This window comes from Mus musculus, chromosome 5 (assembly GCF_000001635.26).
Source record: "Mus musculus strain C57BL/6J chromosome 5, GRCm38.p6 C57BL/6J".
Taxonomy (NCBI): Eukaryota; Metazoa; Chordata; class Mammalia; order Rodentia; family Muridae; genus Mus; species Mus musculus.
In genome coordinates this window covers 105075814-105197395 of record NC_000071.6, presented here as the reverse complement: position 1 = coordinate 105197395, position 121582 = coordinate 105075814, and the positions used below count along the sequence as shown (strand labels likewise).

The following is a 121582-nucleotide window of genomic DNA, read 5'->3' as shown; positions in this document are numbered from 1 at the left end:
TGGCATCAGAACATCCCAAAACTATGACATCACATAGATGACAGCAAGACCTGCAACCTGCAGACTATTTGCCAAGACAACAGGCACCATATTCCCAGCATCCACTTGGCTCACCTCCAACCTTTACCTGTGTTAAATCATTTTCCGTATAAATGAGGGAGAACGGCCCTTCCTCACTCTCTCTCCCCCTTTTCTCTTTCTGACACGACCTTGTCTCCCCCCTTCCAATAAAACCACTTCCACGTTGAACTGCTTTGGCCTAGTCTTGCGCGCGCTCGACTGGCCAGGAAGAACGACGCTGCAACAGGATCCTTCTGCACACGTTTATTGGGAGAGCTTGATTGTAGAGGCGAAAAGACCTCGAGCCCAGAACTGGTGCTGCTTTTATAGGCCTAGGACAGGCGTTCTCTCTCATCTGATTGGTTAACTTGTCTCTCATCTGATTGGTTAACTTGTCTCTCATCTGATTGGTTAACTTGTCTCTCATCTGATTGGTTAACTTTTGTCAATTCTCAAAACCTCACCTTGGCAAAAGAACCTTTACTGGCTATGTATGTGTGGTGGCCAGCTGTAGCCAACTGCCACTCTGCAACTGCCACTCTGTAACTGCCACTCTGTAACTGCCACTCTGTAACTGCCACTCTGTAACTGCCACTCTGCAACGGCTTCCCACAGCCTAGTGTGCTGTTGAGATGAGACCCGCCATTCTAACACATCATTTGGTGCCAAAACCTGGGGAAACTCAGAGGTTAAGGGAACATCCGCTGCAGAGCACTGCAGCAGGAGGACTCTGGTGGAGGTGTTGGACCATGGCCAAGTGGGCCAGCAAATGGCAGCTGGCTGAGGTTGCTGTAAGAGCCTCAATGCTCAGAGCAGCTGTGACCACCAGCAGTGGACTGAGCCAGAATTCTACCCCCTGCTGAGCCCCGCTGCCAACACTGCCTCTTCCAACACGATATCTGCTGGTACTTCAACCATGAAAGCTGTGCCCTCCTGGTTCATCTTGCAGGCCTGGCTTCCACACTTCTAATTACCAGTTCGCTAAAATTCTCACACAGACACTGGCATATTAATTGGTAGGATCACTTGGCTGGAGGGCCTCTAATTTCTCAGATAGGGCCTCACCAGCCTTTTCTGGGAACTAAGAGGTTGGCATTTTACAGTCATGCCTCCAGCTGACATACAATTTAAGACATCAACTGTTTGGGTGACCAACCCCCCCAAAGCTGCTCTCATCCTCCTCACCCACCCCACCCCCCACCCCCCAACCCCCCGGGCTCTTGCAGCCGCTTGAAATCCCTGGATCCAGAGTAGGGCACTTTCCACAGTAAGCCCAGGGCTATTAGAAGCCCCCATTACAACTTGGACATCTAGCCTGGCTGATTTCTTGTTTGGTTTCTGGATTGTTCTCGGGACACTGGTAGGAATACTCCAGTAACCCCCAAATGCGTAATAAGATGTCTTCAAATGTACCCGCAGGAACCCCACTGGGATGTCTCCTGGTGCTGCAGACTATCCCGATCTTTCTTGGGTCTCCTATCTGCGCAGAACGGGTCTCTAGTTGCAGATGGGCAAAGGAGTTGGCGAATGACAAACAATAAGACAGGAGAGAGCATGTTGAATTTGAGTGTAATTTTTCAAATCAATCATCAAACTTTTTATACAGAAGAGTAACAAGAAACCAGGTGAGACACATCCACTGAGTTACAGTGACACAATACAAAAGGAATGTATACATCAAAAGATGGCAGGGACAAGGTCGCGTTTACCACTAAGGTGGGAACCAGCTATAATGCTAGACTATTGTTAAGCCCATCACCAGAGGTACTTAGTAAATGCCTGATTTATGACGTTTCTTTGGGTCTGGTGAGGAAACCTGTCTCAGGGGGATTCCCTAACTCTTTCATGGTAAGCCTACCTATTCACTAGGCCATTGTGTATTCATTCCCTTGTTTGGGTGAGACTGGCTACTGTCATAAGTAATCACTCTGCAGACTAACTCTGAACTATTCTAGCTCCGTTCTTTGTAATGCCTAATTAGTTTCACCATCTCTACTAGAAATAAATTTGAATGTTACTGAATAGGTAACATTCTTACTGAATTCCTGCTGAATTCCAAGCTCATTGGCTTCAAGGATTTTCTAGGACATTGGAACTCTGATGGAGGCTCACCTATGTTAAAATTCAATCTTTGAAGGCACTTATAATAAAACAATAGTGAAAGAGAGCATACACCATACTAACACAGGGATAGAGTTTGAGTATATGGGTTATGAGAATGACAAGGTTCCAGGAGGCTGATTTTCCTTGAAACTCTTTGCCTTGTGAGTGCTTCCAGGCCTCCCAGCCTGTCAGGCAGACTTCACTGGAGTGGGTGTAGCATCCTGGAAAATCTCAAAACTTTGAAGCTAACTCTCCACTTGAAGGTATCAAAATTAATATACCTGTGCAATAACATCTGGATGCAGTACCCACTAGATAATGGTTCCAAATGGCCACTTAATGGTACCCTAGATCTAACTTTTAAAGGGATATTAATATATTCTGTCAGCAAACTGGCAAATGAAAAAGGTTATCTATATTAAAGCCTTCATCTGTATTCACTCCAGTCCTTCTATGTGTTCTCCTTGTTCTCCAATCCAACTCCTCTTAGCCATGAAACCTACACAACCTCTGCCAGATGACACCACGATGTTAGATCCAGCTAATGAACCACCTCCTTTCCTCAGCAGACTTCTTTCCATGCCACGGAAAACCCAAAGTGCTGCTTAAGTTTCTCCTCACCGAGATACCCCAGAGCATGCTACCTCTAACTCCCCTTCTTCTGTGTCAGCCGCAGGTCCCTCCAAACATTCTACATCAGAACCTAACTTCACCTGCCTATCACTCACTCTAAGGCCACAGTCAAACCCCCAAGTCCTTCCCAACCAGGGACATCTGACCCAACAACAGTTCTTCCTCTAAGAGAAGTTGCTGGGGTAGAAGGCCTTGTCAGAGTACATGTTCCTTTCTCACTGAGTGAACTTCCTCAGATAGAAAAGAGGCTAGGTTCTTATACCTCTAACTCCTCAGCCTTTATTAAAGAGTTTCAATTTATTACTCAGTCTTACAGCTTGATTTTCCATGATATACATATGATACTTACTAATAAATTGCTTCCTGAGGAACTCAGGCAAGTTTGGGAGCAAGTGAGAACACATGCAGATGAAATTCATCAAACAGATAGAGGGTAACCAATTGGATCAGGGGCAGTGCCTGACCAAGATCCTCAATGGGATTATAATTTTGCAGGTGCTATTTTATCCAGAGACAGGTTTATAACATGCCTTTTGGTAGGCCTAAGAAAGGCAGCCTTAAAGCTGGTAAATTTTGAAAAGCTCCAAGAGGTTGTCCAGGACAAGCAAGAAAATCCATCTCGATTTTCAGAACACCCCACAAAGGCTTTATTGCAATATAATAATCTGGACCCTGAAAGCCCAGAAAGTAAGCAACTCCTGATGACCTACTTCTTTTCCCAGGGCTACCCCCAACATAAGAGCTAAACTTAAAAAGCTGGAGAGGGGACCCCTAACTACACAGGGAGAAGTCTTAGCACTGGACTACAAAGTGTACCATGGGAGAGATGAGAAAGTCCACAAACAAAAATACCATATGCTGGCAAAGGCTGTCCGACCAACCCCAACCCCTGCCCCGGCCAGACTCACAGTCTTCTAAGACTCAGAGACAACCAGGTACCTGCTACAAATGTGGTCAGCAAGGTCATTGGGCAAAAGCCTACCCTAACTTCTGCAAGCCAAGGGGGCCATGCCCTAGGTGCCATCAAGAGGGACATTGGGAGGTTGATTGCATGCATATTACAGAGAACAGAGGGACATCACCCCCAGACAACCCTCTAACTGATCTCTTAGGCTTGACTCTGACCCAGTGATAAGGCCTGAGCTCCCCAGACCCAACAACTGCCATCATTAGCAGGGAACCCCGGGTAGGTATCATTGGTATGTGAGCAGCCCATCTCCTTCCTTTTGGACAGTGGAGCCACTTACTTGGCCCTGACAGAGTTTGGGGGACCCACTTATCCTTCTTGCTTTCCTATGGTCGGAGTAGGAGGACAGCCTTATTTCCCTCACTAGACCCCACCACTTAGCTGCATTTTTTGAGGTGTTCCTATCACCCATTCCTTTTTGGTAGTGCCAACATGTCCTGTCCCCTTATTGGGAAGGCATTTTCTAGCTAGGCTGGGAGCCTCTATTGCCTTTGTTCCCCCCATTCACCTAAACCCAAGCTTGCCAGCAGCTCCTCTGCTCCTTCTTTTAGCCAGATAACCTACTAACAATACCATGTTATTTCTTTTACCAGCTTCTCAGGTAGATCCCCGAGTCTGGGACAGCCAGAAACCCTCTGTTGCTAAACACCATTCTCCTATTGTCATCCAATTACTGGACTCTATCAGGTACATAACCCAAGCTCAATTCCCTCTCTCTACAGAGTCTCAGGGGACTTAAGCCTATCATTTCTGACCTCTTAAGAAAAAACATCCTTTACCCTACCTCCTCCCTCTTTATCACCCCTATACCAGCAGATAAGAAACTTAATGGTACCTAGCGCCTTGTTCAAAACCACAGGCACATTAATTATGCAGTGGTTCCTCTCCATCCTGTTGTGGCTAACTAACCCTTACACACTTCTTTGTACTATCCCCTGGGGAACTTCCCGTTTCTCAGTACTTGACCTCAAGGATGCATTTTTTGCTATCCCTTTAGGTGCCCAGTCACAGAACATATTTGCCTTTACCTGGACAGATCCTGATACCCACTTTTCTACCCAACCTACCTGGACTGTTCTACCTCAGGGATTCTGGGACAGCCCACACCTATTTGGTCAGGCCTTGGCTTCTGACGTACTATCTCTGTCTCTCCCTAAATCTAAGATCAAACTTTAGGTAGATGATATCCTTCTCTGTAGATCCTCTCAAGAGATTAGCCAAGCTGAAACCTCTGCTCTTCTAAATTTCCTCTCCAGTCAAGGCTACAGGGTATCACCTTCTAAAGTCCAACTGTCCACCCCTCAGTCACCTATTTAGGACTAACAATTACGCAGACCCACAAGGCTATTACCTTAGATAGAAATAATCTGATTCAGTCTCTAACTGTTCTTCTACAAAAGAAGAGATTTTAACATCTCTCCAGTTTTTATGTTTGGGGGTTCCTTCATTTTTTTCTCCTTTTTCATCCCTTATACAAAGCACAATTAGGCCCCACACAAGAACCTCTTCTCAAACCTATTACCAAGCCCTTTCAAAGGCTCCAACAGGCTCTCCATAAGGCCATAGCTTTATGTCTCCCTGACCTGACTCATCCTTTTTCCCTCTGCATAACTGGAAAAGAGGGATTTGCCCTTGGAGTCTTAGGTCATCAACTGGGACCTTGTTTTGCACCCATAGCATAGTTGTCAAAAAACACTAGATCTAACCATCCAGAGCAGGGCACCTGGTATCCAGACCTTAGCAGCTGCTGAACTCCTTATTCAAGGAAAAACCCCTAACCTTTGGATTGCCTATAACTGTCTTCTCTTCTTATAACTTGTCACATCTCCTAATGTATAAAGGCTTACAGATTCTACCTCACTATAGGGTTCTTTCTCTTCAGGTAGCTCTAATAGAAGACTTCACACCACCTTCCAATCATGCCTCCCTCTTAATATTTCCAATCTTCTTCCTTGACCAAATACTGACCACTCCCTATCTCACTCCTGCACTGAAAGTTTAGAGGAAATATTACCTCATCCTTCACACATACAGAAGGGCACATTGCCTCAGTCCATCCATTCCTGGTATACAGATGGCAGCTCCTTTTTACAGGAAGGTACCAGAAGAGCTGGCTATGCCATAGTATCAGACACTGAGGTGCAGGAGGCATAGGCTATTCCTGCTCATACCAATCAACAGTCTGAACTAATAGCCCTTACCTGTGTCTTTCAACTGGCACAGGGAAAATCCCTCAACATCTACAAAGATTTCAAATATGCTTCTCATATCCTCTTGTACCATGTTGCCATCTGGAAGGAGTGTGGGTTACTTACCACAAAAGGAGGATCAGTAACTAATGCAAACCAAATTATGACCATGCTAAAGGCCTCCCATCTCCCCACATCTATTGGAATTGCCCACTGCAGATCCCACCAGAACTCCAAGGGGAACAACAGAGCTGACAAGGCAGCTAGAACTGCAGCCCTTAGGGACCTAGACTTGTCTCATCCTCCCCAGGACATTCTTACACTACAACCTACATCTCCACGTTTACCCACTGACACCTGACAAACTATGACCTATCTTCACCAACTCTTTCATCCTAACAGCCAAGCATTGTCTTCTTCTGTTAAAACTCCAATACAGCCTACTCCTGAAGACTTTGCTTTTTAAGATCTATCACTGCTTCTTGCAAAATCTGCCAGACGTCTAACTCCAACTCAAGGTATCATAGCACCCCTTGTCCTACCCATCAAGCTAGAGGTTCTCTTCCTGGAATTGACTGGCAACTTGACTTTACCCACATGCCTACTTCCAGATGTGCCAAGTACCTCCTGCTCTTGGTGGACACCTTCTCAGGGTGGATAGAGGTATTTCCCACAACTAACAAAAGATCTCAGTCTCTGATCTCCTCCTCGGACAGATCATCCCCCAGTTTGGTTTCCCAGCCTCTCTCCAATCATACAATGCTCCCTAATTTACTTCCCAATTTCTCAAATCCTATTATCTAAGGCCCTAGAAATCCCCTGGCACCTTCATATTCCCTTCCACCCTTGGTCTTCAGGTAAGGTAAAAGGAACTAACTCCTGTTTGAAAACCACTCTTGTTAAGATGCCACAAGTACTTCAACTTGGTTGGGTAAAACGCCTACCTCTGGCTCTTTTCAGGCTATGAGCTCTCCCTAAGCAACCTCTCCTCATCTTGCCCTTTGACTTCATGTATGGACGTCTGGTCCTAACTCCTGGTCTTTCACCTAAGTGCCCCCTGCCCCCATACATACCATTTACTTACCCCATTACTTTGCCATCTCCGTTCTCTCCTATGGAACTTTGCTGACCACCACCTACCTCGGCCACATTCTGTCTCCTGTCCACTGCCTGTCAACAGTGGAGACCAAGTCCTTTTCTCTCCTCCAAATCATCAGGCCTCACCACTCTCTCCCAAATGGCAGGGCCCTTTTAAGGTAATCCTTGTAGCCCCTACAGCTGCTAAACCCAAGGAACTCTCTCATTGGGTCCATCTTTGTCACCTTAAACCTTTGATTCCTCCACCTAAAGATGACCCTTCTTTATACACAGCGACCCTAACAGGACCATTTTCTGTTAAGTACCTGAAGACATTGAGGCCACCCGTCTTGTCCCCAATCCCAGAAAATGAGACTCCACTCGAGCAGCTGAGCTTGACCTTGTTGGCTTAGACACGGGTTTCTTGTCCTCACCCTGCTCTTCATTTCCATCCAGGGTAGCCCTCACATCTGGAGATTCAAAGTCTAGGAAACCCCCACAGATAACAAACAGTCTTTCTAAATAGGGTCAGGAAACTGCTCCATAGCCAGATGCCAGGAACCACCAGTACAAATTGCTATTATCCCTGTATCTGTGTTGGGAGCTATTAAGACAACGCTATTGTCCTGATCTCTGAATTGGGCCTCTCCCCCGAGAAGAAAAGGGAGTCAAAATCGGGCCATGACACAACCACAGGTTGTTCCAGCCCTAAGTCAGCGCCAGATGTCCTGACCACACCCTGATACCACTAAGTTCCTGCTTCCCTGTGTAGCTGCCCAAAGAAAAAATTTCTATTGCCCCCACTCCCACTGATAAGTACTTCTCCTTTTGCTTGTGCAATTCTATTGCCCCACCCCTCCCATTGATAAGTACCTGTACTTTCCCCTTTGCTTGTGCATTTAAACCTTGGGCCTGGCTAATACATTGGGGCCTTGATGCAACTCAGAACGTCTCCGTGTCGTTATTCGGAAAGGTTCTCGTCTCTCTTTTCCCCCAATTTGGTTCTTAGGAGAAGGTCCCCTCCAGACCCTCAAATAACTGGACCTGCTGGACGGGTCATATCTGTTATCCCATCTAAATATTATGATCTCTATACTTGCTTTTTCTTTGACCAGACAAAAAAAATTATTGTAGAAAATGGCCAGACAAATATGGGGGCTGCCCATATTGGTCTTATGACATACATATGCTAGAATCATGGACCAATCATTTCTTCTATCAACACCACAAGACATTTTTTTCTACATACAAGATGCACGGGATTCCAGGTGGGAAACAGAAGTTGTTGGTAAGCTCTACTGTAAAAATCAGCCCAGTTTCCCAGTAAGTACCATTCATATCCAGAGAAAATGTGTCTTAATCGCCCAACCCCTGGATATAGGAAAAGTAGGAGAGATAATCAAAACACTGCTCTGAGGTCTTTACCTCTTTGACATCACCCATCATAAATGGTACTAACCTGTAATTGCCCCTTTTGCTTAGACCTTGACCTCAGTCTACCAACTCATTAATGTCACCAGGCCTGGATGCTTTCAAGATTGCTGATTATGTGTAACCCCTGGAACTAACTCACAATTGTCACTTACAGTGTCTCCAGTGATAGTGCCAAATAACCTTATCTCATCCTTTCTCAGCTGCCCTGACTCCAGTGTTGCCATGAGTCTATAGCTTACTTCTCTACCTCTCTTTGGTGTAGCAAACAGTTTTAAGACCTCCAGGACTCATCCTGTAGGAACACTGAGCTCCCTAGACTGCAATAGAACCATAACCCTCGATATATAATCTCTGCCACAATGCTCTGCAGTCCAGAACACGTCAATTCTTTGTGGCACTCAGGCATATCATCACCTACCAGCCAGCTGGTCAGGAGTTTGCACTTTGGCATTCCTTTTCCCTGAACTGGGAGAAATGCAGAGAAACAAGCCCCTGCCAATCACAGTTGTAGATATGATAGCTGCCCAATGTAAAAGAGCAGTTCAGGTCGTGCCACTCTTGGTCACTACAGGACTAGCCATTGGTGCTGGTATTGGAATTGCAGGGATAAGACTTCCATGACCCAATATAATACATTCACTTTCCCGTATAAAAGCAATCTTCAAGAAATGACTAAAACTGTGCTTACTATCCAGAAACAGATCAATTCTTTGGCAGCCATGGTGCTTCATAACTGATGGGGGCCAGATGTCCTGACAGCTAAAGAAGGTGGTCTTTGCCTGATCCTCCAAGAAGAATGCTGTTTCTATATCAAACAATCTGGGATAGTGAGAAATAAAATCCAGGAGCTACAGTCAGACATAAAGAACTTCAGAGACTGTGAGACCTAAAGTTGTGGGACTTTCGAAAATCCTATATATGGAAGTGGATACTCTTTTATAACACCTTTCCTACTCATCTTCCTGGAGTTATTTTTTGCTTCTTGCCTCATTAATCTTGTTTCTACATTCCTTCAACAACAAATACAAAAAATTTCTAACCAAACTATTAATCAGCTCCTATTTCAGGATTACCATGTGCTGCCCATGGAAGAGCCTCAGTCCACAGCGGAACATGATTCAGACAATTATCAAGTGGATCCCGATGGTGAAAGCCAACTACACCCAAAATTGATGACGCCCCTAGACAACAGCTAGGAAGCAGCTTAAGAGACATGACACCCTCGTTCCCTTTTCATCATCGGCTTCCCCCTCCCTTTTCCTTCACTTTTCTTTACAATAACAAGAATGGAGGCATGTTGGCATCAGGATATCCCAAACCTATGACATAACATAGGCGACAGCAAGACCTGCAATCTGCAGACCAGTTGCCAAGACATGCACCATATTCCCAACATCCACTTGGCTCACCTCCCACCTTTACCTATGTCATGTCATTTTCCATGTAAATAAGGAGAATGCCCCTTCCTCACTCTCTCTCCCCCTCTTCTCTTTCTGCCACTACTTTTTCTCTCTCTCCAATAAAACCTCGTCCACATGGAGCTGCCTTGGTCTAGTGTGCTGTTGAGATGTGACCCACCATTGTAACACATCAGACTGGGCCATATCCAGGCACCTAGCTTCAAGGTCCTTAATATATTCTCCTAGACATTACGTGCAGAGCTCAGAGTGATAAGGGGACAAAGGAGCAGGTCAGTTGCATGGAGGTAAACTGTTACCTTATTTCTACTTCAGTGAACTCTCTCCCTATTCATCTGGTGGGTCCACATGGCCACCCATTTGCAGGCCCAGGTAGAACACACACAGAGTCCACACCAGGACTGGGGAGAAGTTCATGTCAGCAGGTTCTTGGATTCCAATAAGGCCAGGGGAGTCTCTGGTCTGGAACAAAGCAGGGATGTGTCCAACTCCGGTCAGTTGATTGGCACTGCTGAGACAGGAATGAGGGGAACAGCAGAAACAGGACTGCCTCTAACACTTGCTTAAGCCTTTTGTTCACTTCAGCACTCAACTGAATCTACAAAACATCAGGATAAACCTGCTTGTTCCTTTCCCTGTGTTTCTCTTCTGTATTATATTGAGAGAGAGAGAGAGAGAGAGAGAGAGAGAGATGTGTGTGTGTGTGTGTGTATTTCTGTATGCGTGTGTGTGTGTGTGTGTGTGTGTGTGTGTGTGTGTGTGTGTGTGTGTGTGTGTGTTTGTGTGTGTGTGCTTGAGCACAGGTGTGAAAATGCACATATTTGCTGAGGTTTTGAAAAAGTGCCTCTTACAAAATCAGGACCTCACTGCTTTGCTATATTAACTGACTAGTAAGCCCCAGGGCCTAGCTGTCTCTGACCTCACCCCAGCCTTGGGATTACAGGCACACACTGCCATGCCCAGCTTTTCACTCTAAATCCAAATTGACTTCCCCATGCTTGCATAACAAACCCTTCACTGAATAAGTCATCTCCTTAAGCCCTGAAATTGAATTTTTATGAGTCCACAAGATAGATGCACAGTCCTGTCATAGATGAACAGGCAGCTTGCTCTCTCTAGTGTGGTGCTATGCTGGACCACAAAAGGACATAGGAGTAGGTGTACAGTCTCCTGGCCAATTAGAAGATCATCATAGCTGAATAGCCCTCTGACCAGTTATGTCTGTGGTATTGTATACAAAGGTGCTGTGTAGATGCCTCTGCTCTGAGACTGCACTGCAGATTAAATGAAAAACTGTAAAGCCAAACAGTAGCGATGAAGGAGGGGTCAGGAATCCACTACTCCCTTGATAACTAAGTTGAAGTGGGAGACAAGATGGAGGCAGTAGAAGTCATAAGTAATAACTGAACTAGCAAAAAAGTGATGGGCAAATACTAAACGTGGAAAGTCAAGTTTAATGTTCCTTTTAAAAATAGCAAATCACACTGTAGCAGGAAAGCTGGGCCTCGGTGTAATGCTGGGAGCCTCAAACAATGACAAAAGCATGTCCTACAGGAGGACCTAATTGAAGACTGCCTGAGGGAACAAGGATTGCTGGTGCAGACAATGCCAGCCAATTGGGAGCTGCTGTGTAGAAGAGATGCTTTCTTGGGACCAATGGGGCTCAGGAGGAAGGTATTAAAGGAGCTTGTGCAGTTTCTCACTTGCTCCTGGAGTCTTTGTTGTTGACTCTGTGCCACCTCAACTCCTACCCCCAAGAAGAGGTAGGATCCAGCAGTGGGTAGTCCAGGGCACAGGCAACAACATCACACTACTAAAAGATCACACTACTAAAAGTTTAATAGTTAGTGCTTGGAATTATTTCACCCTTGTCGCACTTGTGGGTTCTTCCATATGGATCTCTGGGGCCATGTCTAAGATGTTACTTTATCTTTAGGGGAAAGTGTGGTATGGTCTGGAATTGCTAAAATATAAGGAAATATCTTTACTGACTGATCCTGGTAACATGTGACCTCTTATTATTGCTGAAGTTTCTGAAAATTCTATATCCATCCATCTATCTATCTATCTATCTATCTATCTATCTATCTATCTATCTATCTATCTCTCCATCTATCTATCTATCTGAAATGGCAAATGACGGTAGTCCCATCCCATATTAGACGTTATAGCCTTTTAAATACTTGCTAGATAGATAGATAGATAGATAGATAGATAGACAGACAGACAGACAGACAGACAGACAGACAGATAGATAGATAGAGGAACATCATGTTAAGACAAATGTCAGCTCTCCAAGTCTGCTTCTTACATGTCAGGAGTAAATAAGTAAATATGTGTTTACATCAGCACAACTACTGGACTGAAAAAGGGGGTGGGCTAGTCTGGAGAGAGGGCTCAGAGATTAAAAACACTTGCTGCTCCTGTAAAAGACCTGAGTTTAGTTCCCGGCAGCTACATCTTGTGGCGGTCAACTGCCTTACACCCTATTTCCAATGGCTGTGATACCCACTCCTCACCTCTGTGGACACCCGTACCCATGTAGTACACAAACATACACTCAGACACACACTCATAAAAATATAAAATATTTTTTCAAAGAAAACGATTGAATTTTCACAGGGGTAGGTGGGGGGACACTTTTGTGAAGAAAAGCACCAGATATGGGAGAGAAGATGCTGAGATGCTGGGATGGGGTTTCTGGAAGAAAGCCAACCTCTTTAAGCTATTTGCATTCATTATTTTTACTTGGGCTTCCGTTATTTTGTACCACTTTGGGTCTGTGATTAGAAAAAGAAGAGGAATTAAATGTTTCTGAGAAGCTCAGTGGAAATCTGTAAGAATGACCCATCTGCTAAGGCTGTTAAGAAATCAGAGACAGAACTGATTGTGAAAGGGGTGAAAACCAGAAAGTGCTGCCATGGAAAAGCAGAGGGAGTGAGGACAGACTCTAAGGAGACCCACACTCCCTCAGGGTGCACTGCACCTCACAGTCCACCCCACCTCAGGAAGCTTCTCTTAGGGGCTGACCTGTCACCTTTTCCTTGTCTCACGTTTGTCCTGAATTCATCAATGCTAGCTCTTACACTGCAGCTCATTCCTCACTCTTCCTCAGGCAAATGGTACCAGCATCACTCTTAAACCCTCCAGGCCACAACCCAGAAAGGCTCCTTCAGATTTTACAAAGAAAGGGGTAAACTGAGCAGCAATCAGGGAACCAGGGGGTTCAAATACAGCAACATGAGAAAAGGAGTTGGGAGGTATTTTAACCTCTGAATTAGACCCTACCTATGCTGGCCTCTCACCCTCAGGAAGCAAATATAACCAGTCAGTGAATGAAAACTCCGAATCTTTATCTGGATGAGCAACCCTGCTTCTCTGATAATGTCAAAATGTAACTTGTGACAACGACTGCATAGCCCAGGCCTGGCTGCCTTCTATCCTTCTATCTATTAAGCAGATCTGAGTTACACAATCTGTGATTGTTTATAATTATTTGTTCTAGAATGTATCTAGCAAACAAAAAGAGTACATTGTAACTTAATGGAAATAGCAGAACAAGGCTAAACATATCTTGAAGGAAATGGTCTTTAAAATTTTATTCTTATTTTTTTAATTAGATAATTTCTTTATATACATTTCAAATGCTATCCCAAAAGTTCCCTATACCCTCCCTCCGCCCTGCTCCCCAACCCAACCACTCTTGCTTCTTGGCCCTGGCATTCCCCTGTACTGGGGCATATAAAGTTTGCAATACCAAGGGGCCTCTCTTCCCAGTGATGGCTGACTAGGCCATCTTCTGCTACATATACAGCTAGAAATATGAGCTCTGGGGGTACTGGTTTGTTCATATTGTTGTTCCACCTATAGGACTGCAGACCCCTTCAGCTCCTTGGGTGCTTTCACTAGCTTCTCTATTGGGGGCCCTTGTTCTATCTTATAGATGACTGTGAGGATCCACTTCTGTATTTGCCAGGCACTGGCATAGTTGTAGCCTCCCTTCCCCCAGCCTTAGGGTTCCACTGTTTACACCTGGATGGAGCTTCCAGCTCAATCGTTCTGCCATGCCCACTGCTGGAACCTTCCACTTTGCTGTTCCAAAGCCATCACGTGATGGAGTCCTGCTACTGGACTCCAAGATTATTTGGCGGGAATTGGGCCCCTCCCCCTTCCTTCATAACTGAGTGCCGGAATAGTAAAAATTAAACCTTGAGCAGAGACCTTTGTCTTGGTTCCTTTCTTATCTTGCGCAGCCCAGCCCCTCTTCTCTTCCAGGTTTCCAAAATGCCTTTCCAGGCTAAAACCCAAGTTGTGATCTACTGGCCAGACACAACACATAGCCTCATACGAGACAGCTATAAAGGGTCCCTTCAGCAAAATCTTTCTGGCATATTCAATAGTGTCTGGGTTTGGTGGTGAATGTATAACGTAAAAACAAAATTCTAGGCCTTTAGGCCCAGGCTTGGGAATGTGACCTCTGTGACTCAATGCTCCAAGGTATGCTAATCATAAAACAGATAGGGACATTCCTCCACCCATCTGCTTCCTGGGTTCAAAGAGTGTTCATTCAAAGAAAGTCACCCTGACCATTGACCATTGCAGGAACCCGCTATGCAAATGTGCTATTGCTAGGGGCTCTTAGAAACTGTCTTGACAAAAAGACCACCAACAGATTGGGAAAGGATCTTTACCTATCCTAAATCAGATAGGGGACTAATATCTGTGTGGCTTCATTCTCTGATTAAATGCTTCTTATAGCTTAGAATCTATCATTTGTAAAGGAAAACCTTATTGAGGGGAGATGGGGCTCCATTTCAAGTGCTGAGGTACAACACTCCCCCCATTCTGCTGCTACAGCCAGTCTTCACAGGCCTAGCCCCTTCTTTGTACTTTTTCAAGGCTGTGACAAAAAACTCAAGAGGAAACCTTAATGAGGAGGCACTTATCTTGACTTAGATTTTACTCCATAGTTCTTGGTTCATTGATATTGGAACTGGCTTCACAGAAGAGGCAGGCAGAAACTGAGGAAGGAAATGGAGACTGAGCTATAACCTTCAAAATCCCTTCACTAATTACCTGCATCCTCCACTGGGCTTCAAGTCCTAAAACCTTCAGAACCCCTCACAATAAATAATGCTGGCAGCTAGGGACTGAGGTTTTAGCACACAAGGCTACCTGTGCAGGACACTCACATCCTGACTTTCTTTCTCCTCTCTTCCCTTTCAGGCTTCCCTCTGGGCTCCACTGTGCAGTCTCAGACCAAGGGCATCTGGATGTGGTGCGTGCCACACCCCACCAAGCCAGAGCACACCCTGGTCCTCCTGGACACCGAGGGCCTGGGGGATATGGAAAAGGTAGGATGAGGCTCAGGCTGGCCCTTCTGTGCCCTTGTTATCTAACTATAATCTATGTGTGAATTCTGACTGAACTGCAACCAGTGAGATAAAGAGAGCTCTTTTTAGTCTTCAGTCTCAGATAAAGTTACCTGTATCTTAATAGGCAAAACATGCTTTTATTTCTTGCTATTTGGTTGAATGATTTGATTCTGTTTAGTAGAAGTTTATTCAACAGTTAAAATTGCTGGGTTCAATTGCTTAGTTAGATTTTAGTGAACAGAATAAAGGTTCTTCCTTCCAAAAAAATTCCAAATTTCACCAAGAATCCCATGTGGGTTTACTCTGATATAATCCAGGAACTGGAAAGAATCAGTAGGGAGAGAGGCAAGAGCTACCATGGGCCAGCCTCTGATCTGTCAGTCTCCAGAGGGAGAGCTGTGGCTGGAACTTGTGACCTAGTCTGTGTTGGGTCAGGGATGCTGGATCTCCATCCCTGTTGCCTCTCTATTCCTGGAAGTCTTTTCTGGAAGCCTTTGTTATTCAGAGTGCTGCCTTGTGAGTATTGCTAGAGGAACAAGGCCTTTTGTTTTGAAAGGTGACTTAGGCAGCACAGTGCCACTTCTACTAGGAGCAGTGAGGTGTAAGGAAGATTTGCTAAGAAGGTGGGTGGCATCTGCTCATCTCAGTGGGTGAAGAATGGCTTCTGACCTGTCTTCTGAGATGCCAAGGGTACATTTTGGGGATGGGGATAAGGAATTATATTTTTATTTTGGAAAGATATATTTTTGTTAGTTTTCTTATGTGTAGTGTGTGTTGCTGCATGTGAGTACAGACATCCTTGGGGGCCAGAGGCCACAGCTAGAGTTACAGAAAGTTAGAAGCTGCCTGACATGGATGTTGGGAACCACACTCCAGTCCTTTGGAAGAACAGCAAGTATTCTTACCATTCAGACATCTGAACAACCCTCAGATTTACATTTTTTAAGAAAATGGTAAAACTTATCAATAGTCCATAGGGAGGGCATGCTGGGAATTCTTATTTATTTATTTATTTATTTATTTATTTGGCTATTTTATTTATTTACATTTCAAATGTTATTCCCCTTCCCAGTTTTCCCTCCCCAAATACCCTATCTTCTTGCCCTCCCCCTGCGTCTATGAGGGTGTTCTCCCACCCACTTCCACTTCAGTGCCCTGGCATTCCTCCAGGCTGAGTTATCATTGAGCCTTCACCGGACCAAGGGCCTCTCCTCTCATTGATCTCAGGAAAGGCCATCTTCTGCTGCATACCTGGCTGGAGCCATAGTTCCTTCCATGTGTACCCTTTGGTTTGTGGTTTAATCCTTGAGAGCTGCAAAAGAACCACATACCACCACCACCACCATGAACAACAACAACAACAACAACAACAAAACTTACAGGATAAAAGCCTTGTGTTGTGTTGATTGGTTATTTTGTTTTCCGGCAAGAAGCTTTTTAGTCAGGTTCTGCCCTACTTGTCTAATTTTGATTTTGTTTCTTGTACTCTTTGTGCCATAGCTAACATTGCTGTTATGCATAGTAATGACTAGAAACCCAATTTTTGTTCTAAGTGTTTCATGCTTTCTGTTAACTTTATTATGTAACTGAATAGATTTTTGTCCAGAATCTTCTGAAGTGCTGCCCTTCTCTGGACACTGGGAACCAGCACTGTGTTATTTCTGTTCAACGTTATTAGTTTTGTATGTTAGTTGGATCTTGTGGCATTTGTCTTTCTGTGCTGGTCATTTTATTTTTCTAGATGCATGCTATACTCATCCACACATTTCCAACATAGGATTCCTTCCTTCCTTTCTTCCTGTCTGTCCTTCCTTCCTTCCTTCCTTCCTTCCTTCCTTCCTTCCTTCCTTCCTTCCTTCCTTCCTTTTTTCCTTCCTTCTTTCCTTCCTTCCTTCTTTTTTCCTTTCTATCTGTCTATCCTTCCTTCTTTTCTTGCTTCATGTCTTTCTGTCCTTACCTTCTTTCTTTCCTTCCTTCCTTCCTTCCTTCCTTCCTTCCTTCCTTCCTTCCTTCCTTCCTTCCCTCCCTCCCTCCCTTCCTTCCTTCTTTCCTATTCTGTGTCAGAATCCATTGGACATGTGTTCTAAGCTTTCTTTGTCCACATCTACTTAATGATGAGTCCATGCCTTGGCTATTGAGTGCTGATGCTGTTCTGTTGGGAATGGGGAGAGGGGAGGAGCAAGAGGGAGAGGCAAGATAATAAGAGGGAGAGAGGCAAGAGAGAGAGGAGTGTTAAAGCAGCCCCTTTTATAGTAGAGCAGGCCTTCCTTGCTGTTGCAGGTAACTGGAAAGGAGCATACCTGGCTGTTGCCAGGTCAATGTGTTAGATCTAGTGGGGAACCCCCCCACCCAATTTCTGATTCGGCGTGCACCCAAAAAATCATGAAGGACCATTTTTTGATGTAATTACATGAGGATGTTTAATTACGGAGCTCCAGGCCGACATGCATCCCACACAGGAGATAACGGATGTCAGCCTCAAGGCTTGAAAGCTAGGGGGTTTTATGGGGTAAGGGGCTTAGGGGTATGGAATTCAGCATAGCAACATACTATTGGCTTATTCAAACATTAACAGAAAGATTACAAAGATCAGGACTTTGTTCCTGTGGGCTGGGGGCTTATCTTTGTTCATATAGCAACCAGTTGATGTATGATTTTACCTGGCTGGTGTCAAGGGGCAGTAGACAGAAGGGAGGTTCCGGCCAGGTTGTGTTGACTCAGATAATATAGCCCTGCTGGTCCTTGCATACCTTTTCATCTTTACAGTCAAGATATTCTTAGGAATGCCTTAACAACAGCCCTGCCCTGGCATGCCTGGGGGCTGTTCTGCTTTGTTCTCAGTCCCAGACCGGGGCAGTGGGCTCCTAAACAACTCACAAGTTACAATATTTCATCTTCCTTCAACTGTGGAGTGGAGTTTAGACAGCATGCTAACACAGTAGCATATTTATAAGTACTTAGAAACCATTTGTCAAGCAACAATCATATTTTTAACATCAACGTTCCTTAGCCTTCATGTCTACTTCCCTTGTCAGTGTCTAGTTTGAACCTGTGCATGTCTTGTGCTTGCTGTCACAGTCTCTAGGAGCTCCCATGTGTCTCATTACTTAAGCATGCCCTATCACTTGCTTTATTGCATGTGGACATTTTAACTGTCATAGGATGAAGTCCCAAAGCACTAATAACTCACAGTTCCATGGTGGATCTCTTTTTTTCTCCCATTTATTTATTCACTTTACATCCCGATTGCATCCCCTTCCACTCCTCTACCCCTCCAGCCCCAACCTCCCAACCCTTACCCGTTCTGCACTCCCTTTCTTGCCAGAGAAAGGGAGTCCCCTCCTCACCAGGCACCACCCCACCCTGTCACATCAAGTCCTGTCAGGACTAAGCACATCCTTTCCTAGTGAGGGCCAACCAGGGAGTCAAGCTAGGAAAACGGTATCCAAAGGAAGACAATAGTTAGAAACAGCACTTGTTCCAGTTGTTAAGGGACCACATGAAGACTAAGCTGCACATCTGCTACAAATGTGTAGGGGCCCTAGGTCCAGTCCCTGCATGCTCTTTGGTTGATGGTTCAGCCTCTGTGAGCCCCCATAGGCATAGCTTAGTTGACCCTGTAGGTCTTCTGGTATTCTTGACCACTCAAACTCCCTCAGTCATAATTCCTGACTCTTCAACAAAACTCACTAAGCTCTGCTTCATGTTTTGATATGGATCTCTACATCTGTTTTCATTGGCTGCTGGGTGAAGCCTCTCAGATGGCAATTAGCCTAGGTTCCAGTCTGCAAGCATAGTAGAATATAGTGCCAAGAGTTGACTGTCTCCCTTAGGGTAGGTCTCAAGATGGGCCAGTCATTGGTTAGTTATTCCCTCAATCTCTGCTCTATCTTTATCCCTGCACATCTTGAAGGCAGGACAGAGTTTGGGTTGGCATCCCCTCCTGCCACTAGAAGTGCTGCCCGCCTACATGAGGTAGCCATTTCAGGCTCCATATCCCTCCCTGCTAGGAGTCTCAGCTAGGGTCACCCCTGTATCCTCCTAGGAATCTCCCCTATCTGTCTCCAGCTTGTCCAAGAGATGCTGCCCCCTAAGTTTTACCTTCTCTTTCTCCCACCCCTCTTATCCCCCACACCCGATCCCCTACAACTGAACTCCTGCACACCTGATCCCCCAACCTGATCCCCCACACCTGATCCCCACATATGATTTCCACACCTGATTCCCCAACCCTGTTCTTCCCATCCCCATCCCCTTTCCCACCCAGTTCCCTCTCTCCATCTACTTCTGATTTCTAATTTATGTCTCCTTCTGAGTGAGAGTCAAGCATCCTTCCCTGGGCCCTCCTTATTACTTAGCTTCTTTGGGTCTGTGGAGTATAGCATGGGTATCCTGTACTTTATGGCTAGTATCTACTTATAAGTGAGTACATACCATGGGTGTCTTTCTGGATCTGGGTTACCTCACTCAGGATGACATTTTCTGACAAGTCCTAGGTAAAATATTAATACCCAGATGGAATGTTAAGGCCTAGGTAAAAAGATTAAGGTCTAGGTAACTTTAACCTGGCTAGCTTGCCATTATAAGGAAACATGTTTATTTTTCTGCTGTTTCTAGGAAACTTTCTAATGCCAAGTTGATTACATATTCTGTGCCCATGGAAACCAATCATGATAGAAGTCAGTAGAACTGCTTTGTATAGTTACCTACAATAAACTTGGACCAGAACCAAGCACCCAGCAGCATTTCCTGCACTAGTGTATAAGCTTCTATGATACAAGCCTCCCCTGGGATAAATACCAACCTAGGAGAGATGTCTGCACCAATATCAGAAACTATTTGGAATAAGACTTCCGTTTTGAGTAATGGCTTAGAAAATTTTTAGTTCCCAAGACCTCCCTGAGAATTGACAACCTACTTGGTAGAAAGAGTCATGTACTTGGGTAACTGACTGTGGGGTATGGGCATGTAGCGGGATAGGGGGGAGGAAAAGAGCCCACGTCTAGCCAGAGTTCCTCATATGCTCTGGACAGGCAGACAGGGGTGGACTGCCGGACGCTTTCCACTAAGCCACTGACTCTACATGGCAGGGGGTGGACAAGGGGCAGCCCCCAATACCAGAGGCACCGGGGCGACACCATTGTACCCAGAATTATGGGACAGACGGCAGAGGGAGAGAGGTTCCCACGCAGGCGAGAGTCCTTAGTCTGGTCCATGGCTGGAGCACAGGAAGACCTTCTGACCAGAGATTAGAAAAAGCTCATTAGGAGAAAGCCTATCCCATCATCCAAGCACAGCAGGCCTTGATGAACAGAGACAGTCTATAGTTTTAGAGCTTTAAAGGCAGGGGAAAGAGAGAAGGTAAAATGAAAGATAGAATGGCCATGACCAAGAGGAGAGAAGGGAGAAAGGGAGAGAGAGAAGAGAGGTTAGAGACTAAGAGGTTAGAGAGAGGTGAAAAACGTAGGGAGTAAGAGAGATAAAGAGAGTAAGAGAGAGTAAGGAAAGTAAAAGCTTAAGAGAGTAAGAGGGAGAGAAGAGTAAGAGAGTGAAAGGAGAGCATGAGGTACAGTCAAACAGCCCCTCTTATAGTGGGCTGATATCTTACTGTTGTTAGGTAACTGGGAGGAGTGAGCCTGAAGGTCATTGTCTACATGACTACTAGCCACATGCTTCTCTTGTGGGGGCTGTGAGGGTGGTAACTTCAACAGGAGCCAGGGTTCCAGGAGACATGAGGAAACGCCTTCCATCCCATGTAGGTGAATTATCACCACTGGGTTTCTCCTGGGTTCACAACCTCAGCTCGACTGGAGAACAAAGTGTCTTTGCATAGCCCACTGCCCCACAGCTGACATCCTGGTAGGCAAGTTAAGACACGAATGTGAGGCAAGACAAGTGAAATCCTGGTATACAAGTTAGGAAATGAATATTAGAGAAGGCAAGTCCGTTGCCACAACTGAATACCCCATCCAATGGAAGCAGGATACGTGTACAATAAAGACTTGTGCCTAAGGAAATCATGCTGTCCCTAAATCCTGATTGGTGAGCTAACTGGTCACAGGTGTAACTAGATCGTGAGCTTATAAAGCCCTTTAGGACCTTAACTCTGGGTCATGGTTCAGCTCCTGGATCTGGACCAAGGCCCTGGTTGAACAGTCCCAGGGCATATTCCCAAGAAGGATATAACTTAGTCTTGAGGTAGAACTATTCCCAGTTTTCTGAGCAACCAACAAACTGCTTTCTGAAATGGTTTGCATTTTTCTATTCCCACCAGCAATGGAGGAGTGTTCCCCTTGCTACATGTCCTCACCAGCATGTACTGTCCCTTGTGTTTTTGATCTTCACCATATTGACAGGTGTAAGATGGAATCTCAGAGTCATTTGATTTGCATTTCTTCATGACTAAGGACACTAGACATTTCTTTAAGTGTTTATTGGTGATTAGAGATTCCTCTGTTGAGAATTCTCTGTTTAGATCTGTACTTCATTTTTAGATTAGGTTATTTAATTTGCTCATGTTTAATTTCTTGAGTTTTTCATATATCTTGAACATTATCCCCCTGTGAGATGTAGGGCTGGTGAAGGTCTTTTCCTATTCTTTAGGTTGACATTTTGTCCTACTGATGGTGTCCTTGCTTTGCAGAAGCTTTTGAAATTCATGAGGTCACATTTATTGATTGTTGGCCTTAGTGCCTGAGCTGTGGGTATTCTATTTAGGAAGTTGTCTCCTGAATCAGTTTGTTCAAAGATATTCCCTACTTTCTCTTCTATTAGATTTAGTGTATCCAGCTTTATGTGCAGGTCTTGGACCCATTTGGACTTGAGTTTTGTACACTATTTGCATTCTTCTAAATACACCATTTCTTGAAGATGCTTTCCTTTTTTCCATTGTATGGTTTTGGCTTCCTTGTAAAAAACCAAGTGTCTGTAAGTGTGTGGATCTATCTCTGGGTCTTTGATTCTATTCCACTGATCAATCTGTTTTTATGACAATACCATGTGGTTTTTATTAATATTGCTCTATAATAATAGCAATGGCTTGAAATCAGGAATGCTGATACCCCCACAAGTTCTTTTATTATACAGAGCTGTTTTTGCTAACTTTTTTTTTCAAATGAATTTGAGAATTTCTCTTTAAAGTTTTGGAAAGAATTTTGTTGGAATTTTGGTGAGAACTGCATTAAATCTGTAGATTGCTTTTCAGAAAATGTCCATTTTCACTTCCTTAACCCTATCGATCCATGAGCAGGAGAGATCTTTCTATCTTCTGATACCTTCTACAGTTTCTTTCTTCAAAGAGTTGACATTTGTGCCATACAAGTCTTTTACTTGCTTGGTTAGTGTTACACCAAGATATTTTATAGTACATAAGACTATTGTAAAAGATAGTATTTTCCTGTTTCTTTTCTCAGTCTGTCATTTGTATTTAGGAGAGCAACTGACATATTGTAGTTAACCTTGTCCCTATCCACTTCACTGAAAGTGCTTATCAGCTGTCTAGGTTCCCTGGTGGAATTTTTAGAGCCACTCATGTATATTATCATATCATCTACAAATAATGGTGTTTTGACATCTTCCTTTTCAATTTGTATCCCCTTGATCTGCTTTAATTTTCTTGTTGATCTAGGTAGAACTCCAAGTACTATATTGAATAGATATGGAGAGAGTAGACAGCCTTGTCTTGTTCCTTATTTTAGTAGAATTGCTTTAACTTTGTCTCCATTTAATTTGATGTTGGTTATTGGCTTGCTGTATATTATGTTTAGGTATGAAAAATTTACCCCTGATATCTACAAGACTTTTATCATGAAGTGATGTTGGATTTTGTCAATGGCTATTTCCAACATCTAATGATATGATAACGTGTTTTTTTTTCTTTTAGTTTGTTTATATGTTGTATTACATTGAAGGATTTTTGTATGTTGAGACATCCCTGTATCTCTGGGATGAAACCTACTTGATCATGGTGGATGATAATTTTGATGTGTTCTTTCATTTGGTTTGTGAGTATTTTATTGATTATTTTTGCATCAATGTTATTAAGGGAAGTTGGTCTGATTCTTACTTTGGTGAGTGTTTCTGTGGATTTAGGTATCATGGTGACAGTGATCATATAGAATGAGTTTAGCAGTGTTCCATCTGTTTTCATTTTGTGGAAGTTTGAGGAGTGTAGGTATTAGCTCATCTTGAAAGTTTGGTAGAATTCTGCACTAAGACCATCGGGCCCATTGATGTATCAGTTTCTTCAATTTTATCTTCTATATCCTGAGATTTCCTCTTCCATGTCTTGTATTCTCTTGGTGATGTTTGCATCTGTTGTTGCTGTTCTTGTCCCTAGGTTTTCCATCTCCAGGATTCCCTCAGTTTGTGTTTCCTTTGCTGCTTCTATTTCCATTTCCAGTTCTTGAACAGTTTTTATCCATTTCCTGATTGATTGTATTTCCTTGTATTTCTTTACTGGATTTATTCATTTCCTCTTAAAAAGCCTCTATCATTTTTATAAGATTGGGTTTGCAGTAATTTTCTTGTGCTTTGGCAGTGTTAGGATATCCAGTGCTTGCTCTGGTATGATAGCTGGGTCCTGGTGGTACCATATTGCTCTGGCTCTTTCTGGTTGTGTTATTATGCTGTCCTTTAGCCATCTGATTTTCCTTGCATTTGCTGGATGATCCTGCTGCTGAAAGGACTCCCGAGGGAGGCAGGCAGAGACTTCAGAATGACAGAGGATCTTAGGGAACAGCAAGCAGCTCACCTCTGCTGACTGTGTCCCAGGTGGACACCAGAGTCGCTCACCTTTTATGTGCTCCTTGGCCATTTGTGTCTCATCATTTGAGAACATGTCTATGTTTAGTTCTATTACAAATTTTAAATTGGGCCATTTATTTTCACTTATTTTCTTGATATTCAGTTTTTTATTGGATATTTTCTTTAATTTCACTTCACATGATATCCCCTTTCCTAGTTCTCCCTCAATGGAAACTCCCTCTCATCCCCCACCATACCCCTGCTTCTAAGAGGGTACTCCCCCAACCAACCTCCCACTATTGCCTCACCACCCTTGAATTCTCGTACATTGGGGTTTTGAGACTTCACAGGAACAAGGACCACTTCTCCCACTGATGCAAGATAAAGCAATCATCTGGTACATATGTGGCTACAGCCATGGGTCCCTCCATGTTTGGTTCTTTAGTCCCTGTGAACTGTAGGCTCTGGTTGGTTGATAAAAAGGAGGATGCACACTCCTTCAGCTCCTTCAGTCCTTTTTCTAAACACTTCATGTGGACCCTGTGCTCAGACCCGTGTTCGGCTGAGAGCTTCTACCTCTGTGTTTGTCTGGCTCTGGCAGTGGTCTAAGGAGACAGCTATATCAGGCTTAGAAGGGGTAATACAATACTTATGGGAGCAAACAGGGAGAAATGGTATGGAACAGAGACTGAAGGAAAGGTCATCCAGAGGCTGCCCCACCTGGGGATCAATCCCATATACTGCTACCAAACACAGACATTATTATGGTTTCCAAGAAGTGCATGCTGTCAGGTTTTGGTTTGTTTGTTTGTTTGTTTGTTTAATGTTTTGTTCATATTCTGAATACTAACCATCTATTAGACCTATAAGTTTTAAAGACCTTTTCTTAATCACAAAGCACTATTTATTAATTGTTGTTTTTAGAGTCTGTGTGATCTGTATCCTGTTAAGAAAGTCTTCCTGTGCAAATGAGTTCAAGCTTATTCTCCCCTCCTCTTGCTTATGAAATTCAGGGTGCCTGACCATACATTGAGGTCTGTGCTTCACTTTAAGTTTTTGTTGTATGCAGGGTGATATAGATTCCACTAAGTTTCTCAGGCTGACCTTACATTAGTCCTTTAACAAAGAGGAGGGTTTTTGTTCCACCTTCATTGGCCCCCAGAGTACCTGGAGTAACAAGACCACTGGACCAGCCCAATTCTCTTCTGAGGAATGTTCTGCTCAGCCCTCTTCCTTCACATATCTTCCAGGGTAATCCTAAAAACGACTCATGGATCTTCGCTCTAAGTGTGCTTCTGAGCAGCACCTTCGTCTACAACAGCATGTGCACTATCAACCACCAGGCCCTGGAGCAGCTGCAGTATCCTTCTGGGATCTGAGCTACCAAGTTTCATTAAGTGCTCAAATGAATATGGACTCACTGCCCTGCCCTGTTACTATGTGGCTTTTGTTGGGGCAAAGCAGAGTGTTTAGAATGATTTGTTTTAATAAGAGAATCATGAGAGTGTTTGCATGAAGTCCATTTTCCTTAGCCAAGTGCCAGTTATGTCACAGAACTCACTGAGCTGATTAGAGTAAAGTCTTCCCCAAATCCCCATGGAATAAAGAATTCCACAGAGTTTGTGAGTTTCTTTCCAGACTTTGTCTGGACTGTTCGGGATTTCATGCTGGAGCTGAAGTTAAATGGGGAAGACATCACAAGTGATGACTACCTCGAGAATGCCCTGAAGCTGATCCCAGGTACAGGGAGGACTGGAGTAAGATGGCTGGGGAGGGAGGGCTAGGGTTGGAAGGCTGCAGGGGTGGGGGGTGTCATCTGCTGACTGACTCCCATCATCTGTGGAGTCCTTCATATTCCCAATGGGATGGAGGTCTGCAGAAGTCTTATAGGTCATTGACTGATAATATTTGGTAGGTGGTTTTTAATTTTATTTGGGAAGAGTAGAGCCTAGAGCACAGTTTGTACTTTATCATGTAGTATCAATGCACCTAAACTTCCTGAAGTCCAGATGTTTGTATTGCCTGTGTTTGTGTCTGCCTTGCTTTAAAAATGGTTGACGTCCTAATTATTATTCATAAAGTCATTGTATATAGCCCACTTTAAAATATATTTCAGAGATATACATCATTCTCCTTATGGGGGAACATAGGGGTTTTTTTGAATTAATTTTTTATTAGGTATTTTCCTCATTTACATTTCCAATGCTATGCAAAAAGTCCCCAATACACTCCCCCCCCCACTCCCCTACCCACCCACTCCCACGTTTTGGCCCTGTCGTTCCCCTGTACTAGGGCATATAAAGTTTGCAAGTCCAATGGGCCTCTCTTTCCAGTGAGAGATACATATGCAGCTAGAGTCAAGAGCTCTGGGGTACTGGTTAGTTCATAATGTTGTTCCACGTATAGGGTTGCAGATCCCTTTAGCTCCTTGGTTACTTTCTCTAGCTCCTCCATTGGGGGCCCTGTGATCCATCCAATAGCAGACTATGAGCATCCACTTCTGTGTTTGCTAGGCCCCGGTATTTTCTCACAAGAGACAGCTATATCTGGGTCCTTACAGCAAAATCTTGCTAGTCTATGCAATGGTGTCAGCGTTTGGAAGCTGATTATGGGATGGATCCCTGGAAATGGCAGTCTTTACATGGTCCATCCTTTCGTCTCAGCTCCAAACTTTATCTCTGTAACTCTTTCCATGGGTGTTTTGTTCCCAATTCTAAGAAAGGGCAGAGTGTCCACACTTTGTTCTTCTTTCTTCTTGAGTTTCATGAATTTAACAAATTGTATCTTATATCTTGGGTATCCTAAGTTTCTGGGCTAATATCCACTAATCAGTGAGTACATATTGTGTGAGTTCCTTTGTGATTGTGTTACCTCACTCAGGATGATGCCCTCCAGGTCCATCCATTTGCCTAGGAATCTCATAAATTCATTCCTTTTAATAGCTGAGTAGTACTCCATTGTGTAAATGTACAACATTTTCTGTATCCATTCCTCTGTTGGGGGGCATCTGGGTTCTTTCCAGCTTCTGGCTATTATAAATAAGGCTGCTATGAAAATAGTGGAGCAGGTGTCCTTCTTACTGGTTGGAACATCTTCTGGATATATGCCCAGGATAGGTATTGCTGGATCTTCTGGTAGTATTATGTCCAATTTTCTGAGGAACCACCAAACTGATTTCCAGAGTGGTTGTACAAGCTTGCAATCCCACCAACAATGGAGGAGTGTTCCTCTTTCTCCACATCCTTGCCAGCATCTGCTGTCACCTGAATTTTTGATCTTAGCCATTCTGACTGGTGTGAGGTGGAATCTCAGGGTTGTTTTGATTTGCATTTCCCTGATGATTAAGGATGTTGAACATTTTTTCATGTGCTTCTCTGCCATTCAGTATTCCTCAGGTGAGAATTCTTTGTTCAGCTCTGAGCCCCATTTTTTAATGGGATTATTTGATTTTCTGGAGTCCACCTTCTTGAGTTCTTTATATATATTGGATATTAGTCCCCTATCTGATTTAGGATAGGTAAAGATCCTTTCCCAATCTGTTGGTGGTCGTTTTGTCTTATTGATAGTGTCTTTTGCCTTGCAGAAGCTTTGCAACTTTATGAGGTCCCATTTACCGATTCTTGATCTTACAGCACAAGCCATTGCTGTTCTAGTCAGGAATTTTTCCCCTGTGCCCATATCTTCGAGGCTTTTCCCTACTTTCTCCTCTATAAGTTTCAGTGTCTCTGGTTTTATGTGGAGTTCCTTAATCCACTTAGATTTGACCTTAGTACAAGGAGATAGGAATGCATCAATTTGAATTCTTCTGCATGATAACCGCCAGTTGTGCCAGCACCATTTGTTGAAAATGCTGTCTTTTTTCCACTGGATGGTTTTTTGCTCCCTTTTCAAAGATCAAGTGACCATAGGTGTGTGGATTCATTTCTGGGTCTTCAATTCTATTCCATTGGTCTACTTTTCTGTCGTTATACCAGTACCATGCAGTTTTTATCACAATTGCTCTGTAGTACAGCTTTAGGTCAGGCATGGTGATTCCACCAGAGGTTCTTTTATCCTTGAGAAGAGTTTTTGCTATCCTAGGATTTTTGTTATTCCAGATGAATTTGCAGATTGCTCTTTCTAATTCTTTGAAGAATTGAGTTGAAATTTTGATGGGGATTGCATTGAACCTGTAGATTGCTTTTGGCAAGGTAGCCATTTTTACAATGTTGATCCTGCTAATCCATGAGCATGGGAGATCTTTCCATCTTCTGAGATCTTCTTTAATTTCTTTCTTCAGAGACTTGAAGTTCTTATCATACAGATCTTTCACTTCCTTAGTTAGAGTCACACCAAGGTATTTTATATTATTTGTGACTATTGAGAAGGGTGTTGTTTCCCTCATTTCTTTCTCAGCCTGTTTATTCTTTGTGTAGAGAAAGGCCATTGACTTGTTTGAGTTAATTTTATATCCAGCTACTTCACCGAAGCTCTTTATCAGGTTTAGGAGTTCTCTGGTGGAATTTTTAGGGTCACTTATATATACTACCATATCATCTGCAAAAAGTGATATTTTGACTTCTTCTTTTCCAATTTGTACCCCTTTGATCTCCTTTTGTTGTCGAATTTCTCTGGCTAGGACTTCAAGTACTATGTTGAATAGGTAGGGAGAAAGTGGGCAGCCTTGTCTAGTCCTTGATTTTAGTGGGATTGCTTCCAGCTTCTCACCATTTACTTTGATGTTGGCTACTGGTTTGCTGTAGATTGTTTTTATCATGTTTAGGTATGGGCCTTGAATTCCTGATCTTTCCAAGACTTTTATCATGAATGGGTGTTGGATTTTGTCAAATGCTTTCTCCGCATCTAACGAGATGATCATGTGGTTTTTGTCTTTGAGTTTGTTTATATAATGGATTACGTTGATGGATTTCCATATATTGAACCATCCCTGCATCCTTGGGATGAAACCTATTTGATCAGGATGGATGATTGTTTTGATGTGTTTTTGGATTCGGTTAGCAAGAGTTTTATTGAGGATTTTTGCATCGATATTCATAAGGGAAATTGGTCTGAAGTTCTCTATCTTTGTTGGGTCTTTTTGTGGTTTAGGTATCAGAGTAATTGTGGCTTCATAGAATGAGTTGGGTAGAGTACCTTCTGTTTCTATTTGGTGGAATAGTTTGTGAAGAACTGGGATAGATCTTTGAAGGTCTGATAGAGCTCTGCACTAAAACCATCTGGTCCTGGGCTTTTTTTGTTGTTGTTGTTGGGAGCCTATTAATGACTGCTTCAATTTCTTTAGGGTATATGGGACTGTTCAGATCATTAACCTGATCTTGTTTTAACTTTTGTACCTGGTATCTGTCTAGAAACTCGTCCCTTTCATCCAGGTTCTCCAGTTTTGTTGAGTATAGCCTTTTGTAGAAGGATCTGATGATGTTTGGGATTTCTTCAGGATCTGTTGTTATGTCTCCCTTTTCATTTCTGATTTTGTTAATTAGAATACTTTCCCTTTGCCCTCTAGTGAGTCTGGCTAAGGGTTTATCTATCTTGTTGATTTTCTCAAAGAACCAGCTCCTCGTTTGGTTGATTCTTTGAATAGTTCTTCTTGTTTCCAGTTGGTTGATTTTGCCCCGGAGTTTGATTATTTCCTGCCATCTACTCCTCTTGGGTGAATCTGCTTCCTTTTGTTCTAGAGCTTTTAGGTGTGTTGTCAAGCTGCTAATGTGTGCTCTCTCTAGTTTCTTTTTGGAGGCACTCAGAGCTATGAGTTTTCCTCTTAGAAATGCTTTCATTGTGTCCCATAAGTTTGGGTATGTTGTGACTTCATTTTCATTAAACTCCCAAAAGTCCTTAATTTCTTTCTTTATTCCTTCCTTGACCAAGGTATCATTAAAAAGAGTGTTGTTTCGTTTCCACATGTGTGTTGGCTTTCTATTATTTATTTTTTTATTGAAGATCAGCCTTAGTCCATGTTGGTCTGATAGGATGCATGGGAAAATTTCAATATTTTTGTATATGTTGAGGCCTGTTTTGTGACCAACTATGTGGTCAATTTTGGAGAAGGTACTGTGAGTTTCTGAGAAGAAGGTATATCCTTTTGTTTTAGGATAAAATGTTCTGTAGATATCTCTCAGATCCATTTATTTCATAACCTCTGTTAGTTTCACTGTGTCCCTGTTTAGTTTCTGTTTCCATGATCTGTCCATTGGTGAAAGTGGTGTGTTGAAGTCTCCCAATATTATTGTGTGAGGTGCAATGTGTGCTTTGAGCTTTACTAAAGTATCTTTAATTAATGTGGCTGCCCTTGTATTTGGAGCATAGATATTCAGAATTGAGAGTTCCTCTTGGAGGATTTTACCTTTGATGAATATGAAGTGCCCTTCCTTGTCTTTTTTGGTGACTTTGGGTTGGAAGTCAATTTTATTAGATATTAAGATGGCTACTCCAGCTTGTTTCTTCCTACCATTTGCTTGGAAAATTGTTTTCCAGCCTTTCATTCTGAGGTAGTGTCTATCTTTTCCTCTGAGATGAGTTTCCTGTAAGCAGCAAAATGTTGGGTCCTGTTTGTGTAGCCAGTCTGTTAGTCTATGTCTTTTTATTGGGGAGTTGAGTCCATTGATATTAAGAGATATTAAGGAAAAGTAATTGTTTCTTCCTTTTATTTTTGTTGTTAGAGTTGGCATTCCGTACTGTGGCTGTCTTCTTTTAGGTTTGTTGAGGGATTACCTTCTTGCTTTTTCTAGGACGTGGTTTCCGTCCTTGTATTGGTTTTTTTTTTCTGTTATTATCCTTTGAAGGGCTGGATTCGTGGAAAGATAATGTGTGAATTTGGTTTTGTCGTGGAATACTTTGGTTTCTCCATCTATGGTAATTGAGACTTTGGCTGGGTATAGTAGCCTGGGCTGGAATTTGTGTTCTCTTAGTGTCTGTATAACATCTGTCCAGGCCCTTCTGGCTTTCATAGTCTCTGGTGAAAAATCTGGTGTAATTCTGATAGGCTTGCCTTTATATGTTACTTGACCTTTCTCCCTTACTGCTTTTAATATTCTCTCTTTATTTAGTGCATTTTTTGTTCTGATTATAATGTGTTGGGAGGAATTTCTTTTCTGGTCCAGTCTATTTGGAGTTCTATAGGCGTCTTGTATGTTCATGGGCATGTCTTTCTTTAGGTTTGGGAAGTTTTCTCTATAATTTTGTTGAAGATATTTGCCGGTACTTTGAGTTGAAAATCTTCATTCTCATCTACTTCTATTATCCGTAGGTTTGGTCTTCTCATTGTGTCCTGGATTTCCTGGATGTTTTGAGTTAGGATCTTTTTGGATTTTGTATTTTATTTGATTGTTGTGTCGATGTTCTCTATGGAGTCTTCTGCACCTGAGATTCTCTCTTCCGTCTCTTGTATTCTGTTGCTGATGCTCGCATGTATGGTTCCAGATTTCTTTCCTAGGGTTTCTATCTACAGCGTTGCCTCACTTTGGGTTTTCTTTATTGTGTCTACTTTCCTTTTTAGGTCTTGGATGGCTTTATTCAATTCCATCACCTGTTTGGTCTGGTTTTTCTGCAATTCTTTAAGGGATTTTTGTGCTTCCTCCTTAATGTCTTCTACCTGTTTAGCAGTGTTCTCCTGTAATTCTTTAAGGGATTTTTGTGCTTTCTCTTTAATGTCTTCTACCTGTTTAGCAGTGTTCTCCTGTATTTCTTTAAGTGTGTTATTAAAGTCCTTCTTGATGTCCTCTACCATCATCATGAGATATGCTTTTAGATCAGGGTCTAATTTTTCCGGTGTGTTGGGGTGCCCTGGACTGGGCGAAGTGGGATTGCTGGGTTCTGATGATGGTGAGTGGTCTTGGTTTCTGTTAGTAAGATTATTACGTTTACCTTTTGCCATCTGGTAATCTCTGGATTTAGTTGTTATAGTTGTCTCTGTTTAGAGATTGTTCTTCTGGTGATTCTGTTAGCCTCTATCAGCAGACCTGGGAGACAGGCTCTCTCCTCTGAGTTTCAGTGTTCAGAGCACTCTCTGCAGGCAAGCTCTCCTTTTACAGGGAAGGTGCACAGATATCTGGTGTTTGGACCTCCTCTTGGCCCGAAAATGAAGGCCCAAAACAGGACCTTTCCCAGAAGCTGTGTTGCTTTGGCGGGTCACAGAAGCTGTCAGCTTGTGTGGTGCACACACTCACCTGTGCAGACTATGTTCGGTGGAATCCCGGAACCAAGATGGCTACTGCCAATCTAGAGGCAAAAGCCTCCTGGGCCGGGTGGACACCTGTCCTCTGGCCAGGAAGGTGGCTGGATCTCTGGGGCCTGAAAAGGGTGCTGCCTCAGTAGCTCTGTGGCTCCCGCCTGTCCCAGAAGCTGTCAGCTTCTGTGTTGCACACTCTCACCTGTGCAGACTAAGTTCCTAAGTTCGGCGGAGTCCCGGAACCAAGATGGCTCCCCCTGATCCTGAGGCAAAGGGCTCCCGGGCCGGGCAGAGACCTGTCCTCTGGCCGGGAGGGTGGCTGGATCACCTGAAGTCTTAAGATCCGGTGGCTGGTGTTGTGAGTAGCTGGCGGGTGTCAGCCGACTCTGTGCCCTAGCTACCCTGGTGCTGGTCAGACTGGAAGGCAGAACATAGGTTTTTAATGCTGCATTGATTGTGTTGTCTGCAAAAGCAGCTGCAACAGTTCCTTCTCAGGTTATGCCTTCTCCATAGTCAATATCGTTTTTCCTGAGTCTATTTGACTGTCATAGCTACCCATTTTAATTCATGTGTCAGGATCAGTTACGTTCATGATCTGGAAAGTATTTGCATGAGCATTGTCAGCCTGAGACTGAAGCTGATGGAGCCTTGTGAGTCACATCAATTCAGGAATGCTCACTGCTCTCATTTTCTGTCTGCTTTCTCTAGAAGATTGGACATATATTTGGTAGAAAGCAGTCCATGAATCCAGTGTAATTATTAATCTCAGAGCATTTCTGGAGTAGCACAATCTTACAATTCACATATGATCTTCAACAAGTGTTTAGTTTTAAACAGGGTATCACTGTGTTGCCCTAGCTGGTTGGTAAATGCTCTGTAGACCAGATGGGCTGGCCTGGAGATCACAGCATATCTCTTGATTCTGCATCTTATGTATCAGGATTAAAGATGTGTCCCACAACCTACTAGCTTTCTCTTCTCTCTTTCTTTCTTTCTTTCTTTCTTTCTTTCTTTCTTTCTTTCTTCCTTTCTTTCCTTCCTTCCTTCCTTCCTCCCTCCTTCCCTCCCTCCCTTCCTTCTTTCTTTCCTCTTTTTCATTCAGTTTTGGAAGACAAGATCTCACAGTGTAGACTTTGCTAGCTTGGGATACACTATGTAGAACAAGGTAGCCTCAAACTCGTGGCGAGCCTCATAATTTTTGATGAAAATGTTACAGCATTGTATATCATTTCAGAAAACACTTCCTTCTTGAAATTTAGCTTTGTAACTGAATATTATAGAACACATGTAGGTACTAAGGCAATGGTTACTCAGAAGAGGAGATGGTACATCTAGCACCTCACATTGCTAACTTTCCATAAACAAAAAAAATTGTTTCATGCAATATCCCAAATATATGGGCCAGGAGGTGATTTGTTGCTTAAAGCACTGTCACCCAAGTGTGAGGACTGGAGGTGAGATCTCCAGAATTACTTCAATGCTAGGCAGGTATGATAGTCTACCTTCAATCCAGTGCACAGGCTGAGGACACTGGAGAGCTCTGGAGCATGATGGGTAGCCACACTGGCTGTATTAGAGAGTTCCACTTCACCTGAGAGACCCTTTTCCAGTAAGGTGGAGAATGACTCTTTCCACATGCAGCCACACACAAGCAGATATGCATACATACACAAGACATACATACACAACACATACATGTACAGTTTCATGAAGTTCTGTCTTAATGTTACTCATTAGCTCTCTAGACTTATGTATCCTACGTGCGTCCATAGCCCTTCCCTCCCTCCCCACTTTTACTTTCTAGGAGTGTACAGTTGACTTAGAGAAAAATGAGTTCTATTTAGACTCAAGATAGTTCTCCTTCAGTCACCATGGAATTATTTTAGATTTGCCCATGTTGTTATTTCTAATAATTGGTTACTCTTTATTTGTGTCTGTTTTTTGTTTGTTTGTTTGTTTCGTTTGTTTGTTTGTTTGCTTTTTGTTTTTTGTCCCACAACTCTTTTTCTACAAGGAGTGATTAGGACAAAATCTCCTTTAGCCTCTTGTTGTTCAGTGAACAGGACACCACAGCTACAGTATGCTTGATGCCATGTTCAGGTCTATGGATTTCTGCCATATGCTTCTCCACTGAAGTCAAATAACTCCTTAAATATTTCATCAGACTTCTACCAAGTACAAACTTGTTATACCTTTGACATGCAAAGAAATGTTGCAGGATATGGTAAAGAGTCTGTAAGTACAGAACTTTTCACATAGACCAGGGCCTCCTTCATCTGTTCTCTGTGCTAAGACTCCAGTTGTTTTGTGTTTTCTCCAACACTAGGTTACAATCCCAGAGTGCAAGCATCCAATTCAGCCAGGGAATGCATCAGATGTTTCTTTCCTAACCGGAAGTGTTTTGTCTTTGACCGGCCAACTCATGACAGAGAACTCTTACAAAAACTTGAGACTATCTCAGAAGACCAACTGGATCTTAAATTCCGGGAAGGAACAAAGGCTTTTGTTTCTTACATCTTCACTTATGCCAAGACCAAGACCCTCAAAGAGGGAATTAAGGTCACCGGAAATAGTGAGTTCTTTTTTTAAAATTTTTTTTCATTTTTAAATCACACTTCTCTCTCTATAGAGTAGTATATGTTGGACTTACTAGCATGTTTGTTTTTAAATTATATACACAATGGTACTATACATGTATCCCAACTCTAAAATGTATATGTTATAACTGCAGATTAGAAAACCTTACCCAGGTGTGGTGGCACACGCCTTTAATCCCAGCACTTAAAAGGCAGAGGCAGGCTGATTTCTGAGTTCGAGGCCAGCCTGGTCTACAAAGTGAGTTCTACGACAGCCAGGGCTATACAGAGATACCCTGTCTCAAAAAACCAAAAAAACCAAAAAAACAACCAACCAAACAAACAAAAAAAGTGTTATAAAAAAAAGAATACCACATCACTTCTATCTACAGCTGTAACATACCTGTATAAAATTCTCTACTGATAATCAAATCACCAGTGAAAAGTTCCTTAATCCATTATAGAATTATTGTTTAAACCAGTGAAGCTAATACCTTCTATTTTCATAAGGAATGTCTTGTATGTTTCATTTTGCAATGACAAATGTGAAATCTAATTTGGAAATTTAAATAGTTCTAATATAAATCCTAGTATTTAAACAAACCTATACGTTTTAGAATTAGCCACAGAAATAATGTATTCACCTTTCCTTGTTAGTTCATAAATTTGTTCTCCTTCAAAGTTTTAAATGCAAAATTATATTTTCACATGAACTTATTAGGTGAAGATGTATGTTAAATTGTTTTAAAGTTCTGAACTGAAAAAAATAAGGAAAGTGACAATAGGAAAAAGAAGCTGATAACTTGCTGGAGTAGGTTGTTGGTGTGCATGTGTGTATATGCATATACATGTGTGTATATGCATACGTGTGTGTGTGTGTGTGTATGTGTGCGTGTGTGTGCGTGTTTATGAGAGTGCATGTGTAGTTTTGTGGTTCCCATTCATTATAACTTTTCATTACCCCTTATAACTCGTGACTCACAAAGGACTGGGTACTCTGGTGACAACCTACGTAAATGCCATCAACAGTGGAGCAGTGCCTTGTCTGGATGATGCTGTGACAACTCTGGCCCAGCGCGAGAACTCAGTAGCTATGCAGAAGGCTGCTGACCACTACAGTGAGCAGATGGCCCAGCGACTGAGGCTTCCTACAGACACTCTCCAGGAGTTGCTGGATGTGCATGCAGCCTGTGAGAAGGAAGCCATGGCTGTCTTCATGGAGAATTCCTTCAAGGACAAAAATCAGCAATTCCTGAAGAAACTGGTGGTAATCTGTTAATGGCATTAACTGTCATGGTGCCATGCTTTCAAGATGGTAGTATTGATGAGCCTTCATTGGCCATAGATGTATTTCTTATTTAAAGATATGTGTTTCAGCGTATCATGATGAATATAGTTATGAATGATTGCATGTCTAGTTCACAAAATTACAGCCAATTAATGTCGAACAGATGGAATAATGAGTATATAGTGTCCTGCGCCCTTTACCCAGTTAATGTTTGTGAATTGTGATCCTGCCCAGGACATCTATAGTGCATCTTTGAATCTCCTATATTTCTGTGTTCCTAAGACATTGTTTCTCACTGGACTCTCATTACAGCCCTCTGTTCTTCTATTGCTTCTTGTTATATAATTGTGTCATTGGAGATAAAATTCTAGGATGTGACACCCAGAAGGAACCAGAGATGGTAGGATGCAGCCCCATCCTATTACAGAAGGTCTTAAGGACCAGGAACCCCAAGAACATTTACTGTGGTCTTCCACAGATTTTTTTAGCATCCAAGTTCATGTTTTACCACTTCAAATTACCTTGAGGTCTTGTAACACTGGAGTGTGGAAATAGGTTGGGTCTTCTATGAACTTTCTTGGAATTTAATCCCTTGTATTCCTTCAATTGTGTCAGATCTCTGTACACTTCACTGGTAGGAAGTAATAAGTGAGAAGATAGCTTTTTTCTGGTTGAAGAATGAAGAGGCATCGAATAAATACTGCCAGGAAGAACTGGATCGACTTTCAAAGGATTTTATGGAAAACATCTGAACATTTTCTGTTCCTGGGGGACACAGGATTTACATGGACATGAGGGAGAAGATTGAACATGACTACTGGCAGGTTCCCAGGAAAGGAATGAAGGTGAGGAGCAGGGAGCACAGGACAGGGAGAAGTTGAGGAGCAGGGAACACAGCAAAGGGATGAATATTAGGAGCAGGAGCATAGGAATGGAGTCATGGTGAGGAGTAGGGAGCACAGTAATGAGGTGAAGATGGTCAGGGAACATGGGGATATGATGAAGGTGAGGAGCAGGGAGCACTGGAGCTTAGTGTAGAGGGAAGGACATGTCATAAAACATGAACATACAACACTGCTTCAGTGAAATAAGAAAATATGAAGATAGCCTGACACCTTTAGCTTTATGTTGGTGTTGGTGACCAAAGCAGGGCTTTGCAATACAAAGCAAGTTCTTTCCCTTGACTATGCTTGGTGCAAAATGGCTCCTTTTTTAGTATGAATTCTTAGAAAAACCCTAACAAAGCATTCTGAGTGATGACTTTATAACTCTGTCAGGATGATCTACCTATGGATTAGTGAGTGTAATAACAGAGCTAAAATATTACTCTGTTATTGCCAGTGATACTATTATAAGTACATTCTTTAGACCTTTCTTTAGTTATTTAAGTGCTCTGAGCTATGCTCCCACTACTGTGGTCAGTCACACATCTGTACCACAAGGTCCAGGCAGATAAAGTCACTTCCCTAGAAATACACCAAGCAAGAGCAGAAGGAAATGGTTCCCACCCAAGCATGCAGCATTTTACACTGGGATACAATATCTGAAGACATCCTAATTTGCAGCATGCTGAACTGCACATGACTGTGACAGGCTACATCTGAGTGGAGGCAGGCATCTCTAGCAGAGATTAGTGGAGGGAGCCACAGAGCAGGAAGTATCCACTGCCACTGAAGAGCTTGGGCCATGTGCAGGCTTCACTGTGGCTTTTAACAATGAGGCACAGTGAGAACTCTGTTGAGTCTCATGGATCCTTACTCTCTCAGGATTTATTAGGATTCTTTGTTCCCTCTTGGTCCTACAGGCATGTGAAGTCTTCCAGAACTTTCTCCAGTCACAAGCCATCATTGAGAGTTCCATCCTGCAGGCAGATACAGCCCTCACTGCTGGGGAGAAGGCCATTGCAGGTACAGGAACATGTCTCTTGGCTCCCAGGAGAGGTCAGATTCCTACCATGGCTTTCTGATAGAAGCCACAATAAATTCATGCCAAGATCAGTAGCTTACTATCTTTCTGTGGATGCCAAACTTGGAAGCCACAGGCAGTTCTCAGTGTGTGTCAGTCACATGGGCAGGGTCTTCTCCATAATCCTCTGAAACATGCTCTCCAGGTGTTGGCCAAGGGGAGTCTGGTTCCTATGCTTCTTACAGATTATTGAATTGCTCTCTGGGTTCTGGAATGTTGACATTTTATTTGAATCATTACTTTTATTTCTCCTGATTCTTCCTGGGGCAGAGGAGCGTGCCCAGAAGGAGGCGGCAGAGAAGGAGCAGGAGCTGCTAAGACAGAAGCAGAAGGAGCAGCAGGAGTATATAGAGGCTCAAGAGAAAAGTCACAAGGAAAACCTAGAGCAACTGAGAAGGAAGCTGGAGCAGGAGAGAGAGCAGCTCATCAAAGACCATGATATGATGCTGGAGAAGCAACTGAAGGTGGAGCCCCTCATCCTCCTGTTAGTTCTTGTACACCAGGCAGCAGGAGAAAGTTGTTAGCCAGGTCATGGGATGAACACAGTCGTGATATATTATTGCTAAGGAGCCCCCACCCCGTGTGTTATATAGTCTTTGAATTTTGCTCTTTATGTAGACTCTTTAGATATTAGGTTTCCTGTTGTTCCTTCAGGGTTTTATTGACTACAGTGGTTTGGCTTACAGACTTGGAATATTTAAAAATGATCGTTTGAGGTTTCACTAAACTAACGTCACAAACAGGCAGTGTAATAATGCCAGAAACTGGTCTGTCTGCATTGTCCAGATCATCAGGCACCTGAGTGCCCCCAACCCTGCCCTACCCACCCCAACCTCCCCAAAATGATCTATGCTATTGTAAGACTGAAGGAAATGTCCAGGCAGTGAACCAGCAGCTTCTACAGGTTCTGTAACTGTCCCTAGGGTAGAGAGCCTCCTTGAAGAAGCACATGACATTGGAGGTATTCCCATTGTCAAGCTGAAAGTGAAATGGTAATCAACTTCTTAATCATCCAATGAGTTGCCGCTGTCTGCATGATACAGTGTCACAGAGTCTTTGTGGATTGAGCTCTGTGCAGTCAGGCCAGTGGCATTTTTTGAGCATGAACATAAGCACATCTTCACAGCTCTACTAGTGTCGCAACTGAAACAAACATGGTGGATCAAGACTAGTAAAGTTTCAACCCTGCTTTATCATAATGTGTAGGTCTATCTTCGGTGCATCTTCTTCATGGTAAGGGAAAGTTTTTAGGAATACACTAAGGTCTGCTTGCTAAAGTTTTGAAAGTAATAGTCGTACAATGTTGGGACTTAACAATATTTACTTCTTTGTTATGTTCACTGTTTTAGGATCAAAAGGCTTTCCTTGAGGAAGGATTTATGAACAAAGCTGAAGAAATAAATGCAGAGATAGAGAGACTGGAACATAACATCAAGGATAAGAAAGAAAACATTGGTCCCATTCTGGAACTTATCGAAAGAGCATTTTGTGCAGGGGTTTTTAGTTCCCTTATCCTGGTTGCATTGTTGTTAAGACACAATCCTTCACTTTTAAGGAAATGATAGACTGTGACATAAGCATTGTTTTATTTTGAAGCTGCCTGTTTTTTATTTTCACTCAGGGAAGTTTCAACATAAAAGTGCTGATTTGAGGGTACCTGTGTCCTGCCCACATGAACAGAACAGCTCATATATGACTGCACAGACAATGCTTGCCTTTAGAGGACACGTTTTTGAAATGAGTCCTATAGAAGATATGGAGCTAGTCAATACATGCTATTACTGTTGGCCAATTTGACTACATATAGAGCCAGCTATGAGACAAGACTTTCCATACTCCTTTGAGGACTATTTAGCCCAGTTTTGCTTGTGGGGAATTATCTCAGATTAATACAGTAGGGAACCCATCCTATGTTTGGGCAGGACCGTTCCTGTGGACTGAAGACACAGTAGAAAGATGAAAGCAATCTCCCTACCACTTGCGGCTTCCTGATTGTGGATGCAATACAACAAGCCAGCCTCGACTTCTCTCAGAATGCATTCTCCAACCTTGACAGAATGTATCGTCATGATTCATGGACCACAACAAACCCTTTCTAAAGTTGGTTTTGTGAGAGTATTTCATCTCAGCAAGAGGAAAATTCATTGATATCATAATTGTGATAATCCTGGAAACTACTTAAACATCACTTGTTAGATTGGCAATGAATTTTATTATGACTTGATCTTGGAGTACTATATAGTCAAGAAACAAATGTCAATCAAGCTATCTGTATAATGATCTGAATTGTAATAAAATGTATCCAAAACATAAAGTCAAACAGCATACAACCATGTTATTATTATTAGAAATGGTACTATCCCATGCAAACATACAAGAACACAAATGAAACGCCCTCTGGAAGATTAATAAATAGCCTGGTCTGCTGGCTTCATCTAGGGAGCATAAATTGGAGTCAAAAGTTGAAGGGATACCTTCATTCCATTAGTTCTCAGTCTTACACATTTCATGAAGAATGCTGGGAAAGGGAATTTACACTTTTAGATCGTGACAATAAGTTAAAACTCACAACTGCACGATGAAGTGTCTGCTTCTAGAAATGGCATAAGCCACTAGAAGGCACCCAAGACCAAGACTTGAGTATCAGGAAGTATAACTTTTGCGGCTTAATGTTTTCCTTTGTGACTTTGCTTTTTTAAAAATAATTAAAATAAACAGGTGAAACAACAATATAAATTAACCAGTACCCCCAGAGCTCGTGTCTCCAGCTGCATATGTAGCAGAAGATGGCCTAGTCGGCCATCATTGGGAAGAGAGGCCCCTTGGTCTTGCAAACTTTATATACCTCAGTACAAGAGAACGCCAGGGCCAAGAAGTGGGAGTGGGTGGGTAGGGGAGTGGGGGGGGTATGGGGGCTTTGGGATAGCAGTTGAAATGTAAATGAAGAAAATACCTAATTAAAAAAAGAGAAAAAAAAAAAACGGACGACTGTCCAAAAAAATAATTTAAATAACACATTTTATGTAAACCAATATGTCAACATATTATTTCCACAGGCAGGCAATACAATTTATGCATGCCACATTTATATCACATTTATTTATTTGCAAAGTAATTGGGAAACTGTATTAAGAGACATATGATAATATAGAGTATAAGAGAATCCATGGGACACAAAGGAGGTGGACAGCTCAGAGATGGCTCAATGGTCAAGAGTGCACAATGTTCATCCCAGGTAGCTCAGTTCCTGGGTCAAGAAACAACTAACTGTAAATCTAACTCCAAAGGATCTGACTTCCTTTTCTGACCCCCAAGGACCCCTGGTATTTCCATTACATATCCCCAGGTTACACATATACATATTTACAAGTAAGATTTAAAGGAATGTACTGTTAACATTGATAATGGGCCATATGAGTAAAGAGACCCAAGGACCCTTATTAGTGCATTAATGAATATAATGTATTTAGAATGTACCCGCCGCAGCTCCTCTAAGACATCCTGCAATACCCCTACAAACTTCATGTCTTCTTCTCTTCCTCCACTACTTCCTCTTCCTCATACTCTGAATAAATTAATGCTGGCCTCATGTCCCTGGGCATTAGACACCATCTACCAGACCATGAACAATTTATCATGACGCACACCTCCATAGAAAACACATGCTCCCAGTGACCACATATCAAATGCTAGTAGTTCCTCAGCTAGGGGTGGGGTCTCATGAGCTCACTGCCTCTCCACACTGGATGTTGACTGGCTTGATAGTGTGTATTTTGTGCCAACAATCATAACTATTGTCAAGCCCCCATCATATCCAGAAAATATTATTTTAAAACAGTATGATCTTATTTTTAAAATACTTAGTTTTATTATTTCAAAATTATATTGTAGACATTCCTATGATTACTGGAATCTTGGAGAAGCTTACTTCCTCTGTCTTCATGTCTTGTAAGATGTTATGTTCAAAAGAATGAACAGTGAAAAGGAGAGGTCTTGGTGCTGTTTTATTGGAAGCCATTTTGTTTGCTTCTGCCTGCCAGGCAGAGCCAAGGCAGGTCAGTGTCTACTGGCAGAATTCCAGGCCTACTGAGTCAAGGCACAATAAGAAGAAATGCACTTGAGGCTCAAGGCAAGGTGATGAACATTTTATGAATCTTGGTCGAAGGAACAGGGAAGCCTCTGGATGGGTACATCAGCCATTGTTTCTGCTACCTTTTGTCTTTGTTTCCCATCGTACTGATGAATATAAGGAGGCTTATAAATAAATAAATAAACTTGAGGCTGATATGCTATTCCCCTGCAGCCTTCACCATTATAATGTTTGTCTTTGAGTCTTCTTTCTGCCTTTCCTATAATTATCCCCACTGCCCCTTCAGAGGCTGGTCTAACTTGTGTTGATTGGACTGGCATACTCTTGCATTTAGGTAGTGACTTCACTGAAGTGGCCAGAATCAGATCTTTTCAGAACTAGATCCCTTGATGGGGAATTGCCACACCCAGTCCAGTGGAGTCTCAGTGACAAGTCCAAAAACATGGCCACAGTCCTGAGGCAAAAAGTTTCACTGAAACTGGGTCTCCTGGAGGTCCTTGGTATGTCTTAACATGGATGTTGTCCAGATTTCTCCTTGAGATAGTTGATAAAGGGTTTTGCTTGCTTTCTTTCAGTATTGTTTATTATAGGTGTCCCCAAGGAATGTTTGACAAATAGCCAAGTTAGATTTGACATTTTTCTGGCCTCTACCTGTGTTCCAACATCCTAGTTAACCATTGAGCCAACCCTCAACTTTTGAATTTCATAAGAATGTTACTCATTCAGATGAAATGCCTGGAGTGTTGATAGAGAGATAGTGAAAGAAATCAGGCATTGCAGTTTACTGGTTAGAGTTAGAAATTTCAGGGTAAGTTCAACAAAGTAAGCTTAGAATTCTCATTACAGTCATGTATGGCACACTACATTTCATAATAGAAGGAAGTAGAGCAAATACTTAGAAGAACAGCTAAGTCACTCCCATATGCAGGAATTTACAATGGTCCAGGAAGAAGGTGTGTTGTGGTTTAAGGAAGAGCAATAGTATTATATTATTCATGACAAAGTTATCTAGACCACAACCACCCTGGTGCATGTTTTTCACAAGCCCCAGAGGCATAGCATAATTGGGTGTTTACTAAGGGTTCCCTGGTGGTGGGTTATACAATAGACTGGAATTGTGGCTAGGCAACTGCCCAAGCAACTGGCTCCTAAGAAGAGCTGACTTTAGATAGGGCTGGTTATTTTTATGTCAGTTGCAAAAACTGCCTGTTTCCTGGGAGTTTTTATGTATGCATTTCTCTGTTTTGTGTACAGAGTCATTATGCTTTGGATGACCTCAATGTATCTTGACTGATGTATCACCTAACTTCCTTGTTTTCTTCTGTAATGACTATATAAGCCTGATGCTTGCTTTGAGAAATTACACTCAGATTCAGCATTCTCTTGTGTTCGTGTATGTTTGTCATGTGCCGACTCCTTGGCCACCAGAGTACCAGAGCCCTGACTCTCCCCTGGGTTGAGGGACTCCAACTAGTTTTGCCCCTGTCTGGGAATGACAGGAGCAGACACAGGAATATTAAGAAAAAGAAAACAATTTTACCAAGTATAGTATCAGGTGTGGTCCTGACAGTTTAATGCATAAAATTAAACATCAGGCCTTGTTAATGTTTGGGATTCTAGTCTGGTGCCTAAAAATGGTTTTGGAAGAGTGAAACTACAAGAGCTGAGTTGTCAGTATGCTGGGTTGGTCAATATGTGGATGCTGAAGCCACTGTAAATGGCAATAATAGTTATGGGAAGAAAAATGGAACAAGTCTAACGTCAATCACCAATGAGGAAAGGAAGAACACTGTCTTTACTGAGCATAATGTGAGGAAGGAGAATGGATATCTGCAATGACTGAGATACTTCAACAGGGAGAGGAGAAGAGCTGTGAACTGAGAAGGCAGAACAGGGGGGAATCCTATCACATGTTTAGATGGAAGGAAGGTAGCATTTACAGGGTTTGTATTAGATACTTTCTAGAAAGCAAAGCCATCAAAGGACCAAACATTTTCTATTGTGGCCAAGTCTACAAGAAATAAGTGTGTTAGTTGTGAGTATTTTCTCAAATGTACAGAGAAGGCAAATGTAAAAGATATATTATGACTTCAAACATTTCAGTCCTTAAAAACACAGGTGGTAGATACATTGTGTACCCCAGTGTATCTACTGAGATGTCAGAGCTCTCAAACATATACTCTCCATATCTCAGTATAACACACACGCACACACAAACACACACACACACACACACACACACACACACACACTTCCTGACCTGCTGGAGTGTTTAGCAGTGAGTATCTCCTACTGGAGTATGTCAGCTACTTTCTCAAAATATGAGGTAGGCAGATATCAAATCAAATTTTACTTTATTTTGTTATTATTCTATGGATATCAGGTCCAATTAAACATCTGTTGCCACCTCAAGACATAGATGTTACTTATAGAAGTTGAGGATATACTACCTGGCCAGTTTATTATATACATATATCTCAGATGATGGGATATATGTATATAATAAACTGAGTTATGCTACATGGGATGATAATGCCTCAACTGTCACTCATAGACAGTCTAAAATAAGATGTTTGATTACTAACTCAGGTTTAACATTTTAAATGGAATAAAACTGATTGCCACAGGCATTCACCAATACATTTGGAGTGCATTTGAATTCTTGAGAGTCGTGGCTGTTAGCAGAGATCCAGTACCATTGTGAGAAGTGTGATGGCAACCCTGGTTGCTGATGCGGGAAGTCTGGATCTTTAAATGAATTCTTGTTAGTAGACAGCAGGAATAGCAGCAGAGGCTGAGGCAAAGCCTGTCCCCTGGCCTGCAATTGTAGGACAAGTCCTGAAGCTTCAGTGAACTCTAGATAGAGGGAGAAGCCCTAGGCTTTGAGGTACTTTTTCTCAGGTTTAGTCAATGCCTGGTCAGTCTTTTTTTCCTGCAAAAAGTTATATGTTTTCATTCAGTCGTGGTCATGCACATGTATACACATGCCACAGGGTATGATGTTCCAGTCAGAAGACAGATTTCAGGATCACTTGGGTCCAGATTGTCTGAATGTGAACATATAAAGAAAGTAAGACTAAGCAGGAAACACTGCCCAAGCCTAAGCCTTCTGCAGATACTTGTCACAGGATTCTAGCAGTTCTGGGTACTGCTATAGTCTTTGCAGCCTGCTGCCTGCTCCTTTCTTCTGTAGTACAGATTTTGCTCAGCCTGGGCTCTTGTTTCTTTTGCTGTGGCTGCTGCTATTGTACTGATGGTGCTCTGTGGTTGGTTTGAGGAGCTCCAGTCTGTCTTCCAGCTGTCAGAAAGATGTTAGCAAGCTCAGGGTAGGACTACTGACTGCTTTTATCCCTGGCAGTGTACATAGCACTATGGGAGGAAATCCTCACAGGGAAGATTGCCACATTAGGGGAATTTCAAAAGCCCACCACCTAGATGAATATCTATAGGCAATCAATGCTGCTGAGAGGGAGAATCAGTGTTCTCCAAGCAGGATCCGGGTCTTAGATTATCTAGTCATTAGTGGTCAGCTCTAAATACATACACATACAGCAATACCAAATAGTCTCGATACATTACGTTCCCATGTGCACATGTACACAGATGTACCTTTATATCCCTTCAGAGAAAGGCATCCTGTTAAGTATCTATGGAAACTACTTCTAGTCATTTCTTGCAAATTTCTGAGGAAAAATTTGCTAAAAGTACGTGACTTTTTTTTTTTTTGACAGCATGCCTCAGTGATCAAAGTATGGCCTGACCAGAATATAATTTCCTCCCTCACTTGTTGGTGATTAGCAGCTATACTGACCTCCCTTGGATTGAAGTTTTGAATACAGTCGGTTAGTCTTCAAGATAAATTAGTAATTTCTTAGCAACAAGAATTGATGAGGTCTCAAGTCATTAGAAATAACACGTGATTTCAATATATTTGAACCACTGAGGTTTTTCATAATAATTGTACCAAAGTATCAGCTGAATACTTCCCGAGGTTGGGTCAAAACTACATTTGAAGCTAATTCTACCCATTTCAAACAATGCCCAATGTGCATATAGTCACCTTCACTATCATAGATATAGCCACAACAGAGCTATGTCTTACTTATATCCTATTAAGTGTCTTGAATGGCTGAATCTACATTAATTTTCTTTGGCATAGTTACTCCAGATTTCCTGTTTTATCTTGAGTGTGTTTTGCTGACTTTCTGTGTGAAAACATGAAGGTTCCTGAAATGGAAGAGCATGCAAATCCAACTCAGACAGAAAGTGGAAGTGTCAAGAGCCATTTGCCCAAGAGGTCAACTTCTAAGCTACTATTTGTTTTGCCAAATCAAAACTGAAGTCCATAGCAGACTCTGGAAAACCCTTTCATATCATGAAACCAATGACCTGACATCACTTCTGTGGGTGCTGGTGGATCACATTCTCCCTCGGGGATCTTTCAATATCTCATAGACCATAAATACTTGCTGGCTGCCTTAGGGTTTTACTGCTGTGAACAGACACCATGACCAAGGCAAGTCTTATAAATGACACCATATATTTGGGGCTGGCTTACAGGTTCAGGGTTTCAGTCCATTATCAATGTGGGAGCATTACAGTATTCAGGTAGGCATGGTGAAGGAGGAGTTGAGAATTCTACATCTTCATCTGAAGGTTGTTAGCAGAATACTGACTTCCAGACAGCTAGAATGAGTATCTTAAAGCCCATACACACAGGGACACACCTCCTACAACAAGGCCACACCTCCTAACATTACCATTCCCTGGGCCTAGCATATAGAAACCATCACACTGGTAGAAAGGGTGTTTTCCTGGTTAGGAATGAAGAAAAGGAGGCCTATAACACTTTAAGAATGTGCAGTGTAACCCCTTTCCCTTAATCCTCAGTAGGAAACTCCAAAGCTGAAAGCTTCAACAGGTCCATAGAGTGTTATTTTTACTCTCCTAATGGAAGCTTTCTGTCTTTGACAACCAAGTATTTTTTTTTAAATTTCTATGGCATAGTTATCTGAAAACAAAAATGATACAAACATTCTAGAGCAATTCATTGGTTTCTGTTCTTACATCTTCACTAGCACAAGGCTCAGGATGGGGACTCGAGGACACAGAGATTTGTGAGCCTTCTTTATAAATGATATTTCTGGGCTGGTGAGATGGCTCAGTGGGCAAGAGTACCCCACTGCTCTTCCAAAGGTCCAGAGTTCAAATCCCAGCAACCACATGGTGGCTCACAACCATCCGTAACGAGATCTGATGCCCTCTTCTGGTGTGTCTGAAGACAGCTACAGAGTACATACATATAAAAAATAAATAAATCTTTAAAAAAATAAATAAATGATATTTCTGTGTGGTACTGTGCACTGAATATTGTAACACATTATTCAGTACTCTGGTTTCTTTCTATACAGAAGTAGGTATTTGATAATATTCATGTCTTGGTAACTTATTAGTACTGTATTAAGATACCATGACCAAGGCAATGTACAGAAGAAATTATTTATTGGAGGGTTATGGTTTCAGAGGGTGATTCTATGATGATGATGGCAGGGAACATGCACACAGGTGAGCAGGCATGTCCTGAAGCAGTAGCTGAGGTCTTACTTACCTCTGATCCACAAGTACAAGGCAGAGAGAAAGAGCTATAGAGTAATGGGAGTCTTTGAAACCTCAAAGGCCACCCCAGTGACACCAACTCCATCAAGGACACACCCCTAATTCTTCCCAACCAGTTCTACCAACTGGGAATCAAGAACTCAAATTCATTAGCTTAAGGACTAAATCACCACAATTGGTATATCATATTGAAATGTGTGTTCATGCTTAGAACATGTGATATATGTTGCTGGCATCATGTATCTCCACATGGATGAAGGACCCCATATTTGATTAAATAGCATTAACTAAAAAAAATATCAGAACACTTTTTTTCTTCAGTAAGTCACATAAGTGATTTCTTTTGACAAATTATTAAAATTTGCTTTTTATTCTTTATAGATGTGGACTTTTCCTTGTAATGCCTTTGGAGTCCCAGAGGGCTTCAGATGTTCTGGAATTGGAATTAGAGATGGTTGTAAGCCTCCATGTGTGTGCTGGGGACAGAACCCATGTCCTCTGCCAGACACAGTGCTTTTAACCTTTGACCATCTCTGTACCTCTCATACAGAAGTTATTTCTTAAGAAGACCACTGGGAGTTCTAACCAAGCCAAAGGAAGTGCCAATTTACAAGGTCCTGAAAATATTCATATGCTTCATGACTTTAAAACAAAACAGTGTGGCTTAGCCTGCCAACTCTGTCTTTACCTCCCAAATTTCATATTAATGTGGAAGTGGTTTTTTGGATTTTTTTGTGGACAACTTTGATGATTTAAGAAAGTAGATAATTTATTTTCTATCAGTTTATTTGTTCTCTAAGAATTTCATACAATCAATTATGATTCCATTTCCACCAACCTTCCCTTTTTCCCCACACACCCAACTTCCTACCTTTTCTTGCAAACCCATGAAGGACAGATTTTGCTGCCCTTATAGTCCAGGGTGTAAAAAATTTCTAGAGGGTGGTTATACCACCAGAGGCTGCAACATTAAAGATTAAAAATCTGACTCTTTTCCCCAGTAACTATGACTCCTTAGCTAGGGTGAAACTGTGTGTCCCTACTTCCTCTCCATCCTGGATTTTTTCTGGCCTAGACCAACAGAGGTGATAACCTATGTTTAATGTTAGACCCCCACGGAAGAGTGCAATGAAGCTTAAAGCTGAACATGCAGGCTCTGACAATCAGAATAAGTACTGCTATGCATGTTTTCATGTCTTTTGGTGCTAGGATTAAAAATCCCACAAACAGGATAAATGTAAAAATAACAGAAAATTGTTTCTTAGCTTTGGACCTCGGGACTTCAAAATCAGAGTGCCAGCATGCTGGTATCTGGGGAGCTGTCATTTAGGTCAATGAGCACTGACTTATGGTGTCTCCTCACATTATGGGAGGGCCCGTGAGTTGTCTGAGGAGATTTTGTAAGAACAGCAATTCCAGCCACATGACCTCTGCACCTGCCACTGAAACATGTCATGAAAGGCTCCACATCCTGTGGAGTTGAGTCCAAGGACAGAATTTTTGAGGAAGTCAAAGGTTTACTCCATTTCAGTGAGTGTTTGTGATCTTAGACTCAAATTCAGAGCCATGGATCTTACTGAGTTGGAGCTTTGATATTTACCTATCTTTTCACAAAATTCACAAAGGTCTGTGAACTCAGGTGACAACCTAGGTGGATGCCATCAACAGTGGAGTAGTTTCAATGGAAAAGTTAATTCTATCACAGAAGTGGTAGAAATACTATCACTATTGTTAGTCCAGGACATATGGAAGGGTACAGGGAGTGCCACTTCTAGCTAAGGAGTCAGAGGTATTGGTGGGGGTGGAGTTGGGGGGGGGTGGAGTCAGGTTTTCATCTTTTAATGTTGCAGCCCCTGGTAGGATGACCACCCTCCAGTGTGAATGTTATACTCCCAAGACTGTATGGTTTTCACAGACTGTACTTAGTGACTTGTCTGGTGACAGCTCTGGTCCTTCATGAGAACTCAGTAGCTGTGCAGAAGGCAGCTGACCACTACAGTGAGCAGAAGGCCCAGTGACTGAGGCTCCCCTCAGACATGCTCCAGAGGCTGCTGATGGTCACACAGCCTGTGAGAAGGAAGTCATTACTGTCTTCTTAGTTGTGAATGAGCCACATTTTTTGATACTTGGCTTATTCCAAATCTTTTTTTTTTTTTAAAGATTTATTTATTGATTATATGTAAGTACACTGTAGCTGTCTTCAGACACTCCAGAAGAGGGCATCAGATTTCATTAGGGATGGTTGTGAGCCACCATGTGGTTGCTGGGATTTGAACTCTGGACCTTCGGAAGAGCAGTCGGGTGCTCTTACCCACTGAGCCATCTCACCAGCCCTTATTCCAAATCTTAATATACACTAGAATATGCTTCTCACAAGTGGTAGTCAAACGGACTTTTCTACTGATTTCTTTGAAAGTTCCTTTCTGTTTTTTTTTTCCATTTGGTCACATGTCTATACATTTTCCTTGTAGGAATCAGTAGTAGATAAGGAGGTGATTTGTACAGAAGAATAGAGAGACATCTGTGATCACTGAGGGAGAGCTGGTCAGCTACAGTGGCTCTCAGAGAGAATTCAGCCCAGATGGCTTCAGTGTCTGGAGGTCATGAGGGAGAAGACTGAGCATAACTATTGGAGGCTCTTCAAGAAAGGAGTGAAGGTAAAGAGTTGGGAGCATGGGGGAGGAGTGAGGGTGAAGAGTAGGGAGCACAGAAGCTATGAGGTGAGCATGAGATGTCTGATGCTGTTGGCATACTACAGTGTTGGAAGCCGACCCACCGTTCACATGAAACGGGGTACACTTGGGAGGCAAGCCAGGGATGAAAAAGAGGGGAAACTAGGTGGTGGAGAGAAAAATGGAGCCAAGACAAGGTTCCTGAGAAAGGCTCAAATGTTTAATGGCAAATGGGCTTATAAGTGGGGGGGGGGGGTGGGCATTTCCACCAATTCATTCTTGGAGCCTGGAACCAGCTGCCAGTGACTAAGTGCAGGATAGGGTGTAGTCTCCTGAATAGCTCAGCAGCCTCCCAGGAGGTAGCAGTATCTTGAAGAGGAAAAGTGACATTGGCTGAACAACAGAGTGATCTAGGGAGGAAGGCTCCACCCTAGGTAATCTCCTTAGTGGCAACAATGTCAAGGTCTGGCTCAGCCTGCTTCAGGATGGGGGGAGGTTAGACTACAGCCCTTGAAAAACCCAAGGAAACAAGGCACCTTAGCCTCTTTTCAGTGTTGGGCACAAAACTCAGGGACCTGCAATGATGGCCTATTACACCACTCCCGATCATGTATGTGCATATGTGTATATATGTGCATGTGTGGGTGTGCCTGTTTATGCACTGTCATGTATGATCTTGTGTGTGCATCTGTGTATGTTTGCATGCGTTTGTGTGTATGTGCTTCTGTGACCAGCAGGCCTCTCTACATGCAGTTGAAGTATAGAAAGTCTTTCTGTCTCTGTTTCTTTCTTGCTGACTCTGTCTCTATGTCTGTGTGCATGCTGTGTGCACACACGTTTGTATAAATGCGTACATGTTCATGTGTGCCACACTGTGGTGGAGGTCCTTGCTCTCCATGCTGTGTGAGGCAGGGTACCTCTTTTGTTTAGCAGCATTTTTCTGCCTCTGTCATGTGTCATGAAATCAATCGTGAGTCTGGGGGTTTGACCAATGAGGATTCACCCTCCAAACTGAATGCACTTCCAGCTTAGCAGAGTTGCTGGGCAGCCAGAGAGACAACCCTGACACAGCTCAGCCCCTGAAAGGCATTTCCTGGAACATGATTCTCATGGAAACTGAAAGCAACCGAGCTCTTCTGTAACTGAGGCATTTCTAGGAACTCAGTTGCTTTGTGTCAGAAAAACAGGAAAGTGATTTTTTTAAACGATGTATCCAACTACAAAATTAAAGTACAAAGACAATTAAGCTACTTAATCCTGTATTTTTCATATTTTTAAAAAAGTCTTTCTCTTTCTCTTTCTCTTTTCTGTCTCTCAGTTTCTTTCTTCCTGACTCTGTCTCTATGTGTGTGTGCATGCTGTGTGCACACACATTTGTATGAATGAGTGCATGTTCATGTGAGGCTCTCTGTGGTGGAGGTCCTTGCTCTCCATGCTGTGTGAGGCAGGGCACCTCTTTTGTTTCTCAGTATTTTTCTGCCTCTATCACGTGCCTTGCCACACTAGCACTGAGGTTGCATATGCACCCTGCAGCACATGGCCTCACATGGGGATCTAATCTCAGGTCCTCAGGCTTGAATGGCCAGGGATCTACAAACTAAGCCATGTGTCCACACCCCGGGCACTTCTGCAGAGTGCTTGTAGACACTGCATTTTACACTGTCATACCTATGTGTCACATCTAGAAAGGCTTCCTGGCATGGGTGGTGGTTTTGGTTGAAAACTTCACTGAAGTCTCATAACTGTCATTGTGACTCTTCAGTGTCTGCTGTCTCCCTGACCTCCACAGTTAAAGCCTCCCACAGTGCTTCCAAAGTCAGTGTGGCTGTGTGATTTTCAGCTGTCTATGTTTGCGCACAGTCTTCCTGTTATCTGTCAGAGAATAGCTACTGAGAAAACATAGTAAAAAGGCAAAAGGAGAAGTTTATTATTTTAAGACACAATGAAAATTCTTGATAAAAATGTTTGTAAAAAGATTTATAAAATCTCTCGACATACCTTCAGAGCAGGGCAGGGGCATAAATGAGAGTATGTATACCAGAAGAAACCTGAACAATTAAAGAATGACACCAAAGTTTTCATGGTCAACAAGAGTGGGAGAATAAGATAAAGGAGAGGGTGAAGCCAATTTTAAGGGGTTGAGAGCCTGTGGGTTCCCTCAATTGTGACAGTCAGAGTCTTTTAAAAAATTGCACTCCAGATTTTCAGTGAGATCCCCACACTTTTCTTTGAGTTTTGGGGTCTCCCATTTGGAAGTGAAGTTCCCACAAAGTAATGAACCCAGTTCTGTGTCAGGTGAAGCCACTGTTCCCAAGCCCAGGGCCACACTCCCTAGCACAGCATCTTTTCTGCTGCAGCAGGCTCCAAATCTGGACCCCGCAGCTTCTGAGTCAGCCTTTGAGCTCACTGGAGCACCACAAGAAAATGGAGGAGCCCACTATTTGCCTTTGCTTTTGGTGGACATGTACTTTGAGACTGCATGTTCAAGTCAGAACAGATGTGGACTCAGTAGATGAGAGAGTCCTTGGGAAACAGGTCTGTTAGTGTAGCTCTGAGATCAACATTGCAGGAAGGGGAGTGCAAGCCCATCACAGGGATACTAACTCTGCTTGGAACTGGCTGTGTACAGGAGCTGAAATTGCCTGTTGGGAAAAAGTGCTTTGCTGGTGTCCTTCTGTTCTCACCGAGGTAGGTCCCTGGAAGCAAATTAGAATAGGAAAAGAGAGGAAAAAAAAGAAAAGAAAAGAGAAGAGAAGAGAAGAGAAGAGAAGAGAAGAGAAGAGAAGAGAAGAGAAGAGAAGAAAAGGCACCACAATACACAGACACACACACACACACAGCACATCAACCCATAAAAACATAAACAAACAAACTAAAAATAACATGAGGCAAAATGTCTACACAAATACCATTGGTCTCCTTTTGTGTTCACCATCATATGCTGGGCATGGTTTCTACCCATAAGTGTGGTTTATTACCCACTGACTCTTTTGGAGAAAAAAGATGTTTCCTTTTCAAGCAGATGTCAGGTAGAGATAGCTTCTTGGTTAGGCATAGAGACTGTGTTCAGGACCCATCTCAGCACTGGGATCCCCTCTGACTTACACCTGTGCAGGTCCTGTGCATGCTTCAACCGTCTCTGTGAGTTTATATGTGTGTCAGTCTTGTGTCTGAAAGACATTCATTTCCTGTTGTCTTCCATCACCTCTGGATCTCACAATCTTTCTGACTCCTCTTCCACATAGATCACTGAGCCCCAAGAAGAGAGGTGTGATGAAGATATCCCACTTAAGATTGAGAGTTCCAAACTCTCTCCCTGTCTGTACATTGACCAGTTGTAGGTCTCTGTGTTGATTTTTATCTACTGCAAAAGGTAATAGGTCTCTATGTTGATTTGTATCTACTGCAAGAAGAAGCATCTCTGATGTAGACTGAAAAGATCAAGGGTAACCCATGGGTACTTTGCTCCATGGGCAAAGTAGTATGTCATAAGGAGTCACTTTATTGCTGTGGTCTTCTGTTGGAACATTAGTATTTGATTCTACCCTAGACCTATGGCATAACAATTCAGGATCGGGTCTCTTTAGTAATGCCATGTGTAGGCTCCATCTCATGGAGTAGGCCTTAAATCCGATGAGAAAGTTAATGGTTATGCCTAATTGCACAACCCACAGTATTTTAATCATGGTTGATTTTATTAACTCAACAGGGATACAGAAAAACCTAGTGATGTGCTGAATGCTGAATGTGCTCCTTCTTCCTTCTCATCTGTGAGAAGGATGATGGTGCGTGCTGAGTTATGTCAGTCATGTAGTCATAGAAAGGGAAGTGACTCAGTTAAAAGCCTACAAAAGTAAAATAATGGGGGTTTAGGGGGTAGAGAGAGAAAGAGACAGAGGGGGATACATACAAAGAGTCACAGAGACATGGTGAGACACACAGGGAGACATACAGAGAGTGACAGAGACACATAGACAGAGTGACAGTGACAGAGACAGAGGCACAGAGAGAGAGGAAGGGAGAGATAGCACACAGAGACACAGAGGGAGACAGAGAGACACAAGGAAAAAACACAGAGAGATAGAGACACAAAAAGAGAGGCAGAGAGACAGAAAGAGAAAAAGACATACAGAGAGACAAAGGCATATACAAGGGGGAGAGAGAGAAAAAAAACCAAGAAGAAGAAGAAGAAGGAGAAAGAGGAGGAGGAGGGGAGGAGGGTGAGGAGGAGAAGGGAAGAGGTCCTGGAGGAGGGCTGGGGTGGAGAAGGATGAGAGGGAGGAGGAGAAAAAGGAGGAGAGGAAAAAGTGTTTAGTGCCTCAGTGAGGATCTAGGTTGCTAACTGACCCTTAGTTGGAACGTGGAACTCTGTTTCCCTTGATTTTTCTTTTCTTGGTCACCAGTCCAAATCGCCAGCCTGCTGTCCTAATGTGAGGCACTAGGCATGCTCATTCTCTCTCTCTGAAGAAACATACCTCCCCGATTTGGAGCTTATAGACTTCCACTGTTGGTCTTCCCTGCTTTCTTGGTCCACAACCAGAAAGCATGACCCACTCTCCTTCCTTTTGGTATAGTCTTTTCCACAGTTACCTGGAAACAGCCCATAGCCCTGGCCCACTATAAGAGGGGCTGCTTGCCCCTCCTCTCTCTCTCTTACTCTTACTCCTGTTTTCTGCTTGCTTCTCTCTTGCCCTCTTGGACTCTTCTCCCTTTCCCTTCTCTCCACGTGGTCATAACCAGCCTCTACTTCTCTACTCTTCCCTTCTCTTCATTTCTCTGCCTCTACTACCCTTTTAACCACCTTCTCATGACCAGAATCAACTCTACTATACTATCCTGTGGCTGGTCCCTCTGGGGGAAGGGATGTCTCAGCATGGGCACCCTGAGAAATCCCCTTCCCTCACACTGCACCACAACCCAGAGAACAGAGTTCTCTTATCTTCATCTTTTTATAATCACAACATGGTCTTTTTATAATCACACAGCATGGGCCTGCTGAGGCACTCCCTCCCACCACATCATAACTCGCTCTATAAAACATATCCTTGGCTTTATAAAACACATCAGTATCTGCTTTCAAACCAAAGAATATATCACCCTATTTCAAAAGAGATAAATTAAACTATGTCTAAAACAATTAAAAAGCAAAGTCAAAGATTTTCTTTCTGCAACTATGGGCTACTTCTGTGAAAGTCTGGAAGGGATATACAAGCCTTCCATCTGACAAACTTGTAGAAATCTCCTTAACTATGTAGGCTCAACTTATTTTGTAGTTTCTGTTTGCTTTGTAGTTTAGAAAGCCCTGTTGGCTCCTATGGCTAAGGTTCTCTGAAAATGAGAGAGCCTGAAGAAGGGAATTTCCAGAATTTATCAGAAACAAACACAGCTCAGTATGAGCATAACTGTTGGCACCCTTGACAAGCCCTCTCCAAAGCAGCTCACTAGAGAGTGCAAGCTGCCTGTGCATCTATGACACCTTGTGGACTCATAAAAATTTCCCTCAACAGAGGAATGGATACAGAAAATGTGGTACATTACACAATGGAGTACTACTCAACAATTAAAAACAATGAATTCATGAAATTCTTGGGCAAATGGATGGATCTAGAGGATATCTGGAGACCTAAGGAGATGCCTTATTCAGTGAACTGTTTGTTATGCAAGCATGGGGAAGTCAATTTGGATCTTCAGTGAAAAGCTGGGCATGGCAGTGTGTGCCTGTCATCCCAAGGCTGGGGTGGGGTCAGAGACAGCAAGGCCCTGAGGCTCACTTGTCAGCTAGAATAGCAAAGCAGTAAGAGGCACTTTTTCAAGACCTCAGCAAATACGTGCATTTGCACACCTGTGCTCACTCACACACACACACACCTCTCTCTCTCTTTTTCTCTTTCTCGATATAATATAGAAGAGAAACACAGGCAAAGGATCATAGAGATTTATCCTGATGTTTTGTAGATTCACTTGAGTGCTGAAGTGAACAAAAGGCTTAAGCAAGTGTTAGAGGCAGCCCTGCTCCTGCTGCTCCCCTCAATCCTGTCTCAGAAGTGCCACTCAACTGACAAGAGCTCCAGACCAGAGACTCCCCTGGCCTTAGTGGCATCCAAGAACCTGCTGACATGAACTTCTTCCCAGTCCTGGTGTGGACTCTTGTGTGAGTTCTACCTGGGCCTGCAAATAGGTGGCCATGCAGAGCTAACAGATGAATAGGGGGAGAGTTCACTGAAGTAGAATTAAGGTACCAGTTTACCTCCATGCTGCTGTCCTGCTCCTTTGTCCCTTTATCACTCTGAGTTCTGCACCAAATGTCTAGGAGAGTAAATTAAGGACCCTGAAGCTAGGTGCCTGGATATGGCCCAGTCTCCAATGGGTACTTCCTTCTTTAATCCTTCCTGTGAAAACACAATAGATCACTCTGCAGCCCCACCCAACACCCTCGCTTTGTGTTTCATCCTTTACAAATAGTATTCAATCTCCCATCAGAGACAAAGTTCAGATCCCAAACTGGCTGCCTTCCTAAGGGCTCAGAAAATAAAGCTTTCATTTTTAAGCTTCCATCTCAGAAGTGAGTTTTCTTAGCTTCTACCCTGAACACAACTCCTACTTACTATTCTTTAATTACTTCTTTGAAAACAGTTTTTAGATGGACTGTTGTGTTTTCTGAAAAAGAAAAAAGAAGCCAGGGATATGTGTGGTGGAGGCGGGGTATGGTGAGGTGGAAGGTGGTGTCTCTGAGGGCTCCTGCTGAGGCATCCTTTCCTCCTGAAGTACCAGCCACACAATTGTATAGTATAGAATAGAGTTTATTTAAGACATGGAGAGTGGAATTTGAGAGGGTAGTAGAGACAAAGAAAGGGGAACAGAGAGAGGGAGGAGGAAGCAGGGAGAGGACTGGAGAAGGAAAGAGGGTAAGAAAGGAAGAGAGGACTATCTGAGCAAGAGAGATAGAGATAGATAGATAGAGAGAGAGAGAGAGAGAGAGAGAGAGAGAGAGAGAGGGAGGGAGGGAGGGAGAGGGGACAGTGATGGTTCCTGTTTTAGAAAACACAGGTTTAAAACATTAAAGCTCTTCACTCAAAAAGCACCTGGAATTTCCCCTGAGAGAAGCACACGTGCAATCCTCCCAGATTGTGTCATTTACACTGATGGGGGCCTGGGTTTACTGTGCTTTATCTGTGCCTAGAAGGCTGGAGGAAACTGGAGATGGGTTCCAAAGAAAGAGAATGTAAATACTTTCCACAGTGGAAGCCTGCTGTCCCTTGGCTGCAACAGAGTATCTCACTGACTTTTCTGACACTAAGCATCCTCTGACCTCCCCTTCCAGTCTTGGCCAAGTTAACAATGCCTTGGTTTACTTTACTTTCAGTTTTGTTTTTGCTGCATCCTGTGTGAGTGTGTGTGTGTGTGTGTGTGTATGTGTGTGTGTGTGTGTGTGGTCAGCGCACATAAAAGAGGAGCAAAGAGAGCAGGAAGTGAGGAGAGCAGAAGTGAGCCTGAGGAGGCAGCAGCAGCTGAGAACTGCACTTGGACCTGTGCTGTGGGACCAGGTATATTTAATATTTACTTTTCCTTTCTTTAAGGAGCAACTTAGTCTGGACCTCAGCTTGATTTCCAAGTCAAAGGGGCAACTGAGGGAGGGGGAAGGGAGGCAGGTTCTGTGCTCTCTGGTCTGCAGGGGGCTGTGGCTGGCTTTAGGTCTAGGAGGTGAGTTTCTTTCCTCTGACAAAGGACAGATACAAAGTTGTAGCCTGACACAGCTGGCTGCCCTGCTCTGTTAGACACACTATGGGAAGAGCTCTGGTCCTTCCTCAGCTGGGACCACAGCAACAGCTCCTGCCCTGGTTCACAGGCAACTGTTGTCAAAGGAACATGTAGGAACCTTGTGCGGAAAATTCAGCACTTGACCTTGGCAAATATTTTTTGGAAATAAACTTAGTTTGTACCTCATCATCTTTTTAAGTTTAGTAAGTAGTCAAGCTCTGTCTTGGTGTTTAGGGTTTGTGTGTGTGTGTGTGTGTGTGTGTGTGTCTGTGTGTCTGTGTGTGTGTGTGTGTGTGTGTGTGATGTAGAGATCACATGGGCTCTCTGCATTTTGTTTGGGCTGCTCTTCTTATCTCATTAAAGGGATTAAGCTGCAGAGAGACAGTGTTGTGGAATCTGTGACTTCTGGGGATTGACACATTCTCTGTCCTTGGCATAATGTCCTCAGGCTCATCTGGGACTGGAGTGCAGAGGAGGGGAGGCAAGTTATGTGTTGTCTGACCTGCAGAGGTCTGTGGCTGGCTTTAAGTCTATGAAGGTCTACAAGGTAGTGTACAGTAGTTAATTTTATTCTCTTCTCTGGCTGAATAATATACAATTTGGTGTGCCATCACATTGTGGTGGGAAACTGGGCTTAATCCACATTGTGGGTATTGTGAACACAGCTACCATGATCATTAAAGATCAAAGGTCCATCCAAGTCCTTTTTGCTAGTTTGTGCTGAAATCAAAGAAGAGCTGTTAGATCAAATGTAACTTTCCATTGTCTTAGAAACCAGGATTGTTTCTCATGAGGAAATATTCTGTGTTCTTAGCTGCAGAGTACAGACACCGGAGTTGTTTAAATTCTGGGTTACATGGATTTGTTTTCCCATTGTGTGGTAGCTGTCCTGATGAGTATGAAGTGATGCCTTGTGGTTTGATTTGGACTTCCTCAATGTTTGTCACAGGGACTGAAGAATTATTGAGGAACAATACCATGTAGCTCTTAAAATAACCTAGTTTGTGCTTAAACTGCAAAGATCAGCAAAACTAAGCAGGTAATTTCAAATAATATATATGTTAGCCCAAAGCAAGCCTTAGCCTCAGTAAGCTCTAAGAAGCCAAATCACACATGATCATGTGACTATAGACTCTTACACCTGGTCCCTCAGCATGGCAAAACAGAAATCATATAATGAAAAGTTTCTTCATTTTGCAACCAATGTTTCCCTAATACATTCTGTAATGGGAACAGAGACACTTCAGCATTCACTCTGGTACTTCACAGTTTGTACATTCTATCTTTTTCAGATAATTTTTTTAATTTAAATTTTTTTGTACAAAGTGATTAGCAATAATGAATATGATCTTGTGTGCTCATGGATGTTTGTAAGCCTTCTCTGCAGAAATAAGCACCCAGTGATTTTCTCTGTTTAGAAATGAGTTATCTGTGATGAGTTGTATTGCTATTTTGTTGAAGATAGTAACCCTTTATCAAACATGTGATTTACAAGTAGTCTTCACCCACTTTTGGGTTGCCTTTTTACACTGTTTATAGAATCCTTTGGTGCAGAAAAGTCCTTAATTTTAGAAAGTCTGTTTTTTTTTCTATTTATTTGCTCGGGTTGAGATTTTGTTTTCATGTTCAAGAAATAATCCGTACTTGAAACACAAGTTAGGTAAAACTGAGATCAGGGTAGCCCCAGGTTGGCCTGTTGCAATTAAGCTCTGTGTTGCTTCCTGCAGACAGGACCTGTGTCAGGTAGGGTGGAGGTAGGCAGTAAAAAGTCTAACAAGGACACATGTAATTCCCACCTTTTATTCAGCTGCACATCTCAGTGTAATTAAGTGGTATTGTTCACAGTTTCTACATATTTTCAGCCATATAGAAATCTATTCATGGCTATACCAAGGGCTGAGAGGCTAGTAGTCTGCCATTTTGCTGGTTGTTTGCTGGGTTGACCTTGATGGAGATCAGTATGGTTTGGATTTTATTACACTGAACTAAAACTTTATAGATGAGAGCAGCCCATGTGTTATCAAAGCTTCTTTAGAACTTTGAAGAATAATGAAGAGAAGGAGGGGCTCTGTACTACAGATGTGAGAATACACACAGCCAGATGAGGCTAGGCACTGCCAAGAGCAAACCTACAAAGCTACCTACCAAGAGGTCTTAGCTGCTGAGCCATTGGGTGTCAGTGAGGCAGAGAATGACTTTACTCTCTTTCTCCTATTATAGATTCATCTATGTTGGCAGGTTGCTATGACCCAACCACAAATGGCTCCCATTTGTCTTGTGGAAAACCACAATGAACAGCTGTCAGTGAACCAGGAAGCCATAGAGATTCTGGACAAGATTTCTCAGCCAGTGGTAGTAGTGGCTATTGTTGGATGGTCCCATACAGGGAAGTCCTATTTGATGAACTGTTTGGCGGGACAGAATCACGTGAGTGGCACGCTGCCTACCAGCCAAAGGTTTGACTGGCTCTGTCACATTTCCTTAATTCTTATTCCCAATTATAACAATGGACAGCAGAACTCCTTTAAGCAAAGCCACCCTCTCATGCTAATTTTCATCCCTTAATTAAACTACACAATAAGCTCTTCTGTGCTCTTCCCTTCCATTCTGTTAAAGAAAATCTCCCCTAGGAATGCTCAAGATGGGGCCTTTTCTGATGCCCTGAACATGGGATCCTGGGACTCAGTCCCCTGGCTCCTACAGCAGGTTCTCCTTTCTAAATAAGATCCATCAGGATAGAAAGTCTTTGAATACTTAAGACTTTAAAAATCTCTGATAGGTAGAGATGCAGAGTTGATCCAGTGGCTAAGAAAAATTGTTGCTCATGCAGACAAGGTTTGGGTTCTTGCACACACATGGTGACTCATATTTTTAATAACTTGAACCTCAGAGGAACCGATGCTCTTTTTTTTTTTTTTTTTTTTGGCTTCAGTGGGCACTTGGCATGTGCAGTGCCTACTTTTATACATGTAGGCAAAATTCTCATAATCATAAAATGAAATAAGTAAATCTTAAGAATCATTTATTTAGAAATAAATAAGTCTTAAAAAGAACTCTAAAAGGGACTTTGTATCCTTTTATAGCCTCATACTTCTGTCTTTAATCATTCTCAATGCAAAAACTATCCTATTTCATTTTTCTTTTTCTTTTTTTTTTTTCGTATCTCTCTTTTGGAGCCCATGCCCTTTCCCCACCATTTGCAAAAATACCTTTGCCTTTTTTATGTTGTTGTTGTCTCTTTGTTTGCTTCAGTTTTTTTTTTTTTGTTTTGTTTTGTTGTTGTTGTTGTTTCCCCTCCCTACCTCCCTCCTTTCTTTCTTTCTTTCTTTCTTTCTTTCTTTCTTTCTTTCTTTCTTTCTTTCTTTCTTTCGTCTTGTTGTTCGGCTTGGCTCTAGCCATTGGATCCTAGTGACTCTCAAAATACTGGCAACCCTCTCGTGTGTGTCTTCTACGTATAAGGATTGCATGTGTGTACAGCCATGGATGCACCAAACACTGTGCATTTGCCAGAGCACTCTATGTTTTCTGCCTTGTGGGTGCCTATTTGTTTCCATCTGGAGACCTTGTGTGGCTTTGTTCTCCTATTATATGTTCCTTATGACTTGAAATGAAGGAATTATAAAGGAAGAGCTTCTTGAGGGGAGACAGGGCACCATTTCATGTGCTGAGGTACTCACAACACTCCCTCCATTCTGCTACTTACATCCAATCTTCACAGGCATAGCTCCCTCTTTGTACTTTTTCAAGGCTGTGACCACAACACTCAAGAAGTAACCTTAATGAGGAGGCACTTATCCTGACTTAGATTTTACTCCATAGTTCTTGGTTCATTGATCGTGGGTCTCGCTTAACAGAAGATCGTGGGTCTCGCTTAACAGAAGTGGCGGGCAGAAACTGAGTTATAACCTTCAAAATCCCTTCTCTAGTTACCTGCATCCTTCACTGGGCTTGAAGTCCTAAAACCTTCAGAATCCCTCCCAATAATGCTGGCAGCTTGGCACCGAGGTTTTAGCACACAAGGCCACCTGTACAGGACACTCACATCCTGACTTTCTTTCTCCTCTCTTCCCTTCAGGTTTCCCTCTGGGCTCCACCGTGCAGTCTCAGACCAAGGGCATCTGGATGTGGTGCATGCCCCACCCCACCAAGCCAGAGCACTGGTCCTCCTGGACACCGAGGGCCTGGGCGATGTGGAAAAGGTAGGATGAGGCTCAGGCTGGCCCTTCTGTGCCCTTGTTATCTAACTATAATCTATGTGTGAATTCTGACTGAACTGCCACCGGAGAGGTAAAGAGTGCCCTATTTAGACTTCACTCTCAGAGTTTAGGAATATTCTGATAGGCAAAACATGCTTTTATTTCTTGCCATTTGGGCAAATGATTTGATTCAGTGTGATAGAAGTTTATTCAACACTAGGAATTCTTGGGTTCCGGGCATAGTACTTAGATTCTAATGAACAAACTAAAGGTTCTTATTTCCAAAAACCCTTCCAGTTTCTGTGATAAACCAACCTGTGTACTCTGATACAGTCTAGTAACTGGAAAGCATCCGTAGAGAGAGAGGCAAGAGCTACCATGGACCAGCCTCTGTTCTGTCAATCTTCAGAGGGAGAGCTGTGGCTAGAAGTTCTTCTTTTTTTTTTTTTTTTTGCTATACTTTCTTTTTTTATTGGATGTTTTCTTTATTTACATTTCAAATGTTATCCCCTTTCCTAGTTTTCCCTCTGAAAATCCCCTATCTCCTCCCCTCTCTCCCTGCTCCCCAACCCACCCACTCCCACTCCTGGCCCTGGTATTCCCCTATACTGGGGCATAGAACCTTCACAGGACCAAGAGCCTCTCCTCCCATTGATGAGCTAGCCTATGTTTGGTCAAGGATGCTGGGTCTCCATCCCTGTTGCCTCTCTATTCATGGAAGTGTTTTCTGGAAGCCTTTGTCATTGAAAGTGCTGGCTTGTGAGTATTGCTATCTGCCAGTACTCATTGCTAGAGGAACAAGGCCTTCTGTTTTGAAAGGTGACCCAGGCAACACAGTGCCACTTCTACTAGGAGCAGTGAGGTATAAGGATGCTTTGCTGAGAAGGTGGGTGGCATCTGCCCATCCGTGTGGGTGAAGAATGGCTCTGGCCTGTCTTCTGAGATACCAAGGGTACATTTTGGGGATGCACTTAAGGAGCTCTATTCACATTTTTGAAAGATATTTTTTTTATGTGTAGTGTATGTTTCTACTTGTGGTCATGCATGTGAATACAGGCATCCCTGGGGGTCAGAGGCCACAGCTGCAGTTACAGAAATTAGAAGCTGCCTGATGTGGATGTTGGGAACCAAACTCCAGTCCTTTGGAAGAACAGCAAGTATTCTTACCACTGAGTCATCTGAAGAACCCTCAGATTTACATTTTAAAAAAAATAGTAAAACTTATCAACAGTCCAAAGGGAGTGCATACTGGAAATTCTTTTTTATTTAATTAGAATTTTTTATTGGTTATTTTATTTATTTATATTTCAAGGGATATCCCCCTTTCAGGATTCCCCTCTAGAAACCTATCTTCTCCCCCTCTGACTTCTTCTATGAGGGTGCTCTCCCACCTACTTACCCACTTGTACCTTCCCACCTTGGCATTATACTACACTGGGGAATCCTCATACCTTCATATGACCAAGGGCCTCTCCTCCCATTGATGAAGGCCATCCTCTCTACATACACAGCTGGCGCCATGTGACCCTCCATGTGTACTCTTTGGTTTGTTGTTTAGTCTTTGAGAGCTGAAAAAGAAATACCAACACCACCATGAACAACAATAATAATAACTACAACAACAGCAACAAAACAATCTATAGGAAAAAGGGTTTCTGTTGTGTTCCTAGAGAAATAGCCTATATAAAACAATCCAAGTTTGTTTTTCCCCTTCCTGGCCACTTAATTCCCCAAAATAACAAGTCTGAGACTAATTATTTAATAAATGCTTGGGTCACAAGCTGAAGTTTGTTCTCAAACTTGCTCTTAACTTATTATCCCAATTATTCTAACCTGCGTTCACCTACATGGCTGGTCTTACCTCTGCTTGTCTCCATCCCTCTCCTCAGCATCCCAGGATGAATCTGCCCTTATTCTAACTTGAGTTCATCTAAATGTGTCCTTAACACACATCTCCTCCTCAGATTTCCAGGCACATCCATTGACTGTTCCCCAGAATTTCCCTCTCACTTCCAGATGCCCCACCTCCTAGTTCCTGCCTCAGCTCATTGGCTGTAGGCTTTTCTTATTGACGGGTGATGCTTACTAAGAGATTCTACAAGAGCCCATCAAGTCAGTCATCAGGAACATGAGGCAGTTGGTCACATCTCCTCTACTACTGTGAAGCCGAGGAACAAAAGCTGTGTTCTGTTCTCTTCCTCCTTTTCCTTCAGGTTGAGACCCAGCCAATGAAATAGGACCACTCTTCTTTAGGATGGGTCTCCCCATGCTATGTCATCTAGACAACCCCTCATAGAAATGACCAGAAATTTGAATTAAAATTCCATCAAGTCAACAATGAAGATTAACAATTAGTTATGCATAGAAATGGGATCTCTGGATCATACAGATTTTTACTTTTATTGTTTTAGGAATTGTTCAAACGGACCCCAGAGTGTTTGTACCAATTGTTGTTCTGTCTAATAGTGCACAGGGTGTGTTTTTAAACTTCCTTCATCAAAAATTGTTATCTATTGTCTTTTTAGTGGCAGTGGTCCTAAGATGGTGATGATGTCCTTCTCAGTTTGACTCCATTCCCCTGAGCATTGATGATGTTCACTGTCTGTTCATAAACTTATCATCCACTGTGTGCTTTCATTTCAGAAACATATGTTCAAGTTCTTCCTCATATTTGCTGGGCTTATTGGATTGGTGGTGTTGTTGGGTTGCATGCTAGCTTTATGTTTTAAATGTCCCCTGGAAGACATTTGGTTTGAAACATTACTCTCCTGTTCTGTTTTGTATTTTTGATTGGATATTTTGTTTTCTGGAGAGAAACGTGTTAGTCAGGTTCTGTCCTACTTGTCTAATTTTGATTTTGTTTCTCATACTTTTTCTTCCATAGCTAACAATGCTGTTATCCATATTAATGAGTAGAAAGCCAATTTTTCTTCTCAGTGTTTCAGGCTTTCTGTTAACTTTATTTTATAGATTTTTCTCTATTATCTTTTGATGTGCCACCGGTAATCAGCCCTGTGTTATTTCTATTCAACTTTTTAAGATTTGTATGTGAGTTGGATCTTGTGGCATTTGTCTTTCTGTGCCTGGTCATTCTATTTTCCCAGTTGTATGCTAAACTCATCCATACTTTGCCCCCACAGGAATTTTCCTTCCCTTTTGTCTGTCTTTCCTTCCCTCCTTTCTTCCTGTCTGTTTTCCCTTCCTTCCTTCCTATCTGTCTTTCCTTCCTTTTTTCTTTCCTTCCTTCCTTTCTGTCTTTCCTTCTTTCCTTCTTCCTGTCTTTCTATCCTTTCCTTCTTTCCTTCCTGCTTACCAGTCTCTTTTTTCTTCCTTTCTTCTTGTCTGTCTTCTTCCTTCCTTTCTTCCTTCCTTGCTCCCTTCCTTCTTTCCTTCCTCCCTCTTTCTCCCTCCCTTTCTTCCCTTCCCTCCCCTTCCCTTTCTTCCCTTCCCCCTTATTCCTTCCTTCATATCTTTCCTTCCTTCCTTCCTTCCTTCCTTCCTTCCTTCCTTCCTCCCTATCTGTCCTTCCTTCTTTTCCTTTCTGTCATCTGTCTGTCCTTCCTTCCTTCCTTTGTTCCTTTCTTCCTTTGTTCCTACCTCTTTCCTTTTTCTTCGGTCCTGTCTGTCTTGTTGCTTTCTTTCTGTCTGTCTTCCTACCTTCCATCTTTTCTTCCTTCCTTCATTTAGGCCTTCCTTCTGCATTCCTATCTTCCTTCCTTCCTTCCTTTCTTTTTTTCCTTCCTATCTCTTTGTTCTTCCTTTTTTTATTCCTTCCTGTCTGTCCTTTTTTTCTCCCTCCCTCCCTCCCTTCCTCCCTCTCTTCTTTCCTACCTTCCTTCCTTCCTTCCATCCTTCCTTCCTTATTTCCTCCCTCCCTCCCTCCCTCCCTCCCTCCCTCCCTCCCTTCCTTCCTTCCTTCATTCCTTCCTTTTTCATTCCTTCCCTTTTGTGTCTGTGTCAGAGTCCATTCTGCATTTGTGCTATGTTTTCTCTATCCACACTTATTTCATGATGAGTCCAAGCCTTGGCTGTTGAGTGCTGCAGATATGCTGTTGGGTCCTGCTCTCACTGTATTTGCATCTACACACTGCTGAGGTTGCTGTACGAAAACTCACATCTTGCTTTTAACTTTTTATTTTTGCTAACTTGGGTATATGTGAATAGGATCTAATTTTGCTGTCTGCATATGGATGCCCTGTTTCCCCAACACTCTTTGTAGAAGACACTGTCTTCCTGTGTTGTATGATCCTGACACCCCTGCAAAGATCAGTTGACAGTTAGTTCATGGATTTATTTTGGGGCCTCTTATTCTGCCTCATTAGTGTATATCCTTGTTTTCGTTATTATCATACTTTAAGAATACTCATTGCTACATGTTAGTTGTTCAAGCAAATGGGATTCACCATGATATTCCAAGACAGACAGTGTCCACTGCCATCTCTATTGCTCTTCTTGTATTATCTGTAAATAGCACTTTGAGAAAGTTTTTTATATAAACCATACTGTTCTGATTACTTTTCTCTGATACTTTATTTTAAATCAGGATATGTGCTTCTGTTCTTGCTAAACCTTAATTTTGTTAAATGTAGTGTGTGTTCTAGGGGGCCAGCTGTGGTCCTTATGCTCCAATTTATCCTCCTCAGGGTGTCCAGACTTGCACACTGGGCTGGAAAAAAATCAAGGGGAGTTCAGAGTGGGTGGAGTTCTGTAGGATCCTGGTCTGGCTGGGAGTGAGGGCATGGGAAGAGAAGGCCTTCTCCAAGGATCTTAGTGTTAGAGCTCTTTTAGATGAAGGCCTTCTCTGATGGTCTTTGATGGAATACTTCTTAGGCAATTTTAGCTTGTACACATGGCTTTATTTGGAGTTGGGGATGGGGTGGAAAGCATACACTTTATTCAGGGTGAACCAGGGGTTATATATGGACCTTGGAGAATTAGAATGAGTTTCAGAGCAAATGAAAATCATTGGCTAGGGTTTAAATTGCTTTGATTGTTGCATTTGCATGGAGAGGCAGTCCAGGAATCCCAGGTACTTGCTGGGGGGTTTTTGATGGGGTGGGGGAGGAATTTTTTAGGTCTGCCAAGGACTGCTCAACCTTCCCCAGGTAGAGGGTGTGGGGAGTAGGGATCCCCAGACAATGTCAGGGAAGGGGAAGCCCTGCTGGTAAAAGAAGTTCTCCATTTTGCACCAGGCTCCAATGATCTATCCTAAGGAAATTCCCATGTTTATAAATCCTGATTAGTGGGAAAACATGCACACAAATGTTCATAGGTATTGGGCTTAGTAAGTCCTGTAGGACTCTAACTAGAGACATGGTTTAGTTTCCAAAACTGGACCACGACCCTGGTTGATTTTCCTGGGCCATATTCTCAATTAACTATCCCTGTCAGACTGAGACCAGTGTTCATGGGTTTATCAGATGATTTTATGGACACAAACATTTTCTAGTTCCATCCATTTGACTGAAATTTCATTATGCCCTTATTTTTAATAGCTGAATAGTATTCAATCATGTCAACCAACCACATTTTATTTATCCATTCTTTCTTTGAGGAATATTTAGGTGGTTTCTAGTCTCTGACTATTCTGAATAAATCTGCTATGAACATGGTTCAGCAAAGGTTCTTGTGTTATACTGGAGCATCTTTTGGGTATATGTCTATGAGGAGTATAGCTGAGTCTTGAGGAAGAACTATACCCAGTTTTCTGAGAAACCACCATATTGCTTTGTGACATGCTTGTATATTTTTATACTCCCACCAGCAATGGAAGAGTGTTCCCCTTGTTCCACGTCTGCACCAGCATGTACCGTCCCTTGAGTTTTTGATCTTAGTCATTCTGACAGGTATAAGAGTCATTTTGATTCTAAGGACATTGAACATTTCTTTAAGTGCTTATTGGCAATTAGAGATTCCTCTGTTGAGAATTATCTGTTTACGTCTGTACCCCATTTTAAAATTAGATTATTTGCTTTTTTCATGTTTAGTTTCTTGAGTTCTTTATATATTTTGAATATTATCCCTCTGTCGGATGTAGGACTGGTGAAGATCTTTTCTCATTGTGTAGGTGGCCATTTTGTCCTATTGATGGTGTTCTTTGCCTTACAGAAAGTTTTGAGATTCCTGAGGTCACATTTATTGTTTGTCTTATTGCATGAGATATTGGTGTTCTGTTTAGGAAGTTGTCTCCTGAACCAATTTGTTCAAGGATATTCTCTACTTCTATGACATTTAGTGTATCTAGTTTTATGTTGAGGTCTTTGATCCATTTGGACGTAAGTTTTGTACACTATTTGCATTCTTCTAAATTCACCATTTGTTGAAGATACTTTCTTTGTTTCTATTGTATGCATTTGGTTTCTTTGTCAAAAACCAAGTGTCTGTAGGTGGGTGGTTTTATTTCTGGGACTTTGATTCTGTTCCACTGATCAATCTGTTTTTATCCAATACAATGCATTTTTTACTACGATTGCTCTGTAGTACAGCTTGAAACCAGGAATGGTGATACCTCCACAAGTCCTTTTATTGTTCAGGACTGTATTCACTCTCTTGGGTTTTGTTTTTCCATATGAATTTGAGAATTGCTTTTTAAAGGTTTGGAAAGAACTGTGTTGGAATTTTGATGGGAACTGCACTGAATCTGTAGATTGCTTTTGGTAAGCTGGCCATTTTCACTTTGTTAACCCTACCAATCCATGAGCACTGGAGGTCTTTCTATCGTCTGATTCTTTCTTCAATTCCTTTCTTCAAAGACTTGACATTTTTTCATACAGGTCTTTTACTAGCTTGGTTAGAGTTACAGCAAGATATTTTATATTATGTAAAACTATTGTGAAAGGTAGTGTTTTCCTGTTTCTTTTCTCCGTCTGTCATTTTTATTTAGGAGGGCCACTGGTTTATTGTACTTAACCATGTTCCCATCTACTTCAGTGAAAGTGCTTATCTGTTGTGTATGTTCCTAGTGGAATTCTCAGGGCCACTTATGTATATTATCATATCATCAATAGGTAATGGTGTTTTGACATCTTCCTTTTCAAATTGTATCCCCTTGATCTCCTTTAGTTTTCTTGTTGCTCTATGTAGAACTCCAGGTACTATATTGAATAGAAATGGAAAGAGTAGACAGCCTTGTCTTGATCCTTATTTTAGTGGAATTGCCTTAACTTTGTCCTCCTTTAATTTGATATTGGCTATTGGCATGCTGTATATTGTCTTTATTGTGTTTATGTATTAGCCTTGTATTCCTGAAAACTCTATGTCTTTTATCAATGAGGTGATGTTGGGTTTTTACAAAGACTATTTCCAGCATCTAATGATGTAATAATATGTGTTTTCATTCAGTTTGTTTATATGTTGTATTACATTGCTGGACTTTTATATGTTGAAATAACCCGAATCTCTAGGATGAAGCCTATTTGATCAGGGTGGATGATATTTTTGATGTTTTCTTCGTTTAGGTTTGCGAGTATTCCATTGATTACTTTTGCATCAATGTTACTAAGGGAAATTGGTCTGAAATTCTTACTTTGTTGAGTCTTTGTGTGTTTTAGTTATGATGGTGACAATGGACTCATAGAATGAATTTGCCAAATTCCATCTGTTTTCATTTTATGGAATAGTTTGAACGTGTTGTTATTAGATCATTTTTGAAAGTTTGGTAGAATTCTCCATAAAAAAAAACATCTGGCCCACTGATGTATCAATTTCTTCTATTGTGTCTTCTATACCTTAGATTCCTCTTCCATCTCTTGTACTCTGTTGGTGATGCTACCATCTGTTGTTGCTGTTGTCTTCCCTAGGTTTTCTATCTCCAGGACTCCCTCATTTTGTGTTTCCTTTATTGTGTCTATGTCCATTTCCAGGTCTTGAACAGTTTTATTTATTTCCTGTTTGATTGTATTTCCCTGTATTTCTTTAAGGGATTTATTCATTTACTCTTTAAAAGCCTCTAACATCCTAATAAGATTGGGTTTACAGTCATCTTCTTATGCTTTGGCTGTGTTAGGATATCCAGGGCTTACTGTGGTAGGATAGCTGGGCCCTGGTGGTGCCATATTGCCCTGGATCTTTCTGGTTGTGTTGTTATGCTGTCCTTTAGCCATGTGGTTGTTCCTGGTGTCAGCTGGATGATCCTCCTTCAACAGGACTCCTCAGGGAGGCAGGCAGAGCCTTTGGTCTGACAGTGTAGCTCAGGGAACAGAATGCATCTCACCTCTTCTGGCTGTTTCCCAGGTGTACACAAGAGTGGCTCACCTTTTATGTTTTCCTTAGCCATTTATGTCCCATCATTTGAGAACTTGCCTATGTTTAGTTCTATACCAAATTTAAATTTGGGCCATTTATTTTCATTTTTTCCCTTGATACTCAGTTTTTATATTGGATATTTTTTTATAGACATTTCAAATGTTATCCCCTTCCCCAGCCCCCCACAGTAACCCCTTCCTTTTCCCATACTTCTATAACTGTGCTCCCCTACCAATGCACCAATTCCTCCCTCCCCACCCTCACATTCCCCTATTCTGGCATGTACTGCCTTCAGAGGACCAAGGGCCTCTTCTCCCACTGATGTCCATAAGGCCATCCTTTGCTACATATGTGGCTAGAGCCATGGGTCCATCCATGTGTACTTTTTGGTCGGTGTTTTAGTTCCCTGGAGATCTGGGGAGTCTGGTTGGTTGATGTTATAGTTCTTCGTATGTGGTTACTAACCCCTTCATTTCCTTCATTCCTTTCTCTAACTCCTCCCTTTGGTACCCCATGGACAGTTCCATGGTTGGCTGTGAGCATCCACCTCTGTATTTGCCAGGCTCTGAGTATCAGGAGATAGCTGTGTCAGGCTTACAAGTGGGGAGAAAATAATAACAGGAGCAAATATGGAGACAAAGTGTGGAGAAGATACAGAAGAAAAGGCCATCCAGTAACTACTCCACTTGGGAATCTATCCCATATACAATCACCCAACACAGATACTATTGTAGATGCCAAGAAGTACATGATGTCAAGTTCTATTTTCTTAAGTTTCGTATATATTCTGGATACTAAACATCTATCATACCAATAATTGTTAAAGACCATTTCCTACTCAAAAAGCACTATTTATTTATTGTTGTTCTTATATTCTGTATGATCTGTGTCCTGTTAAGGAAGTCTTCCTGTGCAAATGATTTCCAGTTTGTTCTCCCCCTCCCCTTATCTATGAAATTCAGGGTGCCTGATCATACATTGAGATCCTTGCTCCACTTGAAGTTTTTGTTCTGTGTAGAGTGATAGAGATTCCACTAAGATTCTCAGGCTGACCTTACATCCTTTCTTTAACCAGGTAAAGGGCACGTGCTCCTCATGCTCAGGCCCCCAGAGTACATGGAGTAAGAAGGCCACAGGACTAACCCAAGTCCCTTCTGAGGAGTGCTCTGCTCAGCCCTCTTCCTTCACATATCTTCCAGGGTGATCCTAAGAACGACTTGTGGATCTTTGCCCTCAGTGTGCTTCTGAGCAGCACCTTCGTCTACAACAGCATGAACACCATCAACCACCAAGCCCTGGAGCAGCTGCAGTATCCTTCTGGGATCTGAGTCACCATGTTTGATTGAGTGCTCTGGAATGAATATGGAGTCACTGCCCTGCCCTGTCACTATGTGGCTTTTGTTGGGGCAGAGCAGAGTGTTTAGGATGATTTGTTTTAATAAGAGAGTCATGAGAGCGTGTGCATGAAGTCCCTTTTCCTTAGCCAAGTGCCAGTTATGTCACAGAACTCACTGAGCTGATCAGAGCAAAATCTTCCCCAAATCCCCATGGAATAAAGAATTCCACAGAGTTTGTGAGTTTCTTTCCAGACTTTGTCTGGACTGTTCGGGATTTCATGCTGGAGCTGAAGTTAAATGGGGAAGACATCACAAGTGATGAGTACCTGGAGAATGCCCTGAAGCTGATCCCAGGTACAGGAGGGCTGGGGTGGGAAGGCTGGGGAGGGAGGGCTGGGGTGGGAAGGCTGGGGAGGGAGGGCTGGGGTGGGCAGGCTGGGGAGGTTGGGCTGGGGTGGGAAGACTGGGGAGGGGGGCCTGGAATTGGAAGAGTGGGGCAGGGTGTCATCTGCTAAATGTGTCCCGTGGTCAGTGGAGTCCTTCCTGTTCCCAATGGGATGGAGGTCTGCAGAAGTGCTGATAGGTCATTATCTGATAACATTTGGGAAGTGGTGTTTAATTTTATTTGGGAAGAGTAGAGCCCAGAGCACCTCTTAGTTATACAAGGTGATGTTCTTTTTAGTTTGTACTTTATCATCAATAGTCAATGGATGCATGCCAAAGTCCAGATGTTTTTATTGTCATTGTCAGCCTGAGTGTGAAGCTTATGGAGCCTTGTGAGTCACATCAATTCTGGAATGCTCACTGCTCTCATTTTCTGTCTGCTTTCTCTAAACATTGAACATGTAGTTGGTAGAGAGCAGTCCGTGAAACCAGTGCAATTATTCATCTCGGAGCATTTCTGGAGCACAGTCTTACAATTTACATATGATCTGCAATTTGTGTTTAATTGTAAACAGTATGTCTCTGTGTAGCCCTAGCTGGTTGTTAATTTCTATGTAGACAGGATGGGATGGCCTGGAGATCACAGCTTATCTCTTGCCTGTGCTTTGTATGTATCTGGATTAAATATGTGAGACAGAAACTACTAGCTTTCCCTTCCTCCCTCCCTCCTTCCCTTTTTTCTTTCCTTTAGTTTTATAAATTTTTTTGTTTTTGTTTTTTTTTGTTTGTTTGTTTTTTTGTTTTTTTTGGAAGACAAGATCTCACACTGTAGACTCTGCTAGCTTGGAATATGCGATGTAGCCCATACTAGCCTCAAACTCCTACAGATCATCTTATAATTTTTGATGAAAAAGGATAACAGCACTGTATACAATTTTCAGAAAACACATCGTGTTGACCTTGAGCTTTGTAACTGGATACTATAGAACACATGTAGGTGCTAAAGCAATGGTTACTCAGTAGAGCAAATGATACATCTACCACCTCACATTGCTAAGTTTCTGTTGACGACTAAAATTGATACAGGAAAAAATCCGAAATACATGGGCCGGGAGGTGACTTGGTGCTTAAAGCATTGTCACCCAAGTGTGAGGACTGGAGGTGAGATCTCCAGAAGTATTTCAATGCTGAGTAGGTATGATAGTCTACCTTCAATTCAGTGCACAGGCTGAAGACACAGGAGAGCTCCGGAGCATGATGGGTAGCCACACTGGCTGTATTAGAGAGTTCCACTTCACCTGAGAGACCCTTTGCCAATAAGGTGGAGAATGACTCTTTCCACATGCACCCCCACACAAGCAGATATGCATATTTACACAACACACACATATACAACACATACATACAGTTTCATGAAGTTCTATATTAATGTTACTCATTATCTCTCTAGACTTATGTATCCTACGTGTGTCCACAGTCCCTCCTCTCCTCCTCACTTTTACTTTCTATGACTGTATATTTGACTTTACAAAATAGAATTCTATTCAGCCATAAAGGAGTGCTTCCTCAGTAATCATGGAATTGATTTTAGATTTACCAATGTTGCTACTTTTAATACTTAATAACCCTTTATTTGTGGCTCTTTTTTCACCACACAACTCTTTTTCTACAAGGAGAGATTAGGCCAGAAATCACCTTTAGCCTCTTGTTGTTCAGTCAACAGGACACCACAGCTACAGTATGCTTGACCCCATATTCAGGTCTGTGGATTTCAGCCATAGGCTTCTCCACTTAAGTCAAATAACTTCTGAAATATTTTATCAGACTTCTACCAAGTACAAACTTGTTTTGACATGCAAAGAAATGTTGCATGATATGGTAAAGAGTCATATAAGAGCAGAATATTTCACATAGACCAGGGCCTCCTTCATCTGTTCTCTGTGCTAAGACAACTCCTGTTCTTTTGTGTTTACTCCAACACTAGGTAACAATCCCAGAATCCAAGCATCCAATTCGGCCAGGGAATGCATCAGACGTTTCTTTCCTAATCGGAAGTGTTTTGTCTTTGAATGGCCAACTCATGACATAGAACTCATAAAACAACTTGAGACTATTTCAGAAGACCAATTGGATCCTACGTTTAAGGAAAGTGCAATGGCTTTTGCTTCTTATATCTTCACTTATGCCAAGATCAAGACCCTCAGAGAGGGAATTAAGGTCACTGGGAATGGTGAGTTTGTTGTTGTTGGTGGTGGTTTTTGTTTTTTGTTTGTTTTTTTTTTGTCTTCAAATCACACTTCTTTAGAGAGTAGTATATGTTGAACTTATTACCATGTCAGTTTTTAATTGTATATACCATGGTAGTATGCATGTATCCCAACTCTAAAATATATGTGTTTTATAGCTGTAGATAGAAACCCTTCTTTAAAAATGTAGACCACATCATTAGTATTTACAGCTGCAACCTGCCTGTATAAAATTCTCAACTGATAATAAAATCACCAGTGAAAAGGTACTTAATATATTATAGAATTAGTATATAAACCATTAAAGCTGATGCCTTCTATTTTTACAGGTAATGTCTTGTATGTTGCATTTTAGAATGACTATGTGAAATATAATTTGGATATTTAAATAGTTCCAATATAAATACTAGTATTGAAACAAACCTATACTTTTTAGAATTGGCCACAGAAATAATGTGACATACCTTCCTTTGTTAGTTCATGCATTTGTTTTCATGCCAAGTATTAAATGTAAAATTATATTTTCATAGACAGTTGAGTTTATGAAGTAAGGATGGATATTCATTTTTTTAACATCCTGAACTAGAAAACCAAAGAAACAAAGTAAGAAAAGGAGAAAGAAACTGATAGTTTGCTGAGGAGGTTCTGTGTGTCGGTGTCTGCATGTGTGTGTGTATATGTGTGTGCACATTTGTGGTTGTGACAGATTTAGAAATATAGTCTTAAAATCTTGTATCCCATTCACTTATAACCTATTATTTATCCCTAAAACTCCTGATTCACAAAGGACTGGGTACTCTGGTGACAACCTACGTGGATGCCATCAACAGTGGAGCAGTGCCTTGTCTGGATGATGCTGTGACAACTCTGGCCCAGCGTGAGAACTCAGTAGCTGTGCAGAAGGCAGCCAGCCACTACAGTGAGCAGATGGCCCAGCGACTGAGCCTTCCCACAGACACGATCCAGGAGCTGCTGGATGTACATGCAGCCTGCGAGAAGGAAGCCATGGCTGTCTTTATGGAGCATTCCTTCAAAGACGAAAATCAGCAATTCCTGAAGAAGCTGGTGGTAATCTGTTGATGGCATTAACTGTCATGGCTCTACCCCTTCAAGACTGTAGTGTTGATGAGCCTTCATTGGCCATAGGTGCACTTATTATTCAAAGATATGTATTTCAGAGTATCATGAATAATACAGTTATGAACGATTACTTGTCCCCTTACCAAAATTTCAGGTGCTTTCAGTCTAGTAATATCTAACAGATGGAATAATGAGTATATAGTGTCCTGAGCCCTTTACCCAAGTAATGTTTGTGGACTGTGATCCTGCCCAGGACATCTATAGTGCATCGTTGAACTTGCTATATTCTTCTGTTTCTAAGAAACTGTTTCTCACTGGAGTCTCTGTAGAGCACACTGTTCTTCTATTGCTCCTTGTTGTATCATTGTGTCCTTGAAGATAGAATTCCAGGACTTGATACATACAAGGAATCAGAGATGATAGGATATAGCCCCATCTCTTTACAGAAGGTCTGAAGACCAGGAATGCCAATACATTTAGTGTAGTCTTCCACAGGTTTTTGAGCACCCAAGTTCAGTTATTAGCACTTCACATTCCTGTGAGGTCTTATTACACTGGAATGCTTTCTCATGGGGAATAGGGTGGCTCTTCTATGATGTTTCTTGGAATTATATCCCTTCTATTTCATCAATTGTGTCAGATCTCTGTACACATCCATTGTAGGAATTACTACGTGAGAAGAATGGGCTTTTCCTGTTGAAGAATGAAGAGGCATCTGATAAATACTGCCAGGAAGAACTGGATCGACTTTCAAAGGATTTGATGGACAATATCTCAACATTTTCTGTTCCTGGGGGACACAGGCTCTACATGGACATGAGGGAAAAGATTGAACATGACTACTGGCAGGTTCCCAGGAAAGGGGTGAAGGTGAGGAGCAGGAAGCACAGGAATGGGGACAAGATAAAGACCCAGGAACATTCCCATGCTGGGCATGGGGTGAATATGAGCAGGAAACATGGGAACATGGTGAAGATGAGGAGGAGAGAGCTTGAAAGCTTAGCACAGAGGGAAGGGTATGTCATAAAACATACATACACAACACTGCTTAGAGAAATGAGAAAAAAATGAAGATATCCTGATACCTTTAGCTTTATGTTGGTGCTGGTGACCAAAGCTAGGGCTTTGCTTTGCAAGGCAAGTGCTTTACCTTGACCATGCTTGGTGCAAAATGTATCCTTTTTAGTATGAATTCTTAGAAATATTCTCACAAAGCTTTGTGAGTGATAACTCTATATGTCTGTCATGACTGTCTACCTATGGAGTAATGAGTGTAATAACATAGCTAAAATATTACTCTGTTATTGCCAGTGATACTATTATAAGTATTTTTCTTTAGACCTTTTTTAGTTATTTATATTGACTGAACAATGCCCCCATTACTGTGCACAGTCACACATCTCTATCACAAGGCCTGGCAGCTAAAGTGACTTGCCTATGAATGAATACACCCAGCAAGAGCAGAAGGAAGTGGCTTATACACAATCATGCAGTATTTTACAGTGGAATACAATATCCAAAGGCATCATAGGTTGCAGCATGCACAGCTGCACATGGCATGGACAGGCTACATCTGAGTTGATGCAGGCATCTCTAGCAGAGGTTACTGGAGGGAGCCACATAGCAGGAAGTACCCAGGGCCACTGAAGATCTTAGGCCATTTGCAGGCTTCACTGTGGCATTTAACAATGAGGCACAGCTAGGACTGTGGTGAATCTCATGTGTCCTCAATCTCTCACGATTTATTAGGGTTCTTTGCTCCCTCTTTGTCCTATAGGCAAGTGAAGTCTTCCAGAACTTTCTGCAGTCACAGGCCATCATCGAGAGTTCCATCTTGCAGGCAGATACAGCCCTCACTGCTGGGCAGAAGGCCATTGCAGGTACAGGAACATGTCTCTTGGCTCTCAGGAGAGGTCAGATTCCTACCATGGCTTTCTAATAGAATCCAAAGCAAACCCATGCCAAGAGAATGAGCTTTCTATCTTTCTGTGGATGCCCACCCTGGAAGCCACAGGCAGTCCTGACTGTGTATCAGGCACATGGGCATGGTCTTCTCCCTTACCTTCAGAAACATGCTCCCCAAGTGTGGAGCAGAGTTGTGTCTGGGTTCCTATGCTCCTTTTCAGATTTGAATTGCTCTTTGGGTTATGGAATGTTGGTATTTTACTTGAACCATCACTTTGTATATCCTGCATCTCTTGGGGCAGAGAAGCACACCAAGAAGGAGGCAGCTGAGAAGGAGCAGGATCTGCTAAGACAGAAGCAGAAGGAGCATCAGGAGTATATGGAGGCTCAAGAGAAAAGGAACAAGGAAAACCTAGAGCAACTGAGAAGGAAGCTGGAGCAGGAGAGAGAGCAGCTCATCAAAGACCATAACATGATGCTGGAGAAGCTAACGAAGGTGGGGCTACTGATCCTCCTGGTGGTTCTCATTCTCCAGGCAGTGGGAGAAAGTATTCAGCCAGGTCATGGGAGGAATCTCATTATAATATATTATTGCTACTCGTCTCTCCTTAGCATCATGTGTTATGTTTCATGAAGACTTTGAATTTTGTTCTTTATATCGACTCTGGGGGCATTAAATTTTCCATTGCTCCTTCAGGGGTGAATGACTACAGTGGTTTTTTTTTACAGACTTGGGAAATTAAAAATGACCTTATGAGGTTTCACTAAGCAAACTTCCCAACCAGGCAGTGTAATAATGCTAGAAACTAGTCTGTCTGGGTGGTCCAGATCATCAGGCACCTGACTGCCCCCCACAACCCCGCCTGTGCCACCCCAACCTCCTCAGGATGATCTATGCTGACATAAGACCGAAGGAAATGTCCTGTTTAAAGGCACAGTGACCTGATAGTTTCTGCAGGTTCTGAAGCTGTGCCCAGGAAAGACACAACCTTTCAAAGCCTCCTTGAAGAAGCACAGGACAGTGGAGCAATGCCCATTGTCCAGCTTCAAGAGAAATGGTAATTGGCCTCTTCGTCATCCAACCAGTCACCACTGTCTGCAATCAGGCCAGTGGCATTTTTGTGGGCATGAATGTAAGTACATGTTCACAACTCTGCTAGCATTGTAGCTGCAACAAACATGGTGGATCTAGATTATTAAAGTTTCAACTCTGCTTCCTCATAATGTGTAGGTCTCACTTTGGTGCATCTTGTTCATGGTAAGGGAAAGTTTTTAGAAATGCACTAAGGATCGCTTGCTGAAGTTTTGAAATTGTAAGTCATACATTGTTAGGACTTGACAATATTTGCTTCTCTGTCATGTTCACTGTTTTAGGAACAAAAGACTTTCCGTGAGGAAGGATATAAGACACAAGCTGAGGAATTGCGTCGAGAGATCCATCAACTGGGACATAACATCAAGGAAATGAAACAAAATGGTGATTCCCTTGTGGAAAGTATTTTAAGAAGTTGGTTTTCATTTATTTCACCCCCTTCAGAGTCAGAAAAGGCTATAAGCAGCGTTTTATCACTCCTTAGGAAAAAGGATAGACTGTGATACACACTTTGTGTTATTTTGAAGCTGCCTGTTTTCCATTTTCATTCTGCACAGAAGATTAAACATAAAAAGTGCTGATTAAAGGGCATCTGGGCCCCACAGAAATGAGATAGAACAGCTCTTACGTGTCTCCACAGACAATGCTTGCCTTTAGAGAACACATTTTGAAACAATTCCTATGGAGGGTATGCATTTAGTCATTACATATGATCACTGCTGGCCAATTTAACTGCATATAGATTCAGCAAGAAAACAAGGTTTTCTGTACTCCTATGAGGACCATGTAACCCAGGTAGCTTCTGGGGGGATTGTCTCAGGTTAATATGGTAGGGAACCCATCCTAAGTGTGGGCAGCACCATTGCTGTGGACCGAAAACACGGTAGAAAGAAGAAATCAAATGGCCCTACCACTTGTGGCTTCCTGACTGTGGATGCCATACAACAAGCCAGCCTGGACTTCTCTCAGAATGCATTTTCAGCCTTGATGAAATGTATCATCATGATTCATGGACCACAACAAACCCTTTATTACATTGGTTTTGTGAGGGCATTTCCTCACAACAAGAGGAAAAATCATTGATATCATAACTGTGAGAAACCTGGAAACTACTTAAACAACCCTGAGTTAGATTGGGAACAAATTTTATATGACTTTGTTCTTGAAGTACTGTATAGTCAAGAAACAATGTCAGTCAAGCTATTTGTAGAATGATCTAAATTGAGCTAAAATATATCTTTAAAAACTAAGCCAAACACCATACAACTGTGTGATTATTATTAGAAATACTACCATGACATTCAAACATACTAGAACAGTAATGAAATGCCTTTGGGAAGACTAATAAAAAGCCTGATCTATTGGCTTCATCGAGGGAGAATAGGTTGGAGTAAAAAGTTGAAGAGATGCATACATTCCATGGCGTTCTCAGTCTTATACATTTCTTGAAGAGTGCTGGGAAAGCGAATTTACATTACTTTTAGTGACAATAAGTTAAAACTCACCACTGCATGATGAAACATCTGCTTCTAGAAATGTCATAAGCCACTAGAAGTCACCCAAGAACAAGACTTGAGTACCAGGAAGCATAACATTTGCAGCTTAATGATGTTTTCCTTTGAGTTAATGATGTTTTCCTTTGAGGCTTTGCTTTTTTAAAAATAATTTAAATAATACATTTTATGTCACCAACATATCAAAATATTATTTCCACAGGCAGTTGATATGATTTATGCATGACATTTTTATATCAGACCTATTTTATATCATATTTATTTATTTGCAAAGTAATGAGGAACCTGTATCAAAAGAGAAATGATAGTATTGAGGATAAGAGAGTCCAAGAGTCACATGGGAGGTGGACAGCTCAGAGATGGCTCTGGGTCAAGAGTGCACAATTTTCATGCAGGGTAGCTCGGTTCCTGGGGCAGGTAACAACTACCTGTAAATTTAACTCCAAGGGATCTGACTTAGTTTTCTGACCCCTACTGGTCACTGGTACTTCCATCATATATCCCCAGGTTACACATATACATACATACAAGTAAAATTTAAACAAATACACTGATAAAAATGATAGTGTGCCTTATGAGTAAAGAGACCCAAGGACCCTTATTAGTGTGCTCATGAATATAATATATTTAGAGTGTACCCACCCCCAGCTCCTCTAAGTCATCCTCAAATTCACGTCCCAATTTCATGTCTTTCCCTCCTCCACCTCTTCCTCTTTCTTCTTCCTTTGAATAAATTAATGCTGGCCTCATGTCCTTGGGTATTAGACACCATCTACCAGACCATGGATAATTTAGTATGGCCCACACCCCCATAGAAACACACTCTCCCTCTCCCAGTCACCAGATATCAACTGCTAATAGTTCCTCAGCTAGGGGTGGGGTCTCATGATCTCACTGCCTCCCCTTACTGGATGTTGACTAGCTTAATAGTGTGTATCTTGTGCCAACAACCGTATCTACTGTCATAGCCCCATACTTTCCAGGAAATATTATTTTACAACAACATGGTCTTATTTTTAAAATACTTATGTTAATTATTTCAAAATTAAAATATAGAAACTCTTATGGTTTCTGGAATCTTGGAGAAGCCTACTTCTCTCTTAATGCCTTGTAAGATGTCTAGTTCAAAAGAATGAACTGAGTAAAGGAGAGATTTTGGTGCTGTCTTATTGGGAGCCATTTTGTTTCCTTCTTTGACAGCCTGCCTGCCAGGCACAGTCAAGGCAGGTCAGGGTCTACTCGCAGATTTCTTGTCCTACTGACTCATGGAACTATAAGAGGAAATACACTTGAGGCTCAATGCAAGGGGATGGAAGTTCAATTCATCTTGCTGGTTGGAACAGGAAATCCTCTGGATAAGAAAGGATATCCTGTGTGTATATCAGCTATTATTTAAGCTACCTTGTGATATTGTTTCCACGGTACTGAGAGATATAATAAAGCTAAGAAAAATAAACTTGAGGTTGATGTGGTATTCACCTGCAACCTTCCCAATTCTAATTCTTGTCTCTGAGTCTTCTTTCTGTCTTTCCTATACTCATCCTCACTCCTCGTTCAGAGGCTGCTTGACTTTGTGCCTTCTGGACAGGGACACTCTTTAATTTATGTAATGACTTTGTTGAGGTGGCCAGAATCAGGTCTTTTTAGAACTAAATCCCTTGATATGAAATGAGAGTTGCAGGAACATTCAGAAAAAGAAAAAAGGTTTGACACAGTATAATGTCAGATGCGGCCCTGACAATTTAATGCGTAAAAGTAAACATCAGGCCTTGTTAGTCTTTGGGATTTCAGTCTGGTGCCTAAAAATGGTTTTGGAAGAGTGAAACTATAAAGGCTGAGATGATAGTGTGCTGGGTTGGTCAATTCATGGACGTTGAAGTCCAGGTAAATGGCAATAATAGTTATGGTAAGAAAAACAGGACAAGTTTAAGGTCAATCACCAATGTGGAAAGGAACAGCAGTGTCTTTACTGAGCATAATGTGAGGAAGGAGAATGGACATCTACAATGACTGAGATACTTCCAGGGAGAGAGGAGAAGAGGTGTGAACTGAGACAGCAGATCAGGGGGCTCCTACCATGTGTTTAGATAGAAGGAAGGTAGAATTTCCAGGGTCTGTTTTAGATAAATTTTAGAAAGCAAAACCATCAAAGGACCAAGAAGTTTCTATTGTGCCCAAGTCTACAAGAAAGAGGTGTGCTGGTGATGAGTATTTTCCCAAAGGCACAGAGAAGACAATTGCGAAGATCTATCCTGACTACAAACATACCAGTCTTTAAAACACAGGAGGAGGACACATTGTGAACCCAAGTGCATCCGTTGATATGTCACTAGCTCTTGAGCATATACTCTCCACATCTCAGTCAGGCACACACACACATGCACCCACCCACACACATCCTTCCTGACCTGCTGGTGTGGTAAACAGAGAGTATCTTCAGTGGGTTCAAGCAGCCTTGTCTTGAATGAGGAAGGGAGATTACAAAGCAAATTTTGCTTTTTTTGTTACAAATAAGTGGACATTAAACCCAATTAAACATTTGTTGCCACTTGAAGACAAAAGTGCTACTTATTGAAGTTGAGTATATCCTACCTGGCCAGTCATCACCAAGATCATGGGATATATGAATATATTGAACTGAGTTATGCTACACAGGATGATAATGCCCCCACCTCAAGACTCTTAGAAAGTCTAACAGAAGTGTTTGTTTGTTAACACAGGTTTAACATCTTTAAATGGAATCAAACTGATTGCTAAAGGCATTCAACCACTCATTTGAAGTGCATTTGAACTCTGGTAATTGTGGCTGTTAGCAGAGATCCAGTGCCAGTCCGAGAAGTGTGATGGCATCCCTGGTCTCTGACGCAGGAGGTCTGGATCTTTAAGTGAGTTCTTGTCTGTACACAATAGGAATAGCAGCAGAGGCCTAGGCAGAAGCCTGTCCCCTGGGTTGCAACCAGTGAGCTCTAGCTGAAGGGAGAAGCCTGGGGCTCAGGGAAACTTTCTCTCAGGTTTAGGCTGTGCCTGCTTAGTCTGTTCTTTCTCCTGCAAAAAGTAATATGTATTGTTCATTTGTGTGCATTCATCTGCATACACATGCCAGGGTGTATGCTGTTCCAGTCAGAAGACAGATTTAAGGATCACTTGGGTCCAGATTGTCTGAATGTGAACATATAAAGAAAGTAAGACCAGGCAGGCAAGACTGTCCCAGCCTAAGCCCACTGCAGATGCTTGTCCAAGGTTTCTAGCACTTCAATTTGCTGCTGTGGTTCTTGCAGTTTGCTGCCTGCTGCCTCCTTCTGTAGTGCAGGATTTTGCACAGCCTGGGCTTTTATGTGTTTTGATTTGGCTGCTGCTACTGTACAAATGATGCTCTGTGATTGGTTTGAGGAGCTCAGGCTGCCTCCCCGCTCTCAGTAAGGTTTTAGCAAGCTCTCTGCAGACTACCGACTGCTTTGGTTCCTGGCAGTGTACATAGCACGATGAGAGGAAACACTCAGAGGCTGCTACATTAGAGGAGTTTCACAAGGCCTCCACCTAGATGACGATCTATAGGCAGTCAATGCTGCGGAGAGTAAGAATCAGTGTTCTCCAAATAGAAGCCCCCTCTTAGATTATTCTTACGCGCGTTCGCGACCGGCCAGGAAAGACGCAACAAACCGGAATCTTCTGTGGCAAAAGCTTTATTGCTTACATCTTCAGGAGCAAGAGAGAGAATGGCGAAACCCGTCCCTTTTTAGGAGAATTATCCTCTGCCTAGGACGTGTCGCTCCCTGATTGGCTGCAGCCCATTGGCCAAGTTGTCGTCACGGGGAAGGCAGAGCACATGGAGTGGAGAACTACACTTGGCACATGCGCAGATTATTTGTTTACCACTTAGAACACAGGATGTCAGCGCCATCTTGTAACGGCGAATGTGAGGGCGGCTCCCCACAGATTATCTCAACATTAGTGGTCTCCCTAGATACATATGCATACCATAATACCAAATAGATTCACTAGATCACATGTTCATGTGCACATGCACACAGACGTGTCTTTACATCCCTTCAGAGGAAGACATCCTGTTGATAAGTATGGAAAATTCTCCTAGTCATTCTTTGCAAAAATCTGAGGGGAAATTTGCTAAGTCCCAAACTATGTGACTTTTTTGACAGCATGCTTCAGTGATCAAAGGTTAACCTAACCAGATTATAATTTTCTCTCTTAATTGTTGGGCTTTAGCAGCTATGTTGGCCTCCCCCTTGGACTGAAGTTTTGAATACAGTATTCTAGTCTTCAGGATAAATCAGTAATTTATTAGCAACGACAATGGACGAGTTCTCAAGTCATTAGAAATACCATAGGACTTCAATTATATTTCAACCACTGAGTTTCTTCATAATAATTGTACCAAAGTATCAGCTGAATACTTCCCAAGGTGGAGCCAAACTCCAATGGCAGCTAATTCTACCCATGTCAAACAATGCTCAGTGTGTACAAAGTCACTTTCAGTATCATAGATAGAGCTACAATAGAGCTATGTCTTACTTATATGCTTCTAAGGTCTTGAATGGATTAATTTGCATTCAATTTCGCATAGTTACTCCAGATTTCCCAATTTATAGTTAGTGTATTCTGATGACTTTCTGTGTGAAAATATGAATGTAACTGAAATGGGAGAGCATGCAAATCCAGCTTAGACAGAAACTGGAAGTGTTGTCAAGAGGCATTTGCTCAAGAGGCCAACTTCTATGTTGATATTTGTTCTGCCCAAACAAAACAAAAGTCCATAGCAGACTCTGGAAAACCCTTTCATATTGAAACCATCACGTCTGTGGGTGCTTTTGGATCACATTTGCCCTTGGGGATCTTTCAGTATCTCATTGACCATCAATACTTGCAGGCTGTCTTAGGGTTTTAGTGCTGTGAACAGACACCATGGCCAAGACAAGTCTTATAAAGGACAACATATATTTGAGGCTGGCTTACAGGTTCAGAGTTACAGTCCATTATCAAAGTGGGAGCATTACAGCATTCAGGTAGGCGTGGTGAAGGAGGAGCTGAGAATTCTACATCTTTATCTGAAGCCTGTTAGCAGAATACTGACTTCCAGACAGATAGATTGAGGGTCTTCAAGGCACATCCATTCCAAAAGCCACACCCACAAAGCCACACCTACTCCAACAAGGCCACACCTCCTAACAGTACCACTCCCTGGGCCTGGCACATACAAACCATCACACTGGTAGAGGCAGTACTTACTTGGGTAGGAATGATGAAAACGAGGCCTAAAACACTGTACCACTGCTTAGTGTAACTCCCTTTCGCTCATCCTCAGGAGGCAACGCCAGAGCTGAAAGCTTCAACAGGTCCACAGAGTATAAATTTATACTCTCCAGATGGAAATGTTCTGTCTTTGACCACCCAGTATTTAAAAAAAATATTCTATGGCATAGTTACCTGACAACAATCATGGTACAAACATTCTACAGTAACTCAATGTTTTCTGCTCTTACATCTTCACTAGTATAAGTCTTAGGACCAGGAGTCAAGGTCAGAGGATTTGTGAGTCTCCTTTTTAAGTCATATTCTGGTGTGGTACTGTGCATTGAGTATTTCATTGTCGCACATTATTTGGTACTTTTGTTTCTTTCTATACAGAAATAGGTATTTGATAATATTCATGATGAATAGAGAGAGAGTTCACTGAAGTAGAATTAAGGTACCAGTTTACCTCCATGCTGCTGACCTGCTCCTTTGTCCCTTTATCACTCTGAGTTCTGCACCTAATGTCTAGGAGAATAAATTAAGGACCCTGAAGCTAGGTGCCTGGATATGGCCCAGTCTCCAAGGGGTACTCCCTTGTTTAATCCTTCCTGTGAAAACACAATGGATCACACTCTGCAGCTCTCCCCACTGCTTTGTGTTTCATCCTTTACAAATGGTGTTCAATCTCCCATCAGGGACAAAGTTCAGATCCCAAACTGGCTGCCTTCCTAAGAGCTCAGAAAATAAAGCTTCATTTTTAAGCTTCCACCTCTGAAGTGAGTTTTCTTAGCTGCTACCCTGAACACAACTCCTACTTACTATTCTTTAATTACTTCTTTAAAAACAGTTTTCAGAACAACTGTTGTGTTTTCTGAAAAAGAAAAAGAAGCCAGGGATATGTGTGGTGGAGGTGGGGTATGGTGAAGTGGAAGGTGGTATGGGGGGTGGGGGCATGCTGAGGCATCCTGTCCTCCTGAGGTACCAGCCACACAATTGTATAGTATAGAATAGAGTTTATTTTGGACATGGACAGGGGATTTGAAAGGGTAGTAGAGACAGAGAAAGAGGAACAGAGAGAGGGAGACAGGAAGCAGGGAGAGGACTTGAGAAAGAAGAGGGTAAGAAAGGAAGAGAGGAAGATCTCAGGGAGAGAGATTGAAAGAGAGAGAGAGAGAGAGAGAGGGAGAGAGAGAGGGCAGAGTGGACAAGCAGCCCTTTTTATAGTGAGTCATGCCCAGCTCGCTGTTGTCAGGAAACTGTGGGACAGAGTCCAGAAAGAAATGGCAACAGTTATGGTTCCTGTTTTAGAAAACACGTTTAAAACATTAAAGCTCTTCACTCAAAAAGCACCTGGAATTTCCCCTGAGAGAAGCACACGTGCAATCCTCCCAGATTGTGTCATTTCCACTGATAGGGGTCTGGGTTTACTGTGCTTTATCTGTGCCTAGAAGGCTGAGGAAACTGGAGATGGGTTCCAAAGAAAGAGAATGTAAACTCTTTCCACAGTGGAGGCCTGCTGTCCCTTGGCTGCAACACAGTTTCTCACTGACTTTTCTGACACTAAGCATCCTCTGACCTCCCCTTCCAGTCTTGGCCAAGTTAACAATGCCTTGGCTTACTTTACTTTCAGTTTTGTTTCTGCTGCATCCTGTGTGTGTGTGTGTGTGTGTGTGTGTGTGTGTGTGTGTGTGTGTGTGTGTGGTCAGCGCACATAAAAGAGGAACAAAGAGAGCAGGAGGGAGGAGAGCAGAAGTGAGCCTGAGGAGGCAGCAGCAGCTGAGAACTGCACTTGGACCTGTGCTGTGGGACCAGGTATATTTACTTTTCCTTTCTTTAAGGAGCAACTTAGTCTGGACCTCAGCTTGATTTCCAAGTCAAAGGGGCAACTGAGGGAGGGGGAAGGGAGGCAGATTATGAGCTCTCTGGTCTGCAGGGGGCTGTGGCTGGCTTTAGGTCTAAGAGGTCAGTTTCTTTCCTCTGACAAAGGACAGATACAAAGTTGTAGCCTGACACAGCTGGCTGCCCTGCTCTGTTGGAGAAGCTGTGGGAAGAGCCCTGGTCCTGCCTCAGCTGGGACCACAGCTACAGCTCCTGCCCTGGTTCACAGGCAGCTGTAGTCAGAGGGAAGTCTTTCTGTGGAGGAACCCTGTGAGGAAAATTCAGCACAAGAGCTTGGCAAACCTCTATCTCGAAATAACTTAGTTCCTACCTCACTGACTTTGAATTAAGTGTAAGAAAATAGTCCAGTTCTCTCTTGATGTTTATGTTGTATGAGATGTAGAGATCACGTAGTGCTATGTGCATTTTGTTTGGGCTGCTAGTCTTATTTCACATGGAACTAAGCTGCAGAGAGCCTGGTTTCTGGAATTAAGTGATGTCACCTGTATCTAACGTCTTAGGATTTTGCACATTCTCTTTTCTTGGCATAATGTCTTCATGCTCATGTGGGACTAAAGACAGGGCAGGGGAGGTAGGTTACTGTGTTGTCTGGTCTGCAGGGTCCATGGATAGCCTTAAGTATATGAAGGTCTATAAAGTAGTGTGCAGTAGAATTTTATTCCTTTTTTTTTTTTTTTTTTTTTGCTGAATAACATTCTATTGTGCATGCTATCAGACTGTGTTAATGTATGCATCTGTTGGTGATCTGTTGGTGGGAGACTGGGCTGTGTCCACATTGTGGGTATTGTAAATACAGATGCTATGATCAATACAGCTCAAAGGTCCATCCAAGTCCTTGTTTTCTAGTTTGTTTATGTTGTAATCAAAGAAGAGCTTTTAGGTCAAACATAACTATATATTATCTCAGAAGTCAGGACTGTTTCCTGTGAGGTAATATTCTGTGTTCTAGGCTGCAGAGTACAGACACCTGAGTTGTTTAAATTCCAGGTGACATGTATTTGTTTTTGCCTTGTGTGGTAGCTGTCCTTGTGTGTATGAAGTGATGCTTTGTGATTTGATTGGCACTTCCTCACTGTTTTTCAAAGCCACGTTATAATGAACACTGGGTCTGAAGAATTATTGAGCAACAAAACCAAGTAGCTCTTAAAATAACTTCATTTATGCTAAACCTGCAAACATCAGCAAACCTAAGCAAACAATTTCAAATAAATATATATGTTAACCCAAAGCAAGCCTCAGCCTCACTGAGCTATAAGAAGCCAAATCACACATCATCAAGTGACTCTAGAATCTTTTTTTCTTCTTAAATTGGGTATTTTTTACATTTCCATTTCCAATGCTATCCCAAAAGTCCCCCACACACTCCCCCACCCACCCACATCCACTTCTTGGCCTTGTCGTTCCCCTGTACTGAGGCATATAAAGTTTGCACGACTAATGGGCCTCTCTTTCCACTGATGGCTGACTAGGCCATTTTCTGATGCATATGCAACTAGAGACAGGAGCTCCAGGGGGGTACTGGTTAGTTCATATTGTTGTTCCACCTATAGAATTGCAGAACCCTTTAGCTTCTTGGCTACTTTCTCTAGCTCCTCCATTGGGGGCCCTGTGGTCCACCCAATAGCTTACTGCGAGCATCCACTTCTGTGTTTGCTAGGCCCCGACATAGTCTCACAAGAGACAGCTATATGAGGGTCCTTTCAGCAAAATCTTGCTAGTGTATGCAATGGTGTCAGCGTTTGGAAGCTGATTATGGGATGGATCCCCAGATATGGCAGTCTCTAGAAGGTCCATCCTTTCGTCACAGCTCCAAACTTTGTCTTTGTAACTCCTTCCATGGGTGTTTTGTTCCCAATTCTAAGAAGGGGCAAAGTGTCTACACTTTGGTCTTTGTTCTTCTTGAGTTTCATGTGTTTAGCAAATTGTATCTTATATCTTGGGTATCCTAAGTTTCTGGGCTAATATCCACTTATCAGTGAGTACATATTGTGTGAGTTCCTTTGTGATTGGATTACCTCACTCAGGATGATGCCCCCCAGGTCCATCCATTTGCCTAGGAATTTCATAAATTCATTCTTTTTAATAGCTGAGTAGTACTCCATTGTGTAAATGTACCACATTTTCTGTATCCATTCCTATGTTGAGGGGCATCTGGGTTCTTTCCAGCTTCTGGCTATTATAAATAAGGCTGCTATAAACATAGTGGATCATGTGTCCTCCTTACCGGTTGGAACATCTTCTGGATATATGCCCAGGAGAGGTATTGCAGGATCCTCCGGTAGTACTATGTCCAATTTTCTGAGGAACCGCCAGACTGACTTCCAGAGTGGTTGTATAAGCTTGCAATCCCACCAACAATGGAGGAGTTTTCCTCTTTCTCCACATCCTCGCCAGCATCTGCTGTCACCTGAATTTTTGATCTTAGCCATTCTGACTGGTGTGAGGTGGAATCTCAGGGTTGTTTTGATTTGCATTTCTCTGATGATTAAGGATTTTGAACATTTTTTCATGTGCTTCTCTGCCATTCGGTATTCCTCAGGTGAGAATTCTTTGTTCAGCTCTGAGCCCCATTTTTAATGGGGTTATTGGATATTCTGGAGTCCACCTTCTTGAGTTCTTTATATATATTGGATATTAGTCCCCTATCTGATTTAGGATAGGTAAAGATCCTTTCCCAATCTGTTGGTGGCCTTTTTGTCTTATTGATGGTGTCTTTTGCCTTGCAGAAGCTTTGCAACTTTATGAGGTCCCATTTATCGATTCTTGATCTTACAGCACAAGCCATTGCTGTTCTATTCAGAAATTTTCCCCCTGTACCCATATCTTCGAGGCTATTCCCTACTTTCTCCTCTATAAGTTTCAGTGTCTCTGGTTTTATGTGGAGTTCCTTAATCCATTTAGATTTGACCTTAGTACAAGGAGATAGGAATGGATCAATTCACATTCTTCTACATGATAACCGCCAGTTGTGCCAGCACCATTTGTTGAAAATGCTGTCTTTTTTCCACTGGATGGTTGTGACTCTAGAATCTTATACCAGGTCTACCATCCTGGCAAATCAGAAATCCTGTAATGAAAAGTTTCTTCATTTTGCATCATGTTTCCCTAATAAAGCCTGATTGCCATTCTGTCCTGGGAACAGAGACACTTCACCTTTCACTCTGGTACTTCCCAATTTGTACATTACATCTTTTATAAATAAGTTTATTTTAAAATTTTATAGTTTTCTCGTGCAAAGTGATTTGCAATATTGAGCACTATCCTGTATGCTCATGGATATTTGTAAACCTCTGCAGAAATATTCACCCAGGGCTTTTCTCAGTTTAGAACTGAGTTGTCTATGATGGAATGCATTGCTACTTTGTTTATGATAGTAACCCTTTATCACACATGTGATTTACAAGTCCTCTTCACCCATTCTTGGGTTGCCTTTTTACAGTCTTTATAGAATGCTCTGGTGCACAAAAGTCCTTAATCTTACAAAGTCTGATTGTTTCTATTTCTTTGCTCATGTTGAGATTTTGTTTTTATGTTCAAGAAATAATCCCTACTTGAAACACAAGTTAGGTGAAACTGAAATCAGGGTCGCCCCAGGTTAGTCTGTTGCAGTTAATCTCTGTGTTGCTTTCTGCAGAAAGAACCTGTGTCAGGTAGGGTGGAAGTAGGCAGTAAAAAGTCAAACAAGGACTCATGTAATTCCCACCCTTTATTCAATTGCACATCTCAGTGTTTGTGTAATTCATGGAAGTTGTTCACAGTTTCTACATATTTTCAGCTATTTTAAATCTATTCATGGAGATACCAACAGCCTAGAGCCCACCAGTCTGCCATTTTGCTGGGTTGTTATGTTTTGGAAACTTGCTTTTCTCATTAGCAGCATGGTTGGAATAATCTGTAACAAGTAAGTATTTTCAGGCTTTTTAGGTCACATATGAAAGGTGAACATTACTGAGCTTATCATAGAGCATGTAGTTACCTTGATGAAGGTGGCTATTGTTTGGCTTTTATTTCATTGAATTAAAACTTTATACATGAGAGTAGCCCATGTGTTACCAAATCTTCTTTAGAACATTGAAGAATAGTGAAGAAAGAGAAGGAGGCCACTGCAGACTGGAGGTTACACACTGCCATGGTAGACTACCCCTGCAAAGAGGAAATCTACAAAGGTCACCAACTGGTCTTAGCTGCTGAGCCATTGGGTGTCTGTGAGGCAGAGAATGACTTTAGACTCTTTCTCCTATCATAGATTTGTGTATGTTGGCAGATTGCTATGACCCAACCACAAATGGCTCCCATTTGTCTTGTGGAAAACCACAATGAACAGCTGTTGGTGAACCAGGAAGCCATAGAGATTCTGGAGAAGATTTCTCAGCCAGTGGTAGTCGTGGCTATTGTTGGATTGTACCGTACAGGGAAGTCCTATTTGATGAACTGTCTGGCGGGACAGAATCATGGTGAGTGGCACGCTGTGTATCAGCCAAAGGTTTGACTGTCTCTGTCACATTTCCTTAATTCTTATTCCCAATTATAACAATAGACAGCAGAACTCCTTTTTAGCAAAGCCACCCTCTCATGCTAAATTGAATCCCTTCATTGCTGCTCCCCAATAATCTCTCCTGTGCTCTTCCCTTCCATTCTGTTAAAGAAAATCTCCCTTCTCAGTGCTCAAGATGAGGCCCAGAACAATGGGATCCTGCGCCTCAGTCCCCTGTCTCCTACAGCAGGTTCTCCATTCTCAATAAGATATTTCCATCAGGATAGAAAGTCTTTGAATACTTACGACTTTAAAATTTTCTGATAGGTAGAGATGGAGAGTTGGTCCAGTGGCTAAGAGCTCTGGTTGCTCATGCAGGCAAGGTTTGGGTCTGCACACCCACATGGTGACTTATATTTTTTAAAAAGTCCAACCTGAGAGGAACTGATGCTCTTTTTATGTCTACAATAGGCACCAGACATGCTCACGGTGCGCTCATTTACACACTAGCAAAATTCATATTCATTAAATGAAATATATAAATTTATGAATAGTTTACATAGAAATAATTAAGTCTTGAAAAAACTTAAAAAAGGACTTTATACACTTTTATAGCAGCACACTTCTGTCCTTAATCATTCTGAGTGCAAAAATTATCGAAATTATTTCCTTTTTCTATTTTTTTTTTAATGTGTCTCTGTTTGGACTTGCCGTTTTCCCACCATTTGCAGAAATATCTTTGGGTTTTTTGTCATTGTTGTTTGTTTGTTTTGTTTTGTTGTTGTTGTTTGTTTCCCTTCCCTTCCCTTCCCTTCCCTTCCCTTCCCTTCCCTTCCCTTCCCTTCCCTTCCCTTCCCTTCCCTTCCCTCCCTAACTCACTCACTTCTCTCTCTCTCTTTCTCTCTTTCCTTCCTTCTTTCTTTCCCTCTTTCCCTTTCCCTTTCCCTTTCTCTCTCTCTCTCTCTCTCTCTCTCTCTCTCTCTCTCTCTCTCTCTCTCTCTCTCTCTTTCTTTCTTCCTTTCCTTTCTTGTCTGGTTTTTTTAGAAGTCTTGTTGGTGGGCCTGGCTCTAGCCATGGGATCCTAGTGGCTCTTAAACTACAGGCAACCCTCCCATGTTTGTCTCCTGCATTTAAGGATTGCAGGTGTGTACAACCAAGGCTGCTGCAAACACTCTGTGCAGTTGCCAGAGAGCTCCATGTTTTCTGCCTTGTGGATAACTCTTTGTTTCCATCTGGAGACCTTGTGTGGCTTCATTTTCTGATTAAATGCTTCTTATAGCTTGGAATCCATCATTTATGAAGGAAGACCTTCTTGAGGGGAGATGGGGTATCATTTCAAGTGCTGAGGTACAACACTCCCTCCATTCTGCTGCTACAGCCAGTCCTCACGGGCACAGCCCCCTCTTTGTACTTTTACAAGGCTGTGACCAAAACACTCAAGAAGAAACCTTAATGAGGAGGCACTCATCCTGACATAGATTTTACCCCATAGTTCTTGGTTCATTGATCTTCGGACTGGCTTCAACAGAGGAGGCAGGCAGAAACTGAGGAAGGGACTGGAGACTGAGTTATAACCTTCAAAATCCTTTCTCTAGTTACCTGCATACTTCACTGGGGTTCAAGTCCTAAAACCTTCAGAACCCCTCACAATAAATAATGCTGGCAGCTAGGGACTGAGGTTTTAGCACACAAGGCTTCCTGTGCAGGACACTCACATCCTGACTTTCTTTCTCCTCTCTTCCCTCAGGTTTCCCTCTGGGCTCCACTGTGCAGTCTCAGACCAAGGGCATCTGGATGTGGTGCATGCCCCACCCCACCAAGCCAGAGCACACCCTGGTCCTCCTGGACACCGAGGGCCTGGGGGATGTGGAAAAGGTAGGAGGAGGCTCAGGCTGGCCCTTCTGTGCCCTTGTTATCTAACTCTGATCTGTGTGTGAATTCTGACTGAACTGCCACCAGAGAGATAAAGAGTGCTCTTTTTAGTCTTCAGTCTCAGATAAAGTTACTTGTATCTTAATAGGCAAAACATGCTTTTATTTCTTGCTATTTGGTTGAATGATTTGATTCTGTTTAATAGAAGTTTATTCAACAGTTAATATTGCTGGGTTTAAGGCATAGTAGTTAGATTTTAGTGAACAGAATAAAGTTTCTTCCTTCCAAAAAAATTCCAAATTTCACCAAGAATCCCATGTGGGTTAACTCTGATATAATCCAGGAACTGGAAAGAATCAGTATGGTGAGAGGCAAGAACTATCAGGGGCCAGCCTCTGATCTGTCAGTCTCCAGAGGGAGAGCTGTGGCTGGAACTTGTGACCTAGTCTGTGTTGGGTCAAGAATGCTTGGTCTTCATCCCTGTTGCTTCTCTATTCCTGGAAGTCTTTTCTGGAAGCCTTTGCCATTCAGAGTGCTGGTGTGAGAGTGCAGTTACCCACCTGTACACAAAGCCAGGGGAACAAGGCCTTCTGTTTTGAAAGGTGACCCAAGCAGCACAGTGCCACTTCTACTAGGAGCAGTGAGGTGTAAGGACAATTTGCTGAGAAGTTGGGTGGCATCTGCTCATGTCAGTGGGTGAAGAATTGCTTCTGGAATGTCTTCTGAGATACCAAGGGTACATTTTGGGGATGGGGTTAAGGAGTTATATTTATATTTTTGAAAGATATATTTTTATTAGTTTTCTTATGTGTAGTGTGTGTTTCTGCATGTGAGTACAGACATCCTGGGGTTCAAAGGCCACAGCTAGAGTTACAGAAAGTTAGAAGCTGCCTAACATGGATGTTGGGGACCACACTCCAGTCCTTTGGAAGAACAGCAAGTATTCTTACCATTCAGATATCTGAACAACCCTCAGATTTACATTTTTTTTTTAAAATGGTCAAACTTATTAATAGTCCATAGGGAGGGCATGCTGGGAATTCCTATTTATTTATTTATTTATTTATTTATTTATTTATTTGGTTATTTTATTTATTTACATTTCAAATGTTATTTCCCTTCCTAGTTTTACCCCCACAAGCCCCCTATCTCCTTGCCCTCCCCCTGCTTCTATGAGGGTGCTCTCCCACTCACTCACACCTCAGTACCCTGGCAGTCCTTTAGGCTGAGTTATCATTGAGCCTTCACAGGACCAAGGGCCTCTCCTCCCATTGATGTCATGAAAGGCCATCTTCTGCTCCATATGCGGCTGGAGCCACAGGTCCTTCCATCTGTACCCTTTGGTTTGTGGTTTAATCCTTGAGAGCTGCAAAAGAACCACAACCACCACCACCACCATGAACAACAACAACAACAACAAAACCTACAGGATAAAGGGCTTGTGTTGTGTCCCAGAGGTATAGCCTATATAAAATAATCCAAGCTCCCCCCCAGCTCATTGGCTGTAGGCTTTTTTTTTTTTTTTTTTTTTTTTTTTTTGGACAGGTGATGCTTACTAAGAGATTCTACAAGAGCCCATCAAGGCAGTTAGCAGGAACGTGAGGCAGTTGGTCACATCTCCTCTACAACTTTGAAGCTGAGGAACGAAAGCTGTGTTCAGCTCTCTTCCTCCTTTCCCTTCAACTTGAGATCCAGCCAATGGAATCAGACCCTCTTCTTTAGGATGGGTCTCCCCATGCTACATCGTCTAGATAACCCCTCATAGAAATGCCCAGAGATTTGAAGTAAAATTCCATCAAGTCAACAATGAAAAGTAACCATTAGTTATGCATAGAAATGGGATCTCTGGATCATACAGACTTTTACTTTTACTACTTTAGGAAGTGCTCTAACACACCCCAGAGTGTGTATACCAATTGTTGTTCTGTCCAATGGCACACAGGGTGTGTTTTTAAACTCCCATCATCAAAACCTGTTATTGATTGTCTTTTTAGTGGCAGCCGCACTAAGATGGTGATGATGCCCCATCTTACTTTAACTCTAGTTCCCTGAGGGTTGATGCTGTTCACTGTTCATAAATTCATCAACCACTTGTGTGCTTTCATTTCAGAAACATACATTCAAGTCCTTTCTCATATTTACTGGGGGGTATTGGATTAGTTTTGCTCTTGGTTTGCATGCTGGCTTTCTATGTTTGAATGTCCACTGGAAGTCATGTGGTTTACAAGCATTGTTCTCCTGTTCTGTTTTGTATTTTTGATTGGTTATTTTGTTTTCTGGCAAGAAGCTTTTTAGTCAGGTTCTGCCCTACTTGTCTAATTTTGATTTTGTTTCTCGTACTTTTTGTGCCATAGCTAACATTGCTGTTATGCATAGTAATGACTAGAAACCCAATTTTTGTTCACAGTGTTTCATCCTTTCCATTAACTTTATTATGTAACTGAATAGATTTTTGTCCAGTATCTTCTGAAGTGCTGCCCTTCTCAGGAGACTGGGAACCAGCACTGTGTTATTTCTGTTCAACGTTTTAAGTTTTGTATGTGAGTTGGATCTTGTGGCATTTGTCTTTCTGTGCTGGTCATTTTATTTTCCTAGATGTGTGCTATACTCATCCACACATTTCCAACACAGGATTCCTTCCTTCCTTCCTTTCTTCCTGTCTGTCAGTCTGTCCTTCCTTCCTTCTTTTCTGTCCTTCCTTCCTTCTTGTCTGTCCTTCCTTCCTTTCTTCCTACATATCTTTTCTTCCTTCCTAGCTTCCTTCCTAGCTTTCTTCCTAGCTTCCTTCCTTCCTTCCTTCCTTCCTTCCTTCCTTCCTTCCTTCTTTCCTTCCTTCCTTCCTTCCTTCCTTCCTTCCTTCCTTCCATCTTTATTCCTTTCTGTCTGTTTGTCCTTCTTTCTTTTCTTGCTTCTTGGCTTTCTGTCCTTACCTCCCTCCCTCCCTCCCTCCCTCCCTCCCTCCCTCCCTCCCTCCCTCCCTCCCTCCCTTCCTTCCTGCCTTCCTTCCTTCCTTCCTTCCTTCCTTCCTTCCTTCCTTCTTCCCTATTCTGTGTCAGAGTCCATTTCACATGTGTTCTATGCTTTCTTTATCCACATCTACTTCATGATGAGTTCATGCCTTGGCTATTGAGTGCTGATGCTGTTCTGTTGGGAATAGGGAGAGAGGAGGAGCAAGAGGGAGAGGCAAGATAGCAAGAGAGTGAGAGGCAAGAGAGAGGAGTGTGAAAGCAGCCCCTTTTATAGTACAGCAGGCCTTCCTTGCTGTTGCAGGTAACTGTGGAAAGGAGCATACCTGGCTGTGGCCAGGTAACTGTGGGGTGGAGTTTAGACAACATGCTAACACAAGTAGCATATTTATAAGTACTTAGAAACCATTTATTAAGCAACAATCATATTTTTAACATCAATCTTCCTTAGTCTTCATGTCTACTTTCCTGCTCAGTTTGAACCTGTGCATGTCTTGTGCTTGCTGTCACAGTCTCTGGGAGCTCCCATGTGTCTCAGTACTTAAGCATGTCCTATCACTTGCTTTATTGCATGTAGACATTCTAACTGTCACAGGATGAAGTCCCAAAGCACTTTTAACTCACAGTTCCCTGGTGTATCTCCTTTTTTCTCCTATTTATTTATTCTCTTTCCATCCTGTTTGCATCCTCTTCCACTCCTCTACTCCCCAGCCCCACTGTTCCACCCCTTACCCATTCTGTACTCTCATTCTTACCAGAGAAAGGGAGCCCCCTCCTCAACAGGCACCACCCCACCCTATCACATCAAGTCCTGTCAGGACTAAGCACATCCTTTCCTAGTGAGGGCCAACCGGGCAGCCAAGATAGGAAAACGGTATCCAAAGGAAGACAATAGTTAGAAACAGCACCGGTTCCAGTTGTTAAGGGACCCACATGAAGACTAAGCTGCACATCTGCTACAAATGTGTAGGGACCCTAGGTCCAGTCCCTGCATGCTCTTTGGTTGGTGATTCAGCCTCTGTGAGCCCCCATAGGCATAGCATAGTTGACCCTGTAGGTCTTCTTGTGGTATTCTTGACCCATCCAGCTCCCTCAATCATATCCCCCCACTCTTCCACAAAACTCACTAAGCTCTGCTTCATGTTTTGACATGGGTCTCTACATCTGTTTTCATTGGCTGCTGTATGAAGCCTCTCAGATGACAATTAGGCTAGGCTCCTGTCTGCAAGCAAAGTAGAATATAGTGCCAAGGGTTGACAGTCTCCCATAGGGTGGGTCTCAAGTTGGGCCAGTCATTGGTTGGATATTCCCTCAAACTCTGCTCCACCTTTATCCCTGCACATCTTGTAGGCAGGACAGAGTTTGGGTTGGCATCCCCTCCTGCCACTAGAAGTGCTGCCCGCCTACATGAGGTAGCCATTTCAGGCTCCATATCCCTCCCTGCTAGGAGTCTCAGCTAGGGTCACCCCTGTGTCCTCCTAGGAATCTCCCCTATCTGTCTCCAGCTTGTCCAAGAGATGCTGCCCCCTAAGTTTTACCTTCTCTTTCTCCCACCCCTCTTATCCCCCACACCCGATCCCCTACAACTGAACTCCTGCACACCTGATCCCCCAACCTGATCCCCACATATGATTTCCACACCTGATTCCCCAACCCTGTTCTTCCCATCCCCATCCCCATCCCCATCCCCATCCCCTTTCCCACCCAGTTCCCTCTCTCCATCTACTTCTGATTTCTAATTTATGTCTCCTTCTGAGTGAGAGTCAAGCATCCTTCCCTGGGCCCTCCTTATTACTTAGCTTCTTTGGGTCTGTGGATTATAGCGTGGGTATCCTGTACTTTATGGCTAGTATCTACTTATAAGTGAGTACATACCATGGGTGTCTTTCTGGATCTGGGTTATCTCACTCAGGATGACATTTTCTGTCAAGTTCTAGGTAAAATATTAAGACCCAGATGGAATGTTAAGGCCTAGGTAAAAAGGTTAAGGTCTAGGTAACTTTAACCTGGCTAGATTGCCATTATAAGGAAACATGTTTATTTTTCTGTTGTTTCTAGGAAACTTTCTAATGCCAAGTTGATTACATATTCTGTTGTATTCTGTGCCTTTGGAAACCAATCATGATAGAAGTCAGTAGAACTGCTTTGTATAGTTACCTACAATAAACTTGGACCAGAACCAAGCATCCAGCAGCATTTCCTGCACTAGTGTATAAGCTTTTATGATACAAGCCTCCCCTGGGATAGATACTAACCTAGGAGAGATGTCTGCACCAATATCAGAAACTATTTACTTGAATAAGACTTCCATTTTGAGTAGTGGCTTAGAAAATTTTTAGTTCCCAAGACCTCCCTGAGAATTGACAACCTACTTGGCAGAAAGAGTCATATACTTGGGTAACTGACTGTGGGGCACTGGGGTGTAGGGGGAGAGGGGGAAGGGAAAGAGCCCACGTCTGACCAGAGTTCCTCATATGCTGTGGACAGGCAGACATGGGAGGACTGCCAGACACTTTCCACTCAGCCCTGAGTGGGCATCTAAGCCACTGACTCCACATGGCAGGGGGTGTACAAGGGGCAGCCCCCAATACCAGGGGCCCCAGGGCGACACACTTGTCCCCGGAGTTATGGGAGAGAGGGCAGAGGGAGAGAGGTTACCACGCAGGCAAGAGTCCTTAGTCTGGTCCATGGCGGGAGCACAGGAAGGCCTTCTGACCTGAGATTAGAAACAGCTCAGTAGGAGAAAGCCTATCCCATTGTCCAAGCACAGCAGGCCTTGATGAACAGAGACAGTCTATGTTTTTAGAGCTTTATTGTAGAAAGGCAGGGGAAAGAGAGATGGTAAAAGAGAGGTAGATTGGCCATGGCCAAGAGGAGAGAGGGAGAAAGGGAGAGAGAGAAAAAAGGCTAGAGACTAAGAGGATAGAGAGAGAGGTGAAAAACTTAGAGAGTAAGAGAGAGAAAGAGAGTAAGAGAGTGTAAGGAAAGTATAAGCTTAAGAGAGTAAGAGGGAGATCAGAGTAAGAGAGTGAAAGGAGAGCATGAGGTGGAGTCAAACAGCCCCTCTTATGGTGGGCTGATATCTTACTGTTGTTAGGTAACTGGGAGGAGCTAGCCTGAAGGTCAGAAGCTTGGGACATTGTCTACATGACTACTAGCCACATGCGTCTCCTGTGGGGGCTGTGGGGGCTGTAACTTCGATAGGAGCCAGGGTTCCAGGAGACATGTGGAAACGCCTTCCATCCCATGCAGGTGAATTATCTCCACTGGGTTTCTCCTGGGTTCACAACATCAGCTCGACTGGAGACCAGACTGTCTTTGCATAGCCCACTGCCCCACAACTGACATCATGGTAGGCAAGTTAAGACACGAATATGAGGCAAGACAAGTCGAATCCTGGTAGACAAGTTAGGAAATGAATATTAGAGAAGGTAAGTCCCTTGCCACAGCTGAATACCCCATCCAATGGAAGCAGGATATGTGTACAATAAAGACTTGTGCCTAAGGAAATCATGCTGTTCCTAAATCCTGATTGGTGAACTAACTTGTCACAGGTGTAACTAGATCATGAGCTTATAAAGCCCTTTAGGACCTTAACTCTGGGTCATGGTTCAGTTCCTGGATCTGGACCAAGGCCTGGTTGAACAGTCCCAGGGCATATGCCCAGGAAGGATATAGCTTAGTCTCGAGGTAGAACCATTCCCAGTTTTCTGAGCAACCAATATACTGCTTTCTGAAATGGTTGTGCATTTTTCTATTCCCACCAGCAATGGAGGAGTGTTCCCCTTGCTACATGTCCTCACCAGCATGTACTGTCCCTTGTGTTTTTGATCTTCATCATACTGACAGGTGTAAGATGGAATCTCAGAGTCATTTGATTTGCATTTCTTCATGACTAAGGACACTGAACATTTCTTTAAGTACTTATTGGCGATTAGAGATCCCTCTGTTGAGAATTCTCTGTTTAGATCTGTACTTGATTTTTAAATTAGGTTAATTTAGGTATGGAAATTTTACCCCTGATATCTCCAAGACTTTAATCATGAAGTGATTTTGGATTTTGTCAAAGGCTATTTCCAACAACTAATGATGTGATAGTATCATTTTTTTTCTTTCAGTTTGTTTATATGTTGTATTACATTGATGGATTTTTGTATGTTGAGACATCCCTGTATCTCTGGGATGAAGCCTACTTGATCATGGTGGATGATAATTTTGCTGTGTTCTTGCATTCTGTTTGTGAGTATTTTATTGATTATTTTTGCATCAATGTTATTAAGGGAAATTGGTCTGAAATTCTTACTTTGATGAGTGTTTCTGTGGACTTAGGTATCAGGGTGACAGTGATCTTATAGAATGAGTTTAGCAATGTTCCATCTGTTTTCATTTTGTGGAAGTTTGAAGAGTGTAGGTATTAGCTCATCTTTAAAAGTTTGGTAGAATTCTGCACTAAGACCATCTGGCCCAATTGATGAATCAGTTTCTTCAATTTTATCTTCTAGAGCCTGAGATTCCCTCTTCCATGTCTTTTATTTTCTTGGTGATGTTTGCATCTGTTGTTGCTGTTCTTGTCCCTAGGTTTTCCATCTCCAGGATTCCCTCAGTTTGTTTTTCCTTTGTTGCTTCTATTTCCATTTCCAGCTCTTGAACAGTTTTTATCCATTTCCTGTTTGATTGTATTTCCTTGTATTTCTTTATGGGATTTATTCATTTCCTCTTTAAACGCCTCTATCACTTCATAAGATTGGGTTTGCAGTAATTTTCTTGTGCTTTGGCAGTGTTAGGATATCCAGGGATTGCTGTGGTAAGATAGTTGGGTCCTGGTGGTACCATATTGCTCTAGCTCTTTCTGGTTGTGTTCTTATGCTGTCCTTTAGCCATCTGGTTGTTCCTGGCATTTGCTGGGTGATCCTGCTGCTGACAGGACTCCTCAGGGAGGCAGGCAGAGACTTCAGACTGACAGAGGATCTTAGGGAACAGCAAGCAGCTCACCGCTGCTGACTGTGTCCCAGGTGGACAACAGAGTGGCTCACCTTTTAAGTGTTGCTTGGCCATTTGTGTCTCATCATTTGAGAACTTGTCTATGTTTAGTTCTATCACAAATTTTAAATTGGGCCATTTATTTTCACGTATTTTCTTGATATTCAGTTTTTTATTGGATATTTTCTTTAATTTCACTTCACATGATATCCCCTTTCCTGGTTCTCCCTCAATGGAAATTCCCTCTCATCCTTCAGCATACCCCTGCTTCTATGAGGGTGCTCCCCCAACCAACCTCCCACTACTGTCTCCCCACCTTGAATTCTCCTACACTGAGGCTTTGAGACTTCACAGGAACAATGACCTCTTCTCCCACTGATGCAAGATAAAGCAATCATCTGGTACATATGTGGCTACAGCCATAGGTTTCTCCATGTTTGGTTCTTTAATCCCTGTGAACTGTAGGTTTTGGTTGATTGATAATGTAGTTCTTCCTATGGGGTTTCAAACCTCTTCAGCTCTTTCAGTCCTTTTTCTAAACACTTCATGTGGACCGTGTGCTCAGACCCGTGTTCGGCTGAGAGCTTCTACCTCTGTGTTTGTCAGGCTCTAGCAGTGCTCTAAGGAGACAGCTATATCAGGCTTAGAAGGGGTAATAAAATACCTATGGGAGCAAACAGGGAGACACAGTATGGAACAGAGACTGAAGGAAAGGTCATCCGGAGGCTGAACAACCTAGGGGATCAATCCCATATACTGCTACCAAACACAGACATTATTATGGTTTCCAAGAAGTGCATGCTGTCAGGTTTTGGTTTGTTTGTTTGTTTGCTTGCTTAATGTTTTGTTCATATTCTGGATACTAACCATATATCAGACCTATAAGTTTTAAAGACCTTTTCTTAATCACAAAGCACTATTTATTAATTGTTGTTTTTAGAGTCTGTGTGGTCTGTATCCTGTTAAGAAAGTGTTCCTGTGCAAATGAGTTCAAGTTTATTCTCCCCTGCCCTTGCTTGTGAAATTCAGGGTGCCTGATCATACACTGAGGTCTGTACTTCACTTTAAGTTTTTATCCTGTGCAGAGTGATATAGATTCCACTAAGTTTCTCAGGCTGACCTTACATTAATCCTTTAACCAGGAGGAGGGTTTTTGTTCCTCCTTCATTGGCCCCCAGAATACATGGAGTAAGAAGGCCACAGGACCAGCCCAAGTCTCTTCTGAGGAGTGCTCTGCTCAGCCCTCTTCCTTCACATATCTTCCAGAGTAATCCTAAAAACGACTCATGGATCTTCGCCCTAAGTGTGCTTCTGAGCAGCACCTTCGTCTACAACAGCATGAGCACCATCAACCACCAGGCCCTGGAGCAGCTGCAGTATCCTTCTGGGACCTGAGCCACCATGTTTGATTGAGTGCTCTGGAATGAATATGCAGTCACTGCCCTGCCCTGTCACTGTGGCTTTGATGGGGCAGAGCAGAGTGTTTAGGATGATTTATTTTAATAAGAGAACCATGAGAGCGTGTGCATGACGTCCCTTTTCCTTAGCCAAGTGCCAGTTATGTCACAGAACTCACTGAGCTGATCAGATCAAAGTCTTCCCGAAATCCCCACGGAATAAAGAATTCCACAGAGTTTGTGAGTTTCTTTCCAGACTTTGTCTGGACTGTTCGGGATTTCATGCTGGAGCTGAAGTTAAATGGGGAAGACATCACAAGTGATGAGTACCTGGAGAATGCCCTGAAGCTGATCCCAGGTACAGGAGGGCTGGGGTGGGAAGGCTGGGGAGGGAGGGCTAGGGTTGGAAAGCTGCAGGGCGGGGGGAGGGGGAGGTTCATCTGCTGACTGGCTCTCATCATCTGTGGAGTCCTTCCTATTCCCAATGGGATGGAGGTCTGCAGAAGTCCTGATAGGTCATTGACTGATAATATTTGGTAAGTGGTTTTTAATTTTATTTGGGAAGAGTAGAGCCCAGAGCACAGTTTGTACTTTAGCATGTAGAATCCATGCACCTAAACTTCCTGAAGTCCAGATGATTGTATTGCCTGTGTTTGTGTCTGCCTAGCTTTAAAAATGGTTGTCGTCAGGGTCGCCATCTTGGTCCGGGACCCGCCGAACTTAGGAAATTAGTCTGAACAGGTGAGAGGGTGCGCCAGAGAACCTGACAGCCTCTGGAACAGGCAGAAGCACAGAGGGGCTGAGGCAGCACCCTGTGTGGGCCGGGGACAGCCGGCCACCTTCCGGACCGGAGGACAGGTGCCCGCCCGGCTGGGGAGGCGACCTAAGCCACAGCAGCAGCGGTCGCCATCTTGATCCGGGACCCGCCGAACTTAGGAAATTAGTCTGAACAGGTGAGAGGGTGCGCCAGAGAACCTGACAGCTTCTGGAACAGGCGGAAGCACAGAGGCGCTGAGGCAGCACCCTTTGTGGGCCGGGGACAGCCAGCCACCGTCCGGACCGGAGGACAGGTGCCCGCCCGGCTGGGGAGGCGGCCTAAGCCACAGCAGCAGCGGTCGCCATCTTGGTCCGAGACCCGCCGAACTTAGGAAATTAGTCTGAACAGGTGAGAGGGTGCGCCAGAGAACCTGACAGCTTCTGGAACAGGCAGAAGCACAGAGGCGCTGAGGCAGCACCCTGTGTGGGCCGGGGACAGCCGGCCACCTTCCGGACCGGAGGACAGGTGCCCACCCGGCAGGGGAGGCGGCCTAAGCCACAGCAGCAGCTGTGGTCCCGGGACTCCAAGGAACTTAGGAATTTAGTCTGCTTAGGTGAGAGTCTGTACCACCTGGGAACTGCCAAAGCAACACAGTGTCTGAGAAAGGTCCTGTTTTGGGCCTTCTTCTTCGGCCAGGAGGAGGTCCAAATACAAGATATCTGCGCACCTTCCCTGTAAGAGAGCTTGCCAGCAGAGAGTGCTCTGAGCACTGAAACTCAGAGGAGAGAATCTGTCTCCCAGGTCTGCTGATAGACGGTAACAGAATCACCAGAAGAACAATCTCTAAACAGAGTCAACTATAACTACTAACTCCAGAGATTACCAGATGGCGAAAGGTAAACGGAGGAATCTTACTAACAGGAACCAAGACCACTCACCATCACCAGAACCCAGCACACCCACTTCGCCCAGTCCAGGGAACCCCAACACACCTGAGAACCTAGACCTAGATTTAAAAGCATATCTCATGATGATGGTAGAGGACATCAAGAAGGACTTTAATAAATCACTTAAAGAAATACAGGAGAACACTGCTAAAGAGTTACAAGTCCTTAAAGAAAAACAGGAAAACACAATCAAACAGGTAGAAGTCCTTACAGAAAAAGAGGAAAAAACATACAAACAGGTGATGGAAATGAACAAAACCATACTAGACCTAAAAAGGGAAGTAGACACAATAAAGAAAACTCAAAGCGAGGCAACACTAGAGATAGAAACCCTAGGAAAGAAATCTGGAACCATAGATTTGAGCATCAGCAACAGAATACAAGAGATGGAAGAGAGAATCTCAGGTGCAGAAGATTCCATAGAGAACATCGGCACAACAATCAAAGAAAATGGAAAATGCAAAAAGATCCTAACTCAAAATATCCAGGAAATCCAGGACACAATAAGAAGACCAAACGTACGGATAATAGGAGTGGATGAGAATGAAGATTTTCAACTCAAAGGTCCAGCAAACATCTTCAACAAAATTATTGAAGAAAACTTCCCAAATCTAAAGAATGAGATGCATATGAACATACAAGAAGCCTACAGAACTCCAAATAGACTGGACCAGAAAAGAAATTCCTCCCGACACATAATAATCAGAACATCAAATGCACTAAATAAAGATAGAATACTAAAAGCAGTAAGGGAAAAAGGTCAAGTAACATATAAAGGCAAGCCTATCAGAATTACACCAGATTTTTCACCAGAGACTATGAAAGCCAGAAGAGCCTGGACAGATGTTATACAGACACTAAGAGAACACAAACTGCAGCCCAGGCTACTATACCCAGCCAAACTCTCAATTATCATAGAGGGAGAAACCAAAGTATTCCACGACAAAACCAAATTCACGCATTATCTCTCCACGAATCCAGCCCTTCAAAGGATAATAACAGAAAAAAACCAATACAAGAACGGGAACAACGCCCTAGAAAAAACAAGAAGGTAATCCCTCAACAAACCTAAAAGAAGACAGCCACAAGAACAGAATGCCACCTTTAACAACTAAAATAACAGGAAGCAACAATTACTTTTCCTTAATATCTCTTAACATCAATGGTCTCAACTCGCCAATAAAAAGACATAGACTAACAAACTGGCTACACAAACAAGACCCAACATTTTGCTGCTTACAGGAAACTCATCTCAGAGAAAAAGATAGACACTACCTCAGAATGAAAGGCTGGAAAACAATTTTCCAAGCAAATGGTATGAAGAAACAAGCAGGAGTAGCCATCCTAATATCTGATAAGATTGACTTCCAACCCAAAGTCATCAAAAAAGACAAGGAGGGACACTTCATTCTCATCAAAGGTAAAATCCTCCAAGAGGAACTCTCAATTCTGAATATCTATGCTCCAAATACAAGAGCAGCCACATTCACTAAAGAAACTTTAGTAAAGCTCAAAGCACACATTGCGCCTCACACAATAATAGTGGGAGACTTCAACACACCACTTTCACCAATGGACAGATCATGGAAACAGAAACTAAACAGGGACACACTGAAACTAACAGAAGTGATGAAACAAATGGATCTGACAGATATCTACAGAACATTTTATCCTAAAACAAAAGGATATACCTTCTTCTCAGCACCTCATGGTACCTTCTCCAAAATTGACCACATAATAGGTCACAAATCAGGCCTCAACAGATTCAAAAATATTGAAATTGTCCCATGTATCCTATCAGATCACCATGCACTAAGGCTGATCTTCAATAACAAAATAAATAACAGAAAGCCAACATTCACATGGAAACTGAACAACACTCTTCTCAATGATACCTTGGTCAAGGAAGGAATAAAGAAAGAAATTAAAGACTTTTTAGAGTTTAATGAAAATGAAACCACAACGTACCCAAACCTTTGGGACACAATGAAAGCATTTCTAAGAGGGAAACTCATAGCTATGAGTGCCTTCAAGAAAAAACGGGAGAGAGCACATACTAGCAGCTTGACAACACATCTAAAAGCTCTAGAAAAAAAGGAAGCAAATTCACCCAAGAGGAGTAGACGGCAGGAAATAATCAAACTCAGGGGTGAAATCAACCAAGTGGAAACAAGAAGAACTATTCAAAGAATTAACCAAACGAGGAGTTGGTTCTTTGAGAAAATCAACAAGATAGATAAACCCTTAGCTAGACTCACTAAAGGGCACAGGGACAAAATCCTAATTAACAAAATCAGAAATGAAAAGGGAGACATAACAACAGATCCTGAAGAAATCCAAAACACCATCAGATCCTTCTACAAAAGGCTATACTCAACAAAACTGGAAAACCTGAACGAAATGGACAAATTTCTGGACAGATACCAGGTACCAAAGTTGAATCAGGATCAAGTTGACCTTCTAAACAGTCCCATATCCCCTAAAGAAATAGAAGCAGTTATTAATAGTCTCCCAGCCAAAAAAAGCCCTGGACCAGACGGGTTTAGTGCAGAGTTCTATCAGACCTTCAAAGAAGATCTAACTCCAGTTCTGCACAAACTTTTTCACAAGATAGAAGTAGAAGGTATTCTACCCAACTCATTTTATGAAGCCACTATTACTCTGATACCTAAACCACAGAAAGATCCAACAAAGATAGAGAACTTCAGACCAATTTCTCTTATGAACATCGATGCAAAAATCCTTAATAAAATTCTCGCTAACCGAATCCAAGAACACATTAAAGCAATCATCCATCCTGACCAAGTAGGTTTTATTCCAGGGATGCAGGGATGGTTTAATATACGAAAATCCATCAATGTAATCCATTATATAAACAAACTCAAAGACAAAAACCACATGATCATCTCGTTAGATGCAGAAAAAGCATTTGACAAGATCCAACACCCATTCATGATAAAAGTTCTGGAAAGATCAGGAATTCAAGGCCAATACCTAAACATGATAAAAGCAATCTACAACAAACCAGTAGCCAACATCAAAGTAAATGGAGAGAAGCTGGAAGCAATCCCACTAAAATCAGGGACTAGACAAGGCTGCCCACTTTCTCCCTACCTTTTCAACATAGTACTTGAAGTATTAGCCAGAGCAATTCGACAACAAAAGGAGATCAAGGGGATACAAATTGGAAAAGAGGAAGTCAAAATATCACTTTTTGCAGATGATATGATAGTATATATAAGTGACCCTAAAAATTCCAACAGAGAACTCCTAAACCTGATAAACAGCTTCGGTGAAGTAGCTGGATATAAAATTAACTCAAACAAGTCAATGGCCTTTCTCTACACAAAGAATAAACAGGCTGAGAAAGAAATTAGGGAAACAACACCCTTCTCAATAGCCACAAATAATATAAAATATCTCGGCGTGACTCTAACGAAGGAAGTGAAAGATCTGTATGATAAAAACTTCAAGTCCCTGAAGAAAGAAATTAAAGAAGATCTCAGAAGATGGAAAGATCTCCCATGCTCATGGATTGGCAGGACCAACATTGTAAAAATGGCTATCTTGCCAAAAGCAATCTACAGATTCAATGCAATCCCCATTAAAATTCCAACTCAATTCTTCAACGAATTAGAAGGAGCAATTTGCAAATTCATCTGGAATAACAAAAAACCGAGGATAGCAAAAACTCTTCTCAAGGATAAAAGAACCTCTGGTGGAATCACCATGCCTGACCTAAAGCTTTACTACAGAGCAATTGTGATAAAAACTGCATGGTACTGGTATAGAGACAGACAAGTGGACCAATGGAATAGAATTGAAGACCCAGAAATGAACCCACACACCTATGGTCACTTGATCTTCGACAAGGGAGCCAAAACCATCCAGTGGAAGAAAGACAGCATTTTCAACAATTGGTGCTGGCACAACTGGTTGTTATCATGTAGAAGAATGCGAATCGATCCATACTTATCTCCTTGTACTAAGGTCAAATCTAAGTGGATCAAGGAACTTCACATAAAACCAGAGACACTGAAACTTATAGAGGAGAAAGTGGGGAAAAGCCTTGAAGATATGGGCACAGGGGAAAAATTCCTGAACAGAACAGCAATGGCTTGTGCTGTAAGATCGAGAATTGACAAATGGGACCTAATGAAACTCCAAAGTTTCTGCAAGGCAAAAGACACTGTCTATAAGACAAAAAGACCACCAACAGACTGGGAAAGGATCTTTACCTATCCTAAATCAGATAGGGGACTAATATCCAACATATATAAAGAACTCAAGAAGGTGGACCTCAGAAAATCAAATAACCCCCTTAAAAAAAGGGGCTCAGAACTGAACAAAGAATTCTCACCTGAGGAATACCGAATGGCAGAGAAGCACCTGAAAAAATGTTCAACATCCTTAATCATCAGGGAAATGCAAATCAAAACAACCCTGAGATTCCACCTCACACCAGTGAGAATGGCTAAGATCAAAAATTCAGGTGACAGCAGATGCTGGCGAGGATGTGGAGAAAGAGGAACACTCCTCCATTGTTGGTGGGATTGCAGGCTTGTACAACCACTCTGGAAATCAGTCTGGCGGTTCCTCAGAAAATTGGACATAGTACTACCAGAGGATCCAGCAATACCTCTCCTGGGCATATATCCAGAAGAAGCCCCAACTGGTAAGAAGGACACATGCTCCACTATGTTCATAGCAGCCTTATTTATAATAGCCAGAAACTGGAAAGAACCCAGATGCCCCTCAACAGAGGAATGGATACAGAAAATGTGGTACATCTACACAATGGAGTACTACTCAGCTATTAAAAAGAATGAATTTATGAAATTCCTAGCCAAATGGATGGACCTGGAGAGCATCATCCTGAGTGAGGTAACACAATCACAAAGGAACTCACACAATATGTACTCACTGATAAGTGGATACTAGCCCAAAACCTAGGATACCCACGATATAAGATACAATTTCCTAAACACATGAAACTCAAGAAAAATGAAGACTGAAGTGTGGACACTATGCCCCTCCTTAGAAGTGGGAACAAAACACCCATGGAAGGAGTTACAGAAACAAAGTATGGAGCTGAGATGAAAGGATGGACCATGTAGAGACTGCCATATCCAGGGATCCACCCCATAATCAGCTTCCAAATGCTGACACCATTGCATACACTAGCAAGATTTTACTGAAAGGACCCAGATGTAGCTGTCTCTTGTGAGACTATGCCGGGGCCTAGCAAACACAGAAGTGGATGCTCACAGTCAGCTAATGGATGGATCACAGGGCTCCCAATGGAGGAGCTAGAGAAAGTACCCAAGGAGCTAAAGGGATCTTCAACCCTATAGGTGGAACAACATTATGAACTAACCAGTACCCCTGAGCTCTTGACTCTAGCTGCATATGTATCAAAAGATGGCCTAGTCGGCCATCACTGGAAAGAGAGGCCCATTGGACACGCAGACTTTGTGTGCCCCGGTACAGGGGAACGCCAGGGCCAAAGGGGGGGAGTGGGTGGGTAGGGGAGTGGGGGTGGGTGGGTAAGGGGGACTTTTGGTATAGCATTGGAAATGTAAATGAGCTAAATACCTAATAAAAAAAATTATAAAAAAAAAAAATGGTTGTCGTCCTAATTATTATTCATGAAGTCATTGTATGTAGCCCACTTTAAAATATATTTCAGAGATATACATCATTCTCCTTATGGGGGAACATAGGTTTTTAATGCTGCCTTGATTGTGTTGTCTCCAAAAGCAGCTGCGACAGTTGCCTTCTCAGGTTATGTCTTCTCCATAGTCAGTATCATTTTTCCTGAGTTTATTTGACTGTCATAGCTACCCAGTTTAATTCATGTGTCAGGATCAGTTCCATTCATGATCTGGAAACTATTTGCATGGGCATTGTCAGCCTGAGTCTGAAGCTGATGGAGCCTTGTGAGTCACATCACTTCTGGAATGCTCACTGCTCTCATTTTCTGTCTGCTTTCTCTAGAACATTGGACATATAGTTGGTAGAAAGCAGTCCATGAATCCAGTGCAGTTATTAATTTGGGAGCATTTCTGGAGTAGCACAATCTTACAATTCACATATGATCTTCAACTAGTGTTTAGTTTTAAACAGGGTATCACTGTGTTGCCCTAGCTGGTTGGTAAATGCTCTATAGACCAGATGGACTGGCCTAGAGATCACAGCATATCTCTTGATTCTGCCTCCTATGTATCAGGATTAAAGATGTGTCCCACAACCTACTAGCTTTCTCTTCTTTCCTTCCTTTCTTCCTCCCTTCCTTCTTTTCTTCCTTCTTTCCTTCCTCTTTTTCTTTCAGTTTTGGAAGACAAGATCTCACAGTGTAGACTTTGCTAGCTTGGAATACACTATGTAGAACAAGGTAGCCTCAAACTTGTGGCGAGTCTCATAATTTTTGATGAAAAGGTTAACAGCATTGTAAATCATTTCAGAAAATACTTTCTTGTTGAAATTTAACTTTGTAACTGAATATTATAGAACACATGTAGGTACTAAGGCAATGGTTACTCAGAAGAAGAGATGGTCCATCAAGCACCTCACATTGCTAACTTTCCATAAACAACTAAAATTGTTTCAGGAAATATCCCAAATATATGGGCCAGGAGGTGATTTGTTGCTTAAAGCACTGTCACCCAAGTGTGAGGACTGGAGGTGAGATCTCCAGAAGTACTTCAACGCTAGGCAGGTATGATAATCTACCTTCAATCCAGTGTACAGGCTGAGGACACAGGAGAGCTCCGGAGCATGATGGGTAGCCAGACTGGCTGTATTAGAGAGTTCCACTTCACCTGAGAGACCCTTTTCCAGTAAGGTGGAGAATGACTGTTTCCACATGCACCCACACATAAGCAGACATGCATACATACACAACACACACATACACAACACACACATACACAACACATACATACACAGTTTCATGAAGTTCTGTCTTAATGTTACTCATTAGCTCTCTAGACTTATGTAACCTACATGTGTCCATAGCCCTTCCTTCCGTCTCCACTTTTAATTTCTATGAGTGTATAGTTGACGTTGACAAAAATGAGTTCTATTTAGACTCAAGATAGTTCTCCTTCAGTCACCATGGAATTATCTTAGATTTGCCAATGTTGCTATTTTTAATAATTGATTACTCTTTATTTGTGTCTGTATTTTTTTGCTTTTGTTTGTTTGTTTGTTTTTTGTTTTTGTCCCACAACTCTTTTTCTACAAGGAGTGATTAGAACAGAAATCACCTTTAGCCTCTTGTTGTTCAGTCAACAGGACACCACAGCTACAGTATGCTTAAAGCCATGTTCAGGTCTGTGGATTTCTGCCATATGCTTCTCTACTGAAGTCACATAACTCCTTAAATATTTCATCAGACTTCTACCAAGTACAATCTTGTTATACTTTTGACAGGCAAAGAAATATTGCAGGATATGGTAAAGAGTCTGTAAGTACAGAACTTTTCACATAGACCAGGGCCTCCTTCATCTGTTCTCTGTGCTAAGACTCCAGTTGTTTTGTGTTTTCTCCAACACCAGGTTACAATCCCAGAGTGCAAGCATCCAATTCAGCCAGGGAATGCATCAGATGTTTCTTTCCTAACCGGAAGTGTTTTGTCTTTGACCGGCCAACTCATGACAGAGAACTCTTACAAAAACTTGAGACTATCTCAGAAGACCAACTGGATCTTAAGTTCCGGGAAGGAACAAAGGCTTTTGTTTCTTATGTCTTCACTTATGCCAAGATCAAGACCCTCAGAGAGGGAATTAAGGTCACCGGGAATAGTGAGTTTGCTTTTTTTTTTTTCATTTTTAAATCAAACTTCTCTACTTCTCTATAAAGTACAATATGTTGAACTTATTAGCATGTTTGTTTTTAAATTATATACACAATGGTACTATACATGTAACCCAACTCTAAAATGTATATGTTATAACTGTAGGTTAGAAATCCTTAGCCGGGCGTGGTGGCACACACCTTTAATCTCAGCACTTAAAAGGCAGAGGCAGGCGGATTTCTGAGTTCGAGGCCAGCCTGGTCTACAAAGTGAGTTCCAGGACAGCCAGGGCTAAACAGAGAAACCCTGTCTCGAAAACCAAAAGACCAAAAAAAAAAAAAAAAAAAAACCAACCAACCAACCAAACAAACAAAAAAACAACCAACCAAACAAAAAAAGTTATTAAAAAAAGAATAACCACATCACTTCTGTCTACAGCTGTAACATACCTGTATCAAATTCTCTACTGATAATCAAATCACCAGTGAAAAGTTCCTTAATCTAGTATAGAATTATTGTTTAAACCACTGAAGCTAATACCTTCTGTTTTCATAAGGAATGTCTTGTATGTTTCATTTTGCAATGATACATATGAAATCTAATTTGGAAATTTAAATAGTTCTAATATAAATACTAGTATTTAAACAAACCTATACTTTTTAGAATTAGCCACAGAAATAATGTAATTCACCTTTCCTTGATGGTTCATACATTTGTTCTCCTTCAAAGTTTTAATTGCAAAATTATATTTTCATATACAGTTGAACTTATTAGGTGAAGATGTATATTAAATTTTTTTAACATTCTGAACTGAAAAAATTAAGAAAGTGACAATAGGAAAAAGAAACTGATAACTTGCTGAAGAAGATTGTTGGTGTGCATGTGTTTGTATGCATACATGTGTGTGTATGCATACATGTGTGTGTATGGATACATGTGTGTGTATGCATACATGTGTGTGTGTGTGTGTGTGTGCGCATGTGTGTGCGTGTTTATGAGAGTACAAGTGTAGTTGTGTGGTTCCCATTCATTATAACTTTTCATTTATCCCTTGTATCTCCTGGTTCACAAAGGACTGGGTACTCTGGTGACAACTTACGTGGATGCCATCAACAGTGGAGCAGTGCCTTGTCTGGATGATGCTATGACAAGTGTGGCCCGGCGTGAGAACTCAGTAGCTGTGCAGAAGGCAGCCGACCACTACAGTGAGCAGATGGCCCAGCGACTGAGGCTTCCCACAGACACTCTCCAGGAGTTGCTGGATGTGCATGCTGCCTGCGAGAAGGAAGCCATGGCTGTCTTCATGGAGCATTCCTTCAAGGATGAAAATCAGCAATTCCTGAAGAAACTGGTGGTAATCTGTTGATGGCATTAACTGTCATGGCGCTATCCTTTCAAGATGGTAGAATTGATGAGCCTTCATTGGCCCTAGGTGTATTTCTTATTCAAAGATATGTGCTTCAGAGTATCATGATGAATATAGTTATGAATGATTGCATGTTTACTTCACAAAATTACAGTTTATTAATGTCTAACAGATGGAATAATGAGTATATAGTGTCCTGCGCCCTTTACCCAGTTAATGTTTGTGAATTGTGATCCTGCCCAGGACATCTATAGTGTATCTTTGAATCTGCTATATTTTTGTGTTCCTAAGACATTGTTTCTCACAGGAGTCTCATTACAGCCCACTGTTCTTCCCTTGCTTCTTGTTATATAATTGTGTCATTGGAGATAGACTTCCAGGATGTGACACCCAGAAGGAACCAGAGATGGTAGGATGCAGCCCCATCCCATTACAGAAGCTCTTAAGGACCAGGAACCTCAAAAACACTTCATGCGGTCTTCCACAGATTATTTTTTTAGCATCCAAGTTCAGGTTTTACCACTTCAAATTACCTTGAGGTCTTGTAACACTGGAGTGTGTTAATAGGTTGGCTCTTCTATGAACTTTCTTGGAATTTAATACCTTGTATTCCTTCAATTGTGTCAGATCTCTGTACACTTCACTTGTAGGAAATAATCAGTGAGAAGATAGCTTTTTTCTGGTTGAAGAATGAAGAGGCATCGAATAAATACTGCCAGGAAGAACTGGATCGACTTTCAAAGGATTTTATGGACAATATCTCAACATTCTCTGTTCCTGGGGGACACAGGATTTACACGGACATGAGGAAGAAGATTGAACGTGACTACTGGCAGGTTCCCAGGAAAGGGGTGAAGGTGAGGAGCAGGGAGCACAGGACAGGGAGAAGTTGAGGAGCAGGGAACACAGCAAAGGGATGAAGATTAGGAGCAGGAGCACAGGAATGGAGTCATGGTGAGGAGTAGGGAGCACAGTAATGAGGTGAAGATGATCAGGGGACATGATGAAGGTGAGGAGCAGGGAGCATTGGAGCTTAGTGTAGACGGAAGGACATGTCATAAAACATGAACATACAACACTGCTTCAGTGAAATAAGAAAATATGAAGATAGCCTGACACCTTTAGCTTTATGTTGGTGTTGGTGACCAAAGCAGAGTTTTGCAATACAAAGCAAGTGCTTTACCTTGATTATGCTTGGTGCAAAATGGCTCCTTTTTAGTATGAATTCTTAGAAAAATCCTAACAAAGCATTCTGAGTGATGACTTTATAACTCTGTCAGGATGGTCTACCTATGGAGTAGTAAGTGTAATAACAGAGCTGAAATATTACTCTGTTATTGCCAGTGATACTATTATGAGTACATTCTTTAGACCTTTCTTTAGTTATTTAAGTGCTCTGAGCTATGCTCCCACTACTGTGGTCAGTCACACATCTGTACCACAAGGCCCAGGCAGATAAAGTGACTTCCCTATAAATACACTAAGCAAGAGCAGAAGGAAATGGCTTTCACCTAAGCATGCAGCACTTTACACTGGGATACAATATCTGAAGACATCCTAATTTGCAGCATGCAGAACTGCACATGACTGTGGCAGGCTGCATCTGAGTGGAGGCAGGTGTCTCTAGCAGAGGTTACTGGAGGGAGCCACAGAGCAGGAAGTATCCACTGCCACTGAAGAGCTTGAGCCATGTGCAGGCTTCACTGTGGCATTTAACAATGAGGCACAGTGAGGACTCTGTTGAGTCTCATGGGTCCTCACTCTCTCAGGATTTATTAGGATTCTTTGTTCCCTCTTGGTCCTACAGGCATGTGAAGTCTTCCAAAACTTTCTCCAGTCACAGTACATCATTGAGAGTTCCATCCTGCAGGCAGATAGAGCCCTCACTGCTGGGGAGAAGGCCATTGCAGGTACAGGAACATGTCTCTTGGCTCCCAGGAGAGGTCAGATTCCTACCATGGCTTTCTGATAGAAGCCACAATAAATCCATGCCAAGATCAGTAGCTTACTATCTTTCTGAGGATGCAAACTTGGAAGCAACAGGCAGTTCTCGGTGTGTGTCAGTCACATGGGCAGGGTCTTCTCCATAACGCTCAGAATCATGCTCTCCAGGTGTGGGCCAAGGGGAGTCTGGTTCCTATGCTTCTTACAGATTATTGAATTGCTCTCTGGGTTCTGGAATGTTGATATTTTATTTGAATCATCAATTTTATTTCTCCTGATTCTTCCTGGGGCAGAGGAGCGTGCCCAAAAGGAGGTAGCCGAGAAGGAGCAGGAGCTACTAAGACAGAAGCAGAAGGAGCAGCAGGAGTATATGGAGGCTCAAGAGAAAAGGAACAAGGAAAACCTAGAGCAACTGAGGAGAAAGCTGATGCAGGAGAGAGAGCAGGACATCAAAGACCATGATATGATGCTGGAGAAGCAACTGAAGGTAGAGCCCCTCATCCTCCTGTTAGTTCTTGTACACCAGCCAGGTCATGGGATGAACACAGTCGTGATATATTATTGCTAAGGAGCCCCCACCCCGTGTGTTATATAGTCTTTGAATTTTGCTCTTTATGTAGACTCTTTAGATATTAGGTTTCCTGTTGTTCCTTCAGGGTTTTATTGACTACAGTGGTTTGACTTACAGACTTGGAATATTTAAAAATGATCTTTTTAGGTTTCACTAAACTAACGTCACAAACAGGCAGTGTAATAATGCCAGAAACTGGTCTGTCTGCATTGTCCAGATCATCAGGCACCTGAGTGCCCCCAACCCTGCCCTACCCACCCCAACCTCCCCAAAATGATCTATGCTATTGTAAGACTGAAGGAAATGTCCAGGCAGTGAACCAGCAGCTTCTACAGGTTCTGTAACTGTCCCTAGGGTAGAGAGCCTCCTTGAAGAAGCACATGACATCGGAGGTATTCCCATTGTCAAGCTGAAAGTGAAATGGTAATCAACTTCTTAATCATCCAATGAGTTGCCGCTGTCTGCATGATATAGTTGTCACAGAGTCTTTGTGGATTGAATTCTGTGCAACCAGGCCAGTGGCATTTTTTGAGCATGAACATAAGCACATCTTCACAGCTCTGCTAGTGTCGCAACTGAAACAAACATGGTGGATCAAGACTAGTAAAGTTTCAACCCTGCTTTATCATAATGTGTAGGTCTATCTTCGGTGCATCTTCTTCATGGTAAGGGAAAGTTTTTAGGAATACACTAAGGTCTGCTTGCTAAAGTTTTGAAAGTAATAGTCGTACAATGTTGGGACTTAACAATATTTACTTCTTTGTTATGTTCACTGTTTTAGGATCAAAAGGCTTTCCTTGAGGAAGGATTTACGAACAAAGCTGAAGAAATAAATGCAGAGATAGAGAGACTGGAACATAACATCAAGGATAAGAAAGAAAACATTGGTCCCATTCTGGAACTTATCGAAAAAGCATTTTGTGCAGGGGTTTTTAGTTCCCTTATCATGGTTGCATTGTTAACACACAATCCTTCACTTTTAAGGAAATGATAGACTGTGACATAAGCATTGTTTTATTTCAAAGCTGCCTGTTTTCTATTTTCACTCAGCGAAGGTTAAATATAAAAGTGCTGATTTGAGGGTGGCTGTGTCCTGCACACATGAACAGAACAGCTCATGCATGGCTGTACAGACAATGCTTGCCTTTAGAGGACACATTTTTTTTTAAATGAGTCCAATAGAAGATATGCAATTAGTCATTACATGCCATTACTGTTGACTGCATATAGAGTCAGCTATGAGACAAGGCTTTCCATACTCCTTTGAGGAATATGTAGCCCAAGTTTGCTTGTGGGGGAGTATCTCAGATTAATACAGTAGGGAACCCATCCTATGTGTGGACGGGACCATTCCTGTGGACTGAAGACACAGTAGAAAGATGAAAGCAATCTTCCTACCACTTGTGGCTTCCTGACTGTGGATGCAATACAACAAGCCAGCCTCGACTTCTCTCAGAATGCATTATCCAGCCTTGACAGAATGTATTATCATGATTCATGGACCACAACAAATCCTTTCTTAAGTTGGTTTTGTGAGGGTATTTCATCTCAGCAAGAGGAAAAGTCATTGATATCATAATCGTGATAATCCTGGAATCTACTTAAACATCACTTTTTAGATTGGCAATGAATTTTAGTATGACTTGATCTTGGAGTACTATATAGTCAAGAAACAAATAACAGTCAAGCTATCTGTATAATGATCTAAATTGAGCTAAAATATATCTTAAAAGTAAAGTCAAAACACCATAAAACTGTGCGATTATTATTAGAAATGCTACTATTCCATGCAAACATACAAGAACACAAATGAAATGCCCTCTGGAAGATTAGTAAAAACCTTGGTCTACTGGCTTCATCTAGAGAGAATAAGTTGGAGTCAAAAGTTGAAGTGATGCCTGCATTCCATGACTTTTTCAATCTTACACATTTAATGAAGAGTGCTGGGAAAGGGAATTTACATTTTTAGATAGTCACAATAAGTTAAAACTCACCACTGCATGATGAAGTCTCTGCTTCTAGAAATGGCAAAAGCCACCGCAGACCAAGACTTGAGTACCAGGAAGTATAACTTTTGTGGCTTAATGATGTTTTCCTTTGTGGCTTTGCTTTTTTAAAAATAATTTAAATAACACATTTTATGTAAACCAATATATCAAAATATTATTTCCACAGGCAGGCAATACAATTTATGCATGCCACATTTACATCACATTTATTTATTTGCAAAGTAACTGGGAAACTGTATTAAGAAACATATGATAATATAGAGTATAAGAGAATCTATGGGGCACAAGGGAGGTGGACAGCTCAGAGATGGCTCAGTTGTCAAGAGTGCACAATGTTCATCCTGGGTAGCTCAGTTCCTGGGGCAGGTAACAAGGAACGGTAAATCTAACTCCAAGGGAACTCACTTCCTTTTCTGACCCCCAAGGACTCCTGGTATTTCCATTACATATCCCCAGGTTATACATATACATATTTACAAGTAAGATGTAAAGGAATGTACTGTTAACATTGATAATGGGCCATATAGGTAAAGAGACCCAAGGACCCTTATTAGTGCATTAATGAATATAATGTATTTAGAATGTACCCGCCGCAGCTCCTCTAAGACATCCTGCAATACCCCTACAAACTTCATGTCTTCTTCTCTTCCTCCACCACTTCCTCTTTCCTCATACTCTGAATAAATTAATGCTGGCCTCATGTCCCTGGGCATTAGACACCATCTATCAGACCATGAACAATTTATCATGAAGCACACCCCCATAGAAAACACACGCTCCCAGTGACCACATATCAAATGCTAGTAGTTCTTCAGCTAGGGGTGGGGTCTCATGAGCTCACTGCCTCTCCACACTGGATGTTGACTGGCTTGATAGTGTGTATTTTGTGCCAACAATCATAACTATTGTCAAGCCCCCATCATATCCAGAAAATATTATTTTAAAACAGTGTGATCTTATTTATAAAATAGTTAGCTTTATTATTTCAAAATTATATTGTAGACATTCCTATGATTACTGGAATCTTGGAGTAGCTTACTTCCTCTGTCTTCATGTCTTGTAAGATGTCATGTTCAAAAGAATGAACAGTGAAAAGGAGAGTTCTTGGTGCTGTTTTATTGGGAGCCATTTTGTTTGCTTCTGCCTGCCAGGCAGAGTCAAGGCAGGTCAGCATCTACTGGCAGATTTTCTGGCCTACTGACTCATGTCACAATAAGAGGAAATTCACTTGAGGCTCAAGGCAAGGGGATGAACATTCTATGAATCTCGGTGGAAGGAACAGGGAAGCCTCTGGATGGGTACTGATATCCTGTGTGTACATCAGCCATTGTTTCTGATACCTTGTGACTTTGTTTCCCATGGTACTGAGGAATATAAGGAGACAAATAAATAAATACATAAACTTGAGGCTGATATGCTATTCCCCTGCATCCTTCCCCATTCTAATGTTTGTCTTTGAGTCTTCTTTCTGTCTTTCCTATAATTATCCTCACTCCCCCTTCAGAGTCTGGTCTAACTTGTGTTGATTGGACTGGCATACTCTTTCATTTAGGTAGTGACTTCACTGAAGTGGCGAGAATCAGGTCTTTTCAGAACTAGATCCCTTGATGGGGAATTGCCACACCCACTCCAGTGGAGTCTCAGTGACAAGTCCAAAAACATGGCCAGAGTCCTGAGGCAACAAGTTTCACTGAAACTGGTCCTTGGTATGCCTTAACATGGATGTGGTCTAGATTTTCCCTTGAGATAGTTGGTAAAGGGATTTCTTTCAGTATTGTTTATTATAGGAGTCCCCAAGGAATATTTGACAAATAACCAAGGTAGATTTGACATTTTCCTGGTCTCTACCCGTGTTCCAACATCCTAGTTAAGCGTTGAGCCAACCCTCAACTTTGAATTTCATAAGAATGTTACTTATTCAGACGAAATGTCTCAAGTTTTGATAGAGAGATAGTGAAAGAAATCAGGCATTGCAGTTTACTGGATAGAGTTAGAAATTTCAGGGTAAGTTCAACAAAGTAAGCTTAGAATTCTCATTGCAGTCATGTATGGCACACTACATTTCATAATAGAATGAAATAGAGTAAAATCTTAGAAGAACAGCTGAGTCACTCCCATATGCAGGAATTTATAATGGTCCAGGAAGAAGGTGTGTTGTGGTTTAAGGAAGAACAATAGTATTGTATGATTCATGAAAAAGTTAGCCAGAACAGATCCCCCCTTATGCATGTTTTATGCCCCAGAGGCATAGCATAATTGGGTGTTTACTAAGGGATCCCTGGTGGTGGGTTACACAATAGACTGGAATTATGGCTAGGGTAGGAAGCCCATGCAACTGGCTCCTAAGAATAGCTGACTTTTGATAGGGCTGGTTATTTTTATCTCAGTTGCAAACACTGCCTGGTTCCTGCTAGTTTTTATGTATGCATTTCTCTGTTTTCTATACAGAGTCATTATTCTTTGGATGACTTCAATGTATCTTGGCTGATGTATTACCTAACTTCCCTGTTTTCTTCTGTAATGACTATATAATCCTGGTGTTTGCTTTGAGGAATTACAGTCAGATTCAGTACTCTCTTGTGTTCGTGTCTGTTTGTCACTTGCCGACTCCTTCCCACCTGAATACCAGAACTCTGACTCTCACCTGGGTTGAGGGACTCCAACTGGTTCTGCCCATATCTGGGAATGAGAGGAACAGACATAAGAACATTCAGAAAAAGAAAACAATTTGAACAAGTATAGTATCAGGTGTGGTCCAGACAGTTTAATGCATAAAATTAAACATCAGGCCTTGTTAATGTTTGGGATTTTAGCCTGGTGCCTAAAAATGGTTTTGGAAGAGTGAAACTACAAGAGCTGAGTTGCAAGTATGCTGGGTTGCTCAATATGTGGATGTTGAAGCCACTGTAAATGGCAATAATAGTTATGGGAAGAAAAATGGAACAAGTCTAACATCAATCACCAATGAGGAAAGGAAGAACAGTGTCTTTACTGAGCATAATGTGAGGAAGGAGAATGGATATCTACAATGACTGATATACTTCAACAGGGAGAGGAAAAGAGCTGTAAACTGAGAAGGCAGAACAGGGGGGATCCTATCACATGTTTAGATGGAAGGAAGGTAGCATTTACAGGGTTTGTATTAGATACTTTTTGGAAAGCAAAGCCATCAAAGGACCAAAAATTTTCTATTGTGGCCAAGTCTACAAGAAATAAGTGTGTT

At 42.2% G+C, this 121582-nt stretch overlaps 2 protein-coding genes and 1 pseudogene across 16 annotated transcripts; all 3 read left to right on the top strand.

Annotated features, from left to right (window-relative positions):
• Positions 1-15112: 15112 nt before the first annotated feature.
• Gm9640 lies at positions 15113-39556 on the top strand (annotated as a pseudogene).
• An 18253-nt stretch (positions 39557-57809) lies between these two features.
• Positions 57810-81629, top strand: Gbp4 (guanylate binding protein 4). Of its 11 annotated transcripts, XM_006534805.4 has the most exons (13): positions 57837-57916; positions 58579-58677; positions 59080-59169; positions 60351-60586; positions 62206-62329; positions 71770-71879; positions 72065-72261; positions 74276-74521; positions 75325-75605; positions 76281-76487; positions 77395-77497; positions 77825-78018; positions 78897-81629. In XM_006534805.4, exons 4-13 carry the CDS (start codon positions 60375-60377, stop codon positions 79116-79118), a joined length of 1896 nt encoding a protein of 631 aa, XP_006534868.1. In that variant the 5' UTR covers positions 57837-57916; positions 58579-58677; positions 59080-59169; positions 60351-60374; the 3' UTR covers positions 79119-81629. The 11 variants fall into 11 exon arrangements, with proteins under 11 accessions (NP_001346008.1, NP_001346011.1, NP_032646.2 ...); NM_001359079.1 differs by lacking the exon at positions 59080-59169 and having other exon boundaries at positions 57810-57916; XM_030254185.1 differs by lacking the exon at positions 59080-59169 and having other exon boundaries at positions 57859-57916; positions 60351-60557.
• A 5409-nt stretch (positions 81630-87038) lies between these two features.
• On the top strand, positions 87039-120932 carry Gbp9 (guanylate-binding protein 9). 5 transcript variants are annotated; one of them, XM_006534924.3, is made up of 11 exons: positions 87046-87191; positions 91543-91732; positions 93500-93627; positions 102837-102946; positions 103129-103325; positions 112231-112476; positions 113543-113823; positions 114486-114692; positions 115643-115745; positions 116073-116266; positions 117132-119766. In XM_006534924.3, the coding sequence occupies exons 2-11, from the start codon at positions 91549-91551 to the stop codon at positions 117339-117341; spliced, it is 1860 nt and encodes a 619-aa protein (XP_006534987.2). In that variant the 5' UTR covers positions 87046-87191; positions 91543-91548; the 3' UTR covers positions 117342-119766. The 5 variants fall into 5 exon arrangements, 3 of the variants coding, with proteins under 3 accessions (XP_006534988.1, XP_006534987.2, NP_766365.1); NM_172777.4 differs by having other exon boundaries at positions 87104-87191; positions 91525-91732; positions 117132-120930; XR_003955638.1 differs by lacking the exon at positions 115643-115745 and having other exon boundaries at positions 87039-87191; positions 91525-91732; positions 117132-120932.
• The last annotated feature ends 650 nt before the right edge of the window (positions 120933-121582 follow it).

Excerpts from the sequence above, each read along its gene's own strand:
- Gbp4 (NM_001359079.1), top strand. Across the intron at positions 76,488-77,394 it reads TTCCCAGGAAAGGGGTGAAG|GCAAGTGAAGTCTTCCAGAA; the intron begins GTGAGGAGCAGG and ends TTTGTCCTATAG. Across the intron at positions 77,498-77,824 it reads TGGGCAGAAGGCCATTGCAG|AGAAGCACACCAAGAAGGAG; the intron begins GTACAGGAACAT and ends CTCTTGGGGCAG.
- Gbp9 (NM_172777.4), top strand. The coding sequence starts at position 91,549 with ATGACCCAACCACAAATGGCTCCCATTTGTCTTGTGGAAAACCACAAT. Across the intron at positions 102,947-103,128 it reads CAGGCCCTGGAGCAGCTGCA|TTATGTCACAGAACTCACTG; the intron begins GTATCCTTCTGG and ends GCCAAGTGCCAG. Across the intron at positions 114,693-115,642 it reads TTCCCAGGAAAGGGGTGAAG|GCATGTGAAGTCTTCCAAAA; the intron begins GTGAGGAGCAGG and ends TTGGTCCTACAG.